The sequence below is a fragment of the Cajanus cajan genome, chromosome 1 (genome assembly GCF_000230855.2).
Source record: "Cajanus cajan strain Asha chromosome 1, NIPB_CcT2T_4, whole genome shotgun sequence".
Classification (NCBI taxonomy): Eukaryota; Viridiplantae; Streptophyta; class Magnoliopsida; order Fabales; family Fabaceae; genus Cajanus; species Cajanus cajan.
In genome coordinates, this window is record NC_138517.1 from 34,728,364 (window position 1) to 34,872,542 (window position 144,179).

General features: G+C 31.1%; 9 protein-coding genes and 1 long non-coding RNA gene across 11 annotated transcripts; 4 read left to right on the forward strand and 6 right to left on the reverse strand.

The window, feature by feature from the left end:
• Positions 1-1,746: 1,746 nt before the first annotated feature.
• Positions 1,747-4,775, reverse strand: LOC145949551 (uncharacterized). The gene is made up of 2 exons (XM_083059671.1): positions 2,103-4,775; positions 1,747-2,018 (listed from the first exon to the last, which is right to left on the reverse strand). The coding sequence occupies exons 1-2, from the start codon at positions 2,287-2,289 to the stop codon at positions 1,867-1,869; spliced, it is 339 nt and encodes a 112-aa protein (XP_082915797.1). The 5' UTR covers positions 2,290-4,775; the 3' UTR covers positions 1,747-1,866.
• Positions 4,776-12,094: 7,319 nt separating this feature from the next.
• LOC109803643 (glycerophosphocholine acyltransferase 1) lies at positions 12,095-16,224 on the reverse strand. The gene is made up of 8 exons (XM_020365313.3): positions 15,983-16,224; positions 15,641-15,709; positions 15,475-15,532; positions 15,259-15,359; positions 14,425-14,520; positions 14,244-14,337; positions 12,879-13,116; positions 12,095-12,713 (listed from the first exon to the last, which is right to left on the reverse strand). Exons 1-8 carry the CDS (start codon positions 16,064-16,066, stop codon positions 12,428-12,430), a joined length of 1,026 nt encoding a protein of 341 aa, XP_020220902.1. The 5' UTR covers positions 16,067-16,224; the 3' UTR covers positions 12,095-12,427.
• Positions 16,225-22,609: 6,385 nt separating this feature from the next.
• LOC145954357 (photosystem II D2 protein-like) lies at positions 22,610-23,068 on the reverse strand. The gene has a single exon (XM_083068418.1). It carries the CDS (start codon positions 23,066-23,068, stop codon positions 22,610-22,612), a length of 459 nt encoding a protein of 152 aa, XP_082924544.1.
• A 16,903-nt stretch (positions 23,069-39,971) lies between these two features.
• LOC145949552 (uncharacterized) lies at positions 39,972-46,342 on the reverse strand. Its single transcript, XM_083059674.1, has 3 exons — positions 45,558-46,342; positions 45,258-45,430; positions 39,972-40,322 (listed from the first exon to the last, which is right to left on the reverse strand). The coding sequence occupies exons 1-2, from the start codon at positions 46,297-46,299 to the stop codon at positions 45,264-45,266; spliced, it is 909 nt and encodes a 302-aa protein (XP_082915800.1). The 5' UTR covers positions 46,300-46,342; the 3' UTR covers positions 39,972-40,322; positions 45,258-45,263.
• Positions 46,343-46,704: 362 nt separating this feature from the next.
• On the reverse strand, positions 46,705-48,251 carry LOC145949554 (uncharacterized). Its single transcript, XR_014427843.1, has 2 exons — positions 48,082-48,251; positions 46,705-47,055 (listed from the first exon to the last, which is right to left on the reverse strand). It is a non-coding gene; the product is annotated as an uncharacterized LOC145949554 (long non-coding RNA).
• A 2,377-nt stretch (positions 48,252-50,628) lies between these two features.
• LOC109803420 (protein PLASTID MOVEMENT IMPAIRED 1-RELATED 1) lies at positions 50,629-55,310 on the forward strand. Of its 2 annotated transcripts, none has more exons than XM_083059681.1 (4): positions 50,629-50,879; positions 50,970-51,078; positions 51,209-53,673; positions 53,767-55,310. In XM_083059681.1, exons 3-4 carry the CDS (start codon positions 51,209-51,211, stop codon positions 54,941-54,943), a joined length of 3,642 nt encoding a protein of 1,213 aa, XP_082915807.1. In that variant the 5' UTR covers positions 50,629-50,879; positions 50,970-51,078; the 3' UTR covers positions 54,944-55,310. The 2 variants fall into 2 exon arrangements, with proteins under 2 accessions (XP_082915807.1, XP_082915804.1); XM_083059678.1 differs by having other exon boundaries at positions 50,629-50,875.
• Positions 55,311-63,406: 8,096 nt separating this feature from the next.
• Positions 63,407-68,193, reverse strand: LOC109804574 (nuclear transcription factor Y subunit A-7). Its single transcript, XM_020366428.3, has 5 exons — positions 67,981-68,193; positions 65,094-65,210; positions 64,965-65,021; positions 64,647-64,826; positions 63,407-63,994 (listed from the first exon to the last, which is right to left on the reverse strand). The coding sequence occupies exons 2-5, from the start codon at positions 65,166-65,168 to the stop codon at positions 63,635-63,637; spliced, it is 672 nt and encodes a 223-aa protein (XP_020222017.1). The 5' UTR covers positions 65,169-65,210; positions 67,981-68,193; the 3' UTR covers positions 63,407-63,634.
• A 36,071-nt stretch (positions 68,194-104,264) lies between these two features.
• On the forward strand, positions 104,265-107,658 carry LOC109817789 (zinc finger BED domain-containing protein DAYSLEEPER-like). Its single transcript, XM_083068430.1, has 3 exons — positions 104,265-104,616; positions 107,482-107,541; positions 107,615-107,658. Exons 1-3 carry the CDS (start codon positions 104,265-104,267, stop codon positions 107,656-107,658), a joined length of 456 nt encoding a protein of 151 aa, XP_082924556.1.
• Positions 107,659-109,156: 1,498 nt separating this feature from the next.
• Positions 109,157-117,533, forward strand: LOC109817796 (protein Brevis radix-like 4). Its single transcript, XM_020383139.2, has 4 exons — positions 109,157-109,780; positions 114,042-114,177; positions 115,372-115,784; positions 117,087-117,533. The coding sequence occupies exons 1-4, from the start codon at positions 109,371-109,373 to the stop codon at positions 117,163-117,165; spliced, it is 1,038 nt and encodes a 345-aa protein (XP_020238728.2). The 5' UTR covers positions 109,157-109,370; the 3' UTR covers positions 117,166-117,533.
• A 6,728-nt stretch (positions 117,534-124,261) lies between these two features.
• LOC109817793 (vacuolar protein sorting-associated protein 2 homolog 1) lies at positions 124,262-129,731 on the forward strand. Its single transcript, XM_020383136.3, has 5 exons — positions 124,262-124,508; positions 125,064-125,194; positions 128,643-128,747; positions 128,947-129,207; positions 129,436-129,731. Exons 1-5 carry the CDS (start codon positions 124,472-124,474, stop codon positions 129,571-129,573), a joined length of 672 nt encoding a protein of 223 aa, XP_020238725.1. The 5' UTR covers positions 124,262-124,471; the 3' UTR covers positions 129,574-129,731.
• Positions 129,732-144,179: the final 14,448 nt, after the last annotated feature.

Here is a 144,179-nt window from a genome sequence, read left to right on the forward strand (position 1 = left end):
CAAGACAAAAATAGTTTATGAGTTTTCAAGATTTTCCAAGATATTTTATATACCAAACAATATGATTCAAAATTGTTTAGGACGTTATCTAGTTTTTTTTTCTTTATATTTTAGGAAAAGCCTAGGTCACCATTTAGGGTACATTAGGCAAGATGTTGTAGTTTTTAAGAATCATTCTTTTCATTGTCTTAGTCATAGTGTCACTACATTTTTAGGATTTCATTCTAGGTTATACTTAGAAGAGGATCCTATTTCTAATTTTAGGGAGTCTCATTTTAATAGTTTAGTTTTCTTTGCTAGGATAGTTAGAAGGATTCCTCTTAGGATCCACATTCCATTTTCTTCCTATGAACATGTCACCTCTTATACATGGTATGTTGTGTATGTAGGTGATAATTCTTATTCCATGCATCCTCGTGATTTGAGGACAAATCCTTTACAAGAGGGAGAGGATGATGGAATCATGCTTAGGAAGGCAAGAGGTGACATATTGAAGGAGCCAAGAGGAGTGGGCTAGACATGGAGGATTGGGCCAGTCAAGGCCCAATGCCCCCGATGGGCTTGAAAGACCCAAGTTGAGCTTCACATGGGCCATATCTTATTTTAGCTATTTTTCTATGTCTTGTATATATCATGTTAGTATAGGTTTCCCATCAAACTTAAGATAGAAGGAGTGGAAGATATCATATCCTATAACAAATATCTACAAAGACTACACAAGTGGATTCAAGAGACAAAGTACAAAGTCATGACTTCAAAGATAAGTCATATTACCATTTTATTTAATTTATGGTATTATAATGTATGCAATTATGATCCTCTTATGTTATCAAAGGAGTTTTGCCCTATAGGTTCTTTCTTTTAGCTATGATCATATTTTTCTTTGATTATCTTAGTATATTATGTTAATATCATGGTAGTTGAATCGAGATACAAATAATATATTAGAAAGCTTATTTTTTGAATTGTGAATCGTGTATCATGAATCATAAGATTCATGATCAATAAAAACATAGTGTATATATGTGCATACAAGATATATAAAAGCACTCTAAGCACATTTTAACATAAAAAAAATAGGAAAAAAGAAATCATACATAAATATATACTCCCTCCGTTTTTTTTTCATAGTCGTTTAAGGTTTTGCACGGGACTTAAGGAAATTATTGATATTTTAGTTTTCAAAAATATATATTACTTACTTTCCTATTTTACCCTTTATTTTTTTTGCATTTTTGAGACTGTTGAACTGCAATCTACTCTATTAATTATTAATGCATTGATTACACGTGAACTGTAACCTACTGTATTTAATTATACCTGTCCTTTTTTTTTTGTTTTTTTATAGTATTTTGTTGGGAACATATTGCTTTTATAAATGCATATTAACTTTATATGGGTAGTTGGAGAAAAAATAGGTAGACATTAAAAATAAATACACACATTGTTCAGTAAACATGTATTAATTATCAAGGGTAAAAATGGAGAAAAAAAATTAATAAGTCATTGATTTTAGTAAAATGACAATGAAAAGAAAACAACAAATTCTGACAAAACGACTATGAAAAAAAAATGGAGGGAGTATATAAGCTTCAAAACAAACAAAGATACAATTATACAAATAATAACAATCCCAAGGCCAAAAGAAATAATTGCACAGTTCAAAAACAAAGCCTAAAAAAAATCATTGTTGTTGCTAAATAAATGCATATACCAGTGATTGTTTGTTACTCTAATTCAACAATATAGCCACCCAAAAAAATATTAGTGTTCTTGTTGCATAAACTCATCAACAAGTGGTGTTGCTACCACACAAATTCAGTCATACAACCTCAAAAAGTAAATACAAAATGTCCTTATCCAAGATCATTCATCATCCCCAACCCCAAGATCTATATCACTCAAGTCATCTTCATCTTCTAATATCAAAAGTTCTTCTTCTTCATTATCTTCAATTTCATCCTCATCTTCTATTATTGATTTTCCCTTACCAATCTTGACATTCAAGTTTCTTGGACCTATGTAATCAAAAGAAAATAATAAGGTCTAGTTCTAATTCTAACTTCCAAGTTCTAAACTAACTTTTAAATACAAATAATTACCTCTCTTTCTTTTCTTCTTTGGAGCTCCCTCGTAAACACCAAAGCACTCATGTACATCCATCCATGAAGCATCAATAGGCAAGCAAGGATTCTCCTTTTCGGTGATCCACTCGTCATCAGATTCAATATCTGACAAGCTTATGAGATCATAGGTATCTGCATTCTTTTCTCTACTATTTCGCCTCATCTCAAGTTGAAGATTATATTTGACATATACAAGTGTATTTAATCTTTGTTGCTCCTATTGATTTCTTCTCTTAGTATACATTTGGTCAAATGTACTCCAATTCATCTCACATCTCCTGGCACTACATGTAAGACTCTAAATCCTCATGGCCACATTTTATAACTCTTTACCTCTTCCACCATGACTCTCCCACCAAAGAGCTACAAAAAAAGTGTATTTAGTTTACAAATCTAGTTATTATTAATTATTATGTATTATCTTTATGATATTTATAAAGAGTAAAAATTAAAGGGATACCCGGTTGTTTCTTATTTCTAATAGCTATTTTCATGTCCATTTCAAAAATCTCCTTAGCTCCCTTTAAACTTTTCAAGTTGTTGATCCATTATAACTCCTATCCTTGTATCCAAAACCATTCTTTGAAAGGTTTCATATAAACCAATTAACACTTCATTATCCAGATTGAAGTTCTTGTCATAATGATACCCAACCAAGTAAGAAACAAATAAGCTACTAGGCACAAAGAAAATAGTAGTTCTTAAAATGACAATTAATTTTAAATAATTTACCTAGGATTGAGATAATAGGCAGCTGCATGAAAAGGCTTATGAAGTTGTAGATTCCACCTAGTGTCAATAATCTTTCATACTTTTCTATACCTTGACTTTTGCATTTGAAAATCTTGAGCAAAATTTCTCTTTAGCCTATCCATTGCTTCATAAATATATGGTGATGCTGGCTTTGAATTACCATCAACAAGCCTTAACACTTACAATTAGAATCACACACTTTAAGCAATATGTAATTGATCTCCAATATCTATCATCACCCAACATTAAGTTCATGTTGTTTAATGCAATTTAGTGTAAGATAAGAAGTTGCAAATCTTGTCACAGCTGGTCTTGCTAATTCCCTTCCATTTAAATATTGTCTACACAAATTAAGGACCCATGTATGCCTATATATGTAGGTAGTAATCTTCTTTGCATTAGCAATGATATTATAGAATACCGAAAACTCTTCAATGTCCTCAATGATTAGATCAAGGCAATGGGCTACACATGGGGACCAAAATAGTTTGGTTCTCTTCTCCATTAACATTTGTCCAGCTCCCACAGCATTAGAAGCCCTATTTATCATAACTCAGACTACATGCTCCTCCCTATTTCTTCAACAATGTTATCTAAAAATTCAAACATTTTTCCCCATCCTTTATCATATCACTAGCATCAATAGGTTTCAAAAAAATAGTCCCACTTGGACCATTAATAAGAAAATTAGTGAGTTACTTTCCTTTCCTATTTGTCCAACCATCACACATTAAGGTGCATCCCTATTTCTCCCAATCACTTTTATATTTCTCTAAGCTTTTTTGGATGTTGTCAATGACTTTCTTCAAAAAAAAGAAACTCTCACCTCATGATAAGTTGGTGGCTTCAAACCTCTTCCATATTCTCCCTTCAATATTTGAATAAAAAGAGGGCTCCTTACCAAATTAAATGGTAATGCATTACCATAAATGCATTTACAAATATCTTGAATTACAAATTCCCTATCTTTACAAACTTCATTCATTGTATTTTGTTTGAAAACCTTAGATGTCCTTTTTTTTCCTTTTACTGTCCCATTCTTTACGTCCAAGTAATCCTCCTTCTTTTTATCTTTAGTTTCCAAGAGCTTGACAAATATTTCCTTCACATCATTAGCAACACTTGTGCAAGTAATCACATTTTCCTTTTTTTCTAGCAAGATGATGTTTCATCATTGAAATACGACCCTAACAAACACGAAAACAATACTTGAAGTCTGTTTGAGGGGATACTATCATAATAGTTTCAAGTGATATCAAGCTCTCTTTTTGAATTAATGATCCATTTTTTAATGGCCTACCAAGTACCAACAAACAAAAACTTAGACAACGCATGTGTTGGTTATTGAGGGAACAACAACAAAAAAAATATAGAACAAGTGAAGGGAAAGGACCAATAGGTTGTAGAGGAAACAACAAAGAAAAAAATAGAGAACAAGTGAAAGGATAGGACTAGCAAGTTATAGAGGGAATAACAAAGAAAAAAAGAGTAAGTGAAGGAATGGCACCACACAACATGAAGGAAAGCCCTTACCCTTGGAACCACATTGAACAAGAACTCGGACGAAACAAATATACCACGAAAAGTGAAACCCACTAAGCAAGTCATGTAGAGGGATATCATTGACATTTCCTTTCTCATTTTTGCTTTTTCAAAAAAAGGCTAAAACCCTATTTTGGTCCCTTATAATCTTTTTTTTTTTCAATGTAGTCCCACTTTTATTTTTGGTCTCAATTTGGTCCCAAACTAATTAATTGGTTTCAATTTAGTCCCAAATTAATTAATTGGTTTCAATGTGGGACTTTCGTCCAAATTATTTAAACGGAGTTAAACTTTTGGGCACGTGAATGCCACGTAGATGCATACGTGGATGCCACGTGGATGTCATTTTTTTTTTAAAATACCTGGACCCAGAACGGCCCGTTCTGAAACCAGAACGGGCCGTTCTGATCGCACTCTTCGTGTGTTAATTTTGCAACTGAAACGGGTCGTTCCAGATGCAAAAATTAACACACCACTAGTGCAGCAAAACGGACCGTTCTGAAAATAGAACAAGCCGTTCTGGTTTCAGAACGGGCCGTTCTGGATTCAGAACGGCCCGTTCCAAAACTGAGAATAGAATATTCTTTGTTTAATTGTGTTTTTGATTGCTCAAGTATTATAATTATGCAATTTTGATCCCTAAGATTTTAATTGAGTAATTTCAGTACTTAAAAGATTTTAATTGTATAATTTTAGCCTCACAATTTTTAATTGAACAATTTTAATCTCTCAAATATCATAATTGTGCAATTTTAGTCTTTCTTATTAAAAATTTAATAATTTTAAAATTTTAATATATATATATATATATAATGTTTTAAAACTATATAATTATTTGCTTATTTAAATTACCGTATATTATAATTTTTTTTAATGTATCAAATGATATATATTTATTATTAATTTTTAATGGGAGAAACTAAAATCGTACTATTATGATATTCGAGGGACTAAAATTGTTCAATTAAAAATTGAAGGACCAAAATCGCGAATTGCAATTCTTTAAGGACTAAAATTACCCAATTAAAATCTTGTGAATCAAAACTACACATTTGTAATACTTGAGAGATAAAAAATGCAATTAAACCAATATTCTTTATTAATTTTACTAAAAAATATAATAATTTTGAAAAATATTTTTTTATAGTAAAAATTTTAAAATTACTTATTTTTATAAAATACAATTATCTTATAAATAGAGTAATAATTTTTTCTTTTTCTCTTTCTGTTTGAAGAAATATTTAAGTATCACTTTATAATTTTTTGCAACTTATTTAAAATTAGAGGAATAAAATGATAAAAATTAATAAGATAAACATAATAAAATAAAATATAAAAAAAATATTAATATATTTATTTTATTAAATATAACAACATAATTAAAATATAATTAATAATATATTTTATAAAATTATTAATATTTTATATATAAAAAATAAATAAACCGGAACGGCCCGTTCTGAAACCGGAACGGCCCGTTCTGAAACCGGAACGGGCCGTTCTGGTGGCACTTTTGGTGTGTTAATTTTGCACCTGAAACGGGTCGTTCGGATGCAAATTAACACACCAAAAGTGCAACCAGAACGGCCCGTTCCGGTTTCAGAATGGGCCGTTCTGGGTCCAGGTATTTTCAAAAAAATGTCATCCACGTGGCATCCACGTGGCATCCACGTATGCATCTACGTGGCATTCACGTGCCCAAAAGTTAACTCCGTTTAAATAATTTGGACGGAAGTCCCACATTGAAATCAATTAACTAATTTGGGACTAAATTGAAACCAATTAATTAGTTTGGGACCAAATTGAGACAAAAAATAAAAGTGAGACTACATTGAAACAAAAAAAGATTATAAGGGACCAAAATAGGTATTTAACCTAAAAAAAAACCATTTTTTAAGGTTTTCAAAACAGGATCGTGCATGACTTAGGCCCAATTTTGAACGTGATTCGCTATTCCCAAAATCGTAACATCTCAGAATCGATCGTGTCGTATCGTACAATACAAATCACGAGACATCCGGTAGTTACTACCACGGTTATGGTGTTGTAGGTTCTCATTATACAACAATTATACTGGATCAGTACAGTGTACTGAGACGACAAATATGGCACAGACACATTCTAGACGTAAGTTAATAATGTTGATGTTAGTGATATTGATCTTTTGATGGTAGTTTTCTGGCTTAATATGTACATCTTTTGTGAATGTAGTAAACACATGTGAACGTAATAAATGAGAACTATTGGAGAAAGTTGAAAAAGGAAATATAGGAATAGAGTAGTTAGTAGTTTGTTGTTCTATTATTTGATATTTCTGTTATTTGGCTTTTGTTAGGATTGATTATTTTGTTAGGAGTCTAAGCTCTTCTATATATAAAAATTGTATCTGTACATATGCCTACATATCAATACAAGAAGTAATTCCTTTCACTTTCTCTTCCACATATTCTTTTATGGTATCAGAGCTCTCCTTGTGAGAGCTTTGCCAGTATTTCCGCATTCACTTCTCTGACCACCATGGCTGAAGAAGAAATAATTCAAGGTCAACCAACCAAAAACCATAATGAAGGCACCAACAATAATGTTGATCCATCCTCAAATCCCTATTACAAGGAGAGAATCCAAGTGCTATTATTGTCACTCCAAGTCTCAATGGGACAAATTACCACACATGGTACAGAGACATGAAGAGGGCTCTTCAATCAAAGAATAAATTCAAGTTTGTAGATGGAAGTATCAAGAACCCAGGACCTTCACATCATCTTTATGATTCTTGTGTCAGATGTAATACCACTGCTTTTGGGTGGATTACAAGAACCTTGTCACAAGAAATAGCTCAAAGCATAATCTATTTTGAGAATGCGCAAGATTTATGAGAAGATCTCAAGAAAGGGTAACTATTTAGAATCTCTGACCTTCTTCAAGAAATCCATTCCATTAAGCAAGGTGATAGATCTGTGTCTGCATACCACACTAAATTAAAGACTCTATGGGAGGAATTGAAAGCTCTTAGAGAAACACCTTCTTGCACATGCAATGTTAAATGCATTTGCAAATTTGCCAACACTGCAAAAAGGAATAAAGAAGTTGGATATGTTATTTTCTTTCTCAAAGGTCTTAATGACCAGTACAACACAGTAAGGAGTCATATTTTAATGATGGAACCCCTTCCTTCTATAAGTAAGGCCTTTTCTCATGCTCTCCAACAAGAAACGCAATTAACCAATCCAATCATCCAAAAATCAATAGTTCTTGCAACCACCAATGATACTGCTAACAACTGGAAAGAAAATTTTGCTGGAAGAGGTGGAGGATTTGCTAGCAGAAGTAGAGGTAAATCCTTTGGTCAAGGCAACACATCCAATTCCAACAAGGTTTGCACCTTTTATGGTAAATAAAATCACACTATAGACACTTGCTATTTTAAGCATGGTTTTCCACCAAATTTTAAGTTCAAGAATAAAAACATGCAATCTGTTGTTAATATTTCGGTACAAGCAAGACACCTGAAATGCAAAATGTGAGTTCTAATAATGATTACAAAGATCCACCTGTTAATATGATCCAAGAGCAGTTTAATGTACTTCTTAATATGATCAAGAGAGTCAATCTACAACCTCACGAGCCTACTATTAACCAACTGACTCATAAAGATAATGATGAAACAATTCTTCAGTTTACTCATCAACAGCAACACAACACAAGTAATCCTCTCCTACCCAGTGTTTGGATTCTGGACATTGGGGCAACTGAACATGTGTGCAGCTCTTTGAGTTATCTTGTGTATCCTATTCCAATTCTGTTTGTAATTCAACTTTTGTTTCTAAGACTCAAAATAAGAATCCCTTTGATTTGTGGCATTTTAGACTTGGTCATCCATCTTACCAAGTTCTAAAAATTGTGAAGGAACATTCTCCTTATGTTGAGTTCAATGACAATATTGTTTGTGATTACTGTCACCTTGCTAAACAATCTAGACTGTCTTTTCCTACTAGTAATTCTAAATCATCTTCTTGTTTTGAACTAGTTCACATAGATATTTGGGGACCTATTGGTGTTACTTCTGTTCATGGACATAGATTTTTCCTTACTGTTGTGGATGATTTCTCTAGACATACTTGGACTTTTCTTATGAAATCCAAAGCTGAAACCAGAAAAATTATTCATGATTTTGTTGCTTTAACTAAAACACAATTTTCTCATGCATGATTTTTATGCTCAACATGGGATCTTACATCAAACTTCTAGCATAGAAACTCCACAACAAAATTTTGTTGTGGAAAGAAAACATAGGCACATATTAAATGTTACTAGATCTCTACTTTTTCACTCTAATTTACCTAAAGTTTTTTGGAACTATGTTGTTAGCTATGTTGTGTATCTTATTAACAGGTTACCCTCTCCTGTTTTAAACAATTGTTCTCCCTTTCAAATGCTCTATGACCAATTACCTACCTTATTGAATCTAAAGGTATTTGGTTGTCTTTGTTTTGCTGGTACATTATTCCAAAACAGAAATAAACTTGATCGTAGAGCCTCTAAAAGTATTTTTCTAGGCATCAAGCATGGTACTAAAAGTTATCTTGTGATGGATATATGTACTAGAAACATTTCTATATCCAGGAATGTTTTGTTTTATGAAGATGTTTTCCCTTTTCATAACAAAGTTTATGATTCTAATCTTGATCATGATATGACTAACAATAACAGCTTTGATTTCTTATTTGCTGACAATCATGTTTCCACACATAATACCAACATTGATGCTATTACTAATGATAATAATAACCACATAAACCATCATGATGAGTCTCAAGTTTCATCAGAGTGCAGCTCACCTGATGCTGCTCCTACAACTATCAGAAGATCAACTCGAACCAGATATCCACCTGCTTATCTCACAAACTATCATTGTAATTTGTTAACTGGTCATGACAGTTCTATCTCTAAAGATGTCAGGTATCCTTTTCACAATGTTCTCTCTTATAGTAATCTTTCTCCTAAACATTCACATTTTTCTCTTACTGTCTCCTCCCTAATTGAACCCAAGAACTATTCAGAAGCCATTAAATCTAAACATTGGATTAAGGCTATGCAAAATGAACTTGATGTTTTGCATCAAAATGGGACTTGGTCATTGGTTAATTTACCTGCTGGTAAGGTTCCTATTGGCTCTAAATGGGTCTATAAAACAAAATATAAATATGATGGCTATTGAAAGATATAAAGCTCATTTGGTGGCAAAGGGATACAACCAAATTGAAAGATTAGATTATTTTGACACTTTTGTTCCCGTTGCCAAGATAACTATTGTGAGAATACTCCTTGCTATCGCTTCTTGCCAAAATTGGGAACTTCATCAACTTGATATAAATAATGTCTTCCTTCATGAGAATTTAATGAAGAAGTATATATGCAAATCCCACAAGGCTTATCTTGTCCCAAGCCTAATCTTGTATGCAAATTACACAAATCCTTGTATGGTTTAAAGCAAGCTAGCAGGCAATGGTTTGCCAAATTATCTAATTTTCTTCAAACCATGAATTACAAACAATCTCCTAATGATTACTCTCTCTTTACTAAGCATATTAATAATCATTTTACTGTGATTCTTATTTATGTTGATGATTTAATCATTGGTGGTACTGATTCATCTAAAATTACCTCCATAAAAGATATTTTAGATACTCAATTTAAGATCAAAGACCTTGGTCACCTCAAGTACTTTCTTGGTTTAGAAGTGGCCCGATCACACCTCGGCATTCATCTTTCTCAATGAAAGTATGCATTAGATTTACTTTCTGATGTTGGTTTTCTTGCAGTTAAGCCCACTCCAGCTCCTATGGTGAAAACCAACAAACTTTCACAATCAGATGGTACTCCTTATGCTGATCCTGCTGGTTACAGAAGGCTTGTTGGCAAGCTTTTATATCTCATAACAACTAGACCAGATATTTCATTTGCTGTGCAACAATTAAGTCAACAAATTTCTTCTCCTTCCACTTCTCATTACATGGCAATTACACGTGTTCTTCGCTATCTCAAAGGAAATCCTGGTCAAGGTCTCTTCTACCATGTGCAGTCTTCATTACAACTGAAAGCTTTTAATGACTCAGATTGGGGTTCTTGCCCAACTTCTCGCCGTTCTGTTTCTGTTACTGCATTTTTCTTGGAGATTCACTAATTTCATGAAAATGCAAGAAGCAGTCCACCATCTCTAGGTCTTCATCCGAAGCTGAATACCGTGCTTTAGCCAACACAGTTTGTGAGATTCAATTACTTACTTATCTTCTCCATGAATTTGTAATTTCTTTCACTTCCCCTGCTCTCTTGTATTGTGACAATCAATCTAACAGACATATTGCTACTAACCCTATTTTCCATGAGCGCACCAAACACATCGAGCTTGACTGTCACATAGTTCGGGAAAAGCTTCAAGCAAAATTGTTTCATTTACTACCCATTCGCTCTACGAAACCCCTTGAACCTACTTCTTTTAACTATCTTCTTTCCAAGCTGGGAGTTCTGAATATATACTCTCCAGCTTGCGGGGGTATTGGAGAAAGTTAAAAAAGAAAATATAGGAATAGAGTAGTTAGTAATTTGTTGTTCTATTATTTGATATTTCTGTTATTTGACTTTTGTTAGGATTGATTGTTTTGTTAAGAGTCTAAGCTCTTCTATAAATAAAAATTGTATGTATGCATATGCGTACATATCAATACAAGAAGTAATTCCTTTCACTTTTTCTTCCACATATTCTTTTAAGAACATCTAAACATGACAGTGATGATGCCTAAGGACTCGAACAATGGAATCAGCACAGCAGTTCCATCCTATTAAATGATGGTTCTGGATATGGTGTAAAGTATAAAGTTCAGAGAAAAAGAATTCAAAATTTCACAGGATGTCTCAGTCATTTAGCTGCAACTTTTGTTCTCAACACTTTCAACATGGGTGCTTCATTCTCTTTTTAGTGGATGACATTAAAAGCTCGAAGACAAAGAGAACCGGGCTTTTTCTTTATAGGCATGTAGTCTGAGTTTTGTCTTGTGTGTAGCATATTTCACCAACCCAGACTTGTAGTATTAGTTTGTAACAGCAGGGGCTTTTGTCAAATAGGCATCTCATAGTTGATTTCACATGGTATCGTAGGCGAAGGCTAGTGTTGATCACTGGTTAAGGAAACTCGTAGTGTTTTACAAGTGTTATAGGTGAGCTTAATTAGTTAATAACTTTTGATGCATTATACAAGGCATTATTTATTATTTGTTGGTGCAATTTGTATTTAATTGGTTTAATATTCCCCTTTTTATGTTCCCTTCTTTATTTTGTATGGCCGAGTTATAATGAAAAGTGACTCGGTGCAATACAGATGACATATCATTTATTTGAGTTCCATTCATTCATTAATTCATATATTTATTTATTCAAGTTTTAACTATATATTCAAATACACCATGTGTTAAGCTAAGGAGGATTAACAATTAGGAAGAATACAATTTTCTTGCCATAAGTTATGAAATTTGCTACTTAAATTTACTCTCAAAAATAACTTTTTGACCTCTCCCACGTTGATGCCGCCTTGATGATGGATCTGATAATTTCATTTGCACATTTTTAAGCAACTTCTGTAAGTGACAGACACAAATATGTGGTAGGGACATTACAAGTCATAAGAATAGTGCTAAAATTCATTACTCCTAGTCTCAATGCTCAAGCTCACTGAAATTAGATATCATACTTTTCAAGACTTGGTTTCACAAAGTGTCCATTGAATAAATGCAAATGGATATGAAAGGACAAAAGGAACATGCGTATTCCACTTCATTTGCATTTTATGAACCATGGACTGGCAACACTATGGGGTCATCTTAAAATACACAACAAGACTAGTGTGGTATGACTACATGGATAATTAATTCATATCATGAAATCAAGATGTCTCTTGAATTGTTGAACTACCTACCATTTTCCATCACCATCTATCACTTATCTTTTTGAATTTAAGCAGGCTTTACCTCTGATTTCTTTTTCTCCTTGAGAATTACCTGCCTGGGCATTACATCTATTAGAAAGCTTCCCCCATTCCACACTGATGCAGAAATCTTCAGTATTTGGAAAACTACAGACAACTCATAAGACAAGAATATTGGAACAGTCAGTGCTGTGGTTGCCAAAGTAAATATGCCTTGAAGAACAATGTACATTAACAAGCGATTCTGATCCCCAAGTATGCCACTTAAGCGCCACCACACATTGTTTGCTTTCTGAGCTTTTTTAGAGAGTTCCCTATGAAACAGTTGAGTTAATAAAATGAAAATGTCAAAGAATGATCTATTACCACCTCTAATAGCACCCCTCCAAAAAAAGGTCTAACAACACATATTATGCTGAACTGAGAGAAGAATATGAACTGCAAAAAAGGGTGTAAGAGAATAGGAACTCATTAGTTACCTGTAGGAAGTCATGACTTCAGGATCTCTTAAAAATCGTTGTCGACGCAAGACGTTGACAATGAGGAAGTACAGAACCTGCCACAAAGTGTAAGCTGCTAAAGGAACCAGAAACAGCCACATCCATAGATAGGATTTATCTTCAATATAAGGCCATGTAGCTTTTCCAGCAGTTCCCTCTGGTCGCATGGCTTCAAAGGTTGCAGGATTCCACCATCGAATTGTAAAGAAAACCAATCCTGGAAAAAAAATGCATTTAAAGCTTAGTAAAAACCAAAATGGATGCAGTATGAAAATAAAGTTGACACGTCTATCACAATCCAATTGTGTAGTTTCTCTAATATTAAGATATCTAATTAGAAGTTCAAGTTGTCTTGCAAATAAACAAATATTAAATCTCATTTTCAAGAATATTGGAACAATCAGTGCTGTGGATATTATTTTATGAAGGCTCATAAATGTTTTTAGTCTAATAGAGATATTAAATAATACAAGCATAGGTCAAGAAATGAAGACATTTGAAATAGATACAAGAAACAGAAGATATAGGACTTAGGTGAATTACTGCTGTAGTAGAGATTAACAATAAGAAATGGAAAAGCCTAAGCAAGGGGGTAGCAGGACTACAATTCTGTTGCATGAACAGAAGTATAAAATAATATAGTGTTACACATAACCCTGAGAATATCAGAGATTAGATCCAAAATATTTATCTGTTTTGATTTGTTATAGATGATCCTAGATGATATCAATTAAAGATCCTTCATATTGTTTTTGCACAAATACAAATTCCTTGATAAGCATCGCTATATTCTGGCATTTGTAGCCTTTTATTATTTTTCCTTATAAAATTTACATGAATTGAGCTCTACACAAATGACCCCCTTTAAAATTAAATTTTCTGGCGTGGAAACCTCATTTTTCTATTATATTGCTGGAAAACCTTGAAAAAGTTTTTACAACTGAATTTCTTATTTCCATGTCTAGCATGAAGCTCTTGTATACTAATGCTACTTCAAACTTTGTCATTTTACATGAGGAACTATCTAGGCACAGAAAAACTAGTTGATTTAAACCAACAACAATGTGCAATACTATTCCATAAACTTTTGAACTTTGAATAGAAAAATCGTGAAGATAATAGAATTTGAACACAAAGCAAGTAAAATACATTTTATCAGATAGTTCCTGTCATAAATTGTTATTGTGCACAACAACACATTCTCCCAATATAATTTTTTGTAATAATGACTATGGAAAGCATAAGTGATAAAGTCTACAATGATCATAGCAGAAGAGTAAAGTTGTCCAAAATTTTATTATATTGTTGAACAAGAGAAAACTGAAAAATTAAGGTCCAACATACCAGGTAAAAGATGGATAAGAACACTGACAATTTTGTCAACTGAACTGAAAACCAAGCTGCAACGCCAAACAATCAAAGCCCACGCTAATGGACCCTGCAACAGTTCTTGAATAAGTCATAAAGTTGATAAATGAACCATTCTTTTACCAGGATATCAAATTATCTAGGGTAACATGCTTACCTCAGCAAAGGAAAAGCAAACCAGGAAAAGCTTTTCATTCCTTGGATAAAAAAGAAGGTAAACCAAGAAGATTGTATTGGCATAATAGCAAAAATCCTGAAATGATGAACAATCACTTAACTACCTTGTTTTCATTATATGTTTCTACTGAAGCAACACATAAAATTAATGACTACATCCTTATGATAATAACAGCATTGAGACACTACTCGTAACGATTTTAATTAGCAAGGGAATTGAAACAATGATTAAATTCACAAAGCTATCTTCATATGATTATGTAGCCACGAGCCTCATACACCATCAACTAACAGAATGCACTCTTTAACAGAACAGTTTAACCACATCTCTGAATTTGACAGTTACACATTATTGCTTGTGAATTGTGATCCCTTCTCAAAAAAAGCCTATGGACGCTACAAAAAGACTAAAATAAAGCAAACTGCCAATGAAACCTGTACTCGTTAAAAACTTGTATATGATTCCAAAAGCACGTAATGGTTACATAGATGCACAATAACTTACAAGTACACATCCACTATGATCCCTGAATATGTAAGGTGTTGGCATACTAGTTCCAAAAACTAAGAAATTGTAAAATTAGGCCCTAAAAGTTCAAGTCAATAATCACATTAGTCCAAAACTTAAAAATAAAAAAATGTATTACAGTAATTGGTTAAATTCAAGGACTTACTTAATATTTTAATATTCTAAAAACTAGTTTTAAGGTTTTTTAGTTTCATGGACTAACATAAAAGTGTCTTTTAAATTCGGGAATCAAAGTGAATGTTTACTTATAAACTTAATAAACAGAATTTGAGATATCATATTTACCAGGAGATAGTAATGCCATTTCTTGAACCTATAATATATCCAACGGAGAGGAACAAAGACCACGTAGAACACACAATATACTAAGGGGATGTCTTGTGGCCCTGGTAAAAGTAGGTAATAAAAAAATGAAAAACAGTAAAGACGGCAACGAATCTGCCACAAAAGAGAAAAGAAAACAGAAAAACCAATGTTTTGTATCAGTCTGAATCAACTTACTTGCCCCTAAGAGGAAGAAAAACCCACCAAAGCCAAGAACCCCCAAAAGATGAGTCACCTGTTATAGAAAGAAAAAAAAAATGAAACTCGAAGCTTGTTCCATATTAACATAAAAAATGAACACATAACTAAAAAAAACATGAATCAGAAAGCAGAATAGACACACCTTGTTGATGAACCTTTCATGCTCTTCAGCTTGTTTGGCTATCTTAACGGCTTGTTTGGACAGTACCTCCTTCATTTTAGCCAAAACAAAAACAAACCCATATCATAAAATCATAAAACAGATTCAGCCATGCATGGAAATCAAATTGAAAAGAAAAAAAAAATTATTACGTCAATCAAATACAACTTTTGTGCATGCTTTTAAATTTAGAATAGAAGTCGATCACTTTATTACATCGACTACCAAAGTAAAATTTCAAAAATCCAATTCAAGAACACCAAAAACATGCATCTAATCTAAGTTTTATACCTAAAAAATGAATATGGATTGAAGGCAACATACCTTGGACCTATCCCTTAACCTATGCTTGGTCTTTGTAGAGGATTTGATATATGTGAAGTCTTCATGATCTTCATTGTCAGACATATTCAAATGTGTTCGATTCAGACAAAGAAGGTGATGAAATGTGCAGAAATGAAATATGGCTTCTCTGTTCTGTTGTCCAATCCAAACTATATATGTCTTTCTAATTTTGATTCGTGTTAGAAAGATAATATCTTCTGAAACAAACAACTTTATCTATTACTGGTGGAATTCAATTGAAAATGTACTAATTAATACTATATATAAAAAGAACTTGAAGTAATTAATACTATAAAAAAAACTATTTCCTTTTACTTAATTATTATGAATCATATTGGAAAATGTTAATTTTTATAACAATTATTTAAAAAATTACATTTAAATTTTTAAGAAAAATTAATTTTCCACATAGTCAAAAATACTCGATCAATATACATCATGATTCATGATTAAAGAAAAACAATTTTGATTGGTTAACACTTAAGGTAGAGGATTACTGGTAATTGTAATATAATTAATGAATAGAAAATATGTATATAAATTAAAAATTATGCTATTTGTAACCCAATAGCCTTATTGAATCCAATCCAAATTTGATTAAGTTAAATTGCATCAGATTAATTGAGAAACATTTTATACAACTAACTCAAACTTATCTGATTTCAATTAATTACATCATTTGTATATATATTGAATAAATTTTGATAGATTTAGTAAATTTAATAATTCATTTATATATAAATTTTAATAATACAACCATTTAAATACAAATTTTTAATATATAAATTAAATTTATAAATGTTTAAAAATTATATTATATTTCATTTTATAAATTTAAATTAATGAATAATTATTAAAATATTTTATATATTAATTTAAATTTATATAATAAAATATTTATATAATTTTTAATTTTTTAAAATTTAAAAAATTATTTTATATATTAAAAATATTTAATTTATCAAAATTTTAATATAAAATATAAATTATTAAGTGAAATAGATTTAAATAGTTTTAATTTTTAAATAAGTAAATATCTATATATATATATATATATATATATATTAATTTAACCCAAGCTGAGGTGCATGTAATCCTAAAAATATGTTTAATTTTCAAAATTATGTATTTAATTTTTACTTGGGGTGTCTGTAAAGGCATGAACACATGTCAATGTTGCTTAAAAGAAAGGAACAGGTGGCAGAATAACACGGTGGATATGATGTTGATGGTCGATGCGATGCTATCAAAAGAACACGCTAGCAAATTCTAGATGCCACGCGTCTCACCACGTAGAAAATTGCGATAAAATCTTCATTGTTACGAGTTAAGATATATTTTATGTTTAATAAAATAAATAAAATTTTTATTTAATTTATATTAAAAATATTTTTTATTTGTTGAAAATTAAAAAAATATTTTTTATTATCTGCTTTTATATTTAAGACAAATTCAAGCGTTTTTTTTTTATAACGACAAGAGATTTAAACGTTAAACTCTCTGCATATTATCCTAATTAATCTCAAAACTATGTAATTGTTATAAATGATACTCGTTAGTATATGATTCATCATATTAACGAGTTCTTTAAATTTTTCTAAATTTTTAAAATAAATGTTTTTATATTTATTCTTGGAAATTAAAAATATAGAAATTAATTTTTTTTTCATTTTATAAAAACAGTTATTTTAAATTTTAAAAAATAAAAGTAAAGGAAACTTTTTCTTAAAAATTAAAATCAATATTATTCAAAAACCAAAAACATATTTAAATTACACATATAACAAATTCGTAGAAATTATAATAAGAGTTTTTTTTTTTTACAATAAAGGGATAAACGCCCAAATTAGAACCTTTTAAAGAATGTCAGTTGAACATTCAGCAAAAAATAATTTTGAATCTAACGAAGAGGAGTAAAAAGAATTTGGACATCTTCTGACAAAGAAGACTCATGTTTAATCTTATCAGCGACCTGATTATCTTCTCACAAAACAAAACATGTGTGCACATCATCTCATACCATTCTCATATGGATCACTTTTTTTTGTCAAATAGTTAAATTATAATAAAAAAATTAATGACATACATATATTTTGTAAGACCTGTGAAACCTCCTTTACTTTCATTTTCTCTCAAGTCTCTAAACCTTGATTTCTAATTCCTTTTTCCCAAGGCTGAGGTGGTGAGCACCAGGGTTGTTCATCAACCATTCTTTATCTTCTTCAAACTCAAAGTCGTGAGGAGTTTGTCATTCACTCCTTTCCGAGGTAAAAGAAGCTTAGATTTTGAGATTTTGAGTTTAAAATGTGATGCTATTAAATGAATTGAAGATTATTGTTGGTATATTTGTGAAATATGCAAATGTGGGAAGGATTCAAAGGGGTTTTGTGTGGAAATTGGGGATTTTTTTGTTCTTGAGGCAAGATTGAAATTTGATGATCTTCTTGAGTTTTTGTGAATGCATGTTGTTCTTCTTGGATTTTCTGAGTTGTCTGGCGTCAATTCTTGAAGTATTTTGGGTTGCATGTCTTGATCAATTCATAGATTGAGAGGGTTGGGAGATTTGAGTTGTTCATGTACTGGTATGAATTTTCTGGGTTTGGGACGCTAAGCGTGAGTTTTCACGCTTCGCATGACAATTTGTCAATGCTGCTAGAACTCTGAGGCTAAGAATGGGATCTAGGGCTTAGCGTGGGAGTGAGTTGTGTCTCTGGAAGGTTCACGCTGAGCGTGGGATTCTAGGCTTAGCGTGGGAGCTGAGTTGTGCCTCTGGAAGGCTGAGGTTGAGCGTGAGTTTCTGCGCTGAGCGTGGAAACTTAGTTTGATAAATTTCTTTTCCAAATGAGTTGGTTGTTTGCTTGATGAATGACTTATATGTTTAAAGCTTGTTGTTTGAGTTGTATTATTGTTAGATGATGATGAATAAGTTGTAGAGATGTTGTGTGATAAGGAACTTTAGGTGTTGAATGTTGATAAGTTGTATGTTGGTAAAGGTGTTGTGGAGTTGTATAGCGTGTTAGGATATTATATGAACATTATGTGTGTAACGTAGTAAGTTGTCTTAAGAAGCCTAATATAGGTGATTTAATAGCCCAGAACGGGCCGTTCCCAATCTGGAACGGGTCGTTCCAAGCTATTAAATTGGCCTGTAATTCGTGGTTGAGAACGGGCTGTTCTGGTTGGAGAACAGGTCGTTCTGGTTGGAGAACGGGTCATTCTGGATGGAGAACGGGTCGTTCTGGAAGGGAGTACTGGCCGTTCAAGATGCAATACGGGTCGTTCTGGATGAGTCCCAGAACGGGCCGTTCTGCATGAGTTTTTTTCACTTGACGAAGCAGTTCAGAAATGGCCGTTCCGGTATCGGTACATGCCATTCTGGCCAATCCGGAAAGTCTATAAATAGGGATGTGGGTCGTGAGGAGAATTAGAGATTTCTAGAGAGAAGTTTTAAAGAGAAGGTCTCTGGGTCTGTGAGCTCCTTTCTCTCCCAAATTTCTCTGTATGAATCCTTTTCCCCTCTAGACCACTAATGCCTTCTGTCATTTCTTGAAATTCAGATTAGAAAGCTTGCTTTGGGTAGATTGAAGTTCCGGGTTGAGCTACAAAGGGGAATTTTACTTCTTGTCAGTTTTTGGCTATCTGAGCCAATCTTCAGGTGAGGGAAGCTAGAATGTTTGTTGTTTAGGTTGCATGTGAGTTTAGAAACTCAATAGGTGCATGAATGTTGAGAATCCATAAATGGATTGAAGAAAATATCATTTTTGAGGTTTTGAGAAAAAGGAGGATTTTGATGATTTTGATGCATAATATGGATGCATGAGAGATTTAATTCTATTTTTGAGTCGTATAGAGCCTATGCTTTGTGTTTTGTGTTTGTATGTGGCTGAATTTGTTAGTTTGGATGAGAGTTTTGGACTCTCTGACTGAGATTTTAGGTCGGGCGCAGGTTGAGCGCACCGGGCATGGAAGAGTTTAAGGCTCTCGGATTGGATGTTGGGCTAGGCGTGATTTGGTTGCGTCAGGCGTGGAGACCCTTAGGAGTCTCTGTCTCAAGGACACCGAGCGTGAGTTGAACGCGCCAGGTGTGGATGAGTTTTAGGACTCTCAGGTTGAGATTAGGCTGGGCGAGTTCAGGCTGCGCCGAGAGTGAATATGTTTAGAAATAATTGATGCTTATGCATGTTTAAAGTTGAAGATTTGGATCATGTATGTATGATATATGATGTATGGTGATGTGTGATTCATATGTATGCATAGTGATGATATATATGAATGTTTGAATATGATATGACATGTGTATATGTTATATGTTTATTGATCATAATGGTGGTAGACCATGTATGATGTGTGATGCATTATTGCATGTGATGCTTTATGGCATGAGTATGTTTATTGATCATGATGATGGGTAGACCATGTATGATGTATGATGCATTATTGCATGTGATGTCTTATGACATGTGTATGATTGTTGATCATTATGGTGGGCAGACCATATATGATGTATGATGCATGATTGCATGTGATGCCTTATGGCATGAGTCTAGCCTAGGACTTGAGGAGAGGAAAAATATTTTCGAACTGGAAGAGCTCACATAGAGTCTCTTGAGAGTGGTGCTTGGATAGGCCACTGGTATATGAGAGTGGTGCTCTGGGAGGCCACTGGATTTGGGAGAGTGGTGCTCAGATAGGCCACTGGGTTGGGTGAGTCTCCTCTAAGTCCTTAGCTAGTGTTGGAGCGGGGTATGAGGTCGAGGGTTATTCCCTTAATCAATTACTCAGGAAGGTGCGTGGATCCTTGCGGATAGTCGGTGGACGAACTCCACAATTGACTTGGTTAATGCATGCCAAGGTCGTGGTAAGCCCGTACCCAATTGTGCTATACCTGACGGTGGATCTGGACTTCCAAGTGTGTAAGTGACATCATCCGAGTAAACCCGAGTGAGGATTCTATCCTGTTTAGCTGTGACCGAGCGGGCGCATTGGGCGTGAAAACGGTTGGGGTGGTTTCGGTAGGATGGAATGTCACTTATACAGTTCTATTGTTATGGAGATCTCCTAGGTGTATGCGTGACGACGCATTAGATGATTGATATGCATGGATATCTGTCATGAGTTGCATGTATCGCATGATTGTCATGATGATGGAGTGTATGGTGTTTGACTTCATGTTTGATGAATAGATGACTGATTGAGATGGAAGGTTACTTAGGGACTTGATTGGGATGCATGTGTAGTATAGATTTTATTTTGTACTTATATGATTGATGTTTGAACTCTAGCTTACCCTTCTGTTTCCATGTGGTGGAACTGCGATGATCATACTTGGTATGGGAGCAGGTCAGGGATAGCTTGGAGTAGAGGTGGCCGCTACGAGACGAGGAGTTGAGCCTCGTGTTTTGAGTTACCATTTTAGGTAACAATTTTTGTCTGTGCTTGACCGGCACTAAAGAATATTTTGGGATGACTGTACATATATGGTGCTTTATTTTGTATACAGAAACTTAATTATTTTGATCTTTATATTTATGCCTGTATGTATGTGTTATCCAGTTTAATATTCTCTGCGATTCCACTAAGTGTAGAGACCATGGCGGGTCGTTACAATGTGTTGAACATGTTGCGTGTGGTTGGAGTTGTTTATATGTTGTATGTTGTTGAAGTTGTTTAAGAGCGGTATGTTGATCAATTATATGTTGAAAAGATGATATTGTTGAGGCATGTTAAAATTTAAGTTGTTAAAGTTGTTATATGATATGCGTTGACTATGTATATATGTTGTGAAATATGATGAGATGATTTAGTTGAGAGTTGTGAAGTGCATGATGATAATGTTGCTAAGTTTTTTTATGAGAGTGTAGGTTGTTATAAAGTTGTACTATGTTGTTTAAAGTTGAATATGAATAGTGATGATTGAGTAGTGAGATGTTGAGATGCATGTTGAACATAGTGTTGTAAACGAGTTGTGAAGTTAAGTAGCTATATAGAGATGATATATGAGTTGAAAAGTTGTGTGTTGTCTGAGTTGTGTGCTAAAAAATATAATGAGTTGTTGTGTTGTTATTCTGAGTTGTTGAGCTGAAATGAGCTGTTGTGTTGTTATTCTGAGTTGTTGAGCTAAATTGAGTTGTAGTGTTGTTATTCCGAGTTATTGAGCTGAAATGAGTTATTGTGTTGTTATTCCGAGTTGTTGAGCTGAATTGAGCTGTTGTGTTGTTATTTTGAGTTGTCGAGATGAATTGTGCTGTTGAGCTATGTGTTGATTGAGATGTGATGATGAGTTGTTGATCATTAGGACTAGGAGAGATGTTTTCGAAGTTACTCATCCCATTGTACGGATTAAGATAGTTGTGGTGCTCTTTGAGCCCAATTTGTTGAAAAACCCTCCTCGAGAAGTTGTCTCTTGGAGAGGATGATGTGTTGTTCTCTCCTAGGACTTAATTGGTCCCATGTGTGGACAATGTCGAGGCACACGTGTACAAAGCGACCACAGTATAGGGGTCAGGTCGAGCTATACCGATTACAAGCGGCCAATTCGAGTAAAGTATGAAGTCGGGAACTTAGTTCCTAACCGAGTATCGGATGATTGTAGTATTTAGAGGATAGTCAGTAGGCTAATTCTATAGGTGGCTTAGTTGAGTTAGCTAATGCCGTGGTAAGCCAACAATGGGTAAAATCTCCCTGTGCTTCAGGACCCCACAGTAACAACAAAGAGTGTACTAAGCTATTAGCAGGAGTGGAGACTGCTGCGATTAAGAAGTTGCATCCTTCCAAATAAGAACTTGCCAATCCATGAGTATACCATGAAGTTACAAAGGTTGTACCTGTGAACCAACCCCCCAAGGCGAAATAGGCGCAAGGAAAGAGTAATAGACCAGACCAACCCACAAAAACGAAACGATCCCTGTGCAACCAGTCATCCATAATGTCAAATAAATCATTTTCATCTTTGGTAAATTTACCAACAGCTATAGTCATAGTGATCCTCCTAAACCCAACTGTCCTCTCCTGACATAGTACTATACTTCCTTGTTTAAGTGGCAAAGTCTGAGAAACCCTTATCATATTGTGGATTATTATCCAAATTTGTTGTTTACCTAGCAAGCCCAAAAAGGTTCTGTGTTGTCAGTTCGATAGGACCTAGCCACTTAGACTGCTCATCCTGTGTTGTAAGAGATCTCCAAGTTAAAATGTGTGACGACACATATGTGTTGATGAGTTGAATATGTGTTGATGTGATGATAAAGTGCTTTTATGTGATGATGTGATGATAATGTGTGGTTATGTGACGATGTGTTGTAAGTTGTAGAAAATGTGAGTAGTATAAGAGTTGTTTGTTGTTTGCGTTGAATGTGATGATGATGATCCCTAAGTTGTTATGTTGTATATATATATTATGTGTTGTTTATTTTACCTAGCTTACCCTTACATGTTTTCATGTGGTTTAGACTACGATGATCATACATTATAGGGAGCAAGGCAGGGATAAGTTGGCATGTTGAAGATGAAGGCCACCTAGTGGCAGGAGCTGGAGATGTTTATATTCTGTAGACTATCCTTAACAGTAGAATACTTTGTAGTTAGTAGTAAATATACATATTTATGGCATGTTGTGCCAACTGTGCGATATATATGTTTATATATTTGTATTTTAGTATTTCAGTATTTGTATATGTGTGGTTATTTGTGTTATGTAGTGTGGCGGCCATGAAGGGTCATATATATATATATAAACACACCATTAAAGATATTATTTCTTTTTAAATATATTAAAACCACTTTCAAATTTCTCACATAACTACTAAAAAATCACTCAAAATCTCTATTTTTAATCACTCATACATATTTAATTTTAATTTATTATTTTATTTATATTTTTTTACATGAAATGTCTTTTTATACTAATACAATTAATAAAGGAGATATTTATTTTTAATTATACAAATTTTGAATTAATATATTTTTATAAATACTTCTAAACTCAGTTTTTTTTTTTTTTTTTTTTTATTTATTCCCTTATTTTTCTATTTCAATTTTCAAACTTCCCACTCTTTTAAGTAACGATTCATTTTATTTTTAAGAAGGTACGAAATATCTCTTTTTCTCTAGTTATATGTTAAAATTATTAATATTAAAAGTCGGCATAAATTAATAAAATGAAAATTTTTCTTAAAGAATAAATATACTTTTTATGAAAATAATTTATTCAAGATTTATTATTAGAGATAGACACTAAATTTTATTATTATATACTAATTAGACATTTTATTTAAGACAAATCAATGAATATAACTATATGTTAATTATATATATATAGGGAGGGAAGGGTTCAAACAATACTAGTGTAATATTTACTAAATATTATATTATTCAATAATTTTATATTAAATGTGAATTTTGTAAATTCAACTATTAGATTAAATTTTATATATATATATATATATATATATATATATATAATTTTATATTAATTCAAGATTATTTGATACTTGATTTTTATAAAATAAAATTAATATAATATATATATAGCAAAATATAATAAAATATGAACATTTTGATTAGTTTCAAATTATTGTTCAATTTTAACAAAATTTGATATAAGCATATAAAGTGATATGTAGTTATAATTTAACGGTTAAATTTATAAAATTCATATTTAATATAAAATTATTAAATAGTATAATACTTAATAAAAATTACATCAATGTAATTTAAACCTTTCTCATATATATATATATATATAACTCGAGTGAAAATATTCAATAATATTAGAACATAAAAATTAAAATAACTGTGTAGCAGGAAAAAAGTTAGATTGTTTGCACTTCTCCTCTATTTGGAGGGGAAATTTCTTATACATGAGATCGCCAATTGTATCGATTTCCAAACACACTTATTATTTTCACTTGCCTTTACCTTTTACTTATTCAATCTTTGGCATTCTTCTCTTCCAAACAAAGTATTAATAATAATTATTTTGATTACTTTTTGCCGCTAGCATCTATGCTTGCTACTGTCAAGTAGAATAATATTTTTCAAAATTTTAAATTGTAAAAGTGTGATAGTTTCATTGGTTTGCTCCTTGCGTCTAACGACCCGAGCAAGCCGTATTTTTTTCTCCCTATTAACTATACATACCCGATATGTACCATACACCCATACATAATGTAATTTAGATTTATAGATGAATCAATAAAATAAATGTAATTTTTATGTGATTTATTAGTGAAGAAGTAAAAGATATCATTAGATATATGAATAATTAAATTAAATGATTTAGATTTATTTAATGATAAAATGTTATTAATGTATGAAGGTGCTTCAGAGGGTTCAAAAGAAGCTAGCATCATTCACGAAGACGTTGACATAATCAAATGCAAATAATGGCAGTGAGTTCTCTATGTCGCGGTACTGCGCATCATTCCAAAGCTCGGAGCTCAATGACAACAACAATGAAGACACCTCAAAGAATTCGAAGAAGCTAGCATCGCAAAGACATTGACACAGTCGAACGCGAACAATGATGATGGGTTCTTCGTGTCATAGTACTGCACGAAGATGATATTCCTATAGTGGACTACTCTAACTCTAAACCTTTAGCCCCAAACCCCTAAAACTTCTTTCCAATAACGTTGACTCCAACAACGACAACAGACCTTGACTCTAGCGACGACCACGATGTTGATGCCAACAATTGCACAACACTTCTCCTCGTGTCGGCCTCGACTTGAAGCACTATGTGAAGCTACTAGCATAGGCCAGTGCGAATCTGCACCACCATGATCAATGCAATGGCCTCGCGAAACTACACATGATGCAGGTACGTGTGTTGAAGGTGTTTTAATATCTTGACTTAGATTTATTAGACAGTCTCGACTTATAGCACTCTGTGAAGTTGCTAGTAGAGGCCAATGTGAATCTACACTAGATCGGAGCAGCAACCTTGCAACCATGATGACCGATGTGAGGATGATGTTGAATTACACAAAAAGGATTTTCTTAGTAATTTTAACCTAAATAAAAAATAATAAAAATTATTACTATTCACTTATGCACTAATAGATAATATGTTAAACTTATTCACCGTAATTAATTTCCATAACATGTATTAAATTATGAGAAAGATTTAATAATTAGTTGTTGTATTGACTATGAGACAAATATATGGATATTACAGTGAGTGTGCAATTCCAAAACACTTTAAACAAATGAACATAAATGGAGAAATAAATAATTTCACTAAATAAAGCAATAAAAATAAATAACTTGTTAATATAATATCATTAATTTTCTAAATAATATATAAAGCAAATTATCATTATTATTACTAGGAAAAAGAGATATTTTGTATCTTAAAATATTTTTAAAAGTAAAATAAACAAAAGAAAAACATAATAGTGTGAATAGTTATTTAGAGTTGATTAATTGTGATTACTAAAATTATTATTTTTTAATAATTGAGGGCATAATTATTCACAGATTGTGGAAGAAAAAACGGTTATGGAAACGTATTCCCTTTATATATTATTGATAAAATAATAATTAATATAGATAAGTAAAAAAAACTTCATATTAACTTTTATATATATATATATATATATATATATATATATATATATATTAGGATAAGATTGTAATATTCGATAAAAAAATATATAATATAATCCAAATTATAATTAAGCTAAACTAATTATCGATAAGTGTGTAAATACACTTGGACCCATATGGAAGAGCTTATAGATAGTTTATTATACTTATCTTATTTTATAAGTGCTTATAAAAGTATTTGGACAATCCTATTTGTATAAGTGTTTGTTAACTTATATATCAAAAGGCAATAATTTATTAAATTTTAAGCACTTATAATATAAGTTTTTATTACATAAGAGATTATTAAATAATATTTTAAATAAGTTGTTTGTCCAAACAAACTCTTATAAAAGAATTCTTTCAACTTAATTAGGAACTTTGAGCTCAAGTCTTAAATATGCAACTATATTAAATTATCAAAATGAGAACTTTGTCACCCATAATAGTTTCATTTGACTCAATTACAATTTTATTTTAACCTTATGTTATATTAATGTAAAGACTTGTTAGATCATTACACTTGTTGGATCACTACTAGAAATGAAAAGAAAACAAACTCAATTAATTACCTAGGATTCACATACTTACAAAACCTGGATATACATGTCATAATATATATATATATATATATATATATATATATATATATATATATATATATACGCAACAAAAGTTTATCAATTATTGAATCATATAACAAGTATATATATCTACTGTAATAATGGCTACAATATGGAGACAAATTCTAGTTGTCACTCAAGCAACATACTACATCTACTACATCAAAGTAGCTTAAAAAGGTCAGCCTCGCCATCCTCTCATATGACCTCAGAAGAAAACTCCTTCACATACCTATCATTGTTATGCTCTTAGACTAAATATGATCATCGCAATCCAATCTAAACATGGAAGGGTAAGTTAGTATTCAAAATAAATCAACATAAATAGTATAGAAGTAAATCCTACTATACTATTAACATAATCAACAAAACATGTTTCAACATAACATTAACCTACAACTTAACAACACAATGCATGAACAACATTGCACCTAAACATATGCATCACAGAACTCAACAATATTAACCGCATATGTACAACAAATCAACCATATGTGTCATTATACATTTCAATTAGGAAATCTCCTACAACACAAATGAGCAATTTAAGTGACTCGACTCTACTAAACCAAAAACCCAATCTTTTCAATCTAGCTAGGTCAACAACTAATTTTAGTAATAATCCACAACAACATAGTTTCTTGAATTTTGCCACTTAAATTAGGAAGTCTAATATTATTGTCAAGGTAAAACAATTTGAGTGTGAGTCTACCACAATATTAGCTTGTATAACTAAATCACTTATGGGATTAGCTTGTCGACTACCCTTCAAATCACTAGTGGAAAAAAGGCTTTTAAAATCAGTTATTTTCAACTTTTAAAATCGGTTCCGTAACCGATTTTAAAAGAGCCGATTTTAAAAGTTTAAATTTTAAAATCGGTTAAATAACCGATTTTAAAAGTAAACTTTTAAGATCGGTTGTTTTATAACTGATCTTAAAAGTGTTGGTTAAGAAAAAACAAATTAAACTGGAACGGGCCGTTCCAGATTGTGAAAAGGACTAATTGAAGAACGTAAATCAGAACGACTCGTTCTCCTTTCAGTACGGGCCGTTCTGCAAGGAGAACGGGCCGTTCTCCTTGAAGAACAGACCGTTCTCCATGCAGTACGGCTCGTACTGAAAGGAGAACGAGTCGTTCTCCATGCAAAACGGGTTGTTCTCCATGTAAAACGGGTCGTTCTCCATGCAGAACGGGTCGTTCTCCTTGCAGAACGAGCCGTTCCAGATTTAAAATTTACCCAAAATGAACCTACAACGAAAATAGAGACAAGAGAAGAGCATGAGAAAACGAAAAGAGATACAAGAGAAGAGGAAAACGAAAATGACAATGAAATTTACCTCTTTAGAAAATGAGAGCGCGAGAGAGTAAAAAATGAATGGAGGGAAAGATTAAAGAGAATGAGATTGAAGGGAAATATAAAAGGTTTTTGACGATACTTTTAAAATCGGTTATTTAAGAACTGATTTTGTATACTACATACAAAATCGATTCTGAAATAACCGATTTTAAAAGTAGCACTTTTAAAAACGGTCATAAAATAACCAATCTTAAAAGTACTTTTAAGTAGGCATGGCAACGGGGCGGGGCGGGTACGGGTTTCATGATACCCGTCCCCGTCCCCATACCCGGCGGGTATGGAATTTTTATCCCATCCCCTTCCTCGTCGGGTATCGGGTATACCCGTACCCGTACCCGCTATATTCCACATTCACACAAAAATTCATCAAGAACACATCAAGGTGGCATCAATCCAGAAAATTTTCCAGTCAAATAACATGTTGCCCACATTGTAAATAAGACTACAAGTAATTAAATTCATTGACTACAAAAGAAACCGTAAAAAAAAAGGTTCAAAATTCAGCAGCCACATGCGACATTAACCCCATAAAATAAATTCTCTCAAAAATCAAGTTGCAACACCAAATTTGACAACCATAGTACCTGCAATAAAAGTTCCAATTTTAAACTCAAAACCTTAAAAAAAAAATAAAAAATTGAAAACTACCCATTTCTCAGAAAGGTAAAAAGAGTTCAAAACTCATTTAAAGATGTACCCTTTTTGTCCCACAGTTGGTTGGGAACGAAACAAACCTGAGACGGAAGAGGAGCAGCGAACAACAGTGTTTGGTTGGGTGGACTGCGACGGCGAGTGGACTGCGAGCGATGACGAGTGGACTGCGAGCGACGGCGAGTGGACTGCATGGCTGGTCCGGTGGCTCCGTGGCTGGAGTGCTTGGTCGTCAAATGGGGTTTAAAAATTGAAACCCTAGAAGTGTTTGCGTTTTCAGCGTGCGTGACCCTTTACATTTTAGAACAAAATGTTAATTTTTTAAAAATAAAATTAATCGGGGACGGGTATTTAACCGGGGACGGGGATGGGGACGGGGACGGGGACGGGGCGGGTAAGTATATACCCGTACCCGTACCCGTACCCGATTTCATTTATCGGGTTTTACCCGTACCCGTACCCGTACCCGTACCCGGTCAAAGCGGGTATTCCCCGTCAAAGTCGGGACAGGTTCAGGTATTACCCACGGGTACGGGTTTATTTGCCATCCCTACTTTTAAGATCGTTATTTTATAACCGATCTTAAAAGTTATGTCTGATACAACTTTTAACATCGGTTCTTTTGTAATCGATCTTAAAAGTGTTCATATTATTTACAAAATTACCACCGCGTCACTTTTAAGATCAGTTACCTTATAACTGATCTTAAAACTCCGATTTTAAATCCAATTTTTGTACTAGTGAATACTATGTCATTCTAGTACCTAGTTAGGGATTTTGGCCCCCAGCCTTGTACCTCACTTTAATTTAGTCGCTTTATACATGTATGCCTCGATCTTGTCCATATACAGATCAATAATGGTTGTTTGTAGTTGGTATGCCTCAACCTAGCCCACATGCTGCATCAACTAAGGCCCTAAAGGAGACTTAATTATCTACTTCAAGGGTTAATTTCCCAAAAAGGGTTTAAAAAAAAAACTGGGCTCTCGAAGCATCACAATACAATATCCTCACAATGATATGAAACTTTAAAAATAATTTATCCTCTAATCCTAAATCAATCAACACAATACAACTTTAATGCTAAAGCATTCTCAACTCAACTACCTCAACATTTCAACATACAACTTTCACCCCATAGTTATTTATATTCAATATACTAGATCATTGTATAAGTATTGACCATCATACATCAATACATGATATATAGCATAATTTAATGATCATTTAACATGTAATAAATTCCACAAATCTATATTCAACTTGTAACAACATAAACATCATATAATTCAAAGGTAATCCACACCGAATGCCACTTTTCCCGCGCTCGGCATGAAATGAGGTAAAGAGTCTCTAACTCGTCCACACCCGACGCAAATCTACCCTCATCTAATGTGGATGAGGCAGATAACCCATGTTGCTCTCGCACCTAACATGGCCAAAACCCACACTCGGCTTTGTTCAAGCAGAGTGCCTTTACCTAACTCACACTACATTACACCCAACGTTGTCTAACCAAAGAGCCTCTAACTTGATCATGCTTGGCACCCCTCAACTAGGGCCCAACATCACTATGTTAGAGACTTTCAAGGCTCTCACGCTTGAAGGCATTCAACCTATGCCCAATGTGCCAACTTAGAGAGTTTTCCTCTACTCATACCTAACGTCACTAATCTTGCATCCGACGTAAGCGAGATAAAGAGCCTCTAACATGGATCACACCTGGTGCTATGAAAAGTGTGCCCAACACAATAATAAAATCTACACATAGTAGATTCACGAATTGTCTTAATCTATACCTAAAACCTATTAAAAAACCAACACGCAAAGCAAGAAAACTCATCTATGCATCAACAACAACTTAGAAATGTCATAAAATTCAAGACACAACCACTCAATAGCATCAATTCATCAAGTCTTCCTCAACATACTTCATAAGCAATATAACACTATTCTCAACATTCAATCCAAACAAAACCTACCAACATAGCCATGAATTAAGTAAAATCAAGCATCATATAACTTCATAAATCAACCAAGTTTTAAATCTAACTTCCCTTACCTCAAAATCTCAAGAATTTAAGAGAGAAAAGGAAGAAGAAGATGAATGAGTTTCGAACAACCTAAAGGCTTTGAACCTACACATTGAGTCTGATTGCAAGCTTCTCAAGTTCAAATCTATCATCAGCTACTCACTTGAGATCCTCTACAACTCCTGGGAAGTAGAAAGTAGAAGAAGGGTTTTAGAAAATAAGAGTCTCTCTCTCTCTAGAGTTTATCTCTCTAAGGTTCTTAAAAAATGAACTTATAAAATTCAAGTCTTTTGAGAAATCTTTTTATACTCTCCCTTTAGGGTCAAATTGAACATTTGTCTAAAGAAACTTTCTAAATATCTAAAAACTCAAAGAATTTCATAATTTCTCAACAATAAAGCATAAACCACCACAACTTAGAATTATTGATAAAATAACAAATATTAACAAAATAAGTACATTGTTATAATTAAGATAAAATATATATATATATATATATATATAAACTAACCATACCTTAATATAACACGATGTCTAGATAAAAATCTCAGTAATAGTATAATATAAATAAAAAATTTGCTTATAAATTAATCCTAACTACCCAATCTACGTCATAGTGAGTAGTACAAAATCCATTACATGGAAAATTATTTAGTTTTTTTTCCCGGTAAGACGTACGTACGTAACAATGTGCCCAAAGCCCCAAAGTCGTCATATTTCCTACCACCCAACAAAAGCAATAAAAGATACAAGAAAGAGGCAGCAACAATAAATTAGGCTAGCTCAATTGCGTGGAATACTCACAATTTAAAATTTTGAATTTAAGAACATACAATTGCTTGGTTGTATGTGCTGATTTTATATTGTTTGGTCGTATGTGTTGATTTTATTGGAAGCAAATGTGAATGTGACCGACAATTATTAAGCGAGTTTGGCGCTCAATTTTAAAATCGCGAGTGGGCCATGACTATTTGTATTAGTATGTTTGGCTTCAATTTTAAATGCGTTTTTTTCATATCTAAATGTTACACAGAAAAATAAAAACAAGTATGAAACAGAATACAAGAAAAGAAAATGGGAGTTGAATTTTATTTTTTGAAAAGGCATAATATAATTCTTATTAAACATTTGACATAACTACGAGATGTGATTTCTCAAGTAAAATTACGAGATAATGCTATTTGCTAACAATAGACAAAACATACACGAAAAAAAAAAATCTAGTAGCATTTGGTTAAAAAAAATCTTACATCAAGCAACCTGTATAATTTTATGTTGTTGAAAATTTAATTTAATTTTTTAATTTTAAAACTTCAAGATATTATTCACATATAAAAAGATATTATTTATCTTTAGAATTAAAAATATTATATTTATTTTAATAATTTATTTCTTCTTTTAAGATTATAATGTTGGGTCAATAAACATAAGTTCTTGAGATAAGATGAAAAGAATTACTCAACTTATAGAGAAGTCAAGTTTTGTCAAAAAACTTGTGTTGAGGTTTTTCAAGGTTCATCTGCAAAATTTATGAGAAAAATTTACAAGTTTTACCCATAAAATTTGTGAAAATATTTTTTTCAAGTTTTATCCATAACAACTATGAGGAGTGATTATCAAGTTTAACCCACAAAATTTAAAAAAGAATTTTCAAGAATATATATATAATATATTTTGAGATAATAAACATATTTTTGAAAATAAATATAAAAAATCAAATTACGTTAAATAAATTTTATGTAATCTTTATTTAATTTTATGATGTTTTTGTGTGTATATCTTTAATACAAAGGGATTTTTTTTTACCTCGACACTTTTAAAGCACAAAAAGTGTCACACTTATATTTAATATATTTTGATTTATAAAACTAAATAGTTCCATACATGAAAAACACTTGAACATGCAGAAGATAAGCTCACGTCACTGCATGCAGAAAAAAGAAAACAAAAGTCCACATTCATCTCAACCATAAGTAAAATATAAACAAGACGGATTAACAGACCAACGGAAAAATGCATAGTTGAGTTCATTTGAAACAGATGATCATTGGCATAATAATATCTTTACCATCTCTACCATTTCTTCCACTGATTGAGTTTTATGTAAGAACACCATTGCATTTATGCTCCTCCAAATCACCTATATTGTTGCAAAGCAAACCACACTCCAAATATATATATATATATATGCTGATTTTTTTTATATATATATATTAGCTAGACCTCTAAATTGTGACATATGGATAATCAAATCAAAATGAAAAGGTGGCTGAATTCTCCACAATGTCAAAATTTCTAGTGATCCTCACAGTCCAAAAAAGAATTATGGTGAGTTGACCCCTCCATCAACTTACATATATATGTTACACATAATGATGGTAATGGGATTAAACGAGGGTAGGTAAAAAAACTAATAGATCGTTTATAAAATATTAAATTAAATAATTATTTTATAATAATTTTATTAAAAATGTTAATATTTTAATGTTTTGGAGGATGATTCGATGGTCGTTTCAAATTATATAACAATCCTCTTGGATAAGTAATAACTTTCTCATTATTTGTTTCATTTAGTTTGTATATTTATTTAGTGAATATTTATGAATTTTTTACATATAACTATATAAGTAGATATCTATGAGTATATATACAAATATTTGAAAAAATGTAAATTTTAAATAAAAGATAAAAAATTAAATTAAATTAAAATTAAATAGTTTTAAAACATATATTTCTATTAAAAAATATTTTGTAACATATATTTATATTAAAATAAATAATTATGACACATATATTTAATATAAAAATAAATTATTTTATATATTTAAAATGATTTTTTAATATTTTTAAAATGTGAATATGAATATTTTATTATACGTGTCCATCTTATTATTAAAGGAATATTTATTGAATTATCTATTTAAAATTTATAGTAAATTATATCTAAAGATATATATCCTTAGAATTTCTTTTCATCCCTAATTACACATAATTTGATCCGGTTGTTGAATCTTTCTTCGAGCCAAAAAGAAGTGTTCATCCCATTACCCACCTTTTTTATACACATTATCTGTTATCCAATGTTTCCTTTCCCCACTTTTTTCCTCATATATCTAACAAAATCATGTTCTTCCACACCATAACAAATCATTCTTCCCACCCTTACCCTCTTCACTCTTCCTCCCATACTTATATGTCAACATTTTCTATCGTAGAGCATTTGTTTCCTTCTTAAATGTCCACCACCACTTTACAACAAAGTTAAATTAAATGTTCTTGAATTTTTTATTCCTTAACCCCCATTCTCCTTCTCCAAACACACCTTATCCCATGATACCTAATGTATCTTTCTCCTTCCTTTGCCACCTCCCCCATAAAAATTGTTTAAATGGACTTTCAATAGAAATTATAGCTGATATATGGAGCTTGAAGAAGGAAAGGAATATGAGTAAAAATAGATAATAAATAGAGTAAAAATTTATGTTTAATTTGAAATATAAGAGTTACAATAATGACAATAGAGTTTAAACTTAAGATTATGTGCTATTCAATTGTCTTAAAAATTTCATTATTTAGTTTAAGAGGAAAAAAAAAAGATAAGAGAGAAATAGAATATTTTATTTTAAAAAAAATTCAATCAAATATGATATATTAGTATTACTATTATTCCCAAGTTAAATCTTATATATATATATATATATATTATATATATATATATATATATATATATGAAATTCACTTATTTTAAGAGTGAGTTTACTTAGATTTATTATATTAAATAACTTGTATTTTATACCAAATTTGAACGATTCAATAATTGAATTAAGAGTTTTTAATACATAAATTAAATTTATAATTTTTTAAAAAATTTAAAAATTATTTGATAGTCCATTTCATTAATTCAAATTGACAGATAATCATAAAAATATTTTATACGTTTATTTGATAGTCTGTTTCATTAATTCAGATTATAAGTCTAACTAGACTTACTCTACTTAAAAACTCGTATTCTACATCAAATTTTAATGATTCTACTATTGAATTAAAAGTTCTTAAATAATAACTCAAGTGTGCAAATTTAAAAAAAATGAAAATCATATGATACTTCATTATAATTCAAATCAACGTATAAAATATTTTTATGGTTATCTATTAATTTGAATTTATAAAATAAAGTATCACATGTTCTTTAAAATTTTTAAAAGTAGACTTACTTTTGAAGTAAATAGATATGCTTTTCTCTCTTTATATATATAGAGAAGAGAAATTCACTTACTTAATGAATAAGTCTAACTAGACTTATCCCACTCAATAACTCATGCTTTATATCAAATTTTAATGATTCAACCATTGAATTAAAATTTCTTAATATATTGATCAAATCTGCAAAGTTCTAAAATATTTGAAAACTATTTGTTAATTTATTTTATTAATTTAAATAGACAGATAATTATAAAAGTATTTTATACGTTGGTTTAAATTAATGAAACAGAATATTAAATAATTTTTAATTTTTTTAAAACATTACAGACTTGATTTATGTATTAAAATTTTTTAATTCAACTGTTGAATCATTAAAATTTAATGTAAAATATGAATTATGATTTATTATTGAAGTAAATGGATCCCTTCTCATATATATATATATATATATATATATATATATATATATATATATATATATATATATATATATATATTAAAGATAAGAGGTTAATTTTCAAAAACATTTTTTAAATAAAAATAACTAAAAAACATATAGTATGAGAGAAATGTTTCTGTTTAATATATAAATTTAAATACAAAGAGGACGGATAATTTAAAATTTTCTTATTAGATTTAAAAAAATATAAATTTATATTAAATTTGAAAACTTACGCAGAACAAAAGAAAATTGAAAACCCGTTTTTTTTAATTCCATGAAGCTATATTGTACTTTCTCTTTTTATTAGGTAGATATGGTTGAGAAATAACATTGTTAATTAGGAGTTCAATTCTTGACTAAAAAATATTTATCAGAAAAGATTAATTTCTTGAATGAATTCAGGAATTAGTTCTTAGTGTTTGACTTAAAAATACCTTATTTTACTAAAAATAAAAATTATACTTCGTCTTTTTATGAACTCGTGTGTTTTATGTTATGACATGAGCTATGAAGTTGCATATTATATTAAATCAAATAATATTAATCTATTTCTTAATTTTTTAATTAGTTATTCAAATAAAGGAAAATTTGCTTCCCATGATTTCATTAATTAATATTTATTTTTCTAATAACATTAAATGTGATGGAATATGTGTAAACCACTATCAAAATAAAATTTATTAATTAAATTAACTTTTGAAATCATGAGTTATATATTTGTTATATCATTATATTTGTTATATTAATTAAAATACATTTGAAGTTAATTCTTTATATATCAATTTCTACTTTGAATCATTAGACTGAATTACTGGCTCTTTATTAATTATTTAATGACTAAATTAATGTGTATTATATAATGTTTTTAATTAATTCTTTCACCTTTTTATAAGTGTAGTATTGCATTCGTCACGTGATTATCGCCAGAGAGAAGAATACGCCAAAACAAAAGAATTTATAAGCCCTTACGTAGCTATATTGGTCAAATTCCTTAAAATAAACAATATACAAAGATTATTATTAATCTACTTGTGTCGTGTATTGAGGTTTTATAGGTTTGAATACATATATTTAGCAGTCTAAGATCGACCCTTTTATTTATAGGAAAATCCCATGTTTAAAATTTGGCAACCATATATTTTAGATGTGTCTTTTTCATCAGATAAGTGATGTGACGTGGTAATGTTGAAAAGACAATTTCCAACTAAATCGTGTGCATATTTTATTTCAAGAAAAGAAAAAAAAAACTTTTATGCATAGTCAATACTAATTTTAACAACAATACACTTATAGTATAAAACTGTTTATTTAGTCGATCATTTAATCATAAATTAGTGTTAATTTTTATAATAATTATCTAAAAATTATACAATTTACAATTTTTATTAATTAATTATGTAAAACTTTTTATATTAATAATACATCACAATTAAATATATGATTAAGAATATGAGAGAGAAGTGATATAATATTAAATTCAATTAGTGAGGGAAGGAAGAGATTGATGATTGTGTATTTGTGTTCATACACAAATACTAAAAAATGTAGTGTAGATACAAAGTTAAGTATATTTGCACATTAAAGAGGGGACACCTAAGCTTTCCAATGTATGGTCATGTGCATCTAATCTTGTACAATATGATATTCCCTGCATTTTAACATAATTTAATGCAGGGAATATCTTTTACTTTTTTATATTTTTTATTTATTTTAAATAAAAAAATAAGATATTCCCTGCATTTTTTCATAATTTAATTGCTGCCTTTATTTTGCTTGTTTAACCACTTTATTCAGATGTATTTCACTTATTTAATATTTTGGCCTTTTCTTTTTGGAGTATATGGTGAAGTAGTAAAGCTAGATTGGGGCCAATTATTACCTTAATTGAGATTGAATGATTTTCTTCAAAACTTTAAAGGTACTTTTCATAGCAAGTTTGCAATTTGAAATGAGAGTGTTTATTTATTTATTTTTCTTGTACATTGATATGATATTTAAATTTGAATTTGTGTAAATTAATTTTTTAAATGAAATAAGTTGAGAATTCGACTTTCAGGTTTATATATATTTAAAATGTATGTATTTTTGTATTTGTGTATTAAAATACATATGTTAAAAGAGGCTACTTTTTAAAATAAAAATCTTAATATTTCAGAGAATATATTAATGGAAAAAAGGTTACTAACAATATAAAATAATTTTACACCGTCATTTAATCATAAATTACCATAAATTATAAGAATTAATCTTTAGAATTTTAACAGAAATATCTGAGTCCACATAGAAGACATTTTATTAATTAAAAAAGTTGTTGAAATCAATATTTTTCTTAAATATATAAATTAATTATGTATTTTCTATTGAAGACAATTTTTTGAGTTGAATAAAATTATTATAAATAATAATAATAATAATAATAATAATAATAAAATCTTTCAAATATTTAACACAATACAATAAAACTATTATAGATAATAGTAATGAAATCTTTCAAATATTAGTGAAAATATTTTTTGACTTTATAAAAAATTAGTCTCTCTCAAAATTTTGACTGCATTAAAACTCTCTCTACATCAGTTTTTTTAGTTTATTAAAATTTGATATTACCGTAACTAATACATCTATTGTACCATAAGATTTTATAATGTTTAAGGGATTATAAAAAATTGAATATATTTGTAGTATAATAGATGAACCGTGCACGATTAAATAAATATTAATTAGACATATGCTGATACATGAGCCACATGAGGTTAGACTTTAAGAAATGTTTATAAATTGGTTTAGTTAGACAAAATCTAATCATAAATCATAATACAAAACTCATAATTCAAAAAATATAATACAAAAGCAAAGAAAAATGATTATACAAACTTTAGTTAGTTTACTATGGCAATTTCAATGAAGTAATTCACATGAATTGTTTTTCTTTTTGAAGGGAATTTACATGAATTGTTTGGTCAAAAACTTAATTATGAAAACGTACGAGACCCATTAAAAATTGAATATCAACCGATGCTCACTGTAATAATATTTGGAGAATTTTCGGGTTATCTTTCTCTTTCTTATAAATATGGAAGTAAAAATAATGTTTATTTCAAAGTTTGTTTAAAGGTGGTGTAATAACATTTTCAAGTATCTTTTTATGTCCAAAAAAGTGATATTTTTAATAATAGAAATATTTTATTCATGAAAAGGTAGATACATGATATTCCGATAAAAATATTGGAATTTTTTTTTATAACTTTGTAACTTTTATTTTTATTTAAATTATTTTAAATTTTAAAAAATATTAAAATAAGTCAAACATATTTTCTTATATTAAAATAATATTCTGAGTTATATTATTCTTAGAAATATAATTCTCAAAAATACAAAACTAATCCATAAAACAAACTCTCCTTTCAATTGTTCTCAAAGTAATGAGTTGCTGTTACAGTTACTCACTCAATTACTTTTTCATGAACATCCAACATTAAAATTGATTGTAGAGATTGTGTTAAAAAAAAAGTTGGTTGTAGGGATAATAAGGTGCTATAATTGGAGCACTAAGCAAACAACTATGATTTTCTTCAATCATGATTTTCATTAAAATAACGCCTATTTGTTTTTGAGTAAATTAAAATTTATTTTTCCTAATTTATCTTGAAATTACTTCATATTATAAATAAAAAAGAAAACTGACATTTTATGAAAAATTCAGATATACACCTATAACAGTGGTTTAGTTAGATACAGGATGTGTTTGGTTTTATCTTTATTGTTGGCATTGAACAACTTAAATCATAGTTTACAAAAATATTCCATGTTCTTATATTTTCAGTTCATATTTGAACCATGTGTGACACCCTCTACCCCGTTATTAATATACAACAAATGTAACAATAAAATATTTCTTATCTTCTTTTTGGGTAAATGAAATCTTTTATAGTTGACAAATATTTCAAATATAACAAGGTAGAAGATTCACATTCGTAACTCATAAATCATAACTCCAGTGTAAAAATTATAAAAGAAAAGAAGTTAAGATTTTCAATACAATTTAGTGTAAAACAAGAAATCATATATATACAAATAATAATAAAGGAAATATAAATTAACTCCAGTAAAGGTGGCAGTGCCTCCTGGTTAGGAATTAATTTATACTCCCAAATCATATAATAAAAAATATAACAAAAATGTACATCTTGGTCTTTTATCAAGAACGTTCAAATTACAATTCTTAACATATATTTTCCTTGAATTATATATGTTATCTACGTTATTTCTTCGTTAGAAATTACAAAAGAAGAGAAACTAAAGTTATAAAAACAATAACATATTAAACTAAAATAACTATGCCCTGATGTCACATCCTATCAGAGCATGCCCAATTGAAGCCTTTAAGCCTCATCACCAACATCCTCATGATGCTGATCACCTGCAACATAATTTAAACATATACAAAAACAACAAGGGAGTGAGAAACATCTCACTCAGTTTCAGGTGCAGAAATGAAGGCTAGATAGCACTCACACACACAACAAATATAAGTCACTTATAAATAATACACATACATCATCAATATCACATATATATTCATTTATCATGCAATGATGTCATGATCTTGACTTATAAATGCATGCATGTGGCGCCATAAGGAAGTTTCACATATCATCACTGGTGACCCTAAGGCACACCTGGTTACATCACTGGTGACCCAAAGGTACACCTGGTTACATCACTGGTGACCCTAAGGTACACCTGGTTACAAGTTACATCACTGGTGACCCTAAGATACACCTTGTTAGCATGTTACATCACTGGTATGCGGCCTCAGCGGCACACCTGGAATAATATATGCATATGATGCATGTCATACCATCATAATCTCATTGACTCAATATTTAACTTTTTACATGATTTCATTTAGTACATCATGTCCTCATTTGTCATAGTCTCATAATCATAGTTTGTCTCAATAGTCAATTCTTAGGTCTCATGTCATTTGTCCATATTTCACATGGTCATGTCATCAATACTCCTCTTAAGGTCCGCATAGGTATTCACAGAGATCCAGAGAGCATTCTTATTCATATTAAAACTCATTTATTATTAACATTAATTTCATATTCATTTATTACTTTCAACAAAGAACAAGGTAGAGTAAATAGAAAATCAGACAGAACAACGGCACTTTCAACAAAAACAAAGTAGAATAAATAGAAAATCGGACAGAACAACGGCACCTTCAACAAAAAGCAAAGTAGAGTAAATAGAAATTTAGACAGAACAACGGCACCTCCAACAAAAAAGCAAAGTAGAGTAAATAGAAATTAAACAGAATAACGACAAAGGATTGGGGCCAATCCGACAAACAACTATCCAACAATTATCCCTACACCCCTGAGCGAGGTTCTCACTCCCCCCCTTACCTGGATAAGCGGAGCTGAACTTAGGCAGAGCCTCCTCCTCTGGATTCCCTCTTCCTTTCTCTCTCTCTTTCTTTCTCTTTCTTTCTCTCTCTCTCTCTCTCTCTTCTCTTTCTCTCTCTAAAATTTCACTTTCTTCCTCTGTATAAAAAATTTCACCCCCCTGCCCCTATTTATAGGCAATCTGACGCACCCGGAACGGCCCGTACTGATTTCGGAACGGCCCGTTCCGGATCCTTCAAATCTGGGCAAAATTTGTAACTGGAACGGCCCGTTCCAAAATCGAAACGGCCCGTTCCCAAAAAACCAGAACGGCCCGTTCTGAAATCAGAACGGCCCGTTCTCAATCTCAGAAGAACGGCCCGTTCTCCTTCCGGAACGGCCCGTTCTCCATACCGGAACGGCCCGTTCCAAGGCCGTTCTGGGACTACAAAACCTCACATTTTCAACATTTGGAACGGCCCGTTCCACTTTTGGAACGGCCCGTTCCAGAACCCAAAATACCCCTATAACTTTATTAAAATTACGAAAATGCCATTAAAATAATAATAAAAATTTGGGTGTTACAATTCTCCCTTCCTTTTAGAAATTTCGTCCCCGAAATTTACCTGAAAACAGAAATGGATGAGCTTCTCGCATCTTGCTTTCTAATTCCCATGTAGCACTTTCTTCAATATTTCCTCCCCAAACGACCTTAACCAAAGGGATTTCCTTTCCTCTTAGTTGTTTCACTCTCTTGTCATCAATCCTTAGAGGAACCGTTTCATAAGTAAGATTATCCTTCAACTGAATGTTGTCAGACTCAATGATATGGGAAGGATCATGGACATACTTTCTGAGTTGGGAAACATGAAAGAGACTATGGAGATTTGAAAGAGATGGAGGCAAAGCAATTTGATAGGCCACTTCACCGATTCTTTTAAGAATTTGATAAGGACCAATGAAACGTGGAGTAAGCTTACGAGATTTCAGTGCTCTGCCTACTCCTGTCCAAGGAGTGACTTTAAGGAATACATGATCACCTTCTTTAAACTTAAGGTCTTTTCTCCTCTTGTCATTATAACTCTTTTGCCTACTCTGGGTTGCTCTCATCTTCTCTTGGATCATCTTAACCTGTTCAGTAGTTTGTTGAACTATCTCAGGTCCTAACATGACATTCTCTCCAGGTTCTACCCAACATAAAGGTGTTCTACATCTCCTACCATACAGAGCCTCATATGGTGCCATCCCAATACTAGAATGGTAGCTATTATTGTAGGTAAATTCTATCAAAGGTAGGAAACTATCCCAACTACCCCCACGTTCTAAGATGCAAGCCCTCAACAAGTCTTCCAAAGATTGTATGGTTCTCTCAGTTTGGCCATCTGTTTGGGGATGGTAAGCTGAACTCAATCTAAGCTTAGTGCCTAAAGCCTTATGCAAACTCTCCCAAAATCTAGAGGTGAACCTAGGATCTCTATCAGACACAATACTAGTAGGAACTCCATGCAACCTCACGATCTCACTGATGTACAACTTGGTTAACCTCTCCAAAGAGTACCTAATATTAATGGGAATAAAATGGGCAGACTTAGTCAATCTATCCACAATGACCCATATAGCATCCAAGTTCTTCACAGTCTTAGGTAACCCAACTACAAAATCCATAGAGATGCTATCCCACTTCCACACAGGCACATCTAAAGGTTGCATCAAACCTGAAGGTTTTTGGTGTTCTACCTTAGCTTTCTGACATACTAAGCAAGCATACACAAATTCCTCCACTTCCCTCTTCATCTTAGGCCACCAAAACATCTTCTTAAGGTCTTGGTACATCTTAGTGGCTCCTGGATGGATACTAAGGATACTCTTATGACCTTCTTCCAGGATTGCTCTCTTAAGTTCTGGCACACTAGGAATGCACAACCTATCCTTAAATCTTAAAACTCCATCCACTCCAATTCTAAACTCACTTTTCACAGCTTGATTCAACTTCTCTACCCGACTCAATAAGAAAGGATCCATCTTCTGACCTTCTCTAATCTCATCTATCAAGCTATTAGTCACTCTTAAAGCTCCCAACTTAATACTCTTAGAGGTCAACTCACACCCTAAGCTCATATCCCTAAACTCCTCAATCATTTGCATTTCCCTAATCATCAAGGAAGACATTCTCAAAGATTTTCTACTCAAAGCATCAGCTACAACATTAGCCTTGCCAGGGTGATAATTTAATTGAAAGTCATAATCCTTAAGAAACTCTAACCATCTCCTCTGCCTCATATTCAATTCCTTTTGGTCAAACAAGTACTTAAGGCTTTTATGGTCACTAAAAACCTCAAATCTAGACCCAAACAAGTAATGTCTCCACAACTTGAGCACAAAAACTATTGCAGCTAACTCAAGGTCATGGGTAGGATAGTTTTGCTCATGAATTTTAAGTTGTCTTGAAGCATAGGCTACTACCTTACCCTCCTGCATAAGCACTCCTCCTAAACCCAATTTAGAAGCATCACAAAATACCTCAAAAGTCTTACTAGGATCAGGTAATACTAACACAGGAGCACTAGTTAATCTCCTCTTAAGTTCTTGAAAACTTTCCTCACACTTAGAATCCCACACAAAAGGTTGGTCTTTCTTCGTCAGCTTAGTCAAAGGAAGAGCTAGCCTAGAGAAATTCTCTATAAACCTTCTGTAATAACCAGCTAGTCCTAGAAAACTCCTAATCTCAAATACTGATTTAGGTGTTCTCCACTCTAACACAGCTTCTACCTTAGCAGAATCTACAGCTATTCCACCCTTGGATATCACATGTCCTAGAAAGTTCACACTATCCAACCAAAATTCACATTTTGACAATTTTGCATACAACTGCCTCTCCTTAAGGGTTTGAAGAACGATCCTAAGGTGCTCAACATGCTCCTCCCTAGTCTTGGAATACACTAGGATATCATCTATGAAGACCACTACAAATCTATCCAAGTAAGGGTGAAAGATCCTATTCATGTAGTCCATAAAAACACCAGGTGCATTAGTCACACCAAAAGGCATAACTAAATACTCATAGTGCCCATAGCGGGTTCTAAAGGCAGTCTTAGGAACATCCTCAGCTCTCACTCTAATCTGATGGTATCCTGACCTTAAATCTATCTTACTGAACACACAAGCTCCAACTAGTTGATCCATAAGGTCATCTATCCTAGGCAAAGGATACTTATTCTTAATGGTCACTTTATTCAGTTGCCTATAGTCTACGCACAACCTCATGCTCCCATCTTTCTTCTTAACCAACAAAACAGGCGCTCCCCAAGGCGAGACACTAGGCCTAATGAATTGTTTTCCTTGTAATTCCTCTATTTGTTTCTTAAGCTCAACTAACTCTGTAGGGGACATCCTATAGGGTGCTATAGATATAGGTGGGGTACCTGGTACTAAGTCTATGCTAAACTCAATCTCTCTCTCAGGTGGTAAACTAGACATATCCTTAGGAAATACTTCTGGAAATTCTCTCACTAAGGGAATCTCATCTAGCTTACTATCAGTCTCAAGTGTTAAAGAAGCTAAGATCATGTACACTTTTTCATTGTCTTTTAAACAAGTTTTAATGTCAGCAGCACTAAGAAATTCCGTACTCTTACATTCACCAAAGGAAATAGATTTCTCAAAGCAGTTTAAAAGGACATGGTGAGAAGATAACCAATCCATACCAAGAATTACATCTAATTGACTAAGAGGCAAACAAATTAAGTCAACTAGAAACTGCTTATCAGAAACTGTCAAAGGACATTTCAAACACACTAGGGATGTAGTCACAGGACCATTAGTAGGGGTTTCAACAACTAGATCAAAATCTAACAAAGACACAGGCAAATTCAATTTTTGGACACAAGAGACAGAAATAAAGGAATGAGTTGCACCAGAATCAAATAGTACAACAAAAGGAGTCTCAGCTATGAAACAAGTACCTTGTATCAAATTTTCTGACCGAGAAGCTTCAGCACCACTAAGAGCAAATACTCTCCCCACAGTCTTTGGACGCTCAGTTTGCGAACCCGATCCCATAACACGTGTTCTTTGTGATTCAGGACATTGGGTACTGATGTGACCTTTACCATTGCAGTTGAAGCAGGTAACTTCCCTGTCACGACACTCAGACTGATTATGACCAACAAGTCCACACTTCCAGCATCTTACTAAAGGAGTGGACACAGACCCTCCAACACTTCCAGTAGCACTAACAGTGGATCCTCTAGTAAGCAACTTACTTTTATTAGCAGCAGCTTTACTCCCTTGAAATCTATTAGAAGCGAAGTAAGGCTTACTCCTTCCCGAAGTACTAGAACTCACAGCACGGATAGGACCTCCAACTCCTTTATAAAAAGCAGCACGAGCACGGTTGTCATGATCATAAATGCTGCACTTATTGACCAGAGTGGGAAAGTGATATATCTCCTGATAGTTAATTGCAGTTTTCACTTCAGGACGCAGACCATTTACAAATTTTATGCATTTAGCTCTTTCACCACCCTCACCATGGTAGTGTGTGCAATAACGAACCAAAGCATCAAATTTGGCAGCATACACAGCCACTGTGTCGTTCCCTTGATTCAGCTCAAGGAATTCCATTTCTTTCCGACTTCTCACATCATCCGGGAAATACTTCTCAAGAAAGACCTTCTTGAAGTTGTCCCAATTCAAGTGCACCCCTCCATCAATCATCCTCCGAAGTGCTCCTTCCCACCAAAAGTGAGCATCAGCAGTCAACATGAATGTGGCCAACTTCACCTTCTGAGCGATGGGACAATCCATAACATTGAAAATTTTTTCTATTTCTGTTAGCCAATTCATAGCAGCATCTGGGTCATATCCTCCTTTAAAGGTAGGTGGGTGATTTCGTTGAAATTGCTCCAACCAGTTAGGAGCGACCTCAGTCCTATTGTTATTATTCATAGCTTGTGCTAATGCTTGAAGAGCATCGGCAATCGCACGATCATTTCTACCAGCCATAGTCTAAGAAAATAATACAATCAATAAACATAATCAATCATCATACTATCATACCAACAAATTTTACAATCAATTCAGTCCATCATTCATGTACCAAATAAACATAGTAAACCAAATAAGCATAGTAAACTCATAACTCACGGTCGATTAGATCGACCTGCTCTGATACCACTAAATGTGACACCCTCTACCCCGTTATTAATATACAACAAATGTAACAATAAAATATTTCTTATCTTCTTTTTGGGTAAATGAAATCTTTCATAGTTGACAAATATTTCAAATATAACAAGGTAGAAGATTCACATTCGTAACTCATAAATCATAACTCCAGTGTAAAAATTATAAAAGAAAAGAAGTTAAGATTTTCAATACAATTTAGTGTAAAACAAGAAATCATATATATACAAATAATAATAAAGGAAATATAAATTAACTCCAGTAAAGGTGGCAGTGCCTCCTGGTTAGGAATTAATTTATACTCCCAAATCATATAATAAAAAATATAACAAAAATGTACATCTTGGTCTTTTATCAAGAACGTTCAAATTACAATTCTTAACATATATTTTCCTTGAATTATATATGTTATCTACGTTATTTCTTCGTTAGAAATTACAAAAGAAGAGAAACTAAAGTTATAAAAACAATAACATATTAAACTAAAATAACTATGCCCCGATGTCACATCCTATCAGAGCATGCCCAATTGAAGCCTTTAAGCCTCATCACCAACATCCTCATGATGCTGATCACCTGCAACATAATTTAAACATATACAAAAACAACAAGGGAGTGAGAAACATCTCACTCAGTTTCAGGTGCAGAAATAAAGGCTAGATAGCACTCACACACACAACAAATATAAGTCACTTATAAATAATACACATACATCATCAATATCACATATATATTCATTTATCATGCAATGATGTCATGATCTTGACTTATAAATGCATGCATGTGGCGCCATAAGGAAGTTTCACATATCATCACTGGTGACCCTAAGGCACACCTGGTTACATCACTGGTGACCCAAAGGTACACCTGGTTACATCACTGGTGACCCAAAGGTACACCTGGTTACATCACTGGTGACCCTAAGGTACACCTGGTTACAAGTTACATCACTGGTGACCCTAAGATACACCTTGTTAGCATGTTACATCACTGGTATGCGGCCTCAGCGGCACACCTGGAATAATATATGCATATGATGCATGTCATACCATCATAATCTCATTGACTCAATATTTAGCTTTTTACATGATTTCATTTAGTACATCATGTCCTCATTTGTCATAGTCTCATAATCATAGTTTGTCTCAATAGTCAATTCTTAGGTCTCATGTCATTTGTCCATATTTCACATGGTCATGTCATCAATACTCCTCTTAAGGTCCGCATAGGTATTCACAGAGATCCAGAGAGCATTCTTATTCATATTAAAACTCATTTATTATTAACATTAATTTCATATTCATTTATTACTTTCAACAAAGAACAAGGTAGAGTAAATAGAAAATCAGACAGAACAACGGCACTTTCAACAAAAACAAAGTAGAATAAATAGAAAATCGGACAGAACAACGGCACCTTCAACAAAAAGCAAAGTAGAGTAAATAGAAATTTAGACAGAACAACGGCACCTCCAACAAAAAAGCAAAGTAGAGTAAATAGAAATTAAACAGAATAACGACAAAGGATTGGGGCCAATCCGACAAACAACTATCCAACAATTATCCCTACACCCCTGAGCGAGGTTCTCACTCCCCCCCTTACCTGGATAAGCGGAGCTGAACTTAGGCAGAGCCTCCTCCTCTGGATTCCCTCTTCCTTTCTCTCTCTCTTTCTTTCTCTTTCTTTCTCTCTCTCTCTCTCTCTTCTCTTTCTCTCTCTAAAATTTCACTTTCTTCCTCTGTATAAAAAATTTCACCCCCTGCCCCTATTTATAGGCAATCTGACGCACCCGGAACGGCCCGTACTGATTTCGGAACGGCCCGTTCCGGATCCTTCAAATCTGGGCAAAATTTGTAACTGGAACGGCCCGTTCCAAAATCGAAACGGCCCGTTCCCAAAAAACCAGAACGGCCCGTTCTGAAATCAGAACGGCCCGTTCTCAATCTCAAAAGAACGGCCCGTTCTCCTTCCGGAACGGCCCGTTCTCCATACCGGAACGGCCCGTTCCAAGGCCGTTCTGGGACTACAAAACCTCACATTTTCAACATTTGGAACGGCCCGTTCCACTTTTGGAACGGCCCGTTCCAGAACCCAAAATACCCCTATAACTTTATTAAAATTACGAAAATGCCATTAAAATAATAATAAAAATTTGGGTGTTACACCATGTGACACCGTAAAAACTACTATTTATTGATGAAAAAATATATTATCATATTGTTTTTAAGTATATTTCATTAAAGACAATTATGTTTAATGTATGACAAAAAGTTTCTTTCAAATATTTAATAAAGTTATATACCTAAAATTTTAAATTCATGGTCACTTAGTAATATAGAATAATCTTATGTCAGTATATCTCTACGCTCAATAGTTTAAATTGTGGCTTGTTGTTATAATATTAATTTAATGAAAATTAAATTATTAATATAATTTTTTACAGTCTTAATATAAGCATTCTTATTTACACTAATAATATAATAAATAATACTAATTTTTTATGTATAAAATATATATACATATATCACAATTATTTATTAATATGATATATTATATTATTAGTTAGACTCACATTATTTGTTTAAATAGTTTATATTTTACTGGTAGAGATTAGTTAATTCAAGACTAAATTTGTACTACATGGTATTTTATTTTGTTGCAAGTAAAAGTTTAATCTATCAGAAAGAATTACTCTCATCAAAGGAGTAAATTACGGTATAAATTTTGGTAGAAATATACTCATGTTTAATGTCAATAGCATCTAAGATTGTTTCTTTTAAAAGAATAAGTTATTTTAATAGCATTTGATACCGACCATACTATTAGCATGAAAATAGTTCGCACAAAGTTCATGAAGATTAAAACTATTCTAAGTTGGAATTCCATCTTGACCAAAAGGTTCATTCTTTTGATTTGTCGTGTGAAGAAACTCATCTTGACCAATTTTACAATTAGGTAAGAATTCTTTATAATTCTTACACTTTATTGGAAAGAAGTGATTCAAGAGCGATTTGAGAAAAGAAGATGAATTAGAGCAGAATTAAAAAAAAAAAATCAGTTGAATTTGGTGGAAGTGATTTAAAGTGAATTGTGAGAAAAGTAAGGTTAGGAGTTCGGATTCTCTCTTGTATATGCAGCCGCGTTAAAGTTTGGGGCCAACTATCTCATTCTTTAAAGTGCCTCTAATATAGCGATGAGATTAGCCACTGCTATCAGCGATAATGAATATTCCAGAAACAAAAAAAAATAAGTAAATTATGAGAAATATACGAATGATATTATAATAATTATAGTAATATTTTTTCATATAAAAACATTATCACTACGTTTAATGAAAATATATATATTTTAATATAAAAAAGTAAAAAATTTATGAATATATTTTTTTCAATCTCAATTAAGTTGAATTCAACTTATTTCCAAATACACCTTATAAACGTGTCACCTACAATTAAAAATAAAATCATATTTTTTGTTATATCGATACACTCATGTGACAAGCTACTAAATTTGGTGAACAAAAAACTTATCGAATTATTAAATATATCAACAGATAACGCATTATGGAGTTCCATATTCAAATACATTAACAAAATAATACTTTATTCTTTTTCTAAATTATGTCAACTAATATAACCAATTATATTATTATATTATATATATAAAAATATAATCTCACTTCTATTTGTAAATATAAAAAGAGGAATAAAATGATAATTATATATATTATTTATTTTTACATAAAAATTTAATTATATAATATTTACTTATATTTTCACTTAATTTTATTATTAAAAAACTTCAAATTTTATTATATTTTATTTATTTATTTATTATTAAATCAATTATTATTTATTATCTCTCATTCCATTTCTTTCCTTTCCCCTATCATCTAACAAAGCATTAAAGTGTTTTTCCTTTTACATTATCAAATTCTTACAATTTCAAAATTTTAAAAGTAAAAACAAATTCAATTTTGTAAAAGTAAAAAATCATATCAAATCCTACCGACCGCAAATGTGAATGAAAAAAAAAAAAGAAAAAGGAAATAACCATACGAAGAAGAAATCTCAACAATTATGCAATTAAGATTAGAATTAGGAAAGGGCGCGATTAAAAGCATGTGGGAACCGAATCGGTGTGTGTGAGGTGCAGAATTACAACTAAGAAAATAAGAAAAATAATAATTGGGGGTAGATACGCGCATGAAATAAATTGGACTACTATATATGTGTATTGTTATTGCGTACACATGTATTAAAATTATTTTTATTTGTTGAATTCTTTTGTTTTGAAAGAGGTAGCGGCAATTCCTAGAGAGAGAAAGAGACAAGGAAGAGAGATTGGTGAAGAAGAAGATAACAAGCTCTGCTCGTAAAATTCGATTTTTTTTTTTGTAAGTTTTCGTTTTCGCCTCCTTCTTTTTCTCTCTCTTAGTTTCTCTCACTTTGACTTGTGACTGAAAAATGGGTTCTTTTTGTGTTACAGAGTTTCAGTTTTGAATTTGAGGATGAGGGTGTCCATGGATTGGATTTGTTGACCTAAAATTATTTCGTTTCACCGTATTCTCTTGCTCTGGTTCATTTCCAGCACTACCCGGTATTCAATCTATGACCCTTTTCTTTTTTAATTATTAATTTCCTGTATTTGATTTAGTTTCTCAGAGAAAGAAAATCTGGGTCGGGTTCTGTTTCATTTGAGTTTACTTTATTTATTTTTTGGGTGAAAGATGATGTTGTCGAGAATGGAGGCTGGGAAGAAGAGTGGTGGGGGTTCTGGTAACCCGAAGAAGTTGTTGAAGGATGTTGAAACCATAAATAAAGCTTTGTACTTGGATAGAAGCTCTTCAAAGAGTTCACTATCTAGTGCAAATTCTAGATCTAAATTCACAGGGAAACCCCAGTTACCTGATCCCAAATCAAAGTCTAAAGCCATTGGTGATAATAATGATGAGGGTGTTCTCAAGGATAAGAAATCCATATGGAATTGGAGGCCACTAAGGGCCCTTTCTCACATCCGAAATAAGAGGTTCAATTGTAGTTTTTATCTTCAAGTTCATTTGATTGAAGGGTTGCCTTCCACTTTTGATGATGCTAGCCTTGCTGTGTACTGGAAGAGGCGTGATGGTGTTCTTGTGACTGGTCCGGCCAAGGTGATTCAATCTGTGGCTGAATTTGAGGAGAAGTTGACCTACACTTGCTCGGTGTATGGCAGTAGGAGTGGACCTCACCATTCTGCCAAGTATGAAGCAAAGCATTTTTTGCTCTATGCTTCTCATCTCGGTGTGCCGGAGCTTGATTTGGGGAAGCACAGGGTGGATCTCACGAGGCTGCTTCCTCTCACTCTGGAGGAGCTTGAGGAGGAGAAGAGCTCGGGGAAGTGGACCACTAGTTTTCGATTAACGGGGGCGGCTAAGGGTGCTGTGATGAATGTCAGTTTTGGGTATGTGGTGGTTGGAGATAATGCTAGTGCTACCAGAGATAGCTATAGTTCTCCTAAAGCAATGGCCTCCAGGCAGAACAGTTTTTCTGTGGCGAAGCCAGATGTTAAACCAAGACAGTATGATGGAAGCAGCAGGGTGAGACGTGCCGCAAGTTTGCAGTTCTCACCTCAAGCAGCAGATGAGGTAAAGGATCTTCATGAGGTATTGCCATTATCTAAGACGGCACTAGCCAGTTCAATAGACATCTTATATAAGAAATTTGATGAAGAAAAGACGAGTGATCCTCTGCATGAGGAAGCAGAACTTGATTCCTTCACAGAAAATCTTGGGCCCATCAAACCAGATGCCTTTGCTTCTGATCTTGGAAAAGAAAAGCCTGAAGAGCATGTGAATAAGGAGGAAAATCTTGGGCCCATCAAACCAGATGGCTTTGCTTCTGACCTTCGAAAAGAAAAGCCTAAAGAGCATACGGATAAGGATGAAAATACATGTCCAGTGCATGTCGAACCTGAACACTCTGTATTTCAAGAAAAGCTGGAGACGGTTAAATCAGATGACAATCCTTTACTGGATTCTGGAAATGAAAACTATGAACAGTGTCAAGGTAACGAATTTTTTGTTGTCGATAAGGGCATAGAACTGTCATCAAATGAACCTGTTAAAGTAGAGGAATCTGTCATAAAGGCTCCTGAGGATGCTTCTACTGCTGATACTTCCTGTACCGGTGGTATATTGGGTTCTGAGGATAGTATTCAACATGATTTTCTGGATGAGGCAAATGATAGTTCTAAGGATCAGGCAGCGGTAGAGGAATTTGCTAGCAAAGAGAATGGTTTAGACACTAATGAGCTGCTGCTCCTGCAAGAGCTAGAATCTGCTTTAAATTGTGTTTCGAATTTGGAGAGAGTAGCACTAGATTCTCCTAAACCTACAGAAGCGAAATCTGAACATAAGATGACGAGGTCACATAGCTTGGATGATGTTACAGAATCAGTTGCCAGTGAATTTTTAAGCATGTTAGACTTAGACCGTAGTCCGATGGGCTTGAGTTCTGAAAGCGAGCCTGAGTCACCAAGAGAGCTACTTTTGAGACAATTTGAGAAGGAGGCTCTGGATGGGGGCTTCTCTTCTTTGTTTGATTTTGACATGAATTATGATAATGAAGCAGATGGTGAGTATGATGCTTCTGCTGCATCTGAGCAGCAGAACTTTTCTGAGGGGGTTAAGTCATCATCCTTCTTGCAAGATCTGCAGGAGGAGCATCGAGTTGAGCCTCCGGATGTGGGGAGCAAACACAGGGCTCAGATGCTAGAAGACTTGGAAACAGAAGCCTTGATGCGGGAATGGGGTTTTAATGAGCGGGCTTTTCATCATTCTCCACCAAAAGATTGTGCTGGTTTTGGAAGTCCAATTCATTTACCGCCTGAAGAGCCTCCCATATTGCCTCCTCTTGATGAGGGGTTGGGCCCTTTTCTTCAGACAAAAGACGGGGGGTTTGTACGGTCTATGAATCCATCGCTCTTCAAGAATTCTAAAAGTGGTGGAAGCTTAATCATGCAGGTATCCAACCCTGTTGTGGTACCTGCAGAAATGGGTTCTGGGATAATGGAGGTTTTGCAGTGTTTGGCTTCAGTGGGAATTGAAAAGCTCTCAATGCAGGCAAAAGAGTTAATGCCGCTGGAAGATATCACAGGGAAGACAATGCAACAAGTAGCATGGGAAGCTATGCCTGCCATAGAAGGAGCAGAGAGGTTAGTCTATCTTGTTTGTATCCTTGGCCTTGGTATGATCTTTTAGTAGCCATTCCTAAATATTTTACTTATTGAATTTTGTGCTTTATGTAGGCAATGCCATTCGCAGCATCATCCAATAACAGGCCAAGGCAGTGCATGTGTGCAAAGGGACTTGAAAGGAATGCCATCTGGATTAAAGTCTGGTAAGTTAAGTTCAAAGTCAGTGGCCAACCAAACAGGCTCAGAATTTGTTTCATTAGAAGACCTTGCTCCATTGGCTATGGATAAAATTGAAGCACTTTCAATGGAGGGTTTGAGAATACAATCTGGGATGTCAGAAGAGGAAGCACCGTCAAACATCGTTGCTCAGTCCATTGGGAATATTTCAGCTCTTCAGGGCAAGGGGGTTGATGTTAGTGGTTCCCTTGGCCTGGATGGAGCTGCTGGTTTGCAGTTGATGGATGTAAAAGACGGCAGTGATAGCGTTGACAGTGTTGATGGGATAATGAGCCTATCATTAACCCTTGATGAATGGATGAGGCTGGATTCAGGTGAGATTGATGATATGGATAACATCAGTGAGCATACTTCCAAAGTTCTTGCAGCCCATCACGCAAACTCTTTTGACTTCATTCGTGGGAGTTCGAAGGGAGAGAAGCGACGAGGCAGAGGCAGAAAATGTGGTTTGCTAGGAAACAATTTCACAGTAGCATTAATGGTGCAACTGCGCGATCCTCTGAGAAATTATGAGCCGGTTGGAACGCCAATGCTTGCTCTCATACAAGTTGAGAGAGAGTTCATGCTCCCTAAGCAGAAAATTTTCAACAGCGTGTCTGAGATAAGGAAAAACAACGATGACGATGATGAGAATGAGATAGTAGCGAAGGTGGAGACAAAGGACACCAAGAAAGAGGAGAAAGGTTCTGAAGAGAAAGAGGAAGAGGGCATTCCCCAGTTCAGAATTACCGAAGTCCACGTGGCAGGCATGAAGCCTGAGCCTCAGAAAAAGAAGCTTTGGGGCACCTCAAGCCAGCAACAGTCTGGTTCTCGCTGGTTGCTTGCTAATGGAATGGGGAAGAGCAATAATAAGCTTTCACTAATGAAATCAAAGGCTGTATCAAAATCTAATGCTCCGGTTACCACTAAGGTGCAACCTGGTGACACCTTGTGGAGCATATCATCTCGAATTTATGGCACTAGAGGAAAATGGAAGGAGTTAGCAGCACTAAATCCACATATAAGAAACCCCAATGTCATTATACCAAATGACACTATAAGACTTAGCTGAAGTTCACAACTTAGATTCTTGTTTTCTCTTGGAGTTGTTAATTTTATCAAGCCACCTGATTCTGAACTCCTTGTCACTCAGGAACCTGTGCTAGGAAATTGTTTGGTTTTGTTATTATAGCATCCATCAAATTGGACTCATCTTTTGATAATTATTGCAAAGTACTAGATACAGAGCATTCATGATGTATTTTTCTGTAGGCACATTTTTCTTTTGTAAAGTTGTTTGTAACTTTTGCATGCATCATTTGTATTTATGTCCTCTTGAAGCTCTGTTTGTATGTTACATGGGATACATTATATTGCAGTCCACAAATAGATCGAGTATTCTTGCAGAAAATGTTATATATTTATATTGCAAGTGCAAATTTAAGCTGCACATTTATGGTCTCGACCATATGATAAAAATGTTTTGTTGTTTTGTCTATGATTTTGGAAAACCATTATGCATGTTTTGGTTGGTTTTGAAAGCCAAATCTCAAATGTTAAACTTCGTTTGTCTTTTATTTTAGGGGATGTGTTGTATTTTAATCTATTTTAGTATAAATGAACTTCTTAACCTTGATTCTATAATGTTTAGTGTGATCGACAATTAGTTTTTGTATTTTAAAAGTAGATTGAAATTTTAAACATCTCTATTTCAACATATAATTTATATTAAAAATAAAAACGAGCTGCATAAATATTGCGTGTATGGAAATAGTTAAATTTATATGAACTTAATTTAGTCACGTCCAAAGTCTAATCATAGAATGAAAATAGACCACCAAAGGTATCAATTGATGCTGGATTATTTTGGCCTAATCAATAATGTTAGGTGTATATTCTGAAAATTGCATTAAATACATGGGGAAAAGTTTGACCGTTTATAATAAATATAGATTTTCGGAATGATTAAAATTGAAAGACAGATGCATATGACATTTTTAAGTGCTCATATGAATATTAACCGACTTAATCATACTATTGTATGGTCCGGAATTATACTTCTCACATTTTCAAAATGTTTTTTTTATTACATGTTTGGATTATAACAAGGTCAAATTAATTTAATTATATATGTTCTCTTACAAATAAGTATTTAAGTAAACTGTTTATCTAAACATACCATAAAAAAATATTACAATAATTTTTATCATATTTTAAGTTTGTTGTATGATTTGTCACATTCATTTTTTGTGTTGTTGTCTTTCCTTTTGGCCTATGGTTTGAAATTTTGACATGAATTGCCATGGTTTCAACATACGACTTTGGATTGCTTGTATGCTGTGATTTGTTCTGTCGTCCATGCACATAGTTTATTTATTTGAAGCGATTTGTTTTTAACTATTAGTGTGTGTTTGGTTTGAATTTATAAACGTAATTTTTTACTCTCTCTCCACGTTTTGAAACAAATTTACGTGAAAACTACAATTTTTTGCTTCTCATGAACGTGAATTTTCACGTCCAAAAGCCGAAGCAAACACGCACTAAGTTTGTGTTTAACTTCTCATATGAGAATGAGACCTATATTTAAGTACAATATCACGTCAAATTCAACATAAAAGCAACTATTAGTTGCGTTGCAAATCCATATCCACTAATGCCGAATATGTTTCCAAACACACTAATAAATCTTAGCACATGTTTATTTATTTAAATATTAATCAAAGTATTTTTATTTTTTTTAGTTATATTATTAGTATGAATTACTACATTTGTAAATAATTAATTTTTGTCGGAGAATATGACTGGAATTTTTTTATTTAAGTCCCTTCTCAACAATATTTTTTCAATATACAAGATTCAAACTTAAGATTTTACTTAAAGTGATTAAGTCTAGTACTATTTGAATTAAATAATTATTATTTGAAAATAAATTTTAGCATAAGTTTCTTGTTTTCTAATATTTATATAAAAAGTATAGAAGTTATTTAACATTTACACAAAAAAATAGAAAAACAAAAAAGAAAGCTATTTTCCAAAATTCAATTCTAATTTACAATAATGAAATCTAGTGAACTTCTCAATAATTAATTTACCAAATGAAAAAGTAATACCCTTTGAAATGTTTCAAGTTTGCCATCCATTCTTCATGACATCCATCCTTGGATTTAGCATAAGGTCGCCAAAAACTTTCATTGATGATTTGTTAGAAAATAAGTCATATCCCGAGATTATTGAGAGAAAATATTACTAGAATTATCCATATTAGAATAGCTGATTTATAGGGATAGCTTTGCATCATTATAGAAACAGAATAGCATAATTATAGGGATAAGATAACATAATTATGGATACCCTCTCTTGTATATATTTATGATATTTTCATTCAATAAACATAAGGCAGAATTCCTTTTATTTGTCTACTTTACATGGTATCAGAGCAGGGACGATCCTCTGCTAAATCATTTTTTTCCTTTCCTTGTTTCCATGGCTGACAATGGAAATAAACCAAATTCCAATAGTTTTTATTCTCTTCATCATTCTGACCATCCTGGAATGGTCCTTGTTTCCAAATCTCTAGATGGAGACAACTATTCGACTTGGCGTAGAGCCATGGTCATCTCTTTGAATGCAAAATCCAAATTGGGTTTTGTTGATGGAACTCTCAAGGCACCTTCTGCCGGGGCCAAACTAGAAGAATATACTGCATGGAAAAAATGCAACGACATGGTGTTATCTTGGATCTTCAATTCTTTAACACCCGATATTGTAGACAGTGTTATTTTCTATGACACTGCTCATGAAGTTTGGGAAGATCTTCAAAATCGTTTCTCTCAAAGTCATGCACCACGAATTTTTCAGATTGAGAGAGACATTGCTTGCTTGGCTCAAGATCAAATGACAGTCGCAACCTATTACACGAAGTTAAAAAAATTATGGGATGAGTTAGGCTCCTATAGTAATGCAATCTGCACTTGTGGAGCAGATAATAAAAGGCGCAAATTGATGCAGTTTCTTATGGGGTTGAACGACTCTTATAGTGCTATTTGTGGCCAACTCCTTTTAATGAATCCATTGCCTGATGTTACACAAGCTTATTCTTCCATCATTCAAGAAGAAAAACAACGACATTTGGGCACCACACGTGACACAATAGAAGCTTCAGCCATGGTTGTTCAAAAAAATGAATCAACAGCCCTTGCTGTTCGACGCAAACAAGGCCCTTTTTCTCGTCCATCTAATCGGAAGCCGTTGCATTGTTCTCATTGTGACAGAGATCATCATACAAAAGAAACATGCTGGAAGTTACATGTTTATCCTCCTGAACACCCAAAGCATGGAGCAACCAAGAATACTTATTCTAATCACAATGGGAGTAGTCAACCTTCAGCTAATAATGTCATAGCGACTCCAATGATGCAACAGCTGCAGTCTGCAATGACTGGATTAGCTGAATTACAACTTCAACAAATGCTGTCTATTATACAGGGTAATGAATCATCTCAGTCAGCTAATTCTAAGGCCAACACCGCCAATGTTTCTTCAGGTTTGTCACCACCCAAACTTATAATTGATAGTGGGGCCACCGATCACATTATTTCTTCACCAACCTTGCTTGTCAACAGTAAAGAAAACACTTCTTTACCACCAGTTATTATGCCGAATGGCGACCAGGCCCCAATTATCTCTACTGGGACTTTACCTTTAAGTCCAATTGTTTATTTAAAAAACGTACTTGGAGTGCCATCTTGCAAAGTAGATTTGATGTCAGTAAGTCGAGTCACAAGAGATTTAAACTGTTCAGTAACTTTCTTTCCTTCTGGGTGTATTTTGCAGGATTTGATGACGAGGATGACAATTGGTTTGGGTAAACAACGAGGTGGACTCTATTACTTGGTTGCAATGACATCAAATAAGTCACAAACTCCTATTCAATCAATAGCAGCCCATGTCACCAAGTCATCTCCTTCTTCCAACAACTTTACTACCTTGTGGCATCGACGACTAGGACATCTATCTCCATCTAGATTAGATTTCATGGCTAAAACTTTGTTAAATTTCTCTTTAGAGTCAAATAAAACTTGTGATGTTTGTGCTCTTGCAAAACAAACACGACTTCCTTTTCCATCTAGTTCAATTTCTTCAATTAAGCCCTTTGAATTACTTCATTGTGATATTTGGGGACCATATAAAATTCCTTCTCTTTCTGGTGCTAGGTATTTTTTGACTGTTGTGGATGACTTTTCTCGCTTTACTTGGATTTTTTTCATGCATCATAAAAGTGAAACCCAACACCTTCTTACCAATTTTTTCTCTTTCGTCAAAACCCAATTTAATACCAATATAGCCAATATTCGGGTTGACAATGGAAGGGAATTTTTTTCTATGCGAGATTTTTTTACACAAGGTACCACTTATCAACATTCCTGCACTTACACACCACAACAAAACGGGGTTGTCGAACGCAAACATAGACATATTCTTGCGTCAGCACGAGCTCTTCGTTTTCAAGCTCATCTTCCCTTACAGTTTTGGGCAAAATGTGTCTCCACTACTGTCCATATAATTAACAGGTTGCCCACACCTCTTCTTTCACGCCAGACACCTTTTGAGCGCCTATATAGTAAAATTCCTTCTTATTCACACATTAGAGTTTTTGGATGTCTTGCTTATGCTACAAATGTTCATGTTTCTCATAAGTTTGCTCCCCGTGCCCAAAGATGTGTTTTTCTTGGTTATCCTCTTGGTCAAAAAGCTTTCAAGTTATATGATCTTGACACTCACCAAGTCTTCACTAGTCGTGATGTTGTCTTCCATGAGGATATTTTTCCGTATGAATCCATTGACACTTTCCCAACCACCATACACCCTGTCATACCTAATGCTGTCCAAGATAATCCTCCTTCTGAGACTCCTTCATCCACTCAACCAGCACCTACAGAAAACATATTTGTGCCTCCCATTACTTCCCCACCCATGGTTCTCTTACGTCGTTCTCAACGATCTCATGCTCCTCCTGTAGCTTTGCGAGATTATATTTGCAATCAGGTAGTGTCTCCCGACCCATTGTCATCCTCATCATCTTTTCCAAATAAAGGTACACGATATCCTCTCTCCAATTTTATCTCTTATGATCGTTACACACCTCAACATCGTTCTTTTATTGCCACTATTACTAATGATATTGAACCTACATGTTATGATCAAGCTGTTTCTCACACTCATTGGCAAGAGGCAATGAAATCCGAGTTGGCTGCCTTGGAGGCCAATAATACTTGGTCTATCACAACTCTTCCTCCTGGTAAGCAGGCTATTGGTTGTCGTTGGGTATATAAAATCAAGCGCAAATCTGATGGTTCCCTTGAACGATATAAGGCGCGTCTCGTTGCTAAGGGATATACACAACTGGAAGGTATTGATTATCATGACACTTTTTCACCTACTGCTAAAATGGTTACAGTACGCTGTTTATTAACTTTGGCTGCTGCTCAACATTGGTCTCTTCATCAGCTTGATGTCCATAATGCTTTTCTTCATGGTGATCTTTCCGAAGAAATCTATATGTCCCTTCCTCCTGGTCTTCAGCGACAGGGGGAGAATCTTGTGTGTCGCCTCAACAAGTCCTTATATGGATTAAAACAAGCCTCTCGTCAATGGTTTGCCAAATTCTCTGCAGCTATTCATGCTGCTGGCTTTATTCAATCAAAGGCTGATTACTCACTGTTTACATGTATGAAAGGCAAGTCATTTACAGCTTTGTTGATCTATGTCGATGATATTCTCATAACTGGTAATGACCCTATTGCAATATCCAGTCTTAAACAATTCCTGCACAATCGTTTTCGAATAAAAGATTTGGGTGATCTTAAATTTTTTCTGGGTATTGAGGTCTCTCGTTCTAAGAAAGGTATTTTCATATCACAAAGGAAATACACTTTGGAAATTGTCAAAGATGGTGGGTATCTTGGAGCTAAGCCCGTGGATTTTCCCATGGAACAAAATATAAAGCTTTCTGATGAAGGGGAATTATTAAAGGACCCGTCAATATATAGACGATTTGTTGGTCGCTTAATTAATTTGACAATTACCCGTCCAGATATTACCTATGCAGTACACGTACTAAGCAGATTCATGCACGCTCCATGTAAGTCTCATTTGAAAGCTGCAATGCATGTGCTACGATACTTAAAGAATAACCCAGGTCAAGGTCTATTTTTCCCTTCACAAAATGATTTGTCTTTGCGTGCTTTTTGTGATTCAGATTAGGGAGGTTGCCCAGTATCCCGAAAATCAACTACGGGTTATTGTGTTTTTTTGGGATCTTCTCTCATCTCTTGGCGAACAAAGAGGCAGAAGACGGTTTCTCTATCCTCAGCAGAAGCTGAATATAGAGCATTAGCTGGTACTTGTTGTGAGTTGACTTGGTTACGATCACTGTTGAAGGATTTACGGATATTGCATCCTAAACCGGCATTGCTGTATTGTGACAATAAAGCAGCCTTACACATTGCAGCCAACCCGGTATTTCATGAAAAAACTAGACACATAGAGATGGATTGCCACTTTATTCGTGATAAGATTCAAGATGGTTCAGTCACAACTAAATATGTACCTTCAGCTGAACAACTTGCGGATGTGTTCACCAAACCACTGGGAAAAGAAGCTTTCTCTATCATGAAGCGCAAGTTGGGAGTTCTTGATATTCACTCTCCAACTTGAGGGGGAGTGTTAGAAAATAAATCATATCCCGAGATTATTGAGAGAAAATATTACTAAAATTATCCATATTAGAATAGCTGATTTATAGGGATAGCTTTGCATCATTATAGAAACAGAATAGCATAATTATAGGGATAAGATAACATAATTATTGATACCCTCTCTTGTATATATTTATGATATTTTCATTCAATAAACATAAGGCAGAATTCCTTTTATTTGTCTACTTTACATGATTTGCTTAAGGAAGCGAAGGAATCGAGGGAAATATGAATGAGTGGGTAAAAATTAATTTAATAAAAAATAGTAAAATTTGTAGTTGTTTGGTGTAATAAAATTAGACAAAAAAAAAAGAAATTAGTATTTTATGATTGTATTTTAAATAGTTAGATTTTTATATAAAAATAAATAATATAAAAAATTATTATTTTATTCCTCTCTTTATGATTACATGTATAATTTGAATTACAATTTTTTATATATATAATTTAGTAACAAAACCAATTATACTAGTTAACATATCCAATTAAGCTATCTTATATTAGTCATATAATTTCGTGTAATGAATTAACATTTAAATATAATCGAATATGATGACTTAATAATATATTAATATTCATAGTCAAATATGGTTAATTGCATAATCTATGTCCATCAAAACATAATTGAATATGATGAGTGTCCAATAATGGTCAATTGCATAATTCATAACCATTGGGACATAGTTAAATGTAAACACAATATATAATACTAACCATGAGGTTAACTTAAAAATTTTACATCCATCTCCCAAATTTCATTAGTATCCTCTCAATTGAAAGTGTATAAAAAATATTGTTACTCGCTTTTAATTCCTCACAATTCTCTGAAGATACCCTCTATCTTATACAAGTATATTTTTTTTTAAAATCACTCTAATACATCTCCTTATTAAATGAACCCTACCAAACAGAGACAAATGACACTTCTACAAAGAACTAGAGACAAGTTAAACAACAATGCACCTTACAACTTTAGGCATGTCAAAATTTCCCAATCGTGAAATAAACAGAAGAATGCTTGCAAATCTCCCTTTTTTTTACACTTTCTATACTAATGATCAAAGTTTATTGAAAATCCCTAATTTTGATGATTCTCTAAGGGGAGGTGATGAATTAATTTTGATAATTTTCTCATGGGAGGTGATCAATTTTCGTAATCCTTTATTATTTAGTTCAACTTTTATGAGAGAAGAAAACGAAAGAAAACTCCTCATTTCTCATTTAAGTTCAGCTGGTCCAGTATTGTATTGAAGAGATTTAAAGGAGAAAATAGGAGATTTAAAACATTTTAGAAGTAATGTCTAAAATATCTTTCTTTATGCTTTTGAATTTAAAATTATAAAAGTATAAGTATAAAATAGTTTTTAAAATCTCTCCTCTTAAGAACCAAATAAATAAAAAAAAATTGTTCTGATCCTCCATTAAAATCTCTCCTCACCTTTGGAAACAAATAAGAAAAGAGTTTTTCTCTTCCTCTCAACCAAACAAAATTTATAATTTTTTTCCCTCTCTTTTGAACCAAACAAACCGTTCTATGAAGCAAACAAACCGTTAAGCATTAGTGATGAAACCTACAAAAATTTGTGACTTCTAATAAATTTTATCTAATGGCACAAAAATGAGTGTTAAGATAGTGTTCATAGGTTAGCATTTTCATAAAGCTAATACGTCAAGCGTCTACAACTATAGAATAATCCACCCTTCTACTACACTACAAGCATAATCCACTACTGGAAATCACATATTTTAAAGCAAGGACATTCCATAGTAATTAAATATGGACCACACAAACATACAAGTTTCATGCAAAGACTGTTCCAATCCAGTGTACGCAATAGCAACTTTAAAATACATGGCAAAGCAATAGGAAATGTCTCATAGTGCTAACGCAGATTGAAAAGCCCCTCAAATGGCCATTTTGTAAGAACACATGAAGACACAAACAAGTGACTAAGCCAAGGATGATTTGCCTGACCGTTGAAGTCGGTTTTGGCCGCTTCTGTCGCTCACCGGACAACTGAAGCACGTTGCTTTGTTCCGCCGAAGGTGAGTCCCCCACTGCACGGTGGTGCTCCACCCATGTTTGCAGAATTCCCCAGAAAAATGCACTCCGGTTGCCGAAAATTGACACTGTTGCCGGATAGACATGGCCGGTCAGAGCAGCTTGTGATGGAAGATGCATTATCTCCTGCTTTTGAGGAATGGCTTTCCCCCTCTGATGGATTGTTTGTGGGGTCAGAACCAGAATGTGCACCAGTGACATATTCTGCATTGGACTGTGGAAGCTGTTTGGTGCTGAGAAATCGGCCACCGGATCCCCTGACCCTATTCAAAGCATGGCGGTGCCGAGACTCATGAAGATATGGCTGCATTCAATTAGAGGAGTTGGAAATTAAGCTAAGTAGCACCATTTCATATGCTATATGATTCAACATGATGAAATAATAAATTGCTGATAAAATAATGCAAAATGTAATTAACAGTTTAATTTTTATTAAGGATAGGGCTGCCCCTCACTACATCTCTCATACTAAGAACTGAACATCTTGAACGTGAAACATGTGCGAGACAGCAAGAGGCCCAAGTCCAACAATGGCTCAAACTCATAGACCCAACAATAATCACTAGGATAAGCTATGATATCATATTAAGAATATATGTTTGAGCCTAATTATACCCTACAAAATCAACTGGGAAAATAAAAGTTGTCATTCACTTATATACTCTATTTTTGCCAGGGGTGGAATCGTGTTAACCCCTTAAAGGGTTTATACAAAATGCAAAACTTACCCTTAAGTTATAGTTGTAACTTGTAACTTTGTAAAATATAATTCTAACACTTTAAGTTTTGTATCCTCCGACCCAAAGAAAAAGTTATTACACTTGGGGAAAGGTAAATAATATAGGAATATTTTTCGGTCCAAGGCTCCAAGCATGGAAGAAATATTGCAGCAGTTACATATGCTACCAGAAATGACAGAAGTGTTTAAAAAAGCATCACCATCTTATGAAGCATACCTTACGACTTTTGATAAGTTTGTTCTGAGCCTCAAGCTTTGCTCGTGACTGTCTCCTTCTCAGTATACCATGGTATTGTTTCGCATTCACGTAAATTGGTCCATCTTCTGTAAGATCAAGTGGTAATGCTACTCTGGCCGATGAAAGTCCAAGCATCTGGGGTAAAATTTGGGGTTGACTCTAAAAACATTCAAAAATACAGTAACATCAAATTAAAACATTATACAAAAATTTCATATCACCAAAATCAGGTATCATAAAGTGCAGCTTAATATTAAGAGCATCCATAAAAAAGATGTTACAAGACACAATACTTACAGTAAACTGTGGTCCATAACTGAAAAATGGATCTCCATAAGGATAAGAAGCATGAGCCTGTAATTGGAGGACAACTAGTTAGCCACTAAAAGTGCAAGCAAGAAATCCAAAAACAGCTGTTTCTCTTACCATTGAGTGATTACAATCAACTTGTGAACAATTGAACTCGGTATCAGAAAGATTCAAACAGAGAAATGGCTTCATGTAACCTTCAATATAGTCATTACATAAAATTTAGATCATGACCTGAAAAAAAGTTGCATATTAGACATACCCAAAGGTGAAGCGAGGCTTGGAATATCTCACATACATGAAAAAGTAAGTTATGTAAAGAAGTACATTACATATAGAAAAATGCTAGCAATATAGTCTTTTTAACACACATGTACATATAAATATAAGGGGAACAACATGAAAGGACAGGTAAATATTTACACATACAGAAACTGCAACACAGCAGAAATTCCTAAAGGATGAAAAAAATAGAGGTAATTCTCCACAAAATATATGTTCATGGAATAGGATACTAAACAGATAAAATACAGTCATAAATTAAGAACATAATAATACTCAACTCAGCAAGTCACCAAAGGAGGTAGAGACATAATAGTGGAGCTATCCTTCACAAATTTTCCTTGTTTACTAATGCCAAGGAATAAAAATGAACTCACTCAAAGATTTCATCCCTCTCAATACATAGACCAATTAGCTCATAAAAAATGTATAAACTCATTTTTTTTAATACTTTTATAAGAGGGATTAAAGTAAGGAAAAAACTTACATGCAGTATCATAGATATTGTTCTCCAATTAGAATTGAAGTTTCACCTTGTTATATGTATAATAAAGGGTTGCATTAAATGTCAACATATATTACTAAAGTAAAACTTCAGTTCTAATTGAAAAACAACATCGATAGTACCTACGGTGTTGTAATATTGTATCTAAATATAAACTTTATTAGTAAGGAAAAAAGACTTAATAATAAAATGAAGTTTTCCAATCCCTTGTGATTGCTAAGGAGGAAATGAACAGCATAAAAACACCCCCTCCTAAAAAAAGCAGAGCATCCTCCTCCAACTAAATATGCCAAAGGGAAATAACCACTTGAATTTACAAGTACTCAAATGAAAAGTAGCTATGTCCGGGTAACAAAGCAACAAGTTCAATGTAAAATCCAACCAGAAACGAAACAATAAGAGTTATAAAACAGATATAAGATAACAATTAGCGCTTAGCTGCTTTCAAATTAAAGATGATAATTCTAATTTTTTCACCAATAAGTTTCTAGAAAACTCAAGCCATGAAAGCCACACCCATGCATAATTAATGACACTCAGTGTAGAAAAAAACAGATTTGAAAAAGGTCAGTCCTAGAATACTGATTAAGGTAATCCCTGAAACTCTAGATTCCAATTTTATATTCAATTTCTTAAAATCAAATGAAAGTACATACCATATTTTGCACAACCAAAAAATTACTAAGCTGCTTCTAGCCACCTCCAACACAACATGTTATCTTGAAGAAATTTAAGTAAGAGAATAAAATAGATGTTTTCTTCCTCTCCTTCCTCTTCAGAGTACTATATCCTAGCCTTAATCTTAAAGTACTGCATACTACTATGAATCTACGACATAATGAAAAATAGAGAGATAGAGAGAGAGAATCATCAAAGAATGCACCAATATCGATTATAGCATTCTCTCAGTTGTGAAATAGGAAAATAAGCCATGCATGCATGCATCCATGTTCATATGAATCCTTTCACTTTTTTTGTTTTAGTCCCTCAAATTAGATAAATCATTTCATAGTGATTTATTACCAAAGTAATTATTCAATTTTGACGCGTCTACTCTATAATATTGTTACATGGCTGGCAGAGTTGGATGGAAAAAAAAAAAATAAAAAAAAATAAAATATATATATATATATATATATATATATATATATATATATATATATTAAGGAGACAGATCACATTTTAGAAGGAGAAATTTGGAAGGAAAATCACAAGGACAAAATTGGTAATAGGCATTTTACATTGTACACTACATATCACTGTATAAAAAACGATAATTTTGAGGCATCAGCCAAAAACATTGTCCTGAAATAAAAAATATAAATATAAATATAATGAAAAATGCATAAAGAAATATGACTTTATTATTCGCTGTTTATAGTGTTTATCTTGCATTGTAGCTTTAATTCACAAAATGACCACAAAAACCTACAGATCTTGGATCAAACATTTTCTGTCACTCATGAGAAAATGAAGAACAAAAGAATTGAAGGAACATAAGTTCGTTGATCACATCAAGCCTCAAACATAGATATCTAAAATTTCCCTTTCACTTATCTTTGATCTTATCGAAATAATATAAATCACAAACATTGTCGACAGGATATAAATAAGAAATTCAACAATAAGCTGTAAAAAACATCATTAATCCCACGAATGTCTCTCATTAAAAAAAAGCTTTTCTTCTATATTATATAGCATCGCATCCCAACAATCTTTGAGAATTGAGATCAGCATAAAAACCCCCAACTACCATGTTTGTCACAAAACTTATTTTAATAACAACAAGACATCTACATGCCAAAGTGGCAAAACCAAGAACTGGATCAACCCAGAGTTGATTTTTAAAAAGCAAAATAAAAATGCAAACCTTATTTTCCCACCCACAATGTCCATAACTAAAAAACTGAGAATGAGCAAAACACAAGAGAAGACTCAGCAACAGCTTTTCCAAATCCTAACTCAGTAGTGACCTCAACAACACAAGCTGACCTCAAACTCCACATGCAAATGAGAAACAGCAAAATTCTAACTTCACCACATGGATTCCACACACAATAACATAAAGCAAAACACAAGATAAATAGACAAAAGAAAGTGCAAAAGAAAAGTGACACCCCCAAAGGGGAGAAAATGGGGAAGATAAGAAGGAAAGTAAAAAAGAAAGGATAAGGCAGTAAGAGAAAGAGAAAGAGAAAGGGTACTATAGAGAAGTACCTTTGGGATCTGGTAAGGTATGAAGAAGCAAGTACTTGAAGTGTTGGGTTCAAGTTAAGCATGTCTCCTCTCTTGAAACCCCAACCCACACCCCCACCACTAATATCTACTGAAGATTTCTCTCTGTCTCAATATGTATCTAGAATGATCCTTCTCTTTCTCTCTCTCTTCACTTCTTTGGCTTTGGTGAAACAAAACAAACACAACCACGACCAAACCCATTCATTAATACTAGACTCAGAAAGAACCAACACTAGGTCCACCATCAATGTCCTCACTTTCTCTCTCCTTACGTTTGTCTTTATTCTCATTCTCATATTTCACGTCCTTTTCTCACTGGGTCATGCACACAGTTCCTCAACCCTTGGGCCTTGGGCCTCACTTTTCATTATAAAAATGTTTGGTTTCAATTAGAGAGAAGAAATATTATATCAAGAAAAATATTGATGATAATCCATTTTTTATTAATTAATTATTAAAAAAATTAATGTTGATACATCATAACATCAACAATATAAAAATAATAGTCTTACATCAACTGATCATATATCATTCTTGACATTACTTTTTATTTATTTATTATAAAATTAAATACTCACCTAAAATCATAATTTTTTTTAGATGACAAACTGAAACTACAACTACTTTATATCATAAGACTATGAAAAATATTTAAACAAGTTATTCTTGTCATATTCGTAATTTAATCTATTAACTAATATATGTCACACTATCAAGTTTATTTTTTATTTTTATTACTAAGTATTAAATTATTACTTTATTTTAATTTGATTTCTAGTTTTAAAATTTCTAAAACAACTAGAAAAAAAAATAATCAGTAATATTTTTTCTTAATTTAAATTTTAAATAATTTTTATTTTATCGATAAGAATTACAGTGACATGTCAAAACTAATTATGTATATATTATTCTAACATTTTTATGGAAATTTTAAGTAGATTTATTTCAAGATTAAATGCATTTTAGTTCCTGAATTTTTGTCAATTTATGATTTTAGTCTTTGAATATTTGATTTAAATTCCTAAAATAAAAAATTCTATAAGCAAAATTTTTTAATTCTAGAGACCAAAATGATTATGGGAGAAAAAGTTCAAAAATTAAAAGTGAAAACTGATAAAATTTTAGAAATTAAAATTAATAATAAAAAAAAGCTGTTCGATGAAAAATAAAAATTAATAAAAATTTAATAACTAAAAACATATTTAATCTTTTATTTTATTTTATTTTATTTTCATAATTTTTAAAATAAAATTTAATTGTGTTTTATCCTATATATTACAATTATACAATTTTAGCTCCTAAAATTTTAATTAAATAATTTTAATATCTCAACATTATAATAATTTTAATTTTTTAAATTTTATTCAAGTAATTTTAGTTTTTTAATTATCACAATTATATGACTTTATATCAAGTATCACAATTAAATGATTTTTGATTAATTTAAATTACATATACTATAATTTTTATTCATATATTAGATACAACATTTATCTTTATTAAAATTAATAAGTTATATAACTTAAATAGATAAATATATATATATATATATATATAATATTTAAATAATTAAAATTATCTAATTATGATACTTTAAAAATTAAAATTATTTGATTAAATCTCACAAATCAATATTATACAATTATAATATTTAAAAAATAAAATTATTAAATTAAAATTTGAAAAATTAAAATTGGACGAGGGTAAGTTAGCAGCCGCCCTTGACTGTGGAGGCTTCTCTCACGCGCCATAGTACACGCGTGGCAGAGAACGTGGAATGAAAAATATGTGATGATGGAAAAGGCACCGCACGCTCTACTTACAGTGTTTCATGCAACTCAAGTTTTTCAGAAAACAAGACATCTTTAATTAATTCACCTTCTCAATCATTTTAATTTCAAACATGTCCCTGCATACACTACATATTACTAACAACTAACAACTACTAAACATACTAAATTAATCACCATAATAATATACTTATCTTTAGAATGGTTAATTAAATAATTAATATATTTATCATTAATTATAATTAGAACCGTTTTTGTTTAAATATTAATTTTAAGATATTTAATATTGTTTGAATGTAATAAAATAATTAATTTTACTTCTTACATAAGAAATTAGTTTTATTAAATTTTTCTTAAAAATTTATTATAAGTTTAAGATTTTGGAATATATAAAAATATTTTTATTTATAAAATTACAATTTTAGTTATAGTTTTAAATATAATTTATAATTATTATAAGAAAAAAACAACTTATTGCAAGCAGTTTTTATATATATAAAAATTGTTGAAATCTCAAAAATAAAAAGAAATTCAAACAAACTCTTACCGCTCTCTTTTTTTTAAGGGACTCTTTTATGTTAATTTAAATATAGTTATTTCATGCTATTTATTATTTTTAATATATTAATTTTAAAAAAATTAATAATTCGTACATTGCACGAGTCAATTTATTAATTATTTTTTTATTATTAAAGATGAGTAAAATGTATTATAATTAATTATTGAGATACTTGTACTTTTAGTTCTTCTATTTTTATTTATTTATAATTTTGGTCTCCATATTTTAAAATGGGGACATAGTTCCCTTAATTTTTAAAAAATATGGAATTTTAGCCCTCTTTTCAAATTAATATTTGTTAATTGTTAAATTTTAACATTTTACTTGAACTTAAATGATGTAAAATTTAGTGACATAGCATTTGAAAATAAAAAAAATTATTAATAAAATCAATCACTCGCTAAAATAAATACGGATAAATTTTTTTATAAATTATATTTTTAAAATTTTTATCCTTACACGTCATGTTATTAATCATATTAGAAATAGGACTAAAGTTTCATATTTTTAAAAATAGGGAGTTGAATATCCCTATTTTTAAATAAGAGAATCGAAATTGTAAATTGATAAAAATAAAGAGACAAAAATATAATTTAACTTTAATTATTTCTTTGTTTTACATCCAATTAAGTCTTATTTGTTACTATCTTTAATTTAATTGATCCTAATATATTAAAAAAGAAAATAAAAATATTATATGAAAGTATTTTTAGAAATTATTTTTTGATGAAATTTTTTTTAGAATTTTTTATAATTTTTATTTATCATATTTATTTATTAATTAAAATTTAATATTATAAAAATAAATTATCAATAAATCATAATATAATTTATATATTTAAAACATAATATTTATTTAAATTTTAAATATAATTTAAATATTTAAATATATAATCTATTATAAAATTTAGTCTATAAAATAAACAAACTCAAATATTAGTATATAAAATATTTTTAACCATTTCATAAGAATTAATAAATTTAATTAATAATATTAAATTCATCAACAATTTACCCTATTAATTTATGTCTTTCATTTTTGTTAAGAAAAAAAAAAAAGCAATCAACACAATAGATAATTTAGAATTATTCTTACAGAAAGAAACAAAGAAGGACCAAAAGAAACTTTTAAAAAAGTTACCCTACAAAAGAGAGAAATAGAAATATAATATGTTTGTGGCTAAGCTTTAAAATATTTGTAAATATTTTTATTTAAAAATAACTATATGTATATTTATTTATTTTCTCTATTTGATTAATTTTTTTAGTTAATTTTAGCATGAATATAATAATCATTTTATTTTATTAATTTTTTATAATATAGTCAAAATAAAAATATATTATTTAATTAAAATGTGTGTAATGTATTCAAGTATAAATATATAAATACTCATTAAATAGAAAGAAAAAAGAATATATATATATATATAAGTCATGTTTCCATGTGAATAAATAAGGTACTTTGTCCTACTATTTGTCTATTGTGTCCTTATCTCTCCCACTTTCAAATTCTCTTATTAGGTGATATTTGGCAGAGTGTTGTCATGATTAAATACCCAATTTACCCTTAGTTTTTCGTTATTCTACTTTTTTTTTTTAATTTGGATTAACTTCACGTATTATTTTTAAAGTTAATCATCTCGTAAAATTTTTTATATTAACAATTAATCATATTTTATTTATTTTATTATTATTTTATTAAATAAGTAACTCACATGTTACTATTAAAAAATATGTTTAATTATCTGTATAATTTTTTTTTATACTAGTAATATATATAGATGATTATCTCTTATTTTTAATTAAGCAACATCTTGGAAAATCAAACTATTGTTTTTACTTGCTTGCTTTCTTTGAAGTTATGAGTGACGATAATCTAGACGTACGTGTCTTTTTCCCTTTTTCTTTTTCTTTTGCTAATGATAAAAAAGATGTCTATATTGGATGCCACTAAATAATTTATTAATTAATTCATGCTGTGCAAGCTTATCTTGAAAACGACTACTGAATGTCACATTAGTTTTGTTCAAGTCTGTTATCATAACATTGTATGTAGTATTCACATTGCATAATAAAAATTACCTAAACAAAGTTTGAATCTTGATCTATTTTTACTTGTATTATTAAATGTTTATTTATGATAATGATTTTTTAAAATTATATTCTTTAAATATATTGTTATAAAAAAGAGAAAGCACTAACAAATAAATTAAGTGATAAGCATGTTTGTGTTTTTGTAACCACGTTTTATTTTGAGTCTTTTAGTTATAATAAAAAAAACGTAACTCTCTCACTAAATCAGCATATTTTAAAATAAATATTGGTACTTCTAATCATAATTATATATTTAAATTAAGGATGATACCTTAATTTGTAATTAAAAATACAATTAATATTTTAAAAAAGCGAAGAATCTTACTAACAATAAATTATAATGTAAGAATACTTAATTTAAAAGAGATATTGGTAAATCATTTTTCACATATATTCGGTTAGAATATATAATGAACATTTTATATTAAAGATAGAAATTCTTAATGAAAGGAAAGGAAAGGAAGAGAAGGAAATAGTTCTTTTCTTATTTTTGATTCATAAAGAAAGAGAGATTTTAAAAATTAATTTATTTTTATATTATTATAATTTTAAATTTAATAATATAAATAAGGATATTATAGATATTATATTAAAAATATTTTAAAATTCCCTCATAGTATATATATACATATATATTAAAACTTAAATAAATTTAAAATAATATTATTTATTCAATTATATTAAGTAATAATATTTAAAGGAATAAAAAATTATAAATAAAAAATTGTGATGAATCGTCATGATTCCTATACTTAACAATCCAATTACTAGCAATGAAAATATAAAACAAATACCAAAGATTTGTATATTTACAATACATGAATATACATGTCACAAGTTATGTACATACAAATAAAGTATATCAACTACTAAACCATATAATAATTATATATATATATATATATATATATATAATAATTCAGTACTCATGTACGAAAAAAAAAATCTTAGTTGTCGGTCAAGCAACATTACTACCATCCTAGTACACCAAGGTAGCTTAAAAGATTCACAACACCATCACCCTACATGGCCTCAAAATGAATTCCAATAGTAACCTATCCTTGCGTTGCTTTCATACCAAATATGATCATTATAGTCCAATTACGTGTAAACATTCAAGGGTAAATTGGAGTTTTAAAAGAATCAACATAGTCAACACAAAATTTAAAACTACTACACTACTAACACAAACAACTTATTTCATCTTAACAAATATTAACCTACAACTTGTTAACACAATATAACATAGTGCTCAACTCAGAATAACTCAACAATGTATTCAACATCATTTAGATAGCAAGTAAACATATAAACTCCAACATATCATATACATAATTGATTATTCAACTTGAAGAATTCTACGACATAACATATGCATCACACAATTTAACTCAACTACATATGCACAATAAATCTATTGCATGTGTCGTCACACATTTTAATTAGGATATCTCTTATAACACAAGTGAGTAGTCTAAATGGCTTTATCCTACTAAACGAACAATCTAATCTTTTCAATCCAGCTAGATCAATGGTCAATTGGGATACCAATCCCTAACAATATAGTTTCTCAAATGTCACCACTTAAACTAGGAAGTTTAGTATTCCTGTCAGGATACCTACCATGGCATTAACTAACATGACTAAGTCATCTATGGGATTAGCTCGTATATTATCCTCCAAATACTATACTTTTTTCAGTACTTAAAATTTTTGGCTCTTGACCTTGTACCGTACTCTAATTTTGGTCACTTTATGTATGTATGCCTCGACCTTACCCACATATGTATTAATAGTGGTTGCTTGAAGTCAATATACCTCGACTACATACTACATCAACTAAGGTCCTAAAGGAGACTCAACTATTCACTTCAAGGATTAACTTTCTAAGAAGTGTTTTCAACAAACTAGGCTCTCAGAGTACCATATACAATATCTTTAGAATATGCAACTTTAAAAAACCTCTCCTCTAGTCCTTGGTCAATCAACACAATACAACTTCATGCTTTAAGCATTGTCAACATAGCTACTCAACATTTTAACATACAACTGAACTCAAGTTTCAACCATTAAATCATCTGTAAACATTATCATAAATCATTGTATAAAGATTCAACATCATATGTCAACATAAAACATATAACACAAATTAATCATCGTACAACATGTGTTCACAAGGAAGTCCACACCTGATGCCACACATCTTAGGTCTGGTGCCATTGAGACAACAAGTTCTCTGTTGCCAACGCTCGATGCCTTTCAGCCTATGCTTGACGTAGATGAAATGGAACTCCTAAACTCTAATGTCAGGCATGGCAAAATCCACGCTCAGTCCCATTTTTGGTAGAAAATCTCTACTTGACTCACGCCCAACATCACTCCGTTGGCACCTGACGTCGATTCAAATAGAGACGATTCTTTCTCTTTATGCTTGACGTCATTCAACTTAACAATTGATGTGACCATGTTAGAAGCAATTCTCTTCCCTCATGTCCAACACCACCATTAATCTTATGCTTGATGCAAGCATGATAAAAGGTCCCTGATTTGAGTCATGCTTGGAGCCATAAAGGCACGCTTGGCGTGATGATGAGTTTTGCACATGTAGACTCATGAATTTAGCTCAAACCACTTGAAATCCAGAAAATCCCAAGCATGCAATGCAATATGTCACACTTATACATCATTAACAACTCATTATACACCAAATTCGCAACATGCAACAACCAAATTGGTAGAATCATCCAAAATCATTTTCAACATGCTTCAAACATTCCAAAACTCAACTCTTCCATAATACAATCCAGACATCAACTAATGTAAGCACATTTGATGACAATCAAGCAACATGCAACTCAAACAACTCATCAAGAACAAGTTTCTAACTTCCTTTACCTCAAACTCGAAAGAAGCCCAAGAAGAAGGAAGAAGAGAAAGGATGAACTATGAGCAACTTTGAAGCTTTGCACCAAACTTAGATTCTCAACTTGACTAGCTTTGAATCACAGACAAGTAGCTTAACTAAGAGCTCTTAAGACTCTCAAGGCTAGGAAAAAGAAGAATAATGGTTTAGAATTCTATAGTTTCTCTCTCTAGTTTACATCTCTAAGATTCTTAAGTATGAACTTGTGAAGCTCAATTCTTAAAAAGAAAAACTTATATACTCTTCCCCTCAAGGTCAAACTAGACATCTATATATCCAGAGAAACTCCTTAAACAACTAAAACTCAAGAAATTCCTAAATCCCAAAGTTTCTTAACATAAAAAATTATAGCATTGTTGATTTAATTATATGATTGATGATATGATTAGTGTTGATTAGTTGTTAGTTGTTGATTAGAGACTCCTGAATTAAGGAACTCTAAGAGTTAAGCTATCTTTGAGGTAGTTGAGTTAGAGTTAAGTTGGTACAACTTAAAGAAGGGTATATAAGGTTTTTCTTAAGACGTAAACCTCATAAATTCATGTTTTAAGAAAACTAAAGAGAAGTTATCTGAACTAAAATCTTTTTTCTTCACATTTTCCCTACTAAAAATCTTTCATTCTTCTTTCCTTGCAGTTGAATCACTTGACTAGGAGGAGATTCAAAGCTTTTGGAGCCAAGGATCTCATGTTGGAGGTTGTGTAAAGCCTTTTCTTTCTTCTCTTCTCCTCTTCTTGGTTAGGATCAACAAGAGGTAAGGGAAGCTTTGTGGTTAATTTAGTTGAATTGCATGTTGATTATTGATTGTTGAAATCATCTACTGTTGATTATTGGGTTGAGTAAAGATGAGATGATGAATGGTTGAGTTTTAGTTCCTTGGAAGTGTTTTGGGTGAAACTTGGTGATTTTTGATATTCAATGAATGCATGTTGAATTTTAAGATTTTTATGTTGCCTAGTTATGTGATTATAACTTGCATGTGATTGGATTTTTGAGTTTTAGGTAATTATGGGGGAAATTTAGTTTTGCATTTGTGCGAAATTGATAGCACACTGGACGTGTCTTTATGGTGTTGATATGGCTTCGAACAAAGGGGTATAGTCTTGCTCATGTCAAGGGCAAGATTGGTGGCATCGGGCATGAATAGAGAGAATTGTCTTGAGTTGAAATCATAACGAGCGAGGTTTGAATGGTATCGGGTGTGAAGAGAGAGATTCGTCTCTACCTAGATCCATGTCGGGTGCTAATGGAGTGGCTTTGGGTGTTACATAGAGGTCCTCTACTTGATTGGGGTTGAGCGAGGGTTTTTTCATGCTAGGTACGAGAGAGTGAGAGACTTCACCTCAATCATGCCAAGTGCGGGTAGTTGCGCGTCAAGCGTGGACGGGACAAGAAGCCCTCTACCTCAAAGATGTCAGGTGTCTAAGAAATGGCATCAAGTGCGAGTTGTATAATTTTGATGAGATACTTAAGTTGTTTTATGAATTAAGGATGATGATTAAGTTGTATGATGAAGATGATATGATGATTCCCGTTATGTAATAAGTTGATATACTATATAGTCATGTGTATGTTGCTAGGTTGTAAGTTGATAAATGACTAAGTTGTAAAGTTGTATGATGTTATAGTTGATTTAGTTGTTAACTTATTAAACATGTAGGAATTATACATGTTACTATTGAGATACATAAAAACTAGAGAAGAGTAAAAAAATATTTTAGAAATAAAACTATCCCATTATGGACATAAGTTGTGGTACTTTGAGAGCCTAGTTGAAACCCTTCAGTAAATAAGTTGACTTCTGAATGAATAGTTATTTTTTAAGTTGTCTCCTCTAGGTTTTATATAGTATCCATATGTGGGCAAGGTTGATGTATACATGGATAAAGTGACCAATCGAGTAAAGTACAAGATCAAGGACTTAGTCTCTAATAGAGTATTGGAGGGGTGTATTTTTTGGAGGATAGTTAGTAGGTTAATCCCATAAATGACTTAGTGTTTCAAGCTAAATACATGGTAGATTCATGCTCAAACTATTCTACCATAATAGAGTATTAGACTTTCTAGTTTAAATGACGATACTTGAAAAATCAAAATAAGTTGTTAAATAGGTTCTTTCAAAGGCTTGAAATTATCTATACCTGACCTAGTTGAGATAGGTTAAATGTTGTGATTTGATAAGGTCTACCCACTTAAACTGTTCATCTTTGTTATAAAAGATCTTTATAGTTGATATGTGTGACGACACATTAGATGTTTATTATTGTCTATGTTGATGATGTTGTAATGTTAAAGTTGTTATAAACGTGTTGTATTGTAAGTTGTATGTGATAAATTGGATGATGAGCTGAAGTTGTGTTATTTAAATGATCGTTGTTGTTTAAGTTACTTATGTTGATACTTTATCTAGTTGTGCATATTGAATTCTTTCATAAGCTTACCTTGTGTTTTCCTTGTGTTTGAAACTACAATGATTATACTTTGTATGAAAGTAGGATATGATTAATAAGATGACTTGGTTAGCTAGAAGAGGGTCATGATGATGGTGACCTGGTTTTGATCTTGCTACTATGTGTGTAGCAATTATTGTATAGACACTTGGCTATCAAGTAAGATTTATTTAATATACAATTATGCATTTGATGTAGATTCTATATGTGTGCAGGGTATATGTATAACCCTATTAAGAGGATTTATATTTTAAGTAATTTTATATTTTCTATCTTATAAATATATAAGTTTCATGATTGTCATGATAACTCTAGGTTATTCATACGTTATTTAGTTTTTCTGAAATAGTTAAAGTATAATAATTATAGTGACATATCGGATCATTAAAATAACAATCAATATAACATATTTAATAAAATCAATAATTTACCAAAATATACAGTATTATAAAAATAAATTAAAAATTAATATTAAAAGTGCACGCAACTTGTATATTGATATCCTTTTCGACATGCTTCATAATAACATAAAAAAAGTACTTTGATATAAAAGTCACCATCCAAATATATAATATAAAGACAAATTTATTATTATGAAAAATACATTTCTTAAAATTTTTAGCTTGGTATTCTTTAAGTTTTTTTCTTCTTCTTTCATTAACATGCTATAAAAATATCAAATATTTTTTAAATAAGAAAGAATATCACATTCCACCGACTACCCTTAAAAGTGTTTATTTTTTTTAGAAACCTAAACTGAAGGCTCTCGTATAAATTTCTTAGGAAATGAATAACTTAATTTTACTATTAAAAAAAGATAGAGTACATGATAATCAAATACATAAACTAATTAACAGGAATCGGTCCAGGATAAGGCTCCACTTTGTAAAAGATGGGAGAATTATAATAAAATTATAAACACATTAAGTACAAGAATGTGGGTCTCATGGAATTAAACAATTTATTTCACCAACCTACGAGCAAAATGAAACATTTTTCCTTTGTACAAGAAAAGCAATGTTGAGATATTTTTTTAGCCATTGATACAGTCATATAAGAGAATACAAAACTACGAACCATGCATGTGTCTAAAGAAAGAGATAAAAAAAGTGAAGTGATGTGGCCTTCCGTACAATTATCCTTCATAGTTATCCATTATTATTGCATAAAGAGTAGCATTGTTATATATGAAAAGTTATATGTTGGGTTGCTATGGTCCTAAGAAAATGTAAATGATTCTATTCTCTTTAACTTTGTTGTGGCTATTTGACCCATTGTGATATCTTTATTAATGGCGGGTGATGCTTGACAGCATATACTTGGAGATTAAGTCTGACTATATTAAGGCCAGCTTAGTTTCACTGATTTGTTTTTTTTTTTTTTAAATTGAAATTAATTTTAATTTTAGAAAATATTTTTTGTAAAAATGTTTTTACTAATAATTCATTTTTTGACATAAAAACATCATTTTCAATTGTAAAGATAATGGTATCACAATAATTATTGAATTCTTTTTTTTTTTGTTAATTCTTTTTTTTTTTCTTCTATTTTTTTTAAATCGATTTATAACTGTTTTGAAACTATTTATATATATATATATATATATGAACTACATTTTTATCTCTTTATTTTAATTATAATTTAATTGAACTATTTCATTACTATTTTTACAATTTTTTTAATAGTTTAACTCATTCAAAATTTTATTATTTCATATAATTTTTAGTTACGTTATTTTATATATATATATATATATAAACGTTAAGATGTAATATTAATTATATTTATATTTATTTATTTATTATATAAATAATATGATAACTTAAATAGTATTAAATATATATCATAAATTTATTATTCAAAAATTTGTTTATAAATTTTATGTCATAAACATTTTATGAACTTTTATTAAAAAAAAAATAAAACAAACATATTTTTTAATTTTTAAATTTAAAAAATGAAAATTATTTTCAAAAAATGAAAAATAGAAATGTTTTCTAAAACCAAACACACTCTTAAAAATTTGATATATCTACCATTTTGACTTTGTAAGAATATATTTTATTGGTATCTTATAGGAGTAGAAATAAGTCAGGTCAAGTTAGGCTTTAAATATATAGATTGGGCCTGTTCTATAAAATTAAAATATGAGTTTGACCTATTATTTATCATAGGCTTTTTTTATAGGCCTGACTTTGCTTGTTTAAAGCTTAATTTGACCTATTAACCTATTTAAAAACCTATTTTACATTAATAATATTAAATAGACTAATAAATTTAATTTTTAAAAATTAATAAATTTATTTTTAATTACGTCATTACAAATTATTTTTTAGTTTGTGTGATAAAATATAATTTACTCAATATTATTAAATTTTAAAATTTAAAATATATACAATGTTAGAAAGAAGAAAAAAAATGAATCAGTTTCTGTTGTAGATAATTCATGTGTAATCATTTATATTGGTATACACTAATGCACATTTTAAATATTTTAAATATCTAATTTTGTATATTCTAAATAATTGACTTATTTTGACAAATTAAAATAGTTATGATAATAATTTATAAATTAAAAAAATACTTATTATACATGAGATAGTCTCATGAGTACCAAATACATATACAACGCCACAAAGTGGGAATAAATGATATTATTTTATGTTAAAGAGACAATTCATGTACATCCATGTACATTTTATGGTAAAGAGACAACTCATGTACATCAATTTCAAGTTCAACTTCATCAAAATTGTTCCAAACAACTAATAATTTTTTGTCTTTTCCTCTTAATCACAACAATATCACTTTCTCGATCTTTCTCATGTGCATTGTTTTCCATCTGACTTGAACTTGTTGATATTGTTTCATGTGCATTTAGCCCATTAGTAACTGGAAGGATAGATGCAATCCCTTTATTGTTCTCAAATAGTGAAGTTATCCATTAACACTAAAAAATAATATAATCTTGACTATGAACATGAATTCAAGTCTTTAATATAAAAAAAATTTGAATTTTTCTTAATCCAAAATTGTGAAACAAATAAGAAAATTATATTAATGGGAATTATCTAATTACAGAAAATATAGAAAACATACTAAAAGAAAAAGATGGATAAAGTTACCTGTGAGAGAAAGAATGCAAAGTTAAAAACTTGTATTTAATTGTTTTTGTATGAGTTGAGTGATGACTATCAAATAAAAAGGTTGAAGATGGAAGATGATGTCGATGAAGGATTGGAGGTCATTTTCAAAGCCACAAAATGCATGAAGGATTGAAGGTTGAAGTTAAAGTCACAATTTACAAATAAAAAATGGAGACACTTAGTGTGTGTTTGTATAATTGGTGGCATGCATTCCAAAGCAACGAAACAGAAAAGTATGAGTCTTGATACTTAAAAATGAACCCACGTTTACCTGTACCAAATAGAAAAACAAGCACGCCCTTAGTCAACCAATGACTATGAATTTTGAAGAAAGAAAATAGACAAAGATGCGGCTAGGGCTTTTATTTCAATTTTTTTATTTTCTATGAATAAGATATGTAAAATGTTTTAGTGGAGTAATAAAAAAATATTGATAATTTATTTTTTGCTTTATAAAAGTATTTGTTTATTTATATAAATATATTGTTAAGAATATATGTATATTAATTTTTTATAAATTTATATAAATAAATAGGTTAGTCTGTCAAGTCTAATAGACTTTTTTCCAAGTCTAAGCCCGCCCTTTTTAAAAAATAGGCTCTTATAAAAGCCTAAACCTAACCTTTTTATTAAATAGGTTACACTAGGTCAGACTTTAAAGAGGTCAGACCATAAATTCCTATTTAAGAGTCTGACCTATTCTCATCGATAGTATCTCATTCTCATACATAATTAATTTTTTTTTATATTTTTTTAGAAGTTATAGGACTTTATGTGCATACACAACATGATAAAATATCTGCAGAATGATTTGATTCCATTGTGAGGTATTGGTGTGTGTTTGAATGATAGTTAAAAAATTAAGTTGAATTGAAGGTAACCTTCTAAATTTAAGTTTTATTAAAAATGAGTTCAATCTAACTTGATTTATGTTTTAATATCTTTGTTTTAAAATTACTTTTATTAAAATGAAAACTTATTTGGAATATAGTAATTAAAAATACTTTTAAATTGAATAGAAGAAATATTTTTAAATATGTAATTACTAAAATGAGTGTGAATTTTGTAATATAATATAAATATTATTTAGTTTACTATTCTCTAAGTTATATTTGAATTGATAATAAATTATTATTAATAAAAACAATGGTAATACTATAAATTAAAACACATAATATGTGATTTTTTTTATAACAACTGAATAACACAATGGCTCAAAAGAAAAGTAAAATAAGTCAACATTATTATTATAAGTAAAAGGTGTTACATCTTCTATCACGCATATCATAATATATAATAATAAAAAATTGAATAACATAATCTTCATAAATAAAATCAAAACGTGTTCAGGTAGAAAAACATCACATTCTTAACTTAAACAAACTAACGTAAGCAAACTAAAATTACAAGGAAATTAAACTAGTGGATAAGGAGAATAATCACATATATGGATTTTTGGAACCTGAGTCAATCCAAAAATGCGGGAACAAGGTGGAAGAAACACAAGCTTACATCCAAAATTGGATGTCTGACTCAAATAAGAAAGTTTACTTAGCCCTTTACTTTTCTGAGTAAGTCTACTTTTATATAATTGCTTATAAACTTTTTAAAAAAATTATTCTCTGTCACTAATAGTTTCTCAATGCAGTGTTCAATGACAACTTCTAGTTATTTGTCCTATGGACAATATAGATGTATGCATTTATTTGTTGCACAAACCTCTTCCTATGGAATTCAGAAAATTATTATACAAGTAAGTTGCTTTAAAATGTCCACTTTCTTTTATTGATTATCAATATATTGGTTTTAAATTAAATCATAATGTCATTTTATCACCAGGGACATAAAAGGATATCATATACCAAAGGGTTCAAAGTTGAAGAAAAAAATGACTTGTATCTCCCCTAAAGTAAGATATTTTAATTCTAACAACGATATTTTTTAGGGTATTTTTCTTTGAATTAAAATTACTATTTAAATTTATTTTATATTATCTTTTGTAGTCTCATAAACAAAAATAAAATTATGAGTGTGGATACTATGTAAAGAAGATAATGCATACTATTGCCGATTCTCAAATAATATTTAGGTGGGCTGAAGTAAGTTTTACAATTTTGAAAGTTCTCATTTTACATGTTTTATGAATTCTAACTAATTGTTCAAATTTTTCTTAACAAATATTTATAGATTGATCACCATTGTCGGTAGAAGACATAAACAATATTAGGGAGAAGTAGGCCACATTTTTCATTGAAAATTACATTGACTAGTTATTAGGACTTATGTTTTATATTTTGCATTTACAAGGTAGGACTTATATATGTTTCATTTAGCAATAGGCCACATTTAAATATTACTTGTATTTAAAACTTTATGGTTATATATATGATAGACAATTATCATCTATTCTCATTTGTATGTAATTTGGGTCATTGAGAACAAATATAGGAATTGTAGGTACATTTTGGTTAATTGAAAACAAATGAACTATCTCATATGAATTGTCTGGTATGAGTTATCTAGAATTATAGGTTTGTTTTGGAAATCTCTCAAAACAAACAAGATATTGCCAAAAAAACTCACTACTTTTAAGATCGGTTATGTCATAACTGTTCTTAAAAGTCCACTTTTAAGATCGGTTATATCAAGATCCGTTATTCTATAACCGATCTTAAAAATTGATAAGATAACCAATCTTAAAAGTCAACTTTTAAGATCAATTACTAATCGATCTTAAGAGTATCAATTTTTAATATCGTCTTTTTTAAGATTAATTCTTTAACTGATCTTAAAAATCCTTTTCTCACTAGAGCTAAATTAGTTTGACTAAAAGTTGATCTAGGGATCCTAAATTCACCTTAGCGAAATCAAACTACAAGGGACTGGTTAGGTGAGCTACGGTACTTGCAAGAAAATATTACTTTTATTACTTTATGGGGTGTTATGGAAATCACGTAACAGGCTAGTGTTTGAGGGGGAAAGGATTGTGTAGCCTCTTTAGTGGCAATGATACTTAACAAAGTTATGGAAAAGAATCATGTGTCCCATTTTATTGATCAATAGGTAATTATATACAAGTATATGACAGCTACAGATCTTAAATTACAGGCTAAATTATCTCCCTCATATCCTTGATATGATTTGCCATTATTATACAATAAAGGAGAATTAAAACGGACAAAATGTACGCCAAATTAATTATTTCAATTGATGAAATAATCGCAAGAATTGTGCATGAGAGCATAACCCGTATAACATATCCCATATTACCATATTACCCCCCCCCCCCCTCAAGGTGGAGCATGAGGATTACGAATGCCTAACTTGTTAAGCAGAGTCTGAAATTGATGTCGTCCCAAGGCTTTTGTAAGGATGTCGGCAAGTTGCTCTTGTGTTGGAACATATGATGGTTGAATGGTGCCTTGGAGTATCTCATTACAAATGAAATGACAATCCACTTCAATATGCTTTGTCCGTTCATGAAAAACTGGATTTTTCACTATATGTAAAGCAGCCTGACTATCATAGTGGAGGTGCATAGGTCCTTTATGAGAAATGCCTAAATCAGCCAGTAAGCTCCGAAGTCACTTAAGTTCACAACAAGTAGTAGCCATAGAACGGTATTCTGCTTCAGCGGATGAACGAGAGACAGTATGTTGTTTCTTGGTTTTCCAAGATATAGGAGAGTGACCCAAGAACACAAATCACCTAGTAGTTGAACGCCGAGTTAATGGAAATCCGGCCCAGTCGGAGTCACACCATCCATGCAGTTGGAAATCATATGTGCTTTTAAGGAGAATTCCTTGCCCAGGACTTCCTTTGAGGTATATCACTATTCGAATGGCTGCATTATAATGTTCTTCACGCGGTTGTTGCATGAATTGCGACAAGGTATGGACACAGTAGGACAATTCCGGTCTGGTGAAACACAAGTATATGAGGCACCCAACAAGGCGTTGATACCTGTCAAGTTGATCAATGTAGCGTCTGGTGGCTAGTCCAAGTTGATGATTCTGCTCAAGAGGTGTAGTCACGGGTTGTGCACCAAGTAGGCCTACTTCTTGAATGATGTCTAATGTATATTTACGCTGACACAAAAATATTCCACTTGAATTCCTTGCAACTTCTACTCCCAAAAAATATTTTAAATGTCCCGTCTTTTATGTGAAAGCACTTGTTAAGATATTCTTTAAAGCGTTGAATTGCAGCGGAATCGTTCCCACATATGATCAAATCGTCTACATATACCAGAACCATCATTTGCACTCCATGGACAAGGAGAGTAAAGAGTAAGTGGTAACAACCCGATTGACGGAATCCAAAGTTTTTCAAAGCAGATGATAATTTGGAAAACCAACAACAAGGGGCTTGCTTCAAACCGTATAAAGACTTTTTCAATTTACAAACATGGTTCGGTTGAGAAGCATGAAAGCCTGGAGGAAGCTTCATGTAGACATCTTCATATAGATCACCATGAAGGAAAGCACTGTGGACGTCTATTTGATACAATTCCCACTTCTTTGTCGCCGCAACAGCAAGAACAAGGCGAACCATAACCATTTTGACAATAGGAGCAAATGTCTCAGTATAGTCAACCCCTTCTTTTTTATGATTCCCGAGAATAACCAGTCTCGCCTTGTATCGCTCTATCGTGCCATTTGAATTATGCTTGATCTTGTATACCCATTTACAACCAAGAGGTTTCTTCCCATCCGGTAGAGTTTCTAGAGACCATGTTTCATTGGTTTCTAGTGCATGAAGTTCTTATGGCATTGCAAGCCTCCATTTGGCATCTTGCACTACTTTAGCATAATGAGTCGGTTCTTGGGCTAGAGTAATAGCAGCAACAAACCTGCAATGCTTTTCATAGAAATTTTCACAACTTATATAGTGAGATATAACATAGGGAGTACCTGAAGAATACTGTGAAGTGGATTGACTTGGAGATGGACTTAACTTCTTTATGGTGTGAGTTACATACTCACGTAGCTTCACAGAAGGCAATTTGGTACGATGACCTCTTCCTAGTTCCTCCAAATTGCTTTGACGAACAAGCTCCAGTGAGTCAATATTAGGAGTTGGATTATTTCCTTTTTCTACGAGCTCATCACTTCTCTCACTGTCTAAGGAAATAGTTCCCCCCTCACTTCAAAACCTGCAACTACCTCAATGAGTGTATTTTCTCCCATCCTTGTGTCATTATCCAAATCATTATCATCATCATTATCCAATGCATCGTTCATTAACGATGAATCCACAGATAAATCATATTTGACCCCAGCTGTATGTGTGAAAGGAAACTATGTTTCAAAGAACTCAACATCACGAGACACAAAATAGCATTGAGTATCTAAATCAAATAATTTCCAACCCTTCTTCCCATATGGATAACCCACAAAGATACACTTTCAACTTTGACTAGCAAACTTATCACCATGTCTATGTAAGTTGTGTGCGTAGCATAAACAACCAAAAACTTTTAAATGATCATACATGGGGGCTTGACCATACAACATCTCATATGGTGTTTTTTCAGACAACACTGGAGTGGGGGTACAATTAATCAAGTATTCAGCTGTTAAGACACACTCACCCCAAAAAGAAATAGGGAGATTACCTTGAAATCGTAGAGCACGAGCAACATTAAGAATGTGTCTATGCTTTCTTTCTACTCTTCCATTTTGTTATGGGGTTCCTGGACAAGATGTTTGAAATACTATCCGGTGTTCATGAAAGTAGTTTCTCAAACATGTAAATTCAGTACCATTATCGCTACGTAGCACTTTAATCTGTTTACCAAATTGTCTTTCTATTAATGCAAAGAAATTCAACAATGTACGTGACACTTCCCTTTTATCAGAAATCAAATAAATCCAAATATAACGAGAAAATCATCCATTATTATCAAAAAATATGAAGCACCACAAGAAGAGGGGAGTTCTATAGGGCCCCCACAAATCACAGTGTATTAATTCAAAACTACCACCAACATTATTTGTACTTAATGGAAAGACATCTCTAGCTTTCTTAGTCCGTAAACATACATCACATGGTTTGTTCTTCAAAATATTGTTATCACATCTCATGTTGGAAGCTAATTTAGTGACCTTGAAAGAAGGGTGCCCCATGCGTTGATGTCATAGATTAAGTTCGCAAGTTCCATTAGCTTTGTGTGCTTTCTCACTTCGGATTCCTTTAAGGAAGTAAAGTTTATCTCATTGTTCACCCACTCCAATCAACATCTTCGAAGTGCAATCCTGCATAACACATAAGTTGTTAGTGAAATAGACAACACAATTTGTTTCATTTGTCAATTGAGAAATAGGCAACAGGTTGTAACTCAATGTTGGCACATAAAGCACATTTTCCACTTTCAATCCTCCATCAAGTGTCATTGTCCCTTCTTTGTTTGTCATTAGTTGTTTTCCATCTGGAAGTCTCACTGGACACCCAACTACGTCTCTCAGCCCACATAATAAACTCAAGTTTCCTGTCATGTGGCTAGAGGCACCTGTGTCTATGATTCACTCACTATGTTTACTTGTCATTTTGTCACTTGTGATTCCTTTGTGATTGTTCAACAAATCCTTTAGAGTTTGCCATTGTTCAGAACTCAGTCCACTCAATGCATTTACATTAGTCCGATTGGTTTCTCCATTCACTTACATTGCATTTGCTCAAAAACCTCCATTTCTTCCTCTAATCAAATTTCTTGAATTATCGTTTGCATGCAAGTCATATGGTGAATGTATCTTTTTTACCAATTCGGTCTTCTTCTCGATCTCAGCTTTATCCATGAGAAGAGTTTTGTCACACGTTCTCACCGAGACTTTGTACGCTCTGATACCATAACAAAGTTATGGAAAAAAATCGTGTGTCCCATTCTATTGATCAATAGGTAATTATATACAAGTATATGATAGCTATAGATCTTAAACTACAGGCTAAATTATCTCCCTCATATCCTTGATATGATTTGGCATTATTCTGCAATAAAGGAGAATTAAAACGGACAAAATGTACATTAAGTTAATTATTCCAATTGATGAAATAATCCCAAGAATTGTGCATGAGAGCATAACCCGTATAGCATATCCCATATTACCATATTAATACTAGTTTGGTGTTCTCATGTTAAGCAAGCTTTTGAAGAAAGCAACTCGGGTCAGGCAACAAGCCATAACTGGATATATGTGACCTAGAAGTCTCCTAGATTACCATGGGTAACTCTTAATGTGGATGGAATTGTTCTAGGTAATTCAGGAGAGGCAGGTTTTGGTGATTTGGTGTGTGATCATGCACGTAAGTTTCTTTTGGGGTTCTTTGGTAGCCTTGGTGTGAGCAATAACATACATGCAAAGATTATGGCTCTTGTCAAGGCTTGGAAAATTCACTAGTACAAAAGAGGTGTACTACGTCGGGTATTTTGACTTTTTTACGTCAGAAAACATACCGACGTGGAAGCGGGAGACGTAAATTTTACGTCGGACCTGCAAAACCGACGTAAATTTACGTCGGACATTACGAAATCCGACGTAAAAAATAGTAAAAAAAAAACAAAAAAAAAACATAAGAATGCAAGCAGAACGACCCGTTCTGCTTGTAGGACAAGCCATTCTGCTTGCAGAACTACCCAAAAGAAAACGCCCACTACCTATACAAATAAAACAACCAAAAAATCGAATAAAACAGATAGCCAGAATAGAAATACGAAATAGAAAAGTGCTAACGAAACCTTGATTCATACCTGAGGAGCAGCAACAATGTGCGAATGAGTAACAAAGAGTTCATCCCTTTGCAAAAGACAAAAAAAACGATTCAGTAACGAAGGAGAGGGAGAGGGTTTACAGAGAAAAAAATAAAAAGTGATGAAGAGTGAATGCGCGCGGTGTGCCTCGCGCTCTCTTATTCAAATTTGCGTCCTTTTTTACGTCGGACTTGGTAAGGTCCGACGTAAAATGTCAAATCTACGTCGGACACAACGTACCTCCGACGTAAATTTGACTTTTTACGTCAGACTCTACCAGGTCCGAAGTAAAAAAGTTCGCAAAAATTACAAAAATGTCACCACATTTTTTTTACGTCAGATTTTCGTATTTCTGACGTAAAAGGGATGACGTAATATGCTAATTTTCCACTAGTGATTGTTGGGAACAAGGTCTCTCTCATGTGATATGTCAAACGGATTGTTTGTACCTAGTTCAAGAGGTGACTAACTATCATCATAGATATACAACTTATATTGAGTGGATTAAGGAGTCGGTGAAAAGAGATTGGAACTATGTCATTGTTTATATGTTGCGTACGTGAAGACAATGCATATGCAGATTTTTTGGCGAAGGAAGTAGCTTCATTAAGAGAAGGTTATTTAGTTGAGATAGAGGAAGCCCCAACAACCATGAATTTGCTATGGATAGCTGATGCAATAGGAATCTTAGAGCCTTGTGTTTAGTTTAGTTGCATTTTTTTTGTTTTCTTTGTTTTGTTTTTTATTCTCTCTTGTAGCAAAAAAGAATTAAAAAACCAAAGTTATAATTACTTAAAAAATATGTTTTAGCTCTAAAATTAAAATAAAATATATAAAAATATCATATCCATTTCTATTATTTTATATTTACTAATATTTTATTGTGTATAATATATTAGATAAAAAAATTTATATAACTAAAATTTATAATTAATAATAATTTTTAAATAAATAATGATATTATAATTACAATTTGATATATATATATATATATATAACAATAATCATATACAAATTATATTTTAGATTTTTATATCTAATTTATATTGTCATACAAAATAACTTTTGACCAATGATATTTTTTTTTAAATACTGAAATTGAATTAAAAAAAAATATTGATTAGAAGAGATAAAAATATAAGATTACAAAAAAAACACTTTGGTCGAATAAAAAAACACTTAAAAACGTTTTGATTCAAGATAATTATTTTTAATATATATATATATATATATATATATATATGTATATATTAATAATACAAGGAATATCCTTTTTTAGTGTACAAATTTTTAGACTATTTAATAAAAAAAGTATTAGACCTATTTTGTTCATATAACTTTTATATTATATCTTATTTTATCATTATAACTACTCAAAATCGTTTTCAATTATTAACCGGAAGATATTATTCAATCTTAATTAATTTAATTTAATTTATTAAAAATACATAGAAGTACAAGTATTCTTTTTACATTATCACAGTGTTTTTTTATAAAATAGATCACATATATTTTTCATTAAAAGTTCTTTTTTCAAATATTTAATACAAATGTATACAACTGTATAATCAAAATTTAATTAAAATTCTTTCTTCAAATATTTAATACATTTGTATAGTCAAAATTCAATTTAAGATTACTAGTTAAATTGAAACACCCTTGTACGAATTGGTTTACTGTATTTATTGGTCTTATACCAAATATAATATGATAATGCATGTCTATTTAAAAATAATCATGTTTCTTTAATTGTTGTTTTTTTTTCTTGTACACATCTTTTCATGTTTTGTTTTGGATTTGGGCTCGGCCTAGACCAAAAAGTTACACTAAAAAAATGGTCAAAAATCAGATGTGAGACATCAACAAAGAAACATTGATGACTCTACAACGAACAATGGCTGATGGGCTTTATATGTCTTCCCACAGAAAATGATAAAGAATTTGAATAAATATAGATTAAACATATTTTTTCCGGATTTACTCATTATTAATGTCATTTCACCAATGCAAACATTAGTTATGACATCACACTTATAAGTTATATCATATCATAGTTACTTAAAAACAAATGTCATTTCTTCAATAAAAGAGTGTGAAAATAAAAAATCCAGAAAATGAAATTTAATATAACGTACATTCACTAAGTTAACTTGTGTTTACATAATAAAGAGAAATATAAAATTAAATGGGGTGATAAAATAGATAATAAAAAATACGCATGATACTTGATGTTGAGTCATGGGTTATTAGGCCTTTTTCTCTTGTGTCTCAGACTGTGTCACTAGTGAGCCATTAATGACTAAAGAATAATTTGATGCTTGTTTATTCATTTTTGCAATATGTTGTCCCTTCTTTGCATCTTTCTCCAAAACCAGGTTTGAATTTTATTAAAACTTTTATTATTATTATTAAATTAAGACTCAATGAAATTTTTAGAATGAATTTGTATTATGTTTCATAGTGCCTCAAACAGTCGTACATTATTTTAAAAATATAAATTTTGGAACAATTATGTGTTAATACTACTTTTTTAATAAATAATATTATGTATGAGATGATATTATATTTATAATAATACTATTTAATTAATTAATATATATATCTTGTAAAACATATCTTAATTTAAGTTATATATATATATATATATATATATATATATATATATATATTTAATTATACATAGTATTTACATATTATGTTAAAATATCAAGTTATTTGATCTCATATCATATATTGAGTCTTGATCAGATCAAATTTACGATTAATAAATAATTTGGTCATATTTTGGATTTGAGTAGTAATAAAGATACAGCCATCCCAATCTTTCTTTCATTCACCCTTAATTGGGACTACTAAGTTAGAGGGAAAAAAAAAAGAAGAATATTAGTATTTCAAAATCATTGAGTATTGGCAAATTTATAATAAGTAATTTTCATAAAACTTGTATCATATAAATTTATTCACAACATTTGGTTTGCTATGGTGTGGGTTCTGTGAGAAGTTCGAAAATCCATGAGTTCTTAGACAAATAGATTGACTTGGTGAATATAATAAAATCATCAAAAGTGAAATCTTAAATTTAGTTGAGAACTAGGAAAAGAAATTTTACTCTCTCACTAGACTCTTGGATGTTAAACCCAATGACATGTTGAAGATTGTGTGCTAGTTAGGTGAAACATTTAGGGAGTATTTAGAAGATGGTCTTGGAAATAATGTTTGGTGGTTTTTTGCAATAAATGAAAGCAACAACTTAATATGCATTCTAGGGTATCTAGAGAATGGTCATGGGACATAATGCTTGGTAGAGTAGTCTTGGTGGCTGAAGAATGTTATAGGTTTATGTAATGAACAAAAATAACTTAATATGTCATGTGAATGTATTTGGTGTGGAGCACATGTTTGGTGTTTTAAACTCGGTGAGTTTAAAATTTTTGGCATTATTATTGTAAAAGGTTTATGTACAATCATGATTATTCCCTTTGTATGGTTTGAGTGTTGTATGTGCACTTTGTACAAACTCTTTTTTTTAGGTTCATAATAATAATACTTCTTTTGATTTTAAAAAATAATAATAACAAGTGATTGTACATTTTGAAAAAGACACAAATTATAGAAATTGGATAATAGTTGTATGGGTGAAATTAGGCACTTTAACTTTGTATAATTAACTTACTACTCGTGATTTTTTGTACAGTTAGATTGTTTTTTCACTCCTCATTTTCTTAATTTTCCTTTCTTGATCCATATTTAATTGGTTACGTTCATTTCATTATCTAAATAATCAATGATATGGTAATCTTTGTTTGTGGTATGAAAACACGTATTGAATCCATCGTTTTGATTAAAAAAAATCCATGAACTAGTATGATGTCCAGTTAATAAAAAACTTTGATTAAAATTGGAAAAACAAAAAAGAAATACATTGGTTAAAAACTTGTGAAATCCAAAAAAATAATGGTTCATAACAAGTTAATAAACATATTTATAACCGTTTTGATAAAAAATTTTTAAAATAATGTTTTAATCCTTTTTAAATGATAAATTAATACCAAAAAAATATTTGCTATTCTTTTTTATAATATTAATCAACCTTTCAATTCCTATATATTAAATATGAAACTTTATCTTGTACGAGAGTTCTTTTAGGATTTTTCTTCAACGATAGAGTTTGTAGGGACTTTTTTCTTATCTAATTAAATTTTTATTTATTATAATTATTTATTAATTAAATATTAATATTTTAAAATAAATGATCAATAAATAAAAAATATTTTTTTATAATACAAATTATTTATCATAAATTTAAATATAGTTTATATGTTTAAAAGTATTTATGTATACTTATTTTAAATATTATTTATATATTCAAATATAGTATTTTTTATATATAATTTATTAAATTTTAATTATATTTTATATGATAAACATATTTGTGCATTGTATAGGCTAAAATACTAGTATATGTGATTTTTATTTTATTTTTTATTATATATAATTTTTTTATATGAATAACATTGTTATTATTTTTAAGACTTAAAACATAAACATGAGTATTATGATATATTTGACTTAGTTTAATATTATGTATACTTTGAATATTAAGAACTTATAAAATGATGTTTTATTTTTAGTTCTTTTTATATAATTATAAGATTATAATATTATATTTTTAATATTATTTTATAAATTATTATTTTATTAATAATAATTCACAATTTTGATTGAATTATTGAATCTTAAACTAATTCTTTGACTCAATTGATCTATTTTTAAGATTTGTTCAATAATTCAAATGAGATAATATTTCAAGATTTTAAATATACTTTACATTACTTGTCAAGTGATAAAATAAAAATAAAAATACAAATATTGTAACATGCATAAATGTATCCAATAGATATAACTCAATTGGTAACACATGATAAACTTGTGGGAGGAGAACCTAACTTCGACCCAGAAAAATACACCATTGGGAAGAGACAAAGAACTTTAAGTATGACTAAGCCCCGACCCATGATTAGACCCATAGCCGGTCCAAATGACTGAAGCTTGTGAAGACATCTCTTGCACAATTAGAATACCAAGGGCCCTGATTATAGTAGTACTGAACCAAAATAATATGTATAAATATTATTAGGATACTCATATCTTTCTACATAATTTATAATACATTAAATAATAGATTTTATAATCAAATCAGTAGATTAAAAATAATATATAACATGCTAGAAAATATACCGATATTAATTAAAAGGTTTATGTCCTTCATTGTTTTATTATGAGAAACATTAATGATCCTTGCTCATGTAATAATTCATATAAAATCCTTTGTGAAAGATATATTTGGTACATCATTAATAACTTATATGAAAAAATTTAGTCATAAATAAGTTTTTGGTCTTTATAAAAAAAGGGTTTTTTGATTTAGTCATTTTTAAATTTTTTTTTAATTTTGTCTTTGAAATTTGTTTTTTTTCATTTTTGTCATTACTATCTGATTGGCCATTAAATCTAATAGGAAAAAAAACAAAAAAAAATTATAGAGATCAAAATAGAAAGATTGAAAAATTATAAGGACCAAAATTTAAGAAAAACAATGTGATGGAGGACCATCCTTGGAGCTTTATGTGGGACCATCCTTGGAGCTTTATGTGGGACCCATCACTAAGTTCATGGCTAAGAGATTGAAAGAGGATAAGGGAGCTAATACCCTTAAAGACATGCTTCTTATGGCTATTAATCATTCTCCTAAGCCTTGTTAGCATTAAATTTATTATTCCTATTTTACCCTTGTATTTAATTTCTTATTTTACCCTTGTATTTTGGGTACCTTAGACATAGGATTTATTTTACTTGTATTTCCTATTTTTACCCTTGTATTTTGGAGTGTCTTAGTCATAGGATTTATTTTTACTTGTATTTCCCATTTTACCCTTGTATTATGGGTGCCTTAGATTATAGGATTTTATTTTATAGCTAGGGTATTTTATTAAGGTTGGAAACTAGGCCTAGACATGTTTTTTGATAGAGATGTCAAAACGGGCCAGCCCGGCCCATGTGGGCTAGCCCACTTTGGCCCACCTTAAAAATGGGCCAACCCAACCCGGCCCACTTTTAATTTTGTCAAAATTTTTCTGGCCCGGCCCGGCCCACCACGGGTTGGTGGGTCAAACGGGCCAACCCACCAACCCACCAAAAAATTTAAAAAAAATTACCAACAAAATTTAAAATATATCATCAGTTATTAATTTTTTTTTTTGTTTTTTTAGTTCTTAAGTTGAAGCATCCATTATAATACTTGGTGTAATTTTAATTTAGTTTTAATGTAATATACACCATTCAGCATAGGTAAAATTAATATACATCATTCATTATTGTTATGAAAGCATAGATAAAAAACTAAAAATGCAAAATATATGTATTTCATTATTTGGGCTTACGTAACATTGGTAACAATGTGAAGGCCAATTCTATTTGAGCCCAAACCCAATCCATTATTAAAACTTAAAAGAACAAAACCCTACATAGTATACACACGTAAGTGACGGTAACACACCCTCTCAATCTCTCATCCGATCATCCCCAAAGCGGCAAAGCGTGTTGTTGCAGACTTGCAGGCAACGAGAGAAAAGTTGAAGCAGCCAAAGCAAAAGTAAAATAAGCACATAAAAACATTATATTTTGGAAGAGAAGAAAAGGAGAGAGCACCCTAAGCTGAAGAAGTCGTCCTCTGTGAAGTTCGTGAGACGCACAACGAGTTCCTTTTGATTCTTTGTGACGACAATGTGTTCCTAATCCTGACGTTGAAACTGCTGCCTGTTGGTCTTCCTCCAAGCGAAATCTGCAAAGGGGGGCAGGAGCCGTGGAGGGCGATTTGTATTTTGTTCCTTGCTAGAATAGGGTTTTTAGTCTTTTGAGTTTTGACCGTTTTGTTTTGGAATTAGAGTTTGGTGTGTGCGTGTCTTATTATATTGTTTGTTACAAGAAAAAAAAAATTTTGTGGGCTGGTGGGTTGCCTGGCCCACGACGGGTTCAGCTCAAGTGGGTCGGGTGAAAGTGGGCCGGGTTTAGATTTACCCACTTATTATAAATGTTTCATTTATTTTGGCCCGGCCCGGCCCGTTTTTAAGGTGGGCCGGGTTGGCCCACGGGCCATAACCCATTTTGACGGTTCTATTTTTTGGTGGCATTGGATTTATTTTTGGACTTAAAGCTTAGGCCCAAGTGGAGGGCACCTAGGATGCATGATCTTATCATGCACCTAAATGTAGCTTAACCAAACCCAAAGATTCCATCCTTGGTCACCAAGTAGCATCTAGAGTTAATTTAGGATTCATTTGAAGTGCATTTGACTTGCATTACTTGGCCATATGCACTCTCAAATGTAACCCTAAATGCATCCTCCCTTCTATAAATACCCTAGGCTATCCTCCTTGTAAATACTTTGAAAATTAATATAGAGAGAGCCTTTGAGCCTTTATATTTTCCTTGGTCACTCTTGGCTAATATTCGGCCAACCCTACCTATCTTCACCTTGAGAGGAAACCCTAGAAGTAGTCTTCATCATCCATGGAATGAGTCAAACCCTAAAGTGCCTTCTCAAGCCTTTCATCAAACACCTTCTATCCAACCTCCATTTTCATCCTTTCCTCCATCAAAGATGTCCCTTGAAGAGCTTTGATCCAAGGAGACAAGGCTTCCTTCTCATTGATCAACATTTCTCCATCAATGCTAGTAAGGATGCCATCACAATGAAACACTATATGTTTTACTTTTATGCGTGTTATGAGTTATTTGATGTTTTGTGTTGTTTTGTGATGTTTTAAGTTGTTGCGTTGTGTTGTGTTGAATGTGGCTTTGTGAGCTCTAAGGGTTAAAAAATCCTTATGAGTTGGGTTGTTTAAAATTGTTTAAGTTAAAGTCAATGTTAACCAAGAATAAGAAAGGTGTATATGGTTTTAGGAGAATGAATTTTATAAGTTCATTTTTTTCCTTTAGTTTCTAGAGAGTGGTTTTAGAGAGAAGTGCTCTAAAGTCAAAGAAGTGCTCTAGAATCATAGAAGTTTGATCTCTATTTTGATTCCACCAGGAGCATCATTATTCTTCATTGAGGTTGTGATCGAGTAGTAGAAGTGGATATTTGACTAAAGACCTTAGAATCTTAAAGAGAAGTTGACCCTTGAAGGTCCTATTATTCTTCCCTTCTCTTTAGTTTCTTCTTATTGTGAAATCAATTGAGGTAAAAAAAACTTGTAGATTGATTCATTTATGTTGTTGATGTTGATTCTCGAGTTGATGGAGCCCATTGGTGGCATTTTTGTTGATTTTGGTGTTATTGGTGAAAGTGGGGTTTAGAGGTGTTGGAACCTAATACTAAATCTTGTCTTATCCTAATTTTAATAATGATAAATTCTTAGTCTCAAATTTAGTATAGAAGAGTAACCATGTATGTGCTAATAATTTTTTAAGTGTTTCAACTAAAGAAAATTAGATTGATCCTAAGGTTGTGTATGACATGATATGTTAAACAAAAGGAAAATATTCACAAGACATTTTTATGGCAATTTAAAGGAAAATTAAAAATATGTCAAGGAATGTTAATTAGCACCAGTGACAGTGTCTACCCCAAGAAATTGAATGACTATCCCAAGTTGCCGATCAAAAACCTTAAACTAAAACATTTATTCTCATAAGACTTGTCTTGACGACTTGTTCAGAAGACTTGAAGTGAAGACTTGCTCAAAAGGTACCTCATTTGTAAAGATCGAAAGATACAAGAAAAGTATAGTGATGTCGGTATCAAACATAAAGAACAAAGCAAGTTCCAACATATCTATTTGTTAAGTGCCCATAAAGGGAAGACAATAGTCTTATTTTGAAGTAAACAATAACAAAGAAAAAAGGAAGTCACTCAAGCTCAACAAGCTATACTTTTTTACTGCTTCATCCTTTGATTTTTTTAGAGAAATCCACTTCATATTTGTAATTATGATTTGTAATTGAAAAAGAAGTGAGATATTTTCCTTAGTGCAAAATTGTGTATATTGAACTGATCGATCGTGTGAATTTGGTATTTGCTTATGGGTTCCCATGAGAACCTAAAGGATGTAATGGTCATTGTGTGAGTAGTGAATACAAGCATGTAAGTATGTGTGATTGTTGCTTTCTAAAGTGTAATATGATAATTTTGAAGTGTTTCACCGATGTTTATTTAAATAGATTGATGATTTGAAGATGAAAATATGAAAATAGCAGTTTGTAGAGTTTTTGATCGCCTTGTTTTCAGCTCTGAGCGTTGTGGTGGTAGGGAGTTAAAATTGTTGTATATGACCCCATGCTGAGCGTGGCTCAACCATAGAGTAAGGGTTACTTTCTGGAAGCCTTGCACTGAGTACTAATTGTTCAGTTGTGTTACTTCGTTCTTTGTTCAATGAATCCAACTGGTGTGATGTGGATTTTATGATTCTCTCTTATGATCCATGAATAGTAGTGACGTAATTTCTTGTGCTATTGATTTCTAACCATTAATGAATATAGTTGTATTGTTGATTGCTATATTAAAAATATTTGATGATTATATGATATGAGGTAAGTTGATATAGTTGAAATAACTTGATAAAATGGTGTGATAATGTGATATAATAATGCGTAGAGTCTTGGTTGACATGCATCATATTCATAAATGTTTTTAAGAGTACGTTACGGAATACACCACCAGGGAAATACCCCCTTGTGTAAAAGTTTGAGGATCAATCCTTTAGGATAGTTTGGTTTGGAAGTCCTAGTCTCACCTATTATGTGCATGGAATGTATCTTGCGCGATTCAACCATCTTGACTAGATCCTAGTAGTATGTCCTCCTAGTGAGAGTGCATTAAGGATGTGACCCAACATGTACTCCTAGGTTACTCTATGTGTGTTGTTAGCGACAATACACCATGTGATGTTTTACTTTGACTTCTCACTCTTGTTTTACTTTGTGTTTGGATATTTGATTGCATTCCTACCCTGTGAGCTAAAGTGAGATGTTTCTCACTCTTTTTGCTTTGTGTTGTTTTTCTTTGGTTGTTATGTAGATGATCATTAGTATGAGGTTGAGGATGTCGGTGATGAAACCTAGTCCTCAATGATGAGTTGTACTTTGATATGATGTGGTATCAGGGGGTAGTTAGACTTAATTAGGATGTTGCTTCTATTGATTTATTTTGAAGAGATTTATGCATAAAGATTAGAAACAAAGTTAGAACAAATAAACCAAAAAAGATATAAAAATAATTCAAATACTTACAACAACCACAACTGTAAAATTGATATGTTCAACATACAATGAATGTTAGTAATCTCTGATATGTCACTCTGACTTATATACATAGGTATTTTACTAGATCTGTCAAATACTTCAAGAATCCAAGGGACCTATTTGGGTTGCTCGTCATCTTCCATTTCTGCAACTAATCTCCAAAGTCTCTTTATCGGAGGTAGATTTCTAGAAGGGGTAACCAAGGCCTTCCCCTTACCCTTTGGTGGGGCAACAACATCCTATTCAACAAAGTACAAAATTAATATTATACTACATTATAATAAAACAACACCAACTTAAAATTAAATATCAGTTAAATAACATACCATCGTATATATCACCTTCACCAACCTATGAGCCCATTAAAGGAAGGTGTTCAAGGCTTATCCTATCATTTGAACCTCTTGTGTAGGCATAGGAACTCTAGCTTTTGGATGTCTAATATCCAACACTAAAACCCTAATCATATCATCTCCCATGGCTTGATAGTGTTCAATGGATCCCAATATGTGAATCCTCCCTATGCCCATGGGATCGAGTAATCCATCAACAAAAAATTCACATCGATTACATGTGTTAGTGTTAGTGGTAGTAATAGAGGGATCAATAGATGCATATGATCCCTTTGTATTCACACGTGCAATAACTGGTTCAATCAGTGGAGTACTTTGTTGAAATTGTTGGCTAAGTGATTGCATATGCTCTTGTAATTGCCTTTGCATGTCCTCTTACAGTTGCCTATGAATCTTCTCTTGCATCCAACTAAATTTTTTCCTCATACATTGTTATAACCTAAGAGACCTTCAATTCCACCAACTAATCCACCATGCCAGATGATTATGATCCGAGGTAAGTTCATAAGCTATGACTTCCACTAGCAGCCCAAACCCGACTTGGGTGCACAGGATTCCTAATTGCAACAATGAGTATATCCTGGCGTCCATGGGAAATAAAAAATCCCTTTGTGGGTTATTGTTCCAATATATCCTACAATACAAGACATAAAAATAATTTAATAAATTCCTATTGATTCATATGTTAATTAGCATCATATGTACAATAAAATTAGACTTACTATCTTGTTAGAAATGTCCTTTATTGCCTTAGTTGTAAACTCACCATTTTTTTTATATGGGTGAACTTCTATAATTCATGACGCGTGGGTGGAGAAGGAGGATCACTAACTGTAGTCTCATATTGGCTAGCTTGACACTTCATAGCCTTCTCTTTCATCATCTTCTTCTTAAGCCATGGATAACTCTCACGAGACATCACAACGGAGGTGTCATTCTTTGCTTGAATCTCTTGTGCCTTCTTTCTTTTCTCCTACAAAAGTATCATATAATGAGACTAAAGGTAAAAAAAATCATATTCACAACTATACAAATAACAATACATATAATCTTAACTTACCAAAAACTCTTCAGTCATTCTAGTCTCTACAAATGCGTTCCACATCTCCTGGTCTATAGTGGGGTTTTTATGACTAGAAAATTCATCTTTCTTTTTCCCAAAAATGTGATTGTTTATAAGGATGGTCTTATTTTCCCTCCAACTCTTAGCCACAATAGAGAGGGTCTTCCTTCTCATGTCCTCTGTCCTAGGAGTGTCCCAAGTTTCCTATATTTATGATAATAATGAGTTAGTACATGTTGATATCCTAATGAAGTTTAATAATAAAAAATGTTGATTATAAATGAAATTTACCATAACATCTACCCAAATATGGTTCTTGACAACCTCCTCTACATGATCCCAATTGGGCAATAAAATAGAAACCTTCAACATAGTTCCTAATTTGCTACCAATTCTCCATAGGAACCTATTATTATATAGCTCTAAAGGCAACTTTGGAATTATGATACAAACTGCCACTTTTGTAACTTTAGTCATGTTCGGTAAAAAGAACAACCTCCACCATTGAACAAGCAAGTAATTATCTACAATCATCCAAGGTCCCTCAAAGAGAGCATGCTTATAATCTTCTTTTGTAGAAAATATACTATATAATAATTCTTTGACATGTCAATTATTTGTATCATTCCTACTTTAGCCCACACCTTTTTTAGTTTATTCTTCAACAATCTAGAAAGATAACTTTTATTCCCAAGAGATGAACCACCAAAGATTTATGCCATAAGGAGCTCCAAGAGTTCAACTCTTCATCTATCACCACTATCTCAAGACACGGGTCTAAAGGCATGACCTCTTCCTCATAAACCTTTTTCTCTAATAAGTCCTTGTCTAGGACATCTTCTACCTGCAAAAATTCATCCTCACCTCCACCTATTGTAAGCATGAATTTCTTCGAAAAGGAAGCAGAAGCCTCCTTTGACAGAGAAGGAACCACCACATCCATAACACCTTCTAGGCACACATCCTCTCTTGTCTTAACCATTTTAGTACTTTGATCCAACAAATATTCTTCATCCTTTGATGCCTTCCACGAAACTCTCAAAGCACTTGTTATATTTTGTGCAATTGACTTTTTTGTTTGTATAATTACTCACATGATATTTTTCCCTTTTATATGAAATTAGTTGAAAAGTTAGTTTTTATAATTTATTTTTAAAAAATAAAAATAGAGATTAAATAAAAAAAACTTAGATACAATTTCTTAAGTATAATTGGTGTTGTTTTCCAATTAGAATTGAAGATTTACTTTGGTAATATGCACTTGTATTTAATATCAATTTCATTAATATACATTTATGTGGAAATATAAATTTGCATCAAATGCAATTGCATAATGTACTTACTAAGAATTACTATAGAAAATCTTCAATCTAAAGTCCTTAGTCCTCAATCTTTGGGATTGTAAGCGATGGTTGTACCTGCAAAAATGACTCCAATTAAAGTCATTGAATAATTAAAGTATTTGGGTGTTGTGTGTATAATTACGTATACCTTCTAAAGATGACATACAAGTATATTTAGATGAAAGAATATTATTGTTGAAGATTTAATAATTAAAATACATTTAAGGTCTTTTATTATCGCATAACAATTAGACGTTAGTTTTTTGGAGACTTCATGAAAAAATGTGTTCAATAGGTCAAATATTATGTCCAAAGTCTAGTCTAATACACATATTACCAAGATAAATCTCTAACTCTTATTGAAAAATAACACACCACACATAAGAAATTATACCTAAATTTGGTCCAAAATAAAAAAGAAATTCAGAATGAATCCATTGCCTAATCCACTCCTCAAGATCTCCACTTGTCCACCAAGCTTCCTTGAGATCCTAGACTCTAATTGAAAGGTGAAAACGCAGCAAAAGAACAAGGAGAAACATGCTCCAATTTTCCTTGAAAAGGAAGAACAAGATTCAAGCACACAAGTAAGGATGACAAGTAAACTCGTACTCGTGGGTAATATCCAAACCCGTCCTGATTTTGACGAGGAATACCCGGTTTGACCAGGTATGGGTACGGGTACGAGTATATACTTATCGTCCCCGTACTCGTTCCCATCCCCGTACTTGGTTTAATACCCATCTCTGATTTAATAATTTTAAAAAATTTTAACATTTCAAAATTAATGCCTCTAATGTTAAGGCTGTTTTACAAGTGCCACATTTCAAAATCCTTGCCCCATATACATTTGGGAGTTAGGGTTAAAAGTGTTGAGAGTTGAGACTCAATCTTAAATCCTGCAACCACACCGCACCAGCCAGTCACACCATTATGCGTTGTGCTTTCTCCTTCCGAGCGACTCCCTCACCACGACTGGTATGTCTCTCTCTCTCTTTCAATCTCTCTAGGGTCTCCATTTTGGTTGATTCGCATCTTCCTACATGCAAGCACTTGGTTCGCCCCATTTTTGTTGCACTTTTTTGTGCTTCAGTTTGCATTTTTCAGATAGCTAGGATTCGACGTTGCATTTTTTGTTTTGCTGGAAGCCCCTACGACCGCACGAGATTTAAGAGCGTTAGTTGAGTGCTCCTCGCTTAACAATATCCGATAATATTCGGCTAAAAAGGCCTTTTAATCACTGTTGTTTTCAATTGTTTCGGGCATCATTACTCCGGTTGCATTTTTTTGTATCTTTTTTTTCATATTTAATTTTTCTTTCTACCTGGTCAGCTTCGTGCAGATAGATGTTTGCCAGGGGAGATTGGAATTTCCTGTTAGGCAAATGTTTTACATTGCTAATTTGATTTAATTGAAAAATAATTTTAATAGATTTAAATTTAAATTTGATTTTGTGTGTGTTTTGAGGATATATAAGAATTATACTTTGGTTGTCCTTAACTTGTTTATGGTCCTGTATTTTTTTTAATGCTAATAAGATATTTCTTTAATTTTATATAATACAAAATGTATCTTTAGTTCTATATTTCTTTAATTTTATATAATACAAAATGTATCTTTAGTTTTATATTTCTTTAATTTCATATTTAACTATATGTTAGTTTAAATTAAAACATGTTAATCAAATAGGTTGATTGTTTTAATTATATTTAATTACATTTCACTCTTAAATTTTATGAAGTTTGTCGTGAATCATGATTCTTGGTCTAGCATTGTGTACGGATTGTCCTGTTATTATGTTCAATGTATGTCGCTTTGTAAAACTGTTATTACTTAAAGAAATGATTTCCCCACTTCTATATTTTGTAATACTCATTTACTGGGATTTAAATTATTTTAAGGAATTGAGCAAATAAGATATTTCTTTAGTTTTATATTTAATTATGTTATTTTAAATTAAAACATTTTAATCAAATAGGTTGATTGTTTTAATTATATTTAATTATATATTTAATTATATGTTGGGTTTAATTAAAGAATACTAAATAAAGTAAGCTTTTAACTATCAACTGAAAATGTTTCTTTTTGTATTTTATGTTTGCTTTTGGTATTTTAACCATTTTTATGTGAACTTGCACGCTTGTAGAGAAAATGAACAATGAAGATCAACCATCACAAGAACCAACCCCCACAATCTTCACAACAACCAATTCCATGTCAAGGTTCTACTGGTACTGGTCGCATTAATGAATGAATTACTACAAGCACCTTCAGAAGCATTTGATCAAGTAGAGTCAAATAGAGAAAGGGAGGCTAAAAAGTGTTGTGTAGCAACATTTTGAAAAGATTATAATTGATGGAAATGATAAAGCTAAATGTAACTATTGCAACAAATTGCTTGGAGGAGAAGCGAGGAATGGAACAAAGTACTTGCACCACCATTAAGATATATGTGCTTTAAAGAAGGCTTCTACAAGTGGGAAGGTGGGACAAGCAATGCTTTTTTCTAAGGTTTTAGGATGTGGGAAAAAGGAATTGGCATGTGGCAGTTATAATGAAGAAAATGCAAGGAGGGAGCTTGCATTGATGATTATATTGCATGAATATCCACTTTCAATAGTGGACCATATTGGGTTTATACGATTTGTAGCATCAATTCAACCATTATTTCAACTTCTTTCAAGAAATACAATGAAGAAAGAGATACTTGATATCTATGAAGATGAAAAACAAGTTGTCATGAAGCTGATAGATATAAATGAAGGAAGAGTGACAATTACATCAGATATGTGGGCTGCAAGCAACCAAAATAAAGGGTATATGGCTATCACAACTCGCTATATTGATGGCAATTGGACCTTATAGAGTATCATTTTGAGGTATAAAGTTTCTTTAATTTATAGCTCTTTTCACTAATTGGTTTTGCATTTTTTTTATCTTTTTATATGACAATATGATTAAATATATAGGTTCGTTTATGTTCTTGCACCTCACACAACTGATAGACTTTGCAATGTATTGATTGATTCTTTGTTGGATTGGAATATTGATATAAAATTATCCACTATTGCTTTGGACAATTGTAGCACAAATGATAACATGGTTGAGAAAATTAAGGATAAGTTGTAGTTAGATAGACTGATTCATAATGGATCTTTGCTTCATATGTGTTGCTTTGTACATATCCTCAATTTGATTGTGAAAAAAGGGTTAGGAGTTGTAAAAGAAGGGGTGGAAAAAACTCGGGAAAGTGTAGCATATTGGATAGCAACACCTGAGAGGGTAGAAAAATTTGAAGAAATAGCTAAACAATTGCGAATTCCTTTCAACAAAAAATTAACTTTAGATTGTCCAACGAGATGGAATTCCACTTTTAAGATGCTTGATATTACTTTATGTTATAAGGACGTGTTTTTTCGATTAAAGCAGCGTGAATCTCAATACACTTGTTTGCCAACTGAATCACAATGGGAGAATGGGCCGTTCTGATTTTGGAACGGGCCGTTTTGGAAGGAGCACGGGCCGTTTCGGAAGGAGAACGGGCCGTTCTGAATGAGTCTCGGAACGGGCCGTTCTGGTTTCGGAACGGGCCGTTCCAGTTCAAAATTTTACGTGGATTTTTCAGGCCCAGAACGGGCGTTCTGCTTTTGGAACAGGTCGTTCCGGGTTAGGCAGACAGAACTCTCTAAATAGGGGGTTGGGGTGTTGGAAAAGCAGGATTGAGAGAGAAGGTCCTAGAGAGAGAAAGAGGAGAGAGAGAGAGAGAGAAAAAAAGGGAGAGGAGGGGAAAGAAAAGAGGAAAGAAAGGAAGAGGAATCCAGTAGAGGAGGTTATGCCAGGGGAGAGAAAAGAGGAGGGAGAGGAGGAGATTCTGCCTGAGTTTCGATTCTTGTTTCAGGAAGAGGAGGAGGTTCTGCCCGAGTTTTGGTTCAGGTTTATCCAAGTAAGGGTAGTACTTATAAGACTTAATCTAGTATGTATGAGCATGATAAGGGTAGTATAATTTTTAATATGCTATTTTGTTTATATGAAGATTATCATTTGTTTAAGTTGATGGTTGTTTTAAGTGTTTAGTTATTTATGTTATTATATTGAATAATTTGGCTTGGTTATGGAAATTTTTGGTATGTAATTATGGAATATGCTATATGTGTGTGGTTTGGAAAGCTAATAGAACTTAGAGGAGTAAGGTTATGGTATGGATTAGATCTCTTGGTGAGATCAGGATATAATCTTTAGAAAAATATGGAATTTGGGAATCTCATGGTGAGGATTCCAATGTGGAACTTTTCCAAAGGTTATATAATAAACCACTTCAGATGTTAGGTGGATTCTGAAGTACTCCTCTAAGTATTCTATTTGCTACCGGTATGGGTCCAGGCCGAGTCATACCGATGGATGAGGTGGCCACGATCACCAGGGTTACGTGACGATGTAATCCAACTGTATATTTTCCATGAGAGGTTAGGCGTGAGACATGGGTTGATGACATGTTTCACCGTATCATCACTTGGTTTGGATGTGTTGACGCCAACATTTGGTTTGGATGTGTTGGTTACATCATGGATTATACAGTGGTGTGACTTTGTTTTGGGATGTGGAATATGTATACATATGGTATGGATTGTATACATTGGTTATGGATTCTTTATTATCATAAAATATGTATGCATTGGCATGGATGTGTATACATTATATTTTAGATTGGTCTATGTTTAGCTTGGAAATGACTTGATGGTCTGGACAAATACTGTGGATAAATATCTGTTTAATGATATTTTATTATGATGTACTATGATTGGTTTTATATGTGCTAACCCTTATATTTCCATGATGGACTGTGATGATCTCACTATGTGGGGGAGCAGATCAGGTATGAGGTCTTGGGATAGCAATGAGTCTTTTGGATAGCTGCTTTGAGAAGTGGCTAGGTTTAGAGCTTGACCAGCACCTAGGGTGTCTTATTTTGATGTCTTCATGACGTTGTAATTATATTACCTTTTTGTATTAATGTATAACCTTACTGAGGATAATGACTTTATTATAAAAATATGTTATATATTTAGGAAACAATTTTATATGTTATTGTATATTTACACTCTAGCGTAGCTGGCCCTTGTTCCATTTTCTTTAATATCTATTATTTATCTTTGGTTGGTTCTGGATGTGACGGCCTAGGGTGGGTCGTTACATATTTCAGTCGATTCTCTCTTCCTTTCTCTATTCCCTTATTTCAAATATTGTTATAATAAAATTAATCATGTAAACGTTTTAGGATTAACCATGTAATTTAAATTTCAAGCATGTAAATAGCAATTTATAAAGAGGATTAAATATTTAAATTATTAATTCTTACTATGCTAACTTTATCATAAAGGTACCGATTAAGGGTGTTGTAGGGGTGCTTAATACCTTCCTTACATGTAATCGACCCCTGAACCCAATTTTGGTTATCAAGGCCATTATTGGATCTTTAAAAACCTTTTCTTTTCCCAATGTTTTGAGTAAAATATTGGTGGCGACTCCATGAACCTATTTTCAAAACTATTAATTAAGGATTAGTCTGGTGTCCGGGCATTCCTTAATTGATGAGATTTTCAAAAGGATGTCTAAACCATAGGCTGTAAGATCGAAACTTTTCGGGTTGTGACAAGCATGTCAATTAGTAATTTTGCATCAATTCTAATTAATATTCTATATTTGATGTTTGTAGGTGCTAAAGCCACTAAAGAAAAAATTACTTTAACGAGTGAAAGTGAATCTGATGATGAAGGTATATTATATTTTAATATTACAAATTTCCAATTTGATTTATCATATCTAAAGTTTATCTTTTTTGTATGCAGGTGGATTACATGCAAGTGGAATTACTGAGCATGTGCAAAATTAATAGATGTTGTAAGTGAATTTCAATTTCATTAGTCCAATCTAATTTTTCAATTCTAATTTTAAAAATTTTCATTCATAACTCAATTCTAATTTTTTATAAATTGTCTTATGATAGGTGGATTGAAGCTTAATGACATTACTCAACATTTTTCACTTGCAAGATGAATTCTATTTTTTATTGGAGAAATTTTAATTTATTTTGTTATTTCAACTCAACATTGTGGATGTTTATTTGTAACATTACTCAACATTTGTAGTTGTTTAATTTGTAAGATTTTAATTATGTGTGGTTGTTTATTATGATGTGAAATATTTGTAGTTGTTTAATTATTAAGAAGTCTCTTGATTAAAATATGAGATAGACAAACAACCCAATTATCATTGTAATATAACATAAAGATAAGTTAAAAAATATTGTATTTTTTGTAAAAAAAATTAATTTTTTTATGGGTACGGGTACGGGTATACACGACGGGGATGGGGATGGGACAAAAATCACATACCCGATGAGTATGGAGACGGGGACGAGGATGAATTTGAGTCGCGGGAACGAGTATCATGAAACTCGTACCTGTCCTGTCCCGTTGCCATGCCTACACACAAGGAAGGTTTCCTTGTTGAAGATGCTTAAGGAGAAACAATTCCCCTAACTTCCTTGGCCTCGAGGATGTAGAGAGAATTTTCTGAATATAGAAATCTCATATATCTCAAAAGTGAGGAATATTCACGACTAGGAAGTATTTATAGGTTTAGTAAGTGTGCAAGGGAAGTTAGGTTAACCTAAGGTTTAAACTAAATCATGGTATGGTTAATTTAAACCTTAGACGCCAAATTTGAATTCAAAAATTCAAATTTGGATTCAGAACCTTAGCACCCATGTGCCTCCATGTGCTAATTGCATTTAAGTGTGATTTAGATCACATTTGAAGGTCATTTAGAGCATGCCATGTGCAGCACCTCTTAACCGATAATGGTGCTGAAATGCACCCTAAATATAATCTAAATTACATTTAAATGTAATCTCATATGGGATTAAACCCTAAAATACAAGGCCCAAATGAAAATCCTAATCTATATGGCCAAAATACAAGGTCCACAAAGTACAAGTCCACATAGACCCAAGTCCTATATTACATGGGCTTCAAAGTAGAGCCTAACTCAAAAATAACTTGGATTTTTCATACTTTGCGCTGGGTCAATCCTCCTATAACTTCCTAGTCATAGCCTTAGTAGTAGATCCTCCACTAAGCCTTTATGTCAAAATGGAAATGTACAAATAATTTAATTATTTTTTATTATAAAATTAAATAAGTTTTATAGTATAACTTATAACGTTAGTCAAGAGATAAATAGCCCAAAAGACGCGAATAAAGTAATAATAGTAATATAGTAATATACATGTAAAGAAAAAAACTAACAGTGATATAATTATTTAATAAATAAACTAAAAGTATTTATTATTAAAAAAAACACAAAAAATAATTTAAAAAGTTTCAACGACAGGTGCGAGAGGGAGAATTCCAACACAAAAAGCAGATTCCTCTCCGCTCCTTCCTCCGCTACGTAAACAAAACCAAAGACCAAAAAGCAAAAGCCAAAGGAAAGGAAAGGAAGAAGAAAACACACACACACACACACACTCTCATTTCTCTTCTTCTTCTTCTTCCTCCTCACATCACGCTAAGTAACCGATCCGATTCCGCACACTCCAAAATGCTCACGTGCATCGCACGCCCCAAGAAACCCGGCGCCGACTCGGCCACCGAGGATCCGAGTTCGCGAGGGCAGGCGAAGTCGCTCACGGCGCAGATAAAGGAGATGGCGCTGAAGGCCTCGGGCGCCTACAAGCAGTGCGCGCCATGCGCGCCGCACCCGAGTCGGCTCAGCCGCGGCGACTCGGAGTCGGAGTCGTCGCGGCGGCGGTGGGGGAAGGAGCTGGAGGCGCGGCTGAAGGGGATATCGAGCGGCGAGGGGACGCCGAACTCGAGCGGGCGGCGAGTGGTGCTGCTGCTGGAGGAGGAGGAGGAGCCCAAGGAGTGGGTGGCGCAGGTGGAGCCCGGCGTTCTCATCACCTTCGTCTCGCTTCCGCGTGGCGGGAACCACCTCAAAAGGATTCGATTCAGGTAACGCCATTCGCGCCTCTCGCTCTCTGTCGTATTGTTGCTTTCCGTGCCGTTTTGAGTTTGGTCCATGCTCCCCCTAGTAGTGCCCTGCCTAGACCTACTCTCGCTACCATCGCTTCTCAATGCTGGACTCCAATTAATGCGTATTATAAATTATAAATAATAAATAATTCATAACTCGTAATTTTTTTTAATAAAATTATAATAATATATTCTGAGATAAAATATATCGTTTGTCTATTAGAAATATTTGAATTTAGTACGGTCTCTAACGAAAATCATCGTAATTACTTATGAATACTTCGTATAATATCATAATTAAAAGAAAATAATTTTCAAGAGTTTAATTTCGGTCTATTTAATTTTCTTTTGTGCTAATTTAATTTCCCTAATCTAAAAACTGTACTACTTTCAACATCTAGATATTGTTTTAAAACTGTTTTTACGTTTAAAGTATTTGAAGGATTAAAATAAAAGTTATGTAACAACTTTGATTAACCTAGTAGTTGTGTGAAGATAGAAAGAGGTAGTTAGAAGCATGGAGATCTAGGTTCAATCTTAGTAGTTAGGTGAAAATAGAAAGAGGTAGTTAAAAGTATGGACATCTAGGTTAAATCTTCTTTTTTACAGTAATTTTTCTTATCTTAAAAAAAAAAAACTATATATTTTTAAATTAGATGAATAAAATAGTAGATTGTTTTTAAGGACTACAACCAAATTTTGATAACTTTAAAAGCACTAAGAACATGGATTATATCGTATATTTTAAACTTTTTAAAATAATTAGACAATGTCATAATCAAAACTCTTGACTTACTATATTTTAAACTTTTTAAAATAATTAGACAATGTCATAATCAAAACTCTTGATTTACTAGCTGTAAAGCTGTCTTAGAATACTACAGTCGAGTTGATGCTTGCTCCCAAATTGGATTTCTGTCTTTATTGAAATAATATTTGAACAATTATAAATCATGTTTGACAAGAATATATCTGGATATAAAATTAAAAAAAAATACTACCCACACGATCTCTTCTAAAGATACAATCATGCGGAGTTGTTTAACCCACTTTTTTTTTTCTTTTCTTTTTTAAGTATTACAATTACAACATAGTGAAATTTTAAAAAGTTTTCACAATTTTTGTTGTTGTAGTTGTTGTTAAACAGTGTTATTCTTGAGAAGTTAACATCGAGTTTTATAATTATTTTATAATTCTTAAGCACAGTTCTCTTTTTGCATCAGTTGCTACATGAATAAAACTGTACAAGAATTGATTTTTAATTTCAAGAACCCCGTAAAAACTCCTATTCATAATACTCTCAGAAACTTAAATAGTCATTGGTTCATTTGGACTGAGAGACTGACTAGGTGATCGATTCACTCAAAAAATTACAAGATTACGTTAAATTACACCACTTTTATCAGTATTTTCAATTCAACAATTTCCTCAAACTACTTATGTAAACTTAATATCTTATATAAACTATTTAAACTTGGGCTAATTTTAGTTTTTTTTTTTTAAATCTTAGGCTAATTTTAGTGTTTCTAAGTTTATGTGTTGGTCTTGGGATTAATGGCTTCGGTTTCTGTGTGTTGTTTGTTTGGTTTGTAGCTACAATGAAAATTAATTTATATGCATGATGGACATTTTTGTTTTATTTTATTTTACGTTTTAAATAATTGTTCGTTGGAATCAAAAGAAGTATCTAAAGTCCAATTTTAAAGTTAAAAGAGGGCATCTATCATTAAATTATGGGTTCATTTACTAACTTTAAAAGCAAGTTTATTTTAATAGATTTGTTTCTTTTATTTTGAACACCTGACCCAGGTTGGTGAAATATAATGTAGATCGACATACAAGAGGGGAAAATTAACAGGATAATACTAAAACCTTTTAAAAGAATTGAAAAATGTAATCAGCTGGGTAGATTGTATAAGAATTTATATTTAAAAAAATGCAAATGTTGTATCAGTTTGTATTTGAATGTGGATGTAATAACGATCTAAAAAAAAATAAATTTTAAATTTTTCTATCAAAAAAATGATTTTAATTTGTTTCTTAAAATTTACGTAGGTTGCATTAACATCAATCATATATATATAAAACAAATAACAAATATATTGAAAAAATATAATATTATAAGAAAACCTTCCAATAATTTTAAATATTTCTTCTTTCAAATGTACTATTTAAATTATGTGCTGATCTTTGTTTGAGGTCTCCACATCCTCATCATATTGCTTATTCTATCTGATAAAACGAGTGTGACGTATCCGCGGGGCTTTTAACTTGTTCTGTTTTACTTTCCGCTTTTACCCAAAAAAAAAAAATTGTACTGAAAAGAAATATTTGTTAGAAATTCTTTTAAATATTATTCTATTGATTAGGGTCACCTGGTCGTGATTCAGCGGTTTAAAAGTTAAAAAAATATTAATGATCATGAATTTATTAATATACAAAATATTTAAAAATCGAGCAATGTGTTAGTACATGAAACATTTACGAATTGGGTGTTAGACTATATGGAGTGTAAAGCCTTTTCAAGTAGTGTGATGCATGATTTTGCATGAGGTGGGTAACGATCCTCCAACAAACACTTGAGAATATATATTTCCAGAAAGCAATCAAATTTTATAACTTCATGCTGACAAACCTTGTCTGTTTTGTTTTTTTGTTACAAATGAACTATTATGCTCACTCACCTCTGCAATATGTGATTAGTGTGAAGCAAACAAAATCTTCAATATTTCAACGCCATAAGTGACTAATATGAATCGTCCTCTGTATATACGAAAGGATTTAGGTGGGCCCATCTTCCCCTGTTATTTCACGCCTTTGCTAAAAGCAATCTCAAAAGTGGGTCCGAAAGTAAAACTTATCGTGGCCTGAGAGTGGATGTGGGTCAGTGTTAATTGCCTTGGGAACCTTTAAAACTGGGTCTTGTCGTTTGGTCGGAGGAAGCTCTTATGCATTATTTTTAGGAAATTAACTAGGATAAAATAGGACAATTTTTTTTTAAAAATTAGTTTATTTTTAACATATGATTATACAAACAAGAATAAAAAAAATTGACATCTTATGTATAATGTCATAAATTGTCAATTTTTTTTAATGTTCTATATTATAATGTCATAAATTGTCAATTTTTTTTAATGTTCAAATAATTAATAAAAATATTGTTTTCACAAACAATAAAAATATTCTTCATGCTTGATTCTTCGGACTTTGTCTTCCTCCTATAACAGTTTTTGTCTGTTACTCTGTAATTTGCTGGGGAATGCTCCCACATCTTCTTCCACTCATAAAAATATACAAGACAAAATGTAAACATCTGCTAGGTGGGGACCTAGTAAAGTTGTAGATACTAGATCATAGATAGCATAGCTTATAGTCTTGTCCTCTTTTCTTCAAATTTCGTAATTTTGTCTTTTATCTCATCGTGAGATAAAAGCATCAATGATATCATTGGATATCTTACGTCCACTTGGTGACCTTTGGTGCAATCTCAACCAACAAGGCCATAGGGTGCTGGTGAGTGGGACAATGTATAAATGATTTTCTCTTTCTATTTATCACCCAACGAATTTTTGTTCAGAAATTTAAGAACCTACTAGCTGTTAAGTTAATATTCAAACCTACTAAACATTTCAATCATTTCGTTGTTTGGTGCGATTAGTGAAAGTTGGGGGACCCCACATGCTTTCGATTGCTTAGACAACTCCACTGTAAGGTCAATGTTGGCCTTAGAACAACTTTATTTTCCTCACGGAATGATCGGGTTTGCTTTTAATTATTCATCAGAGAATTCTTTGTCAAAAAGCATCTACTCGAGTGACCCAGCATAATTGAGAACAGTGTCATACACCACTGACAATTAAAAAATCATCAACAAAAATTTGGTCAACAAAATAACATGATCATAATAGCAGCAAATTGCGACTAGTTGGATGTTTCAAGCTAAGAATCTCCGGGACCATTCCATACATTGATACACAAAAAAAAAAAAAAAAAAGAGGCTGGATTTTTGTTGGTAAAATTGAAGAAAAAAAATTGACAATGGAGGTGGCAAAGACAAAAATTGTAAAAGTAGGAACGGTTCATCTAGCTGTCTTTTGTTTTTCATTATTTTTAGATTAAGATTAAATTGTTGATTTCCAACATTCTGATGCTACGTGTGATAGTTCCCCATTCTCACTTATAGTTCACATGATATGATGACTTAACAACTGAGTGGTGAATTATGGCTATTTTATGACAGTCGCGAGATATTTAACAAATGGCAAGCTCAAAGATGGTGGGCAGAGAACTATGATAAGGTCATGGAACTTTACAATGTTCAAAGGCTTAACCGCCAAGCTGTCCCTCTTCCAACTCCACCAAGGTCTGAAGACGAGGTAAATTCTAAATTTACGTAGCTTCTAGACATATTGCCATGCACAATTGTAATCATCTGCATCGTGATACATACTTGACCCAAATGCTTATTTAGGCAATTTTATGTTATAATTTTGACAGATAGAGTTATTATTACAATTTTAATTTATGACATGTATTTGCATGTGCACTAACTTCAGTCACTTGGGCTAAAACCCAGAGAATCATCACTGCTCACGTTACTGTAGGCATCTATTTATTCATCATGTGGTGTACTGTTTGATAATTTGGTATGTAGATGCAGACGTGTGGTGACAGTGGTGCAAATAGCAATGCTCATTGTGGTCTAGGCCTCCTAATAGTAACGTGAAACGATTATGTTTCACAATGGAAATATGCTTGCAAATATTCAAAATCATTTTATTTATGAAACTAAGTATATTCAAAATCAGATAAAAAGGTATATGCATTGACATTGTATATTTTACTTTCTTATTCAATTATAAATCATAGATGATATATGATAAATTTGTTGATTATAATAATCATACGTAAGTCACGTCACTCAATATAAAATCTTACTAATGAGGCATATTCATTAAGCTTTTCAAAATGATATTAAAAAAACAGTAGTTATTTTGTATATGTCATATTGAGTATTTGTTACAAGAGTAATTGATACATAAACACTTGTCTATTCCAAACACACCATTGACATTAAATTTTTTTTTTTTTCTCTTTCTTTTATGCATATCACCTTCTATACTTGGGGTGTGTTAGGATGAATTTATCTAAAAACACTTTTAGAAGAAAAATTAAGAAGGAAAAATGAAATAGATTTTTTTGAAAATTAAAATTAGTTAATACATAAATTAATTTGTAAAAATTCTTTTTTTATTAACTTTTTTAAAATCTTTTTTTTAATTTATATGAAAGTTAATTTTAATTTGTGAAAAAAATTATTTTAATTTCTTTTTTATTTGTCTATATTAAAAGTGCTTCTAGAAAAACTGGACGTAGCGTTACATTTCTTTCTCTCGTACCTCTTTCTCTTACTAGGTGTATATTTGTAGTATCCTGAAATCATTTTTGTTGTTGCAATTTGTTATATGCTTTTGTCATTTCTGTCCCCATTTTTTCGTAGTTTACCTAGGTGAAAGCTTTGACCTCTTTTTTAGTGTTCTTGATTTGTAATTTTGTGTTGGTTGATGCAGAGTTCAAAGCGTGAATCAATAGAAGAGATCCCAGTGACACCTCCACTGAGCAGGGAAAGACCACCTTGTAATTTATACCGAGCAGGAGGTGGGGTCGGAATGGGGTACTCATCCTCAGATTCGTTTGATCATCAGTCAATGCAGTCCCGGCATTACTATGACCCGAATGGTGTGAACTCAACCCCAAAGGTGTCCACCATTAGTGCTGCTGCCAAGACAGATATCTCGTCAATCGATGCCGATGCTTCCTTAAGAAGTAGCTCATCAAGAGAAGCTGATCGCTCTGGGGAACTATCATTCAGCAATGCCAGTGATCTGGACAGTGAATGGGTTGAGCAGGACGAACCTGGGGTTTACATTACCATCAGAGCTCTCCCAGGTGGCAAAAAGGAGCTCAGAAGAGTCAGGTTCAGGTACGCTTGCCACAACTTTTTGTGTTTTTGCATCAACAACTTTGATTTTAGACGATTCAATCTTGCATAAAGGTCGAGTTTGTCTGATCACGTTTTTCTACCAAGTAGGCTTTAAGGCCACAGTGATTTTTTCAACGTGATCACCGCATTTTCATATACATTTAGTAAAAGTCTAATTGAATATAAGTTTAAAATTGTTTGAGAATTTTTTCACTAAAAATAAAAAATATTTTCATAGAGAAAGTCTCGTAAACACTTCTAATTTCTATTTAAACAGGGTCCAAAATTGATATTTGACTTAAAGCTCTATGACCAATTGGTATTTGACATAAAGCTTTATGACCAAATGCTTCCCCATTTTTCATAATGAAATTAAAGTTGAAGTATACGTTAGAAAGTATGTTTCAAGATTCATATTTCATGGTTCAGCGTAAGTTGTTTTTGGAACAATGGTCTTTGACAATGATAGTTCATATTTCATAGTAGTTAGTGGATCATAAAGTCTAGGCTTTCTATCTTGATTGTTTGATCAGGCAAAAGAAATTAAATCACTTTATACTTGTTGATACTTGATAGCAAACGTGTAAAGCGTAAAAGGCGGAGTGCGATTAATTTACTCACTATCCTACAGTTTTAGTCAATTCTCCTACAACATTGAACTAACCTTTGTCACAAAGACCAGAAATATTATGCATGTTTACGTTCAAGTTTGCAAACTTAAGTTTGAATGAATTTCATTTAGCAAAAGTTTGCCAAAACAACTCTTTCTATTTCAAACCGAGTTTCAAAGGCAAAATTGACACAAAATTCATTTTACAATTACACCCAACTGAAAATCAATCAAGACTATTTCTGTTTTACTTTCTTAATGTACATTGGGGGCCTCCAAACTATAAATTAAACATGTCGTATCTGTATCTTCAAAAGAGTTGGAATGCAATCCCTCAGCTGCCTTTCGAGAACTAATATCATTGTCAATAGAACTCAGATTATCTTCAAAACAATTCTGTCTGGCATGTAATCCTGAACCTGCTCACCGTATCTTTTTTTAATTTTTTTTTAAGCCTGTGATGTGACTAGACCCAATTTAAAGTTAAAAGTTCAAATTACTACTATGATGCTTTATGTATTGTATTCTGATTTATCTATTACTATTACTCATTCTGCTCCCACATGTTGTCACAATTTCATAAGCATGTTATAAATCTACGGATGGTGATTGATTTGCATATTTTAGTTTATTTTTGTGGCTGTAGAACTGTACGTAATTCATTTCTTGGTGTTTCCTCATATGTGGTGCAGTCGAGAAAAGTTTGGGGAGATGCATGCTAGACTGTGGTGGGAAGAGAACCGTGCCAGAATACATGAACAATACTTGTGAGATTTATCAAAGGGGTGGCTGCTGATATATCACAAAATGTGTAGGTGGTGTTTCGTATTAATTTGCTTAGCCTTAATCTATGTTTTCGCTATATAAACTCTCGTTATGTATAGGCGATAAGATGTCAGAACGAGTGCTACTTATTGCACCTCTATCTTAGGCTATATATACATCCCTAGACCCTAGCACGCTCGCGTATCTTCTTCATGCGATCAGATCTACTAGTTATTATCAAGGGAGTAAATGTAGCTTCTGTTAGTCAGGGTAGCAATCGTTTTCTTGAAGCTTATAAGTAATGGGTGTAAATTATATAGCTGTTGAAATTCGATACAAAGAATGAATCTACTCATTTTCCTTTTGTTTCTTAAGCATCCATCTTGCAACTTCTACGAGTATGTTTGTTTAAGAGCAATTTCAAATTCCAAAGCTCTCTTGGACCCAGAAACTATCTCACAAAGCTAAGGAAGAGATGCTATCTCACAAATTTACTGAGAAAAACGGCGATGCAAACATGTTATATATTAGATCTGATGTGTGTCATAATAAATGAACTTGTATGCGTCAATAAAAATGATAACTAGTGTTTTCAAAATTCAACCGATTATTAAAACGGTTTATATACTAGTTCAAAGTTAAATGATTCATATGTAGTTGAGTTTAGTTGAGTTGAATAGTGGTCAGATTGGTATTAATAAAATAATAATAATTATTATTATTATTAATATAAAAATATTAAATAAATATAATATTATAGATTTTTCACATTTAATATATATATATATATATAATTCTAAACTATATATAATAAAATATTTAAGTTTAAGTTTTAATAAAATATAACGATATTTTGTTAATAATAACAAATTTATATCTAGAATAAAAGTTAATGTTTTAAAAATTGTATTGATCATCAAATCGATCAAAATATTGGATTAGTAGATTATTAATTGAATTGCATTAATTTTTTTTTTAAGAATATATCATATAAATTTCATATCTAAAAAATTCAATAAAATTAATACCATGTCTTGAAAAGAAGTCTTAAGAAAAATTTAATCAATAATAATAACTGGATAATTAACTTATATACTAATTAAAATGTATAAATTATTATTTAATTAAATATATAATTTTAAATTAAAAATATAAAAAAATTATTATACTCAAATGTATAACAATATGGCATTTTTTTATTAGTCATTAATGTCTTAAATAATACGTTTACTTGAACATCTTGTTTAAAATTAATTTAATTTTTATTAAGCAACAAATATCTATAATATTCTTATAATGGTATTACACAAAAAAGGTATTTGGTTTTGTGGTAAGTTCAAAATACATTAAATGGGATGACCGGGACTTATAGTTTTTTTTTTAAAATCAAATTTAACTAAATGAACTAACACATGAAGATACAATGGTTGAACGTGAAGGTGCAGACTGCAGATGTTCGATCTAATAAAGTGACCTGAATTGGTCAGCTCACTAGAGTCGTGGTCGAACCAACTGATATGGCCTTGATTTTAAAACTATAATAAAAACTTTCAAATTAATATAATACAAATTATAAAAAATAAAGATATTAAAAATTATAAATTAATATAAATTATAAAATTATATTTATCAAAAAGTATTAAAAATGAATTAGTTGATGATTGGTTCAATGTCAAATGATTTTTTTGGACCAATTGAACTAGTTGATGATTGGTTCTCAATTAAATTGGTCTGACCGCCTAACTTAATTTGATTTTCACCAATGATTTTAAAATTGGATCCTCAATTATTGAATCGATCTAGGCACTAATTCAAGGTTCAATGACTTAATTATGATTGAATTGTGATCTGTATTGCACGAACACAACATGGGACTGTCGTGTTTTAGAGTCCAACATTTATTAGGAGCAGACACATCATAGACGCGTCTCAAACACTTCGATAGATCGTGTCCATACAAATTGGACACATCTCCATCACGGACACCTACAAATACAGGTCTCTATTGCGGACACTTACAAAACTAATGTATCTCTATCATGGACACATACAAATAAATACGTCTCCATCTTGATGCATTATTCGATACATAGATTCAATTTTTTAAAATAAAAGAATAAATATTGATAAAAATGTAAACAAAGAAGGGATGACTTGAGTTTTTTTTTAAGAAAAAGAAGAAGAAGAAATCTCAATAAAAACAAAAATAAAAAGGGAGAATTTGAGTTTTTTTATAAAAAAAAGAAAAAAGATCTCGATAAAAATAAAAACAAAGAAGGTAAGATTTGAGATTTTTTTTAAAAAAAGAAAAAAAAAATTGATAATAGAAACAAGGAAAATAATTGTTTTGTCTCTCCTTACTTAACTTTCATGTAATAGAAAAGAAAAAGTCTTAATAAAAATAACAACAATGAAAGGACGATTCAAGTTTTTTATTTATTTATTATTTTTTATAAAAAATATTATGAAATATGATGTCTCTTGATAATTTTTTTTTTGAGATTTAGTAGGTCATTGTTATATTAATATATAATATTTTTGTCATGTTATTTTTATTATATATATATATATATATATATATATATATATATATATATATATATATATATATATATATATATATATATATATATATATATATCGTGTTCACCTGTTTTATATTTTTTGATTTTGTTGAATTCACGTGTTTCGAATCCGTGCTACATAGATTGTGATCATATTAATATTAAAAAAATAAAAAATTATTATTATTATTACAAGAATAATATTAAATAAATACAATATTATAATTTTATAACACTAAAAATTAAATAAAATGTTATTTATAAATTTTTAACATATATTTAAGTTTAAATTTTAATAAAATATAACAATACCATAACATGTTTACATTTAAAATAAAGGATTTTAAATTAATATAGTATAAATTATAAAAGATATTAAAAAATAAAAATTAACTTAAATGATTAAATTATATTTATAAGAGAAATATTTAAAATAAGTTATTTTAATTATAATTTTTTAAATATGAATTTTTATTAAAAATATATTAAATTATTTTTTAAAAATTAAAAAATATATTTTTTAATTGAACCAATCCAAATTGATTTGACCACTTTTTTTATCAATTTTAATTAATTCTCGATTAATTCTACTAATTTTTGATCGATTTACTACAAAATAAATTTTGGAACTAATCAAATTTGTTAAGAATCGATTTTTCATCGAATCAATCATTCCGACAGATTCAATCCAATTTTCAAAATCATGATTTTCACTACTATGATGATAACATTATTCTAAATGCACCAGTAAAAGAATAAAAAATGAATAATTTTTATGAAAAAAATGCTATCCTCTTTCATTTCTAATTCAATTCAATTGTGATCTATAATTTGCTTAGAAAGTGTTGTATTTATTGTTCAACTTTACTAAACTTGTATCAATTGCGAATTGCAAATCACTAATCATTTTCTTTAAAAAAAAATCAAAAAACTAAATAATATAAGATGTATACAAATATTATTTTCAAGAACTTATTTGCGTACACTACTATAAAAGTGTTTTCTATTCTGCGAATTTTTTCATAAAAAAATTATTTGCAGAATTTTTTTCAAATTTTATTATAATAATAATTTCATAGAATTTTTTTGCAAAAAATAACTTATAGAAATTTCTTACAATTTTTTATAGAAAATAATCTACAAGAAATTTTTGCAAATTTTGCTATAATTTTAATGATGATGGAAATTTTTTTCCATAATAAAAATTTGTAAAAAAATATTGTAAGAATTTTTTTTTGAATTTTCTTGTAAAAATAAATTCACAGGTAATTTTTAATAGTATTATACTAAATGGTAGAAGAATTTCATAGGTAACTTTTCCTATAGATTTTCCTCTTAATTTTAACTCGCAGAAAAAATTATTTTTTTTAAAATTTATAGATTTAATAATTAAAAGTTTTTTAATTAAAAAAAATGTTATTTTACTAAATTATTTATAAACATATCATTTTAATTAATTTTAATTTTAATTAAATTAAATATAGAAAGTTTTATAAATATGATAAATTAATGATAATGAGTTTTAATTTAATGATAATTTATCAAAATTTAAAATTAAAAGTATTTACTTAACAAAATATTATTTTACTAAATTATTTATAAATATTTCATAAAAATTAATTTTAATTTAAAATATTGATAAATTAAATATTTATTTTAATTAAATGTATAAATTAATGATAATGAGTTATAATTTAATGAAAATTTTTAAAATAAAATTATTTAATAAAAACTATTTTTTAGAATGTTGAATGTATTTAGGGTTAATATAATTTATAATAATATAGTTTTATAGTTCAATATAATGAATTTATTCTCTTTTTAAGGACTTGGTCTAATTAATATTTAAAGAAAATCTTAAGTCTTACATCGATTAGAAATAAAATAATTAAATAGTATATAAGTTGAGGTAATACTCACCTTTCAAGTTAATTTTGTAAGATTAAATATTAGACCTATAATTTACAATCTACGAGTTTAAAAGGTTATGAATCATATATGGAAGCAAATGGATGGTGATTTGACACTCGCAATTATGAAATAATTTCTTGTGAATTTTAACAAAATAATTTGCACAAAAATTACTTTTAAATTAAATTCTTGAGAAACTTTGTGCAATAATTTATTTGATTTTTTTATAAGAAATTTTCCTGTAGAATTTCTTGTGAATTTTAAAATTCGTAAAAACATATTATTCATAAAGGTACTATTCGAAGATAAAATTTCGTAGAAAAATTCATAAAAGCCACGTTTTCTACGAATTTTTATACAAAATTCGCATGAAAAGTCGCATAAAATAAAATAAATTCTAGTAGTGGTAACGCACAACTATCCTATAATATAACACTCTTTTAAACAATGATTGAAGTAACAAAACTAACAAATTTTCATCCTAGTGAGAATAATCTAGGACATCATGACAAAGATAGGAGAACAAAAGAAAAGATCTAACACATACTCATGATTTTAGATTAAGTCTTAACATGTTTATAATCATTTCAAAACAAGTTATACAAAATTTTATCAATCCAATCAATCATACAATAATTTTTGAAAATCCATAATTTCTCAAGAACGCAATGAGAAAATACACAAAACATCATAAGGTGTGCAATAGTTGGTTTGAGCGGAATTGGATTCAAAGAGTCTAACCCATTACAAACCAAACAGTTAAACTATAATTCGTTATCGCTCATTTGAATTTCGTATTGGATTGAGTTTGATTTAAAACATAAGCAGTTTGAAGTGGATAACTTTTTTTTTTTTGTTGTTGTATGACCATGATGGTTCTTTTTTCCTCTTCACGTGAAATGAAATGCCAAAATAACAACATGCAACTATAGACAAACATCACAAATCTAAATGCTCCTCTTGAGAAAACATGTAGATCTAGTGCAATAAGCAATGATTGTTGGATCATAAATGAGGATTATGCATGGTTATGAGGCATATATGGTGAAACACCAAAAACACGCATTGTCATGCCAAAGAAAAATAAGTGAAGTGGAGCAACAGAGGGGACAAAGGAGATAAGGAGAAAAATTTGAGAATGTAACAAACTAAATGCAAGCATAAATGGATGAAGAAGATCAAAGAAAAAACTAAGAATGAAAAAAACTAAATGCAAGCACAATCAAATAAAGGAGAGATGTAAGAGTGAATAGTCAATAAGGGAGAGAACTAAAAGTAATATATTGATGAGTGTTACTCAATTAACGTGAATGAAAGAATGGGTTTCAAAACTTGAGTAATTGTCCAAGTTATAGGTTGGAGGCATCAAGTGAATGAGTCAATGAATTCAAAAGTTTATTTCTAAAGTTTTTTAAGTAAATTTAGTTGGAATCAATTTTTGACGAAAAGAACTTCTAAAGTTGAACTCATCCATGATAATCCGTTAGTTATTTTTTTTATACTCAATCAAATTGATTAATAGCCCCAAACTCAACGATGAGCCTTTTCTTACTTGAAAAAAATCCAAGAACACCTTAGTACATAATCTTGTAGAATGAACAAACAACTTGAAGTCCTTTGCTTCTTGACTTTTCTTTGTTAGAGAGAAATACATCCAATGACCTTTTAGATCTTGATGAAAAAAAACTTTGTTAATTCTTAGTAAAGACAAACTTCTTTCTATTTTGTATGTCTTGCTTACAATTATAATGAAGAGTATTAACAATAAACTTTTTAGCATACTTGTTCTAATACACACTTTGCTATTGATTAGAAACTATTACAAACCGTGTAATTAAGAGAGAGTCATCAAATAATAAGTGAGACTATCAAATTTTGTATTTTTTCAATAAATTTTAGCCAATAATAAAAATTGTGTTCAGAAGAGAGCATTATAATGTACATCATACAATTATTTTCTAATGAATTGAAAGCATTATATATAATATAAAAGATTTTGTTAAAGATAAAGTTAATTATATAGTTATTTGTTTTTTCATACACATGTGAAGGATGAACTTCAAGATAAGGTTATTCATCTTATAATAGACTATAAGTATCTTTCACGACAAAACAATCATATTTAAGTTAAATAGAACTATTATAGACACTAAAACTTTTCATCTAAGAATTTAATGCAATTGTTTATTCAAAATTCAAACTCAAAATCATTTATTAAATTAGAAAAATCTCTCACTTATTAATTCTCATACTCATCAATAATACTTCAATAGATAATAAGAAACTGTTGCAAAATATTAAACTTTATTTTACTTAAAAATAAAAAATATGTACCAAAAGATTCAATTAGTTTAAAATGCATTTAGTTCAAGACTCAAATATATTGAATTTGCAATTAAGAAAAATTGTTATTCATCTCTCATACAGAAAATGCCAGTTATTCCACCTTTTGAGGTGCTTCCAACGTAGCGAGAAAATTAGTCACTGTTATCAACGATGGATATTCCAAAGAAAAAAAAATAAACAAACAAACTAATTCACAGTAAATGATAAAAAAGGATCCAAATTCGCAGTAAGAAGTGGTGTATGGTAGTTACAAGAAGTGAAGGAAAGTAATTAAATTTTTGCAACGGTGGGTCCAATCCCAAGTACGGTACGTGTGGGAAAAGACGGAGAGAATGGTTCGTTGATGATTCCTTCTTTCAACGCTTACCGCGTAAGCAACCTGCGATCAAAACCACCGTCACCCAAACGCATCACAGAGGATTAGATCGGACCCTATTACGCACTGTTACACTTTCTGTTCCATCTCTGCTAAGGTTCTTCCTTCCACCGCCATGAGTTTCATCTTCGGAAAGAGGAAAACGCCCGCAGGTTTGTCCATCATCGCTTGTTCTGTCGAAAAAAGAAAAAAAAAATTAATTTTTCGAAATGGGGTTGCTCAATTTTTATTATAGAGCTATCACCCGTCATCAATTTTTTGCATTTTCTTTTACTTATACGTTTAGCATAATCATATGTACCACAAAACTTGTTAGACGGGTTATGCAATTTTTTTTTTTTTTTGATGATTGTCTTGTCCTCTTTGCTTTTGTTTTCCTTTTTTGTGGTTGGTGTGTTGTAGATTTAAGTTGAGATTTATTGTATTTTATGTTTTTGTTAGCTTTTGTTTCCTTGTTCTGATAAGATTCAGAAATTACCTTAAGATTTAATTTCAATTTCAATTATGCTTTGAACTATAAAGATCGTAATTTTAATGAACTACTAATTGGTTCATTTTGTTGTGTACTTGATTCAAACGAGGGTGCTTTTGTGAGAGTGATTGCAAGTTTCTCGCATGCATCAACACACTTTTGAATGATTTGGTGGCATTCAGTAACACTGTGCATTGATTTCGTAGTCCATGACCTTCAAGTTTGTGACTTTCAGAGCTTCTGCGGGAAAATAAGAGGATGCTGGACAAATCAATTAGAGAAATTGAGCGTGAGCGGCAGGGTTTGCAAGCACAGGAGAAGAAATTGATTTTGGAGATAAAGAAGAGTGCCAAACAGGGCCAGATGGTATAGTGATTGTGTCTTAATTGTATTGTTTGCCTTAGTTTTTAATGATACGTATGGTGAACATGTCTCACTGTGAATATCTTAATTTAGCTTTTTTTCGATACAAATTTATAACACCCAAGTTCTGCTGTCTGGTAGAGGATTTGGATTGGAATTTACTGCTCCTTTTTAAAAGGAGGAGGGCCTGAATGTGATGGCTACAGAGACGATATTATTTTATTTTGTTTTTCTTATCCTTATTGTTTTCTCTGTGTTATTGATACTTGTGGTTGAGGAAATTGTTTTGCTTAATGTTATCACTCATAATAACCAAGATATAGTTACATTGATTTTGGGGATGTGACTTTGTTGTTTCTGTGCTTGCCATAGATAACTGCTTCCTCTCTGTTATTGCAGGCTCTATATGATACCTGTTTTCCTAATGGATCTGCTAATTACTGTTGTAGAACTAATGAGATTCTTGAATTACCTATGGTGAAATGGATCATAATTATTTTCTTTTTAAATTTTACCTTTCTGCAATCTGCAGCATTGGGATCCTTCTTTCATTGAATTTGGGGTGTCTTGAATGTGTTTGTCACTTCAATTCCATTGTCATTTCTGATATCCTTTGTCTATCACATTATTTGCAAAATTGCACAATTTAGGTATGGGATTTATGTCGTTGCATTATGTATGTTATATTGGTGAATATAGTTGCAGTGTCTCTCAATCTCAGCAAAATCAAGCGAAATTATGTTGTTCAATTTTCAATTATTTAAAAAAACTCATAACATAAATAAATAGGACTCCCATTTTCTTAAATTGGAACTCCTCTACATCATGTTTGATTGTATTGATAAGTCTTAGTAGAAACATTCACTGTTTACTGCTAGCTTGGCTTATTTGTTCTTCTAGTTAGTTGCAGTAGTTAGAGCTTTAACAGTCAACTGATAACTAACTGATTTCCAGTCTAGCATTATTGTTCAGATCAAGTGGTTTGTTAGGATTCAGTTAATATAAATCATCTGTATATAAATACCACATTATCCCTTTGGAACAACAGAGTGAAATCATTCTGTTTCATTTGAAGAAGTCTTGTCTCTTTACTTCTTCTCTCTGTTTTCACTCTAGTTTATCTCAGTTTCTATCTACTACTGAATTCTAATATGGTATCACAAACTTGCCAATGATCCTGATCAATGGCCATTGACCGCACATAGCAATCTGTTCAACTCTGCTGATCACAGCTCTTCATTGCCCATGCTCTCCATTGCTCCAGTGACCTTTTCACACTCCATCTCAGTGCAGCTCAGTAGAACTTTCTTCTCTTGAATTGGCAAGTTGAAGTTGTCTTCAAGGCTTATAACTTTCACTGATATGTGGTTCATTCAGAGGTTCCACCTTGTTTCCTCAGCAAGGACAATTGTGACCTTGGCAAAATCAATTAAGCTTACCTGCAATAGGAGCCACAAGATCAACTCTTGTTTACTTTTCTCCTCTCCCCTCTATCTGAATCCATCCTCACCAGAGTCATTGGATGCACTCATTATTGGCAACTCTGGGATGATATACATGGTTTTTTTCAGTTTCACTCTTGTGCCAAAGCTCGACAGTGCAATCTGAAACTCAAAGAAAGGCACATGATCTATTTCGGAGTAATCAGGGCTAATATTGACTCTCTGATTTCCATTAATGATCCAGTGCTCCCACAAAATCACATTGATCTGATTCTTGATGGATTTCCCGATGACTATGATTCATTGTCATGTCCATCACTAGTCTCAGTGAACCTTACACTGTAAATTAGCTTGAGGCACTGCTACTTGATCACAAGGTAGACTAGAAAATAGTTGACAGTCTCAGTGTCAGATGCTTTCTTGGTGAACATTGCTCACACAACTGTTTGGGGCTCACTGTCTGGTTCAGCAAACTATGTTCATTCTGGCTTGGTGAGCACTGCTTCATCACCACATGCACAATCTCTTGGCTTTGAACCTTGTAACTGTTAATTTCATCCTCAATGGAACCATTCTTGAGGGCATGGTAGAGGTGGCAGAGGCAGGAATTCTGTCTACCTCATCATTTGTCTTGCCTTCAACTTCAAACAATGGTGGAGACACGGAGTTCCTGACTATTCCTCTCTCAAAACATTCAGGCGCCTTCTAGCCTTACGTAAGACCTTAGAATTAACATAACCTGTCCTACCACTCTACAGAATGTATTTCTTGGTTACTCAACAAGTCTAGGTTTCCCTTTCACTGGTTTTATCCCAAAACATCTTCCACTTCATTGTCTCTTCCTTTTCCACCATTTCTTCTTCTCCTTCTTGTGCTGTTCTCTGCCTCCCTCTACTATACTATACATTCCCCTCATATATTTTGATTCTCTGGATGTCCTCAACACTCGTACTGATTCTCCTCCCCACTCATCCAATGCAGATTAGATCCAAGTCTAGCATCTACAAACCTCAGATTGTATCAACTCTCGTGTCACATGTGGATCCCTTTCCAGCCAAGCAGACTCTCTTAAACTGAAATTGGCACTCAGCTGTGCAAGCTATTTATTTATTTATTTTTTTAACTCTTCTTGCCAATAAATGGCCAACATAGCAACTGGATATTAATAATGCTTTCCTAAACAAGTATCTAGATGAAGAAGTTTACATGGTCCAGCCTTCAGGATTTGAAGATGTTGATAAATGTCTTGTATTCTAACTTCAGAAAGCATTATATGGCCAAAAACAGCCATTACTTGAGAGGTTTGCCAACACTCTACATACCCTTTTTATGTTGTGCAAATATGACTTATCTCAGTTCATATTAACCACTTGCGGCCACTCCTAGCCTATGTTGATGACATTTTTATCAAGGAAATTATCCTATCCTTATTCAGCAGCCAATAGTTAAGCTTAATTTTAGCCCTCAAACGATTGGATAAGAGATTACTTCTTGGGAATTTAATCTAAATATCTTTCTAGTGGTCCTCTTATCTCGAATGGAATATATTAAGGATCTGCTTGCCAAAGACAACATGTGACCAGAAAAGCGAATTTCTACACCAATGATTGGAGGTTCCAAACTCTAAGTTTGGATCAGACTATGTTCAGGACCCACCTCTGCATATTAATTGTCGTGGATCTACAGAGCATGTCAGTTTTTATCTCTGCCCTTGGCAGTCATTAGAAAATAGTTAGGCAGTGCCAGTGGTGGTGGTGGCAGTGTTAGAGATGGTGGTGCTGGTGGCGGTGGAAGCAAGGTGGTGCTGGTGGCTTGCGCATGATGAATCTAGTTTGGTTTCAATGATTTTTACCATTGAGTTTAGAGTTTTACCCCAAATCTACATTTGTCTGCAATGCCTTATGTATGTGTTTATTTGTTATTTATGGTTAACTTTCGATTTAACCTTTAAGGTGAGTGGTACATGTTTCACCAATGTCATTTTTTGTATTTCATGTAATGTTGTCCAGGGAGCTGTTAGAGTTATGGCAAAAGATCTGGTTAGAACAAGGCATCAGGTTGAGAAGTTTTATAAGCTAAAGTCTCAGCTCCAAGGTGTATCACTCAGAATTCAGGTATGTTGTTGTGGTGACTGTATCTATTGATTCCTAATTTGTTTTTAGCATATATGGTTAATATAGGATCATGGTTCTTCCCCAAGGATCATGGCATTTTGTTTTCCATGGAATAGTCACAATTTTGATCAAAACTGACCACTTTATGATACTCATTCAATTAATAAAAGGTAGTTTCTTTTGTGCTACGATTGTTCAGACTCTGAAATCGACACAAGCAATGGGCGAGGCTATGAAAGGCGTGACAAAGGCCATGGGGCAAATGAATAGGCAGATGAACTTGCCATCTTTGCAGAAAATCATGCAAGAATTTGAGAGACAGAATGAGAAGATGGAATTGACATCCGAGATGATGGGAGATGCAATAGATGATGCTTTGGAAGGAGAAGAAGATGAAGAAGAAACTGAAGATCTAGTGAACCAAGTTCTTGATGAGATTGGTATTGACGTTAACCAAGAGGTATGTTTATGGTTTCCCATTCAACATCTCTTTTCACCTGAAAGTAAATGACTTAGAACTCGTTTGAATACAAATTTAAAAGGGTTTTTGAGAGATTCTCTGTAAAAAATTAAGAACTTTTTTTAGTAGAGAAGCTCTCAAAAACTCTTTTAAGCTTGTAAGGAATCAGACTCTTAGTCACTATAACAAAGCATGATGAGTTTTTTTTTTTTTTTTTTTGATGTACAGCTTGTAAATGCACCATCATCAGCTGTTGCTGCCCCAGCTGCAAAGACAAAGGTACCTCAGGTTGAAACTACTGGGAATGATGATGGAGGTATAGATAGTGATTTACAGGCAAGGTTAGACAATTTAAGAAAAATGTAGTATTTCCTCTACGATACAGGGATTCTACTTATACTGGGAAAAGTGATGCTCATATGTACCATATAACATAATTGAGAAGTTGTGCCAGGATTTGATGAACTCATGATTATAAAATGGTTTTTTTTTATATAAATAAAATCTTCTTTTCTGTTTTTATATATTAAATGGTGCATCATCATCAACAACGTTCTTATCCCACTAGCTTATTATTCAAATGGTGCATTCTCTGAAGTTTGAATTATTTATTTTGTAGCAATATCCAAAAAAATAAAATAAAATAAAAAACGATGTGTATCTGTCTACATATCCATTACTGTGCATTGATTCTCTTCGCGCTTCAAATACATTGTTGGCTGTCAAAATGGGTTCAAAATGATTGTGGGGATATTATAAAAAATAAACTATCAATTTTATCTTAAAGTATTCCTCTCCTAAATATTGCATAAAGTAAGCAATTCATATAAATAACCTCTCAACTATTAGAAAATATACTAAAACGGTCTCTCAAGTTTTGGAAATCATTCTAATAGCTTCAAATATTGGAAAGTTATTAAAATTAGATTTTGGAAGTTAGTAATATATCGATACTAACTAAATTGATTAATATTAAATACTTTGGATATTAGTAATACTTGAAATATCAATTGATGGTTTACTGTAATGTCTTCTGAGTCTGAGAATACCTTCAAAATGACATTATCCAACATGGGATTTCTAGTAATGTTATTTGCATACTGAAGTAGTATTGAATCCAAGCTGTGTTGCAAACAAAATTTGGTTTAGTTGGTAAGCCTCATACTCATCGATCAATGATGTGATTTTAAATCACGTCACTGATGGGGAAGACATTGTGGGCGGTGTATGTGTGTTTTTGATTTTTATCAACACTTCTATCATTTGAAAAGAAAATATCATTTGAAAAGAAAATATCAAGTGAATCATTAGAAACATGTAAAGTGTATGGCTAAAATAATTTATTTTGGCTTTTTAGTGCCATATTGAAGGGTAGATCTCGAAATCTATAAAATATCTTTTTCTACATAGTACATACTACTTTATTTCCCTAAGTGTTCTTTGAATCTTAAGTCTTAACGAATATACTGATTATAGAGGTTTATAATATCCAACTCACTTAAATGTTTTTTTTTTAATAATAATAAATCTTAGAGGTGCATGGGAATATAAGTGTAATTACTTATAAAATTAAAGTTGCTAATTGTTAATATTTTTAGTGATATATATATATATATATATTCATTAATGATGTATAATTATGCATGTATTTGGTAAAATTAGTTTATAAGTTGATTAAAAATTTATAAACAAAGTTATGAGCTGAAAATTAAAAAATTTACAAGTTAATTGACTTAATAAAAAATTAGTTGATAAGTTAGTTGATTAATGTAAAATAATATATTTATGTATTTGATGATAAGGGTGAGAGAATAATATATATGCTTAATGGTTTCTAAATTAAAAAGAATGAAAAATATTTCAAGTAAATTAATGAAGATGAAAAAAGAAAGAGAAAAAAAAAACAATATGCTTATAAACTAAAAGCTACTTCAATTAGCTTATGAAAATAAGTTATAAAATCATAAAATGAGTTATCATACCAAACACACTATATAAGTAATCAATTAATACTTAAGTTTAATTTTTATAATTGTTAGTGTAAAGGAGATTTATAAAAATAACTGATGAAATATCATGATAGATATGATTTTTAAAGTAATTATTATAAAAGTCAATAAAACTTTTATGCATAATAATTTGTAATTGGATAGTAATATATATAAAAAATTCTTTCTTCTAAAAATGTATCTAAGTGTAGCTTACTAATTATTTCTTCTAAAGTATAAGTAGGTGTTGGTTAACAAGTAGGATTTGCTAACATATACCAACTTCTTTTTTAGAAGAAATATATTAACAAGTTATAATTATAATATGTTTTAAAATACACTCAAGTATAATTTGTTAACTTACATTCTAAAAACATGATTTAGTGTAAGTTAGCAAACTCTATATATTGATTTTGATTCTTATAAAAAAATTATTTAACTTTTTATCTTTTTAACATTTATAAACATTTATTTTTATTCTTGTAAAATGAACAAATTTTAGGTTTGGTTCTTCTAATATATATATATATATATATATATATATATATATATATAGAGAGAGAGAGAGAGGTTATAATTACACCGATGTAATTTTTACTAAGTATTACACCGCTTAATAACTTTATATTAATTGTAAATTTTGTAAATCCAACCGTCAGATTGAAAGTTTATATCTCTTAGATCATATATACAAAATTTTATATTAATCCAAGATGATTTAATAGTTTATTTGTATAAAATAAAATTGACATGATATATCATTTTCAAAATACACTAAAATATGAACATTTTGATTACCTTCAAGTTATTGTTCAATTTTAACAAAATTTGATATATACGTATAAAGTGATATGAACTTTCAATCTAACGGTTGAATTTACAAAATTCACAATTAATATAAAGTTATTGAGTGGTGTAATACTTAGTAGAAGTTACACCGGTATAATTATAACCCCCTCATATATATATATATATATATATATATATATATATTAATTTTTATTTCTCTAAAATCTAAATTCAGTATTTTTCCCCTAATAATCATTTTAATAAAATAAATAACATTTTTTAATAATTTATAAAAAAATTAGAAATGTCATATATTTATATGATATTGCTAATAATTGTAGATAACATCTAAGATAATCAATTAGTCTTTTAATAAACAACTCAATAGTTAAAATATTACATAATAGTAAGAAGTAAAAACAATAATTTTAAAAAATTGAACATATTTAATGCACAAAATTAATATAAATAATTCTTTTTGAAAAAAGGAGTTAAACGTGTCTAACTCAGACAATCTAAATATATTTGATTTTTTTTTGGGGTCTTTTTAAGGAGCGTCAATCCCAAACTAAACAAGTCATTTTCTTTTTATGTCATTATGTGTGTAGGTGGGGGGATGTCTTTATTTAACAAACCTAACTCTGCCTTACTTATGGACTATTTGGATTCCCATATAACAAATTCAAAATAATTAGAATGTTTTAAATATATTTTTAATTATTTAAATTTAGAGTAAATTTGTTTTTACTTCTTAAATTTAAAATTATTTATTTGTAGTTTCTATAATTTTTAAAAATTTTATTTTATTCATTCAAATCATTAATAACATATTTTAAAGTAACATTTTGAGATCATTATGCAAGATCATTTAAGTTTAATGTAATATTCTTATTTTTAGATTACATAAACTAAAAACATTAATTATAAATTTGAAAGATAAAAATAAAATTATCTCAAATTTAAAAGATAATATATTTAAACCTACTTAATATAATCAAATAAGTAATCCAAAATAATGATAACCGGTATAATCACAAATTTAATTTAAGTTTATCGTTAAATTTTATTAAATGCAAAAGTGTATCTAATAGGGATTTGTCAAAATTTCATGGTGATATATTTGTCGATATTTCTTCTCTCCAACAGTATAGTTGGAACTAAAGATAAGGAAAAGAAAGAAAATGAAAGAAAAATAGATTTTATTTTTCATTTGACAACTGACAACGAAATATTGAAAAGGAAAAGTTTTAAATTATATATATATATATATATATTGGTGAGGTAGCCATTTGGTTTTCATATATTTCTTCAATAAAATTAAATACATTAGTTATTTGTTTAGTCCTCCATTCAACTTTTGGTGGAAATCTCTTAAAACATAATTCAAGTCTCCTATTTTTATGTGATTTACGCATGCAATAAGCCTGTTACATTCTGATATATAAGATCTATTTTGAAGAACTCAACTCATACATCTATTATAAATTAATTATTATAAAAGACAATATGTTATTTTTGTGTATACATTTACTTTAACATTTTTATTCTTTAATAATAATATTTATAACTATTATAAAGATAATACTTCCTTTTCATCTACACATTTATTTTGATGTTTTTACCCCTTAATAATAATGTATTAGTTATTATTAAAGGATAAAATTTGAAAACAAAGTAACTGTTACACAGTTTTTTTAAAAACGAAATAACTACTTGCTATTTTTCTCACTCTTTCTGCTTTTTTTTTAAAATACTATTTTCTTATTTTATTTTTATTTGTTAAACACATATTCACAAAATATTTCATTTTCTCTAGTCACAATAGTATGATAATATCATATTGAAATATTTTATATTGTTGTAGACATGTCTTTTAAGAACTAAATGATCATTTCACCAAGACAAATAATTACTTTTTTGTATGACTTGTTTGAGACTTACATAATTGAGGTGTAGAAATGTTAAATTTGTATCTGTGAAAGGAATTGGTAATATTTTAAGTTGAAATTGAAATAATTATATATTTTTATTAATTGTTATAATTATCAATACTTTAAAACTTTACTATAATATTTTATATTTATTTATAGATGAAATATTTTCTTACTATAAACATATTATTATCTCATGTTTCAATAGATTTGTATTATAATACTTTTTTAGTTAAATTTAAAAATATAATTTAATAGAATTTTTAGTCTAACTACTTATAATTTAATTTTATGATAAAATATGTTTTAGCGTAGTCAATTAGTCTCTGCATATTATAAGAATAGGATTTTTTTTTTGGTATAATTGATGAGTTTGATTTTTCTCTATAGAAACTCAGACGAAAGAAGAAATTTGTTTGTTTTTAATAAGAAGATATAACATTTTTCTATTAAGGTAATTTTTGTAGGAGCAAGGTGATACTTTCAGTCAGGGATTTAATTCTTAAAAAGACATTTTTTATGCATCAATAAGTTTAATTTAGCAAAAAATACGATTTCACGTAAGATTAAAGTTAACTATCACTACAACATAAATAGGATTTAACAACATTTAAAAAATATTATTTAATTATGTATAAATATTGCTAATTTATTTTAGCAACATATTATAAAATGTTGTATATAGTCCATGTTATTAAAGACTTTTAATAAATTTTTTGCATAATTAGGTAACATTTTTTAAATGTTATCAAAGTAATATTTTTGTAACATTTTAATGATGTTGCCAAAATTTTGGCAACTTTATAAAATAATAATTAATTTTAATTTAAATATTATTATCAATTATTATATTTTTATGTTTCCTAAACTTCTAGGAGTTCCTTAAGTTTTTAGGGAAAGACATTTTTAGTTAGTCACCACTAATTATATATAGAATATCAAATTTTATTTATCTTAAATATAACTATATGAGTATATGTACTCTTTATGAATCATTAATCTATTCGATATGAGACTTTAATTATGAGTTACAATTAGATATAAGAAAAATATATATTTTTTTACTTGATGTGAGACTTTGATTTTAGAAGCAATTATAGTAACATTTTTCAAAAAAATGTTGCAAAATAACTTATGTAAAATTTTTTTACTCGATAAGGGACTTTGATTTGAAAACAATTGGAAAGAATAATATTGAAATAAAAAATGTTACTCTACCTATAATGACATTTTTCAAAAAAGTGTTACAAAATAACATATTTATTTAATATATAGTAACATTTTAACAAATGTAAACAAAAAAATGTTGTTAAAAAATTAAAATCTAGTAGTGTATCTATTTTATTTTAAGGTTTTTAATAGAATTATGGATCATTAACTTCATTTTTTAACACAAGTCCATATTGAAGGATATAACCATTGTATCACTCATGTAGAACTAGAAAGACAAAATTTACCACACCCTTTAAACCATAATTTCTATGTTTAAGGTTTTTGTACATCCTTAAGAAATATTTAATATTAATATGTCAAGTCTATCATCTAATATCTTATAAAAATATTTATGGTTATGAAGTAGAAATATTAATTATTAAATAAAAGTATACATGAAAAAAAAAGTTATTAATATCACTTGAAATGTGTAAAGCATTAAATTTTTTTTGGAAAAAAAGTGTAAAACACCATTGATTCACAATTGTTTTGGTGCAAAGGAAGGCAATGCCCAAAGAAACCAAACTACACATGGCAATGGCGGGTCATAGGCAACCCCATACCATCCTTAGAAAGCAAATTAACAACACTCATAGGCCATACGAGTTGTATCTAAAATATGAATTCCAAAATCCCAACGTAATGTCCAAGAAGCAAGAAAATCTACAACATTGTTGCTCTCATGAAGCACATGCGTAATTCAAACATGCCAATCTCTCTGAAGCCATGATCTGATGATTGAGACTATGTTAAGATAAGGGTGCATGTTACTCACTCCATGAGTTACAAACTGCATGGCCAGTTTGCTATTACTTTCAATCTACAAGTACTTAAACCCATGCCTCCAAGCAGCCTCCAACGATGAGAGGATTCCCCAGAGCTCTGCCATTATAACACTAGACGAGCCAATGTTACGAACAAATATGAGAAGCCACATGCCATCACCATTATGAAAGGCCCTAGCACGTTTTGCATAACGACTTGCACTATGAACTCTTAGAATAGTGGATTAAGCCTAACTCAACCCTACAAAACCGGCTTGTAAGGTGAGGGTTGCTTTCCACTTATATATTATTCAATTGCCTAATCTCTAGTCGATGTGGGACTTGGGTTTTTCCCAATACACCCCCTCACGTCCAGCACTATTGGGCTTGGTACGTGGATAAATGGTGGGTGACCCTTTTTAATGATCTAGGATTGGCGGGACTTGGGTTTTTCCCAATACACCCCCTCATGCCTATGAGGCATGCATCAATGGTGGGTGGCCCATTTTTAAAGTGGATCTAAATGGCTCTGATACCATCTTAGAATAGTGGATTAAGCCTAACTCAACCCTACAAAACCGGCTTGTAAGGTGAGGGTTGCTTTCCACTTATATATTATTCAATTGCCTAATCTCTAGTCGATGTGGGACTTGGGTTTTTCCCAATATGAACTGACAGATCAGAGTTGACTTTGATCCAATGTCCTTGCATTGTGGCAGCTACCAATAGACTTCCTTCATTTGAGTAGCCATACTATTCATGTCCGACTGGAAATAGTGCACATGAGTGGAAGCATGGTGGCTCTGCCATGCTTGTTGCCAAGCCTCACACCAGTATAAAAGGGGTAATTTACATCGGCTATTTTAACATTTTTACGTCCAAAAAGGGTCTGATGTTAATGTGGGAGACGTAAATTTACGTCAGCTATTACATACGACGTAAATTTACGTCAGACGCTTCCTAGGACCATCGTAAAAAAAGGTTTATAAATAAAAGAAAACACACTAAAATATTTACGTCGGACACACTATGTCCGACGTAAATTTACGTCAGCTAATGCTATATCCGACGTAAATTTACGTCGAACATGGTGTAGTCCGACGTAAATTGATGCGTTTTTTTTATAAAATTTTTATTATTTTTTGATAGACCCAAAACCTGCATACAGTCCAAAATACAAAACCTAACCCAGGCAGTCCAGAATACAAATTCAAATATAATTTATATTTCAAAATTGAATGACAAAAAGAAAATTAAGACAATGTACATCCTATTATCCTAAAAAAGCTATAAAACATATGTTTGTCAATGCTATCAAACTAAAAACATAATATCCAACTAACTAAACATAGAAATCTAACTATTATATACTTTGAAGAAAAAAAGTTGCTCATTGTTCTCTTATCTTGATGATTTCATCTTCAGGTAATGAAAATGGATCTTGAAAGACCTGAAACATTAATTTAAGTGTCATTAATATACAATGTTAATTATCATAAAAATAAATATACTTAAATAAATTTTGATATGAATTACCTGCCCCCAAGAATCAGTAATACCCACAAAAACTATGGCTCTCATCCAATACATGATGTAATAGCCACATTCCTTATCCTACATGCTATTATAGACTTATAACTACTGTATATAAAGAAGAATTTTAAAATATAACTTTATTGAATATACATATTTCAAAATTTCCTTCAAATATAGGTATCACATTTTAAAACAAAACCAAAACAATAACCAAAATAAATGTTAATAAAAAAAATACATTATAAAATAAGGTCTTAAGTTAAATTAACCAATGGAAACATAAACTCCTAGTTATTGTTCCGATGTCACATCCTATCAGAGTACACCTAGTGTAAGATCTAAACCTCATCTTCAATCTCATCATTCTTATAATAACTATCTCCTACAACCATACACTAAAGTAAACAACAAAAGAAAATGAAAGTGAGAAATATTTCACTCTAACTACTAATGTAAGTTATGGCTAAGTAGCCACACGCAACAAAAGCAATACATATACACAATATATAAATACATAAATCAATTGATAAACAACTATGTAGTCAACATATTAACAATTACACAATAAAACATAGGTTATAATGATAATTCTTATTCATTCAACAAACAATCGCTATGTTTATGACAATGCGATTGATACTGATAATCCTAAACTATATATTTGTGGGGTTAGTAAAATGATTTCCATTGTTGCCTGAAGGCCAAATTAGAATAGTGTAAAAGAACATGTCAGGTCAAGTCATCACAACACTTTATACTAGGAGGATATACATTAGGGCACGTTGGGATAACGGTATTGGTCAAGTTACAGTTCATGCACACAATGGGCGGAAGTAGGACTCCCAAACTTTATTATCCATAAAGTCATGAACTCTCGAGCTTTTATATCAAGAAGGTTCCCTAAAAACGTACGTATCACATTGTACCCATCATAAAAATAATTGATGCATATGATGCATGTCATACCATGCTCTATGTATATTGACATTCAACATATACATTCATCATAACACATATCAAGTGTATCATATACTCATTTCAATCCACACAATAATTACCTTCAAATTGTTATTTAATGTTAACAAAATTTGATATAAATGTATAAGGTGATATGAAATTATGATTACACGGTTGGTTAGACAAAATTCACATTTTATTGAAAATTATTTAACGATATAATAGTTGATAAAAGTTATACTGATGGCATTTGAACCCTTATATATATATATATATATATATATATATGAGGAGGGATCTTTTTACTCTAGGAGTAAGTATATCTAGACTTACTCCGTTCAATAACTCATGTTCTACATCAAATTTCAACGATCCAATCATTTAATTTAAAGTTCTTAATGCATAGATCAAATATGCAAATTTTTAAAAAATTTAAAAATCATTTGCTACTTCGTTTGATTAATTCGAATCAATGTATAAAATGATTTTATGATTATTCTTCAATTTGAATTAATAAAATGAAGTATCAAATGATTTCAAATTTTCTAAAAACTTGTAGATTTGATCTATGCATTAAAAATTTTAAATTGAACGGTTAGATCGTTGAAATTTGATGTAGAACATGAGTTATTTACGGAGTAAGTCTACCTAGACTTACTCCTAGAGTAAAAGGATCTCTCCTCTATATATATATATATATATATATAAGAGATACACCTACTTGACATCTATATTTTTTCAAAGACATCTATACTATATTTTATATTAAAAAATAACTTTCTCTAAATAAAAAAACAAATAAACTGCTCTACCCATTTTTCTTATGGAGGTATTTAGTGATCGATTTTTTTGCTGTTGGTAGTATATATAAGTTCATGTTATAGTAATACAATCACCAATTCACCACTACTATTATTTTGTAGGTCGTAATTCTTAAGATTGTTTACTTGTTTGATTCATTGAGCTTTTTGAGTGACTAAAAACATATTTAAGCCAAGAAAATATTTCATTCCAACAGTAATTTATTTTGTAATGCAACTCATTTTCCTTGATATGACATCATGTTAGATTGATCATATACAACGAATGATTTTTGAACCAAAAAATATCATTTTAAACTCTTAAATTTATTTAAAAATAAAAAAATAATTCTCTAAAAGGAAAAGAAAATTTTCACAGTTGAGTCTTCCATATTATTTCTATTTAATAACAAGAGATTTATTTATAACCACAAAAAAAAAGATTTGGTCAAATATATTAGAAAATTTAAATAAAATATTAAAAATATAATTACTGAATCTTATTAAAATATTAATTAAGCGTAATTAAAAAGTATTAAAACACAAAGTAAGTTAATAAAAACATTACCTATCAGAAAAACTAATTAAATAAAATATTTAGTTAAATATTAAATTATAATAAAATTCTCCAAAGCCCGAGATCCCTTTAAAGAAATAAAACTGAAAAAGGAAAGATAAGAAAACAATTTGTGTGTCCATCTTTGATTCTCGTATTATATCATATGTTACGTCGTTTTTGTTCCTTGTGAGCATTATCTTCCAAATAGACCGGAGTTGAAGTTGAAGATGCTACACAGTGAAGAAACCTTTCCCATACATAATACACTTTTACCAAATCTTAAATTGATTGTTTCGTTTCACCAAGGGACAAACGGCATCAATGCATTTCAACACTACACGCTAAAATGGATAAAGAATTATTCTAAATTGAACTAGATTTTAGAGTGGGATTTTTTTATATATTAATGAATAGAAATAAATAAAGAGAACTACATAAAATCTAAATCAACTTCATCTAAAATGAAATTTGAAAGACTCTTCCATTTATCAAACACTGATAAGTCTGACCCCCCATTTGGTCAATCCATGAGCAACAACATTGCTCTCTCTAGGAATACTATCACAATACACTTATCAATTATGAACCAAGAATTCTCTAATATTGATAGTAATATTTGGATGTTTATGTCGAGAAAAGTCATATTGTAGGTACTCACGAATGATGGAGATATCAGTTATACAATTTGACTCACAAAGAAGAAATTTAAACCCCTCTTTCCAACATAAACACAATCCCACCTCCAAAGTAAGAAATTTTGCATATAAGAGATCTCTTCCTTCGAACGAGTTTGCAAATCCCCTTTCCATCTATCTATTCGGTAGATAAATGGGAAAAATGAAAATATATTATGTTATTAAATACCTCAATAAGTGACAAAATCCACGTAAACATTAATAATCTATAATAATTAATAAAAGTAATAATTTATTCTGATAGTTCATATTTTTAGATATTTTTACTTCACAACTAATAGACAATTAAACACAATTACTTCACTATTGATCACATATTTTTCATTTTTTATTTTTAAACAACAATAAAGTGCATAAAAATAACGATAATGGCGATAATATTAATGATAGACTTTGGTTAAAAATTTAAAACATATTTTTTAATTAAAATATAAAATTATTATTATTAATAAATGTAACACTTAGGTTAATGAAGGGGTTTCATAGTTCTATTTAGTTGGCCAGAATTAGTATAAAAGGAGTGAACTCTTCCTTCTCATTCCTAAAAATCTTCTTCTTCTTCCCTTTCTTTGTGTAACTGGTGAGTAATTGTGAGAGTTCTTCCTCAAGCTATATTCTAGAGCCAAGCTTGGATTCGTGCAGAACTTCTTCTCCCCTCTCCCTTTTGGTTGATTTTGTTTCTCCTAAAAGGTAAGGAAAACTTGCATTGTTCCTGTGTTGTATGCATGTTATTTGGTACCTTTCAAAATTCCTAATTATGTGTTGTATTGTTGGATTTATTGGTGGTTGAGTTATGGGTCGCAAATGAGATTTGGGGTTTTGATGTTCTCTTGAGTGAGTTGAGCAAAAACGAATAATCTTGATGCCTTAATGGTTGCATGTATTGTTTTTTGGTTGAAAATGAGTTGAGAATGTTGCATATATATGAAATTTGATGTTGCATGTAGTTGATTCTAAGTCCCATGTGTGAATTTGAAGTTTTGGAGTTGAATGATTGAGTGGTTGTCTGGTCTCAATGTTGAGCATTCCCTTCAAAGCTAAACATTGGGGCTGCTAGAGAGTTTGAGACTGAGCATTGCTCCTAATGCTAAGCATTGCCTTCAATGCTAAGCATTGGGTTGAAAGAGAATTTGAGGCTGAACATTGCTCCCAATGTTGAGCGACAAATTCTCTATTACTTTCTCCCTATCTCTCTTGATGAAATTAACAACAAAAAAGGGGGGATTTAAAGCTATGAATCTTTGGCTTATGGTGAATTCTTGAAGTATAGTTGCATGTTGTTTTGATTGTGAAAATGTTGATGTATATGTACGTGGATATATGATGATGAATGCCTATGTTGTAAGTTGATAGATGGATTAATGATGTTATGTTGTATAGTTGTTATGTTGTAATTGAAGTTGTTAAAGTTGAGGTTGATGTTGGTTCAATTGTTAAGTTGTTTAGTTATTTAAAGTTGAAAGTTGTAAAGTTGTATGTTGTATAAAGTGGTAAAGTTGTGGACATGTGGTTGAGATACATGTCTAAGTTGAGATACATAGATGCTAAAGTGAATTAAGTTGTATGTTTTTTAAAGTTCCTTCCCCCTAGGCTTTATGTGATTTTGCTATGGAAGTAGTCAAACCATATCTTAGTTGAATGACTAACCAAGTAAGGTACAAAGTTGGGGGTTAAAATCCCTAACCTAGTATCGGAGGGTTGTGGTATTTAGATGATAGTTGTTGGGTTAATCATATAGGTAGCTTAGTTAAGCTAACTAATGCCATGATAGACTCATCTCCAAACTATTCTATCTTAATATAGTATCATACTTCCTTATTTAAATGGAAAAACTTGAGAAATCAAACTAAGTTATCTACACCTAACTCTCTTATGAGGCTTAACATTGTCGTATATCTAACCTAGTTGAGATTGGTCTAACATTGTGATTCGATAAGGACAAATCACTTAAATTACTCATCTTAGTTGTAGGAGATCTCCTTAATTGACATGCGTGACAACACATTAGTTGTTAATATAAGTATGTTGAGATGTTGATTATGAATAAGTTAATAAATGTTGAGCATGTTGTAAGCTGTGAGTTGTACTATTTTCGATTTATGTTTTTGTTGCTTTAGTTGTATTGTTGTATGTTGTTTCGTTTGTAAGCTTACATTTATTTTTCTTGTGATCGGGACTATGTTGACCATATTTTGGGAATCCTCGACTGGGTGTATAGAGGACATTTTGTAGTTGTCTAGTAGTGATGTATATAATATATGTATTAGATTTTATATGTTTTGTATATTCTATACATTTTACTTTATGAATGTTTTTACTTCTGCTTAACGTTGATTTTTCAGTAGTTAGTGCAATGACTTATTGAGTCGTTATAATATACTTTTATTATAACTTATAAAAGAAATAGTTTGTATAATAATAGTAAAAAATTTGATTTTATCACTAGTGCAAAAATTGGATTTAAAATTGGAGTTTTAAGATCGGTTATAAGGTAACCGATCTTAAAAGTGATGCGGTGACAATTTTGTAAATAATATGAACACTTTTAAGATCGGTTAAAATTTAACCGATCTTAAAAGTACTTTTAAGATCGGTTATAAAATAACCAATCTTAAAAGGACTTTTAAGATCGGTTACAAAAGAACCGATCTTAAAAGTTGATTCAGACATTACTTTTAAGATCGGTTCTTATATAACCGATCTTAAAAGTACTTTTAAGATCGGTTATATTTTAACCGATCTTAAAAGTACTACTTTTAAAATCGGTTATTTAAGAACCGATTTTAAAAGTGCTACTTTTAAAATCGGTTATTTCATAACCGATTTTGTATGTAGTATACAAAATCGGTTCATAAATAACCGATTTTAAAAGTATCGTCAGAAACCTTTTATATTTTCCTCCATTTTCATTCTCTTTAATCTTTCCTTCTATTCATTTTTTACTCTCTTGCGCTCTCATTTTCTAAAGTCTCCAATAAGGTAAATTTTGTTCTCGTTTTCGTTTTCGTTTTCGTTTTCGTCTTCTCATGCTCTTCTTGTGTCTCTTTTCGTTTTCTCATGCTCTTCTCTTGTCTCTATTTTCGTTGTAGGTTCATTTTGGGAAAATTACGAAACTGGAATGGCCCATTCTGCAAGGAGAACGACCCGAACTCATTTAAAAAAATCTGGAACAACCCGTTCCGGTTTTGGAACGGCCAGTTCCAGATTAATTTTTTTCAGCCCGGACTTTTAAGATCGGTTATAAAATAACCGATCTTAAAAGTTAACTTTTAAAATCGGTTATTTAACCGATTTTAAAAGTCTAACTTTCAAAATCGGCTCTTTTAAAATCGGTTACGAAACCAATTTTAAAAGTTAAAAATAACCAATTTTAAAAGTCTTTTTTCCACTTATCTTGTAATATTTTGTATTTGAAAGAATTACAATTTACAATCACAACCAAAAATTTGAATTTAAAAATATTTGCATATTATTACAACTCTCTAACTACTGAGTCAACTTTGATTCTATTTTATATTGTTATTTAGTCATAAATTATTATTTATAGTAAAAAGTTTAACTGTTTCATAAGGGTGATACAATCTGTTAAATCTTTTCATTCCTACTAGTTAAAACATGGGATCAAATCTAACTTTCCTTGTACTATGCGAACTTCTATTCGAATAGAGTAGACTATCTATAATTCTATTAAAAATCTTTAAATTAATTAATGGTTGACTGTGTCCTTACATAGAGTCATAC

Excerpts from the sequence above, each read along its gene's own strand:
- LOC109803643 (XM_020365313.3), bottom strand. The coding sequence starts at position 16,066 with ATGTCTGACAATGAAGATCATGAAGACTTCACATATATCAAATCCTCT. Across the intron at positions 15,710-15,982 it reads GGTTAAGGGATAGGTCCAAG|GAGGTACTGTCCAAACAAGC; the intron begins GTATGTTGCCTT and ends GCTAAAATGAAG. Across the intron at positions 15,360-15,474 it reads TTTCTTCCTCTTAGGGGCAA|GGCCACAAGACATCCCCTTA; the intron begins GTAAGTTGATTC and ends TACTTTTACCAG.
- LOC109804574 (XM_020366428.3), bottom strand. The coding sequence starts at position 65,168 with ATGAAGCCATTTCTCTGTTTGAATCTTTCTGATACCGAGTTCAATTGT. Across the intron at positions 64,827-64,964 it reads GTTATGGACCACAGTTTACT|AGTCAACCCCAAATTTTACC; the intron begins GTAAGTATTGTG and ends GAATGTTTTTAG. Across the intron at positions 63,995-64,646 it reads AACTTATCAAAAGTCGTAAG|CCATATCTTCATGAGTCTCG; the intron begins GTATGCTTCATA and ends AATTGAATGCAG.
- LOC109803420 (XM_083059681.1), top strand. The coding sequence starts at position 51,209 with ATGATGTTGTCGAGAATGGAGGCTGGGAAGAAGAGTGGTGGGGGTTCT. Across the intron at positions 53,674-53,766 it reads GCCATAGAAGGAGCAGAGAG|GCAATGCCATTCGCAGCATC; the intron begins GTTAGTCTATCT and ends TGCTTTATGTAG.
- LOC145954357 (XM_083068418.1), bottom strand. The coding sequence starts at position 23,068 with ATGATAAGGGTTTCTCAGACTTTGCCACTTAAACAAGGAAGTATAGTA.
- LOC145949552 (XM_083059674.1), bottom strand. The coding sequence starts at position 46,299 with ATGGCTGGTAGAAATGATCGTGCGATTGCCGATGCTCTTCAAGCATTA. Across the intron at positions 45,431-45,557 it reads TAAAGCTGCTGCTAATAAAA|GGAAGTTACCTGCTTCAACT; the intron begins GTAAGTTGCTTA and ends GTGTCGTGACAG.
- LOC109817789 (XM_083068430.1), top strand. The coding sequence starts at position 104,265 with ATGCTTTTTTCTAAGGTTTTAGGATGTGGGAAAAAGGAATTGGCATGT. Across the intron at positions 104,617-107,481 it reads CACAACTCGCTATATTGATG|GTGCTAAAGCCACTAAAGAA; the intron begins GCAATTGGACCT and ends TGATGTTTGTAG. Across the intron at positions 107,542-107,614 it reads AAGTGAATCTGATGATGAAG|GTGGATTACATGCAAGTGGA; the intron begins GTATATTATATT and ends TTTTGTATGCAG.
- LOC109817793 (XM_020383136.3), top strand. The coding sequence starts at position 124,472 with ATGAGTTTCATCTTCGGAAAGAGGAAAACGCCCGCAG. Across the intron at positions 124,509-125,063 it reads AAAGAGGAAAACGCCCGCAG|AGCTTCTGCGGGAAAATAAG; the intron begins GTTTGTCCATCA and ends TGTGACTTTCAG. Across the intron at positions 125,195-128,642 it reads GTGCCAAACAGGGCCAGATG|GGAGCTGTTAGAGTTATGGC; the intron begins GTATAGTGATTG and ends AATGTTGTCCAG.
- LOC109817796 (XM_020383139.2), top strand. The coding sequence starts at position 109,371 with ATGCTCACGTGCATCGCACGCCCCAAGAAACCCGGCGCCGACTCGGCC. Across the intron at positions 114,178-115,371 it reads CACCAAGGTCTGAAGACGAG|AGTTCAAAGCGTGAATCAAT; the intron begins GTAAATTCTAAA and ends TGGTTGATGCAG. Across the intron at positions 115,785-117,086 it reads CTCAGAAGAGTCAGGTTCAG|TCGAGAAAAGTTTGGGGAGA; the intron begins GTACGCTTGCCA and ends TATGTGGTGCAG.
- LOC145949551 (XM_083059671.1), bottom strand. The coding sequence starts at position 2,289 with ATGAGGCGAAATAGTAGAGAAAAGAATGCAGATACCTATGATCTCATA. Across the intron at positions 2,019-2,102 it reads AAAGAAGAAAAGAAAGAGAG|GTCCAAGAAACTTGAATGTC; the intron begins GTAATTATTTGT and ends TTGATTACATAG.